General features: G+C 48.5%; 5 protein-coding genes and 1 long non-coding RNA gene across 14 annotated transcripts in view; 1 reads left to right on the top strand and 5 right to left on the bottom strand.

Annotated features, from left to right (window-relative positions):
- Positions 1-4,589, bottom strand: part of LOC139032807 (uncharacterized) — a 12,331-nt gene extending 7,742 nt beyond the window's left edge. Inside the window, exons 1-2 of the long non-coding RNA XR_011485427.1 lie at positions 4,291-4,589; positions 2,120-2,237 (exon numbers count right to left, since the gene is read on the bottom strand). This is a non-coding gene — a long non-coding RNA (uncharacterized lncRNA). The remainder of the gene's footprint in view (positions 1-2,119; positions 2,238-4,290) is intronic.
- Positions 4,590-17,723: 13,134 nt separating this feature from the next.
- On the top strand, positions 17,724-20,093 carry FZD9 (frizzled class receptor 9). The gene has a single exon (XM_020896817.2). The coding sequence runs from the start codon at positions 17,975-17,977 to the stop codon at positions 19,742-19,744; it is 1,770 nt and encodes a 589-aa protein (XP_020752476.1). The 5' UTR covers positions 17,724-17,974; the 3' UTR covers positions 19,745-20,093.
- A 3,780-nt stretch (positions 20,094-23,873) lies between these two features.
- Positions 23,874-77,591, bottom strand: BAZ1B (bromodomain adjacent to zinc finger domain 1B). Its single transcript, XM_020896838.2, has 19 exons — positions 77,118-77,591; positions 68,160-68,276; positions 65,870-66,014; positions 62,380-62,581; positions 59,058-59,179; positions 56,848-57,045; positions 47,757-49,458; positions 45,616-45,754; positions 45,002-45,135; positions 43,250-43,355; positions 42,401-42,499; positions 41,260-41,437; positions 39,230-39,412; positions 33,182-33,329; positions 31,857-32,004; positions 29,941-30,047; positions 27,568-27,713; positions 26,289-26,392; positions 23,874-26,034 (listed from the first exon to the last, which is right to left on the bottom strand). The coding sequence occupies exons 1-19, from the start codon at positions 77,222-77,224 to the stop codon at positions 25,677-25,679; spliced, it is 4,443 nt and encodes a 1,480-aa protein (XP_020752497.1). The 5' UTR covers positions 77,225-77,591; the 3' UTR covers positions 23,874-25,676.
- Positions 77,592-81,897: 4,306 nt separating this feature from the next.
- On the bottom strand, positions 81,898-98,978 carry BCL7B (BAF chromatin remodeling complex subunit BCL7B). Of its 5 annotated transcripts, none has more exons than XM_020896840.2 (7): positions 98,783-98,978; positions 95,556-95,631; positions 86,739-86,834; positions 86,424-86,520; positions 84,087-84,257; positions 83,227-83,306; positions 81,898-82,961 (listed from the first exon to the last, which is right to left on the bottom strand). In XM_020896840.2, exons 1-7 carry the CDS (start codon positions 98,794-98,796, stop codon positions 82,869-82,871), a joined length of 627 nt encoding a protein of 208 aa, XP_020752499.1. In that variant the 5' UTR covers positions 98,797-98,978; the 3' UTR covers positions 81,898-82,868. The 5 variants fall into 5 exon arrangements, with proteins under 5 accessions (XP_020752499.1, XP_020752498.1, XP_020752502.1 ...); XM_020896839.2 differs by having other exon boundaries at positions 98,751-98,977; XM_020896843.2 differs by lacking the exon at positions 98,783-98,978 and adding an exon at positions 98,294-98,489.
- A 3,980-nt stretch (positions 98,979-102,958) lies between these two features.
- Positions 102,959-111,385, bottom strand: TBL2 (transducin beta like 2). 4 transcript variants are annotated; one of them, XM_020896844.2, is made up of 7 exons: positions 111,204-111,385; positions 109,567-109,697; positions 109,125-109,309; positions 108,492-108,643; positions 108,047-108,173; positions 107,536-107,688; positions 102,959-107,297 (listed from the first exon to the last, which is right to left on the bottom strand). In XM_020896844.2, exons 1-7 carry the CDS (start codon positions 111,331-111,333, stop codon positions 106,835-106,837), a joined length of 1,341 nt encoding a protein of 446 aa, XP_020752503.1. In that variant the 5' UTR covers positions 111,334-111,385; the 3' UTR covers positions 102,959-106,834. The 4 variants fall into 4 exon arrangements, with proteins under 4 accessions (XP_020752503.1, XP_070316330.1, XP_070316329.1 ...); XM_070460229.1 differs by lacking the exon at positions 111,204-111,385 and adding an exon at positions 110,738-111,184 and having other exon boundaries at positions 109,125-109,347; XM_070460228.1 differs by lacking the exon at positions 111,204-111,385 and adding an exon at positions 110,738-111,184.
- Positions 111,386-118,525: 7,140 nt separating this feature from the next.
- On the bottom strand, positions 118,526-137,064 carry MLXIPL (MLX interacting protein like). Of its 2 annotated transcripts, XM_020896845.2 has the most exons (17): positions 136,746-137,064; positions 132,911-133,017; positions 128,597-128,679; positions 128,341-128,430; positions 127,981-128,025; positions 127,238-127,439; positions 127,032-127,112; positions 123,945-124,114; positions 121,869-122,409; positions 121,597-121,664; positions 121,370-121,520; positions 121,102-121,214; positions 120,879-120,998; positions 120,594-120,721; positions 120,385-120,508; positions 119,557-119,686; positions 118,526-119,267 (listed from the first exon to the last, which is right to left on the bottom strand). In XM_020896845.2, the coding sequence occupies exons 1-17, from the start codon at positions 137,042-137,044 to the stop codon at positions 119,149-119,151; spliced, it is 2,571 nt and encodes an 856-aa protein (XP_020752504.2). In that variant the 5' UTR covers positions 137,045-137,064; the 3' UTR covers positions 118,526-119,148. The 2 variants fall into 2 exon arrangements, with proteins under 2 accessions (XP_020752504.2, XP_070316327.1); XM_070460226.1 differs by lacking the exons at positions 118,526-119,267; positions 119,557-119,686; positions 120,385-120,508 and having other exon boundaries at positions 120,633-120,721; positions 121,079-121,214.
- Between the last annotated feature and the right edge of the window lie 4,044 nt (positions 137,065-141,108).

The raw sequence follows: 141,108 nt of genomic DNA, 5'->3' as shown, positions 1-141,108 counted from the left end.
ATGGGAAAGTCCCCAGTTTGGAGCTGGTCAGTGGAGACTGTCTAGTGGCCATGTGCTCATCAAGTGTCTGCTGCACAAAGGAGGCTCAGAGAGGAGGAGCTCCTCTGAGGTCTCCCGGCGGGGTGCGGCCGGAACCACGGCCCTGGGCTAATGAGGTGAGCTAAGTGCCTGCACTCTCTGCCAGGGTGCCAGCCCCTCCCCTCAGCACCCAGGGCACGGCCAGGTCCCACCAGGCGGAGGCTGCTGCCCAGGAAGATGGGCAGGGCTCCCAAGAGGCGGGGCCCGGTGAGGAGGAGGGGAGGGCGCCCAGCTGTGCCCCTGGTCTGGACCAGGCCAGTCACCCATGTCTTGGACATCACAAGAGAGAGACGCTGAAGGCAGCTCTGTGATGGTGCTGAGCTTGGACACAGGAAAGAATCTGGGGCTTCCTGCTGTGACCTGGACCCCGGGTTGTGGTGAGAGAGAGCCCAGTTCAGACCCCGGTGATGGTCACCTGTGGGGAAAGTGGGCTGTGCGGACTGATGGAGTGTGTGCACAGGCAGCTCTTCACAGTCAGGTCGTTCCCCCACTGGGCTCCTCCCAGACCTGAGCCCACTCGCATCCCTGAGAAGGTGGCCTCTCACTACCTCCAGCCCAGAGGAGTGGATTTCCCAGAGAAAGGTTGGGATGCTGGTCGGTGCAATCATCCACTGATGGGTCACTTCTGCTGACCCAGGGACAGCAGGAAAGCTGGCCCGCCAGCGCAGGAGTGGTGAAGGGAGGCCCTCCCCCAAGTCCTGCCTCTCACCCCCAGGGCTCCAGTCTAAAGTGATGGGGTGCATCAGAATGGGGAGGCCTGGGCTTAGGGCAGGGGCAGTGGGCTCAGAGCTGCGGGGTCTGGTTTAAAAGGCAGCCCCCCTCCCCACCCAAGAGTCCATGCCTGGGAATCTCCATTGTAAGGAGCGCCACCAAGTGCTGATGCAGACTCCAGACTCCCCTTTGGGGTGCACTGGCTGGCGGGTCTCCCCACAGCTGCAGGCCTGGTTCAGGGTTGAGTCCCTCCTTTCCATCCTGTTTCATCAGAAGGCAGGTAGTGGAAGCCCTTGTGGTGATCTCAGGTGCTGATTTCGGGTCTTTAGCCTAAGTCCCCTGCCCCCGACCCTTATTCCTCACCCACTGCCAGGCTCTGACCCTGTCCCCATCTTGACCTGGCTGAGGACATGTGCCATCCCCTCTGTGGCTGGCTTGAGCCAGCCCGAGGGTCAGCCTTGGTCTGGTGGACAGGGCTTCGGGGGGCCCACCGAGCAAACCTCCACCTGGGGCATCCCCTCTGTGGAGACGAGGGGCAGGCAGCGAGCCCGGAGCCCAGTGGAGAGGAGGAGTGGAAACTTCGTCCCGATGACCAGAGGGCGGGGCCGGGGGGCCGAGGGCTTGGCCAGGCCGGCGCTGTTCCATGCACAAGCATGTGCAGGATGCCACGGGGCTATTTTTACGCCTGTCAAGGAAACAGTGTGATTTATGGGAGGCCTGGTCCCCTTCAGGGCTGTGTTATAAATACACCTGGCCTCGTGCTCGCGTTCCGTTGGAGGGGACGCTCAGGCCCTGTCCTCTCTCCGGCCTCCCTCCCTGCCTCCCCGGGCCCTGTCCACACGTGGCCTTCTTGGGGACGTCCTTCCCCATGCAGCTGTCCCCTGTGGTGGCCCAGCTCTCCTTGGTCACCAGGGCCTCCATGTAAGTGGGTTTTTCAGATGCTTTCAGGAGTGACAGTTATCTGCAAGCTCCTTTGATGAGGGGGAGAGAAGGAGAGAGGCTTCAAACTTGGGGTTCATGCTGAAAGGCCTGGGTCTGAGTAACAGGAAGGGGCAAGGGGCCCAGGTAGGAGGGAGCCAGGCTCAAGAAGAACTCTGCCTCTCTCCCAGCGTGCACCCATCTGCCCAGAGTCCCCTCCTGGAAGGCAGCGGGCCAGATGGAGCGGGGTCTCTCTGGCCCAGGACTGGTCCCTGCCCACCTCCTTCTCTGCTGGAGATAGGCAGACAGTGCCCTGACATGGTCCACTTACTAGCTACATGGCCTTGGGCAAGTCCCTCAAGTTCTCTGACCTTCAAGTTTTCCTTCTGGAAACAGACACAAAGATGCCTACCTGCTGGATTGATGCGTGTGAAATTCAGGCCAGCCGGGGCCAACAAGGGAGTGAATACTCAGGCAGGTGGCCCGCGTCTGGCATCATGCCCTTCCTCTCAGGAGTCCTGGCCCCTCAGCTGCAGGAGCACAAGGAAACAACTGATGAGAGAAACCCCAGCCCCACCGCGTTCTGCCCTGGGGGAGCGGGGGCAGAGACAGGGCTGCTTCTCCGTGAGCCTCTGGGACACAGGTCCTTCACTCTTGAGAAGCAGGACTCATTCAATGCAGCATCCAGTCCAGACCAAACTTGACTAGGACTGGTCCCCTGGTAGAGACTGAGAGCTATCAGGGGCTCAGAGCTCATTTAATAGTACCAGTCAGACACTGCCCCAGTAACGCCGTGTAACAAACCACTCAGGTGTTTATTTCTTGCTTGTGCTTCTGCTGGGCAACTGGGCTTGGCTCTAAGCCCAGCTGGGTCCCAGATTCTCCATGGATCTCTCAACCTCCTAGGATCAGTGGGCTGGCCAGGGCATGTGCTTCCTATGGCTAAGGCAGGAAGCCCAGCAGGGCAAGCACTTTCCAAGCCTCCGCTCCATGTCTGCTTACATCCGTTGGCCAAATCAAGTCCCATGGCCAAGCCTAACCTTGATGGGGTGGGGGCGCACTGCTGTCTCTCAAGGAGGGGAGTTGGAGGGGAGGGAGTGACTATTGCTGACCGATAATCTAGGGAACTGACTTTCCACCTCTGGGCTGCATGGTGACCCGGAGTATTTGTGGATGTGATTTGGGGCAGGGAGAGAGAGAAGGTGCTGACTGAGTGCGACTCCTCCCAGCTCGGCTCCACCCAGAGCCGTGAGGATTCTTGCAGGTGGTCAGAGTGGGGTGGGGGGGGGAGACGCTTACTCACAGGCTTCACCCTTGTGTGTTTCTGAGTCACATCTTTTGGTCAGCCTGGGGGAGACCAGGATTTATTATGGAGGCAAAGAAAAAGAGGCTACGGGGGCACCTCTGACACTCAAATGGACAAGTTTGCTATCTTGAAAAACGAGTGAACTTAACACCAGTATCTCCTGCTATAAGTGACCAGGGTCCAGGCTTGGAGAACTAGTTTTCCATGGAGATTATTATGAGGAAAAGGATCCCATCGAGAAGAAGGGGCGGGGTCTTCCTGGGAATCGAGGGAGAGGAAGTGGCTGGATTGGGTGTCCTTGTTTGGGGTCCCTCACCCCGGCTTCCACCTGGAGGGGCAGCTGTGAGGGATGAGTGGAAAGGGGCCCCCACAGGAACTCGGCCACATCGGTGCAGACACAGTGGCCAGCCTGGCCAGGCCGGGGATGCCCTGGACGCGGAGCTCTCCGGGTCCCTCCCTGGGTCCTGCGGGAGGAACCCTGGGGTAACAGCCAGAGGGTCAGCCTCGGGGACAGCTCGCAGACACCGGCAGGCGCCAGCACTGGCCCTGGGCAAGCAGAAGGCTGGACCCTTCACAGCCCATCCCTTCCTGTATCCAGGCCACCCTCTGACAGAGAAGAGACGTGTGCAAAGTGTGGTTCTCAGAGAGACAGGCTTTGTTCTAATACACACGATGCCCGCCCGCCGCACCCCAGCCTCCAGCCCCCTTGCGCCACCCTCACGCCGTCCAGCAGAGTAATCGTGCTGGCATCATCTTCCTCCCCCAGAACACGTCTGAGAGCCTCCTCTCTCTCGTTTGACACGTGCGCCCGTCCCCTTGCCCCTGGGGCTGGGGCCCCTCCAGGCAGGAGCCCCTCCCAGCCCCAGGCCTGGCTGCAGCTGGCAGTACACTTCCTTCCCCCTGGTCACAGCCCTTCGAGGTGGCGCAGCTGGGACGGGAGCCCGGGGAACTGCCGGCCCCCCCCCAAAAGCCCTTTCCACCGTCAGCTGCTGTCTCCCCTGCCCGGGAGTCCCTGCCGGGGGTCCCTGGCTCCTGGGCTTCCTCTCTGGGGCAGCCCCTGGCTGAGGGTGGGGACTGGGGTGCAGAGGGGCCCAAACCCTCTCTCAAGTCCTGCTTCCCCAGGGATCAGCAAAGCTCAGGGGTGCAGACTGGGCCTCCCCATCCCAACCCTGTGGCCACAGACCAACTGCGGCTGTGGGGTTGGGGTGAGGGGGGCAAAACCCCCAACACCCCGCTTTCCACCCCAGGCCTCAACTTCTCCGTATTTGTTTATTTACCTTGGAAAGAGCCCCGCAGCCCAGGCAGGAAACGGGCCAATTCCAGGAGGCTCGGCCGGGCTGGGGAACAAGGAGCCACATTGTGCTCCGTGCCCGGCTGCTCCCCACCCTGGGCCTGCGAGGAGCCCGGAGAGGGGGACCAGCGTGGGGGCCCGGCAGGAAGGAGGCGTGGGGCCGAGGGGCTGCCAGCGCTCCGAGCCAGCCCGCCCATGAAAGGGCTTCTGTGCAGGGGTGGGACGGGGGCCGCTGGGTCCCCACCTCGCCAGTGAGAGGATGAGGTGGGGATGCTGGGGCGGGGATGGCCCCTCAGCACCGCCTAGAGCCCACCAGGCCCCGAGCTGCCAGCCCTGGGCGGAGGGAAGAGACTCGGGAGCTGCCTGGCCCTGGTGTCCCCAGCTTCTCATGGGCAGACGTCACTCCTAGGTGGGGGACGTCCTGCCCTCGGCCTCCCCCTCCTCTGCCCAGCTCCTGCCAGGCAACTGGCCCAAACTCAGGTCTCCCTGCCAGGCGGGAGCCAGAGGCTGGAGAGTCTTGTGGTCAGAGCCCGGCTGGGGCTGGTGAGACCCAGGCTGGCAGGTGGCTTGATGTCGTCATGGGGGAAGGCGGGGAGGGGGGGCAGGGCTGACCGCCCCCCCCCATCCCTGGGCTCTTCCCCATCAGCAGGTTGGTGTCCCTACAGACCGATCCTCCGTTCATTCATTCATTCAATACTTGGCTCCCTTCTGCTCTCCTCCTACTGCCCTAGTTTGCGGAGACAGCCTCCTCCAAACACCCCCCGACCCCACCCCCTCCTCCAGTCCCAGCATGCTGGTGAGAAATGTGATCTGATTACATCACTCCTGCCTCTAAAGGTCTTCAGAGACTTCCTGCTCCTTCCTGGATAAAGAGGTTCACAGGCCCTTTGAGCTCAGCCTCACCTGCCCCTCAGGCCCGTGACCACCAGTGACCAGGCTGGTGGGAGGAAGGGAGAAGTGAGGGGGTCAGAAGTGAGATGGATCTCTCCCACCTGGCCCTGGGGGAGAGGGGCTCTGGGTGGGCCTGTCCTTCCAGCCGAAGGGAGTCTGAGGGACCTCAGAACGGGGCTGAAGGCCTGAGACCAAACACGCGCTCAGTTATCACTTGGCCAGCGCCTCCGCGTCCTTCCAGAACCACCCCTTCCAGCTGAATGGCCACCCCCGACCCCACCGAGGGCATCGCTGTCCCCCCAGCCCTGCTGTCCTCACGGCCGACATCCCTCGTGTGTGTCTTCATGTGCAGGTGGGCAGGCTCGATGTTGCAAAGATACCACTGCCCCCCAGGGTCGTCTGTAAACTTCAGTCAGTTAACCTCTAAATCCAGGAGGATTTTTTCTGGGACTGAATGACAGGGTTCATCTAGAAGAGAAAATGAGGAAGAGGAGCCCAGACAACCATCAAAATAAGAGCAGAGACGGGGAACCCGCCCTCCTGGTAGAAAAGCAAACTGCACGTGTAAAGCAGTGCAGTCGGGCGGCCCCTGCACGCTCCTTCACTGCCCTCGCAGCTCCCGCTGCAGCGCCCGAACCCGTGCCAGACCCTGTCAGGAGCTGCTTTTCCTCCTGGTCCCCTTTGGCCCCCGAACCAGTCACAGGGTACAGCTAAGGAAACTGGCTCTAGGCCAGCCTGGTCTGCCCCAGGCCCTGTTCTAAGCAGTTTGCCTCCAGTATCTCATTTAATCCTCACATCACCCACCCGCGCCACCCCCACCCCCACCCCCCGCCGCAGTAAGCAGTGTTACTAATTCGGCCCAGGGATTCTATATACATTTATATATACACACATCACATGTGTTTGTATTTATATATGTGTGTGTAATAGAAGCGCATGCATGCACTCTGCGACTCTCTTCCAGCCCGTGGACTGTAGCCCGCCAGCCTCCTCTGTCCATGGAATTTTCCAGGAAAGAATACTGGAGTGGGTTGCCACTTCCTACTCCAGGGGATCTTCTGACCCGAAGATCGAACCCGCTTCTCTTCTGTCTTCTGCGTTGGCAGGAAGATTCTTTACCACTGTGCCACCTGGGAAGCCATATATATATATGATTTTTTTTTTTTTTTTTTTTTTGCTGTGCTGGGTCTTTGTTGCTGTGCATGGGCTTTCTCCAGTTCCAGCAAGTGGCAGCTACTCTGTTGCGGACCTGGGGCCTCTCATTGCCGTGGCTTCTGTTGTGGAGCACGGGCTCTAGGCACCTGGACTCAGGAATTGCAGCACTTGGGCCCTAGAGCTCAGGCTCAGTAGTTGGGTGCACAGGCTTATTTGCTCTGTGGCATGTGGGATCTTCCCAAACCAGGGATGAAACCTGTGTCCTCTGCGTTGGCCGGCAGATTCTTGATCACTGTACCAATGGGGAAACCCGTGATGATATATTAATATTATAGAGAAGATGGCCCACTGAGCTTCCAATGGGAGCAAGACCCATCAAGTGAAAACAAGGTACAGAATGACACCTGCATCTTTTAAAGGAAACACAGGAATACTCCTATCCCATGCACACATGTGTATAGAGATGTATGAGCCTAGAAAACTGTCTGGAAGGAAAGGAAATGAGACCTACGCGGTTAACCTCCGCAAAGGGCAGAAGGATGGTGTCTCGCTGTTTGCCGAACCAGGGGAGGCAAGGCGCGAGCTAGGAAGAAACTGGAAGAAGATGCGAGGAGCTGTAGGAACTACAGACATTCTTTATTCGCAGTAGACAGGCGGACATGCTTTACTCTCTAGGGGCTGACGCAGCAGGAAGGAAGACGATGCTAGGGCTTTTCAGGTGCTGCTTACATAGGACAGTCAAGTAAGCACACCTCGATGCGTGCGCGCAATGCTACAAATGCTCTCAGCTGCAGGACATGCGAGGAGTGGGGCGAGAGAGCGTGACCACCGCCACCTGCTCAATTGCTCGTTCCCTGCAGATGGGCCTTTCCCTCTTTGCCTCGTATATTTCATGGCCCTTTTCCTTCTTAAATAGTAAAATATGACACACAGAAAAGTACACAAGACGTCAGTGTTCACATTAAAACTTGTCATCAAATGAACACCTGGGTGACCCTACCCACTCAAGGACTAGAATGCTGCCAGCCCCTAGCAGCTGCCACCTGCCCTTCCCAAACCTGCCCACCCCTGCCCTGACCCCACCTCCACACCCTGCCCAATGCTTATGACGGTTGCCTCTTTGCATTTTCTTAACACCTAGCCATAAATATCAATCTTATTTAATTTTGCCCATTTCCAAACTTTGTATAAACAAACCACGCTTTCTATTTTGCCCAGCATCCTTCACTCAGGAGTGTGATTGAAGGGCTCGCTGTGTTGGTGCCCGTCGCTGCATTTCGTTGCTCTGTAGATTCTTTCTTGATGTACTCTAAAGAGAATTTATAATGAAACAAGAACAGGATGATGTAAGAGAAAAAAGTAGAGAATAAGAAAGGGCTCTTGCAAATTAGAAATATGATAGTTAAAGTAAAAAGGAGAAGGAGAAATAAATAGTAACGTGAAGTAGAGAGATAAAGATGATGAAACTTCCCAGGAATCCACTAAAAAGATCAAGGGGTTAGATGGAAAAGGCGATTCGAGATGAACCCAGGAGACCCAGCGTCCACCTCAGAGGCCTGTGCACTGGGCTCCGTGGGCATCACGCCAGGCCTGCAGCATTTCTGGGGGCCCACCAAAATGCTCTCTTAAAATCGGGATAAAGGTAAATCAGTTTTAGGTCAAAAAGTGTTTTTATAAATAATATATTTGTCTTTGTACTAGTGTGGTCATAAAATACAATCTTTAAAAGTTTATTTTTATTGGAGGAAGGGACCCGGGAAAGCACAAGTGCCTGAAGATTGTGAAAATCACAATGCGGCCCCATTGCGGCCCCGACGACAGCCCAGCTTCAAGCGGCAGTCTGAGACCGTAGTTCACCCTGGAGTCCTGGAGAGCCGAGTGGAGGGTTCATGTGTGTGGGCAGAGGGTGAGAACACGCCGGGGTGTGGGCCGGCCGTGACCGCGGCACCGCTCACCTGCAAAGCCCAGGGCAGCGCTGGGCAATGTACCCAACCCTCCCGGCAGTCCCGGGATGTGGGCACGGCCAGAGTGTTCCCTCAACTGCTGGGAAAAGTGCAGCCCAGAGAGGCTGGGCAGAGTAGCTAAGGCGACAGCTGCTAGGCCGCCGCATCCAGAAACTGTGTCATCGCCTCCCATGGCCCACACATCTCCAAGATACACGCGAGGTGTTCCCTGTGTGGGCGCCTGTGGAAATGGCAATAGCAGCAACAGAAAAAGACCTGTGGGCAGGGGGCTGGGGCAGGGGGGCTTCTGTCCTTCACTGGAAAAAATCTCCCCTTGCCTCTCCCCACTGCACACTTAGGAAAAGCCTGGACTGGGGCAAGGGCCAGGAGAAGCCGAGATGGTTAGGGACCCACCCCTGCTCATGCGAGCTCCTGCTGCAGCCCTCAGCGGAGAGACCAGCGAGGTCTCAGACACACCGCCCGGGCTGGGGAGCAGTGGACCCGTCTGGCGGGCTGACCTCAGAGAGAAGTGAGGCGGGCCACAGGCCCAGGGTCAGGAGGCCAGGGAACCAGCTCCACCTGGCAGCCTCCCAGGGCTCAGTCCTCCTCTGTAAAATGGGGGCAAACAAGGTCATGGGGTGAAAGGGCCTCCCTCACCAGGCACAGGGGCTGTGCAACAAAAGGAAGAGGAGGTGGGCTGTGCCGTGGAGAGCTGGGCTGCGTGAGGGGGAACCCTGAGGGCAGTGTCCACACCTTTCCCTCCACACATGTCTACCCTGCTTAGGGACGACAGGGTCTGGGGAGGGTTAAAGGTCACCCTCTGTATCCAACAGGTCTCACTGGGCTCTGCCCTCGCCCCTTGACTGGCCTGAAGCCAGCACCTGCGTCAGCTGCGGGTTTGGGGGGAGAGGAAGGGAAGGGAAGCGTTCCAGAACATGCTAGGGACAGCTCCGCTGGAGCCTCCCCGGGCAGAGTCAGAGCAGGGTGATGAGCTGAGGCCGTGGTCAGGGCCCAGGTGTCCTGGAGGCAGGTGACCTTCCCTGGGAGGAACTACGGGGCCTCCACCCAGGCTGCAGCCTCAGACAGGGTGGGGGGCCCAGACCCTCCAGGCACCTCCCCACACACACACACCTCTGGGAGCAGAGCGAGGCCCACAATTCCTGGGAGAGCCTGGGCTCCGTCCGGGGCCCCTGGCTGGGCCAGGCGCAGGGGTAGGGGGCGCCGGGCGTAGGGGTGGGGCCGGCAGAGGCCAGGCTGGGCCTCTTTCCTCCCAGCTCGGCAGCTGAGGTTATTTTTTTCCCTCGGCTGCTGCTGAATTTCTCTTCGAGTTGGATAAATAAGAAGCAGGATCCAAGGTCAACGAAACAGGAGCCCGAGCGGCCGCACAAAAGCAGCTTTCAGAAGTGGCAGGCCAGTCTCAGCCGCAGGGTGGCCACAGAGCCCCTGCAGGGCCGGGGCGCATGCAGGACGGGGCTCCCCGGAGATGGGGGCGAGCCTCTGGGCTTGCAGACGCCACACTCCTTCCCAGCAGCTCCCCTGGAGCCCCAGCCTCAAACGCCTGCCTCGTTTCCAGGACCCACACGCTTGTCGCTTGTGTCCCAGCCCACCCCCAGCAGAGCCCATGCCTGTCCTTTGCCCCTGACAGCATGCTGCACAGGCCGTGTAAAGCCCTCCCTCCCTTAAAACCTTCCTCCTGCGGCCGGAGGGTCAATCCCAGCTTTCCGGCCCCTCAGCCGTGGGCCCCAGGAGGCTGCTTCTGTTTTCTCTCCGAAGCTTTTGCAGAGGCTGTTCCCTCTGTCTGGAACACCCCTGTCTCCTGCCAGCCACCCCCAAGGCTACATGATGCCCGCCCCCGGCTTCTCTCTAGTCACGGACGCCAGCTGACCCCAGAGTGATGGCCATGCAGAGGGCAGCTTCACCTCGGGCGCCCAGAGCCCAGCCCGGTCTGTGCTGAGGGCACAAAGGGGGTGCCCAGTTAACGTTTCCTGCTCCAGATTCCCATGGCGTCACGCTAACCTTCCACTTACAGCAACTAAATGCAGACTAATCTGCAGTGACAGCAGTTCGTGGCCACCTGGAGATGTGAGGGAGGGGACAAAAAACTTTTGGAGGGGAAGAATGTGATTTTTAAATTTTTAATCCAATGCTGTCACTTGCCTGAAGGAGTTTCTTCCACCCTTTCTAAGCCTGTTTCCTCATCTGACATTTGGGATAGTAACCACTTCATGAGGGGTTATGAGGATTAAATCGAGATGTAAATTAATACTTAATAAATGGTGTTTTCTTAAGCTCATGTCATACTATATTGGCCATATATTAATACATATACCAGTTATTAACATTTTATTAGGGACTTCCCTGTAGTTCAGATGGTAAAGAATCTACTTGCAATGCAAGAGACCCAGGTTTAATCCCTGGTCGGGATGATCCCCTGGAAAAGGAAATAGCAAACCACTCCAGTATTCTTGCCTGGAGAGTTGCACGGACAGAGGGGCTTGGTGGGCTACAGTCGAGGGGGTGGCAAAGAGATGGACCCGACTAAGCAACTAACACACACACACACAATGTTTTATTAATAATGTACTACTTCACAGCAATATACTACTTCACAGTAGAAGATAAGGATTGTCTGGATCAATTATGATGATTTCCCAAAGATATCCTTATATCAAAACTCATCAAATTGGAAAAAAAAAAAACCTCATCCAGTTGTACACTTTAAATATGTGCAAGCTAATTGCACACGTTAAATACGTGTAAGCTAATAATAAGTATTAGTCGCTCAGTTGTGTCCGACTCTCTATGACCCCATGGACTGTAGCCCACCAGTCTCCTCCTGTCCGTGGAATTCTCCAAGCAAATACACTGACGTGGGTTACTATTTCCTTCTGCAGGGATCTTCCTGATCCAGGATTGAACCCGGGTCTCCTGCATTGCAGGCAGATTCTTCACCATCTGAGCCACAAGGGAAAGTGCACATCAGTAATGTTGTAAAACAATTCAAAGACCCATTGACTCACTGAGTTCTCAGACTCTATGCTGTGCAAATAAAAGCACAAGTGCACTCAGGTCAGGGGTTTATTTTCTGTAAAGGTGATAAATGTTTTTGGCTTTGGGGCCATTTGGTCTCTTATCATAACTCCTCAATTTTGCGGGTATAACTGGAAATCAACTATAGAGTCTACATAAACCAATGAGCATGGCTATATTCCAATAAAACTTTATTTATAAAAACAGACAGCAGGCCAGATTTAGACCATGGGCCAGTTTGCAGATCCTGACTCTAGATACATCTACCCATGTCGAGATCATAACAGCAACAACCTAATTATCTATTCACAGGGGGACTGGCTGAATTCTTCATAATAAACCCACACCGTGGAAATCAGAAAAACTACTAAAAACGATGGGGTGGATCTTGTGTTTTGACCTGGAAAGACATACATGAGAAATTATTTTTCAAATATTTTATTGCAAAAAAATGTAAAAATATACAGAAAATTTAAACAACGTTCATAGTGAGCACTTGAATGCCCACCATGAGATTCTACCTTTATGTTACTGCACTTCTTATTGTATCACCCATTTCTCCATGATAGATTCTTGGGTGAGAAAAATAAGATGTAAAATGTACAATATTAATTCACTTTCAATAAAAGAAAAGATCGGAAAAGACTGCACTATGTATATTTGTGTTTGTAAAGTCTAGAAAAAAGTATCAGAAGAGATGCCTGAACTTTTTTTTTTAATTGAAGTATAGTTGATTTACAAGGTTGTGTTCGTTTCAGGTGTGAAACATAGTGATTCCGTTATATAGATAACTATATATCTATAGTTATAGCTATAGCTAGTTATATAGCTATAGTTATAGCTAGTGGAGGTGATGGAGTTCCAGTTGAGCTATTTCAAATCTTGAAAGATGATGCTGTGAAATTGCTGCACTCAATATGCCAGCAAATTTGGGAAACTCAGCAGTGGCCACAGGTCTGGAGGTCAGTTTTCATTCCAGTGCTAAAGAAGGCTCAAACTACCTCACAATTGCACTCATCTCACATGCTAGTAAAGTAATGCTCAAAATTCTCCAAGCCAGGCTTCAACAATACATGAACCATGAACTTTCAGATGTTCAAACTGGTTTTAGAAAAGGCAGAGGAACCAGAGATCAAATTGCCCACATCCACTGGATCACTGAAAAAGCAAGAGAGTTCCATAAAAACATCTCTTTCTGCTTTATTGACTATGCCAAAGCCTTTGACTGTGTGGATCACAATAAACTGTGGAAAATTCTGAAAGAGATGGGCATACCAGACCACCTGACCTGTCTCTTAAGAAATCTGTATGCAGGTCAGGAAGCACCATTTAGAACTGGACACGGAACAACAGACTGGTTCCAAATAGGAGAAGGAGTACGTCAAGGCTGTATATTGTCACCCTGCTTATTTAACTTATATGCAGAGTACATCAGGAGAAATGCTGGGCTGGATGAAGCACAAGCTGGAATCAAGATTGTCAGGAGAAATATCAATAACCTCAGATATGCAGATGACACCACCCTTATGGCAGAAGGTGAAGAAGAACTAAAGAGCCTCTTGATGAAAGTGAAAGAGGAAAGTGAAAAAGTTGGCTTAAAGCTCAAGATTCAGAAAACTAAAATCATGGCATCCGGTCCCATCACTTCATGGCAAATAGATGGGGAAACAGTGGAAACAGTGGCAGACTTTATTATTTTGGGCTCCAAAATCACTGCAGATGGTGAATGCAGCCATGAAATTAAGACGCCTACTCCTTGGGAAGGAAAGTTATGACCAACCTAGACAGCATATTAAAAAGCAGAGACATTACTTTGCCAACAAAGGTCTGTCTAGTCAAGGCTATGGTTTTTCCAGTATCCATGTATGGATATGAGAGTTGGACTATAAAGAAAGCTAAGCGCCGAAGAATTGATGCTTTTGAACTGTGGTGTTGGAGAAGACTCTTGAGAGTCCCTTGGACTGCAAGGAGATCCAACCAGTCCATCCTAAAGGAAATCAGTCCTGGGTGCTCACTGGAAGGACTGATGCTGAAGCTGAAACTCCAATACTCTGGCCACCTGATGTGAAGAGCTGATTCATTTGAAAAGACCCTGTATCTGTGTATCTTCTTTGGAGAAATGTCTATTGAGATCTTCTGCCCATTTTTTGGTTGGGCTTTTTTTTTTAATTGAGCTGTGTGGTCTGTTGCTCTCTAAAATAATTTTATTTATTTGTTTTTGACTGTACTGGGTGTTTGTTGCTGTGTGGGCATTTCTCTATCGCAGAGAGAGGGGGCTGTTCTCTAGTTGAGGTGCTCGGGCTTCTCACTGCAGCGGCTTCTCTTGCTGCGGGGCGCGGGCCCGAGGCATCCGGGCTTCAGTAGCTGCAGCCTATGGGTTCAGCAGTTGCTGTTCCCGGGCTCCAGGGCCCAGTCTCAGTAGTTATGGCGCACAGGCTTAGTTGCTCTGCGTCACATGGGGTCTTCCTGGACCAGAGATCAAACTTCTGTCCCCCGCAGGTGGATTCTTTACCACTCAGCTACCAGGAAAGCCCTCTGTTTGTTTCTTTTGGGAAATTCAGCAAGAGGTACTTCAACCCCTGATACTGATTACCTGAGGGCAAGGGTTCAAGGGAATTACTTAACGGAAATTTTTAAAATGCTTCTTTAGTAAGAATGGAACAGTCTGGTCCAGCCCTTGACCTCCCAATAAAGGGACCCTGAGTCAGATCCAGGGCTGGAGCTTGCCCTGGGCCTGGGTGAGTGTGTGCACGCGCAGTTAACTTGCCCCAGGCCCGCATGCCCAGCACACACATGTGTTGGTGCCCACTGCTGTCTGCCCGGGCTGTGGCGTCACTCCTCGCTTCCCCCTCCTCCAGGAGCAGATGTGTGTCAGATGTGCACCCTCTGGGCCCCTCATCACCATCAGCAGCCCCTCCGGGGGTGTCCCGAGCACTGGAGGAGGTGCGGGATGGCCCTCCTCCCGGTTCCTGCTTCCTCACACAGACGACTCTGTCCCCCAGGGTCCTATCCTTCCCCAACTTCAGGCTCCACTTGCATGCAGCCTTTTCCAGAAGGATCTCTGGCCACCTCTTCTTCATGACATCCTTTTCATTCAACAAACATTTACGGGCGCCTCCTCTAGGCTAGGCAGCAAGACACCCAGGAGCAGGGCCCGCCCAGCCCACTGACCTCCAGAGCCTCCCAGGTTTGTGGGGAGACAGGCAGGTTACGGTGGCGGCAGGCATGGAGGCAGGCACCAGGGCCATAGGGCAGGAGGAGGCATGTCAGAGTCAAGTTGGGGAAGGGTCAGGATGTGTCCAGTGGGGGTGTGATGGCTGTGATCAGGGAAGATGTGGTAGGAAGGGCCTCCTGAAGTGTGGGAAGACTAGAGGGCTGGGGTGGGGGACACAGGTCAGGAGGGTGTCCCCTCCCACTTGCGCAGGGCAGCTCATTGGCGCACAGCCAAGGGCCCCCAGGAAGGGAGCGTTCTTCCCCAGGAGGAGGAGTGAGAAGGGGGTCTGTTCCCACCTCACCTACTCTGGCCCCCTCTGCCCAGGGAGTGGGGGCGGGGGTGGGCACTGATGGCAATCACCCTCCTCCTGGTCCCCTCCAGTCCTCCTCATAGTCTCCTTTTCAGTGAGTGCCTGGCGTATTGTTCTGCCTTTGTAAAGAGGGGGATCGGGTGACAAAGCAGGGTGGGTGGGCAGGCGGCCCAAGAGGCCTCTTCTCTCCCAGGCAGCATCTGCATGGGGGAGGGGCTTTTCCACACACAACCCCCCCCCCACCACCTCTGGCTTCCCAGGAGCAGCTGTTGTCATGGTGACAAGACTGGCATCCCATGGCTCTAGGGGCATCCTCCCCACTATGTCTGCCAGAGGGAGGGCCCCTGCCCTCTTCTTTACCCTGGTTGGGGGCAGAAGCACACAAAAAAACCTGGATCCCAGACCAGTCGTAGCAGGGGAAAGCCTCCAGCCTTCTCTGCCTCTCAACCCAGCTGCCTGCAGCGGGGCAGCTCCAAAGCCCCTGATTCCTACAGACCCTGTGAGGTGGGGGCTCAGCCCATGCACCACTCTCATCCGTGCATCTATGCCTCCTTGGGGCAAGACACAGAGAGAAATAAAGTGTCCCCAGGGTCTTTGAGCAGCTGCTGGCATTGGGGCAGAGTGGGGGATGAATGGAAGGCTAACAGCGCGTGAGTGGACAAGTGGCAACAGTAAGTGGGCCCGGACTCTGGCCCGCAGAGCAGAGCCTCCAGCCCTGTCCTCGAGAGCTGGGGTCTGCCCCAGGAGGCCGGTGTGCCCAACAGAGCAGAAAAGGGCCTTTGGGCCAGGGAGACTGAAGGCATGACGTGGCCTGGGTTCCCAGGAGCTAGGCATGGCAGGAAAGGAAGAGGTAGGTGGGGGCTATACCTGGAAAAGCTCTTGCTGCCAACTCCAGGGGCATGGCCTTCACCCTGGGCTACCGGAAGTTGTTACTGGCATTTTGGGAACCTCCTTGACTAGGGCGTCAAGTCAGGTCCTTGTTTCAAAGTTACCCTATTTCTGTGCTGCCTCTTTGGGACGATTAGGAGCTTGCCACTTCAGCTGTCACAGCCCAGGTGGGCCAAGGACGTGTCTCATACTGAGAACAGGGCTGGCTGCATCTCCACGGAGTCCCAACCTCTCAGGTCCTCCTCCTCCTCCCTTCCCTGCTCCAGCACTGCTCCCAGGGCATTGGTTACGGCTGCTGCCCCAGCTCCTTGCTGCACAAGCCCCCTCACATGCCAGGCTCTCCAGCAGGGCAGTGTTGGCCAAGCAGGGCCAGTCAGGCAGGTGCCCTCACGCTGGTGATGACAGGCAGCCTTATGCAGTGGAAGAGCCTGAATGCCAACCCTGACCCTTGTGAACTGTGCATTCCCAGGCAAATGTCTTGAGTTTTCTGAACCTCAATTTCTCATCTGTAAAATGGGCACAGAATTCCTTGCAGCGCTGTTATGAGAATTTAAAAGTTCACTGTGTAAAACACCTGGCCCGGGGCCCACCTGGCTCACCTTAGGTCTTTGACCAATTTCCTAGGCCCCCTGCAGTGCAGCTCTCTCCCTCAGCCCTTCATCCACTGAGCATCCCTGAGCAGCTGCTAGGGCTGGACCTATGCCAAGAGCTCACGTGGAATCTGAGTCTTCCAGGTACATCTAGGCCAAATGGGTGAGGGCAGACAGGGGTGGGCCAGGAGGAGGGAGGCAGTTTCTAAGGGAACTCCAGACCAGAACAGGGCCCCTTGGGTGGCCTCCCGGATGGGACTTGGGTTTCACCCACAAAGCTACCTGGGAGCCGTGGTGGAGCCCTGGCTGGGCAGAGGTGGGAGGGCAGAGGGCCTTTGGGGCCCCAGGAAGCCCCCGGCAATCCCAGCCTCTTAGAAACACCTTCCCGACCTGAGTGGGGATGAGGGGGGTTATGTGGGCAGCTCAGGGGTCACAGTCTCAGATCCCACTCACTCACTGTCACCTGTTAGTGGCAGGCTGAGCCTAGGACTGCCTTGATGGTTCCATCTGTGCAAAGGGAAGAACAGGCCTCTCTCCTCCCCCTGTTCGGGTGCCGCCACGGAAGCAGACTGAGCAGTAGTCTGGTAGCATCCTGACAGCTGTCAGGTTTAGGCGAGGAGGGTGTGAGCTGAACTGAAATGTTCCATGGCTGTCACCGTACCTGGCCCCTTACTCTGCAGGCGCAGCAGGAAGCAGGCGGCTCGCGGGAGGGGGATGGTGAAAGCAGCAGGTTTCCTGGACAGAGAGGAGTTCTCAGGGGAGACCCTGTACCAAGGGAGTGCAGAGGAGGCGAGGGGGCAGAAGGAGACTGGGTTTTCAGGCAGTCCAGAGGTGTCAAGGGGGCAGGTGGATTGCGAAGAGGCCATGAGCTCAAGTCCGCAGTGTGACGGGTAAGCAGCCCGCGCGAGCCACAGGTGAATTCATTTTGACGGGATTATCTGCCTGTTTTACAGAAACGAAAACAGGCTCAAAGCGAAGAGCCCAGAGCCACAGGCAACTAGTGAAGAGGCGGAGAGGCTGCACTCGAACTGTCCCAGAGTCCAAGGTCCAGGCGTCCCAGGCGTAGAAGCCTTAGAAATGGTCCCGCCTGGGGAAGAACATAGGTGACACGGTACGGGGGCCAGGGAAATCCTCGGGCTGACTGTCCTGTCCCGGAGAGAGGTTGGGCAGCAACCCCTCAGAAAGGGGAGAACCGTCTGTGAACGGGCAGACGAGGTCACTGTTCGTACACCCCAACCCGCCAGACCGCGCCCGGGTTGGCCCTGCAGTGCAGCGCAGCTGCGAGGCGCGGCGCCTTTAAAGCCCGGCCGGGGGGCGGGCCGGGGGCGCGCTGAGGCCCCGCCCCTGGGCGTGTCCACCAGGCGCCCCGCCCCGAGGCTTGTAGCCGCGGCCCCGGGAGGCGGTGCCTGCTCCGGCTCCGCGGCCGTTCGAGTGGCGGCGGCGGCGGCGGCGGTGGCGGCTCGGCGCCTCCTTTCCCTCAGGCGGCTTCCCCACGCGCTGCCCAGGGCGCCCGGCCGCGCAGGGACACACGCGGCCGGCTCCGCTATGGCCCGCACCCCGCGACGTGGCGAGCGGGCACGGGGGCGCCGGACGGCGCGGCCCGAGTGAGGCGGGGCCGCCCTCCCCGCCCTCGGCCGGGACCGCCCGGGATGGCCGTGCCGCCGCTCCGCCGGGCGCTGCTGCTGTGGCAGCTGCTGGCTGCGGGCGGCGCGGCGCTGGAGATCGGCCGCTTCGACCCGGAGCGCGGGCGCGGGCCGGCGCCGTGCCAGGTGGTGGAGATCCCCATGTGCCGCGGCATCGGCTACAACCTGACCCGCATGCCCAACCTGCTGGGCCACACGTCGCAGGGCGAGGCGGCCGCCGAGCTGGCCGAGTTCGCGCCGCTCGTGCAGTACGGCTGTCACAGCCACCTGCGCTTCTTCCTGTGCTCGCTCTACGCGCCCATGTGCACCGACCAGGTCTCGACGCCCATCCCCGCCTGCCGGCCCATGTGCGAGCAGGCGCGCCTGCGCTGCGCGCCCATCATGGAGCAGTTCAACTTCGGCTGGCCGGACTCGCTGGACTGCGCCCGGCTGCCCACGCGCAACGACCCGCACGCGCTCTGCATGGAGGCGCCGGAGAACGCCACGGCCGGCCCCACCGAGCCCCACAAGGGCCTGGGCATGTTGCCCGTGGCGCCGCGGCCCGCGCGGCCCCCCGGCGACACCCTCCCGGGCGCCGGCGGCACCTGCGAGAACCCGGAGAAGTTCCAGTACGTGGAGAAGAGCCGCTCGTGCGCGCCGCGCTGCGGTCCAGGCGTCGAGGTGTTCTGGTCGCGGCGCGACAAGGACTTCGCGCTGGTATGGATGGCCGTGTGGTCAGCGCTGTGCTTCTTCTCCACCGCCTTCACCGTGCTCACCTTCCTGCTGGAGCCGCACCGCTTCCAGTACCCGGAGCGCCCCATCATCTTCCTCTCCATGTGCTACAACGTCTACTCGCTGGCCTTCCTGATCCGGGCGGTGGCTGGGGCCCAGAGCGTGGCCTGCGACCAGGAGGCGGGTGCGCTCTACGTGATCCAGGAGGGCCTGGAGAACACGGGCTGCACCCTCGTCTTCCTGCTGCTCTACTACTTCGGCATGGCCAGCTCGCTCTGGTGGGTGGTGCTGACCCTCACCTGGTTCCTGGCCGCAGGCAAGAAATGGGGCCACGAAGCCATCGAGGCCCATGGCAGCTACTTCCACATGGCGGCCTGGGGCCTGCCAGCTCTCAAGACCATTGTTATCCTGACGCTGCGCAAGGTGGCGGGGGATGAGCTGACCGGGCTCTGTTACGTGGCCAGTATGGACGCGGCGGCGCTCACGGGCTTCGTGCTGGTACCCCTGTCCTGTTACCTGGTGCTGGGCACGAGCTTCCTCCTGACCGGCTTCGTGGCCCTGTTCCACATCCGCAAGATCATGAAGACCGGGGGCACCAACACGGAGAAGCTAGAGAAGCTCATGGTCAAGATTGGGGTCTTCTCTATCCTTTACACCGTGCCTGCCACCTGCGTCATTGTGTGCTATGTCTACGAACGCCTCAACATGGACTTCTGGCGCCTGCGGGCCACAGAGCAGGCCTGCTTGGCGGCCCCCACGCCCGGCGGCCGGAGGGACTGCTCGCTGCAAGGGGGCTCGGTGCCCACCGTGGCTGTCTTTATGCTCAAAATCTTCATGTCGCTCGTGGTGGGCATCACCAGTGGCGTCTGGGTGTGGAGCTCCAAGACTTTCCAGACCTGGCAGAGCCTGTGCCACCGCAAGATGGCAGCTGGCCGGGCCCGGGCAAAGGCCTGCCGGGCCCCCGGGGGCTATGGCCGGGGCAGCCACGGCCACTATAAGGCCCCCACTGTGGTCTTGCACATGACTAAGACAGATCCTTCTCTGGAGAACCCTACACACCTCTAGGGACACAGGCCTGCGTGGGGCGGCTGTGGCCCCCTCCTCGCCACCCCCTCCGGAGGAGACAGCTGACTAGCAGCTGCCCAGCTGTCAAGGTCAGGCAAGTGAGTGCGAGGGGCCGAGGAGCAGGGCAGGGGAGCCTCCTTCAACCCTCACTCGTCGGGACCCACTGAGGCTACTCCCCTGCTGCCTAGTGCAAGGGGGTGGGCCTGGCTGAGTCCCCACCGGGACCTGGGGGGGCACGTGGAGAGGAGGAGGGGCAGAAGGGGGTGTGGCCCAGCAGAGTTTATTTAATGATGTAATTTATTGTGGAGTTTCTCTGGAAGCTGTGACTGGAATAAACCCCCGTGTGGCAGCGCTGCGTCTTCTGTGGACTGGAAAGGGGGACGGTAGGATGGTGAGGGCCCTGGGGGAGCCTTCCCCTGTGAGCGGAGCTGGGAGTGGGCCTTCTGGCTTTCCATCAATCAGGAGAACATCCCACCGGGGAAACAGCTGTGTTTTGCAGGAACCCCGGATTCTGCAGTGGGCGTGTGCTCCCCTTGGCTCCGTTCAGTGGCCCGCTTGCCTGTCTGAGCCCTGGGTTCCTGCTTCCCAGAGTGAGACGGGGATGTCTGCTGGGAGCAGTCAGGGAATCCCCTGGGATGACACGCCCCACTCTGGCCCCAGTGAGTCTGGCCTGTTTGGGAGCTGTGGGTAAGAGTGCTTTCCTCGACTTGCATAAAAAATGAGGGCATCAGCCTTTCTCGAAGGCTTCCTCGGAGGCTCTGTGTCTGCTCCCACTGGCTGGCTAGCCCCTCCTGTTTCTTCCCCGCGCCTGAGGGCCGGGGCCGCAGACTGCCCTCACTGCTGCTAATGTGGCCGCTCACTCCTTGGGGCCTGTCAGGGCAGCTCCCCCACAACCCCCGTCCTTCTGGGTGGAGATGGGGCTGGACTCTTGGACATCTACGGGCATCTTAGGAGCAGACACGGGCACAGAGACAGCCCTCGAGTAGGGTGGGGATTGGGTCCCCAGCTCCTAAAGGGCTGTGGAAAGATTGGAGGTGCTGAGCACAGCAGTGAGAAACGAGGCAAGTGTGTGCGTGTGGCTCCCTCCACAAGTAGCTCCCACGATCACGAACCAGGAGAGGAAGAGGTGCTGCGCTGACCTACGTGCCGGGGCGGCCCTGGGGCTGCCGGGACCTGCGCCACCTCCGAGTGTGGCCATCCCAGAAACCCTGGTCCCATCTTAGGCTGGGCTGTGGCCGCTGTGACTCCAGCCGGGGGAGAGCCTTGGTTCCTGTCCCTGGTCCCTGCGGCACCGACAGGAAGCCCCGGGGTCCAGCCCACTGCCAGCCAAGGGGAGCCCAAGGCCAACTGCTTCATATAGTAGGATCAAGCCCCCAAACCCAGGGCCTCTCTGGCCAGAGCCCTTCCTGCGGCAACCACCAATCACAGGAACAAGACAGACATCAAGTAGAGCTCAAACAGATGGTGTCAGCTCCCTCAAGAGATGGAGAGAGGGCAGTCACTCCCCGCAAGGAACAGCACTGACCCCTAAGAGGATTTTGCAACCCTTACACTACGCTTCTTGCAGGTGGAATCCTCCCCACCCTCCTGCCCTTCCGTTCTCATAGAGCATGGACAGCTAAGTCCTCATGTCTGCTTTGACCAGCAAAGTCAAGTGACCCAAACGTTGCAACTTTTCCAGGGAGGGCCCATGACTGAGAAACAGAATGAGTTTATTGCAGATGAGGGGCCCAAGCTGGGAGCGAGGGGCCGTGGCTGCACTGGGTTGGGCTCACAGGCCTGCACTCGGGCGAGGGAAGAAGCCACAGGATGATTCTGGGAATGGGAGGAGAAAGGCAAGTGATGTGTATGGGCCAAGGGTGGAGGGCAGGGCAAGCATCAGGAGTGGCACCGGATCACCCAATCCCTTGCCAGTCAGTGGACAAGGCGGGTGGAGGGCACTTGGCTGTGTCCTGCTCAGTGGAAACAAGACTGACTTCCGGGACAGCTGGGACCGGAAGGAGAGGCAGTGTAACCAGGACGGACCCCAAGGGAGCTTTGCTTTGAGGCTAAGATGATTCACAGAGGCCAGGACCCAGGAAGGAGGGAGGGGAGGGCAGGCCTTGGCAGCTAGGGCTTCTCAGCCTGGGAGCTTGGGACGACACTAAGAAGTCCCAGACCCTGAAGGACAGAGACGAAGGAAACATTTGATTCAAGCCCTTTTACAGAAGCCCTCCATCTCATCCTCCCCTGTCCATTTTTCAGACAAGGGCAGTGCCTGAAGGCCTTGGCTGGCTCAGGAGCACACAGCCAGGGAGACTGGCCTCCAGAGCTGCTGTGACTTCACACCGTGGATCCCACCGGGCCGTGGGGTGAGATGGACACAGTGGGTGTAACAACCTAGGGCAAATTCATCCAGAGGAACCTGCCCCACAGTGGGACCTCTCCCCACCCCCAAGAGACGTGCCTCAGAAGCCATCACCCTCCGACCTGTGCACTGCGTGTCCCCGCCACTTCCCTCAGGGACCTGGCAGCCCCACACAGGGCCCCAGAGCAGCACGTCTGTGCGCGTGTCCACACCAGCCGAGCCTGAGCTCGTTCTTAACGGAACTTGTGAGCCCAGATGGCAGTCAGCAGAAGTTCCAGGGAAACAACGCGAAGTTGCCTGGAGTCAGCAGGGGGAATCTTGACCGAGGTCAGACTGAGAGGCCCTGGGGGTCAGCAGCTGCCTCACTCCCTGCTCAGGCCCTCGGGAGGAGGACGCGCCCAACAGTACTGGTGTGAAAAGGCTTGGGCGTCCTGGGCAGGGGGAGCAACGAGTGACCTCCTACCAGGTTTGAGCGTCGGCCTCGGTGTCCTGCTGAGGGGGCCCTGGCTCTCAGGGTGGTGGGGGCCTGAAGCACTGCCCACAGTAGCTGCTTTGGAATCCAGTCACCAACTCGCTGCCACCTGACTGCCCCCTGCCCTGGGGACAGGATTTGAGGAGAAAGACAAGTAGGCAAGACGAGGGAGAGGTCTCCCTTGATCGCCAGAGTAATGGCCAGACCCCTGTCTTCAGGAAAAAAGTCATCTTGTCTCCATTTGCAGTAGTCAAGCCAAGTCAGGCTTGATTTCCCCCAAGGTCACAGCCTGCTAGGGCGGACGGGCTGGGCTGGTGGACTAGGATCAGGACACACACCCCGGATGAGGTGACGGGGCCCCAGAGGTGCTGTCCTCGTGTGGCCTAAGAAACCACCCCAGGAACAGGACTTCACAGATGCGGGTGAGCTGGGGCTGCAGGGACCGCTCACAGGTAGCACAGCTCCTGCAGAGCCTGAGGGCTGCTCAAATCCAGCCTGACCTTGGGGCAAACCACTTCCTCCCTGTGGAACCGAGAATCCCCCAGTGCTCAGGCCTGGCTCACTGCCCACGCTCACCAAGGCCACAGAGGCAGTCAACGGCAGAACCCACACCCAGCGCTTAGGTTCCTCCTCGGATTTCGTCCTGTTTTTACCTTCTGCTGTCCCCGGCGCAGCTGGTCAGGAACTGGTGGTTTCGCTGCTCTGTCACTGGGATCACGCCCTACAAAACCCTGGGATTCCACAGGCAGGTTGCCAGCCAGCAGTGACCTACTCCAGTCAACCAGTCTGACTACAGCAAGGCTCCCAGCATAAAATATAAATAAAGGCATCAGTAAAACAAGACTGGCTACACAGTGGAACTGCTGAAGCTGAGTAGGTGGGAATTTGTTGTAGTTCGCTGTGCATGTTTCAAGTTTTCCTTGAAAACTGTTGTAAAATATCCAAAGCTTCCCCAAAATTAAGTCCTGAAGGACCACAAATTCCCACAGTGAAGCCTTAAAAACATTATTTTCTTCCAATTCCCAGAAGTTTCCAATAGGACTGGGCGGGTGGGTGGGTGGGCTAGGGGTTTGAAATAAGAGACCAGGCCAGGAGAGGCCTGAAGGCCATGGCTGCGATTGCCCAGGGCAGCAGAAGGCTGTGCTGGAAGCAAAGAAATGCAGTAGATGGATCTGACCTGTGGTCAAAAAGCCTGTAAGCCAGAGGTCCTCTCCTGAAAAACGGCCTCCAAGAGTCGGGAAAACGCGCTCAGGACATGCTATCCACTGAGACCTCCAAGAGCACAAAGAAAAATTCACCAGAGTTGTCACTTCTTTATAAACACAAGTACATAATGTTTATTTGAAAGCCCAATTTATTACAAGTTTACCCTTTAATGGGGCCCTTCCTCCTTAAAGACACTTTAAAAAACAACAAGTAACTGAGGTGTCACTGAAGTGGGAACACAGAATTCTCACTGTGAACAAACAGACTGGCTCTAGGGCGAGAGGCAGGAAGGTGCTGGCGCGGGGCTGTGATGCTGCAACGTCAGTGCTGCCTCCCAGCCCGGGGGAGCCCAGCCGGCAGCCCCTGGGGCAAACCCCGAGGTGGCCCAGGCAAGGGGACCACACCTGGACGTTTCACTTTAACAGGCTTTAGTTCCGCGAGCTGCAGTCCCCTTGGTGGACTTCTTTTCCCTTCATTTGAATCGGTCCCGAAGCGCTTAGGTGCTCACGTTTTCCAAATTCAAAGTTGACAGAAAAGAAAATTAAACCCTGTTCTGCGTTTTTTATCAAAATCTGCCATAAAAGGGAAAGAAGACTACAAAGGTGGCCTGAACCTGACGACTAGCGCGAGATTCACTGCGGGAAGGGCCACAGAGCCCCCACTGCCCTCCGCCCCCAAGCCCGACATGGCGCTGAGATTCGGGTTCTCAGGTCGAACCCTGAGGCCAGAGGAGCGCGGCACGGGCGCTGCACACGGAGGCGGCGGAAGCGGCTGCCAGGGCGGCAGAGGGACCGTCCACGAGCAGGTGGTCCCCACCGCCGGCCCCGACGAGCCCCAGCCCACCTGCTCTAGAGGAGAGAGGACAGGCTGAGGGAAGAGACCGGGCAAAGGAAAGCAAACACGTTATCATAGAAACCGTACTGTACATGTGCCAAAGCGAGATGACAGAGATCTTTTTACAAGATGTTCTTTATACAATATCACTGCTAAAACAAGCAACCTTTAATAACTAGAAAAGTCAATTTAAAAAAAATTAAACATTTAAATTCTTCCTGCTTTTCTTCTGCTCCCCTAAGAGCTTGTCTGGTGTGTGGGTGGGCTGGGCTCCAACACCCCTCTGCCAGACCCATCAAAGGAAAGGTTATACACATGGTTACAAGCAGGGCTCCAGGCTCTGAGTGAAGTGCCTTAGGTTTTGTTTCAGGGGGCCAGGGGCAGGGACAGAGCTGTCACAAAGAAGGGGAGGGGTACTCAGGAATGGCTGTAGGACATGTCCCTTTACTCTGCCAAGATCAACTCAACAGACCACAACTGTCTCATGATGCTGGTGAAAACAGAACTCTGTATGGCACTCACTGATACTGTCAGCTGAGAGGGCGGGAGAGCGGGACGGAGAGACACAGCTCGGGCTCGAAGAAACAGGACTGTGTATAAATATAGATTTAAAAAATCGAGACTACCTCCCCAGTTGGCCTGATTACCCTTCATCCTTCTACGTAACAGAGTAATCCCTCCCCTGGAGACCAGAGGGCTTGGCACTGCTGTGGCGGCCAAAGTGGGAGGGACCTTAGCAAAGAAGAAAGAAAAGGAACTGGGTTCACAAGAAAAGACTTGGACTCCTCCTGGAAACCCTCATGAAGGGGGATTAAGGCCACCTCTCCCCACAGCATTTCTGGACAAAGACCACCGACCCAGCAAGAGGCTCTCCAAAGTGCGCTGCTTGATTAAGGCCCACGGAGAGTTCTGGAGATGCGTGCGAGCTCGGGTGACAGGCATTCCCGGGCTCCCTGTGACCTCCTCCCGTCCACGTTCTTCTCCAGCTTCCTCTCTCTCCTCCCTCCCCCCTCCCTCGCTCTTTCCCTCGAGTCCCCCCCCGACCTCAGCTCCCTTACCAGGGCCCTGCCTCTCTACTTCTTCTGTCTTCGTCCCCTGGACTGTCCAATGGGCTCTGGCTCACTGTCCCCCTCATCTTCAGCAAGCCGGTCGGGAAACTTCTTGCGTTTCCTACGGACATACGGGTGGCCAGGAAGGTGTTTATGCAACAGAGCCACCAGACACTGTTCCGTCTTCACCATGCAGCTCAGCACGTGGCTGCCCCGGCAGTTGTAAAGCTCAGCATTGGTAAACACTTGCTTCATGTCAGCAAGAAACTCCTGCACAGAGCGGTAGCCCCCACAGGAACATTTGCTCTGCATTGTCTGGAAGTCCATGGGGTGGGTAATGATGTCATAGTAGTCCTCAGCCTCATCTCTGGTCACGGGCTCCCTGGGAGAAGAACCAAGTGGAGAGGTCAGCGCAGTCTTGAACCAGACAGAAACCTGGTTATCAAACAATGGACATCATCACATGTCTCACCGGAATGCCGAGCCCAGCACACCAGCAGGAAGGCAGAGCGGGGGTATTCACTTGTGCTCAGAGTGGACTCCGCCAGTCTGGAAGCTCACTTCCCCGCCCGCCACTGAGATGTGTCCCAGGGGCTCAGCTGCAAGGCTGAGCCGCTCCCCTGAGCCCAAGCTCACCTGAAGGGCCAGCTGAAGCGGTATTTCACTATCTTGTGGAGGATCTCTTCACACTTCTGCAGTTCCAGGCTTTGCCTCCGGGAGCTCCGTTTGGTCTGAAGTACCTGGAGCCAAAGAAAGAAGACAAATTACTGCAGGGCTGAGAGCAGAGGAGACAGACAGAACGCACTTTAAAAAGTGTTTTTGTATCTGCTTAAAAAGCAAAGGGTCAAGTTTAGCTATCTTCTTGGAACAGAGAAGATGGTCAAGATCATCTGACTTCCATCCAGGGAGCGCTCTGAGCCAGCAGGCATCAGCCCACCTGCCTCCCCCCGGGTGGACAGTGATCAAAGCAAAGGACAGGCACCAGTGGCTGGGTCCCAGCAGTCCTGCCAGGGCCAGCGAGAGGGCCACTGTCCCCAGGAAGCTAGCCCTCTGAGAGCAGCTGGACCTGGGATTACGGTCACGCCGTGGATGAGTTTAAACAAGCAACTGCAGAATGCCAGGCAGGTTATGGGGACCACCTGAAGTCAATTTTGTGGGGGTGGGGCTGTGTGAGGGAAGAAAAGTAAGAGGCACAGTTCTTCTCCTGGGCTCTCCCCTGAAGAGTCGTTAGGGGCTGAAGAGGAAGGGGCAGGCCGCCTCCCCAGGTGGCCGCCTCCCCAGGTGGCAGAAGTAGGCCTGACTCCTAGCCAGGAGCACAGAGTTGAAGGGACTGGGGCCGGGCCTACAGGAAGGGTGCCCACGGTGCCTGCTGAGCGTCCTGATGGCTTGCTTTAATGCCCCCAGCCCACCTCCAACTCCAATTTGATCTGTCAAGCTTTTTGTTCTTTAAAACTCAAGTGAAATCCAAAGCAAGACTGCTAAGATCACACTGGCTGAGGAGCAGAGGGGAGGGTGCGTCCCTCCCATGACAACTGTCGGCAAAAGCCCCGAGTGAGCGAGGCTCCAACATTGCTAACATTCCCACCACAGAGACCCAGCCCCGCTGAGCCCCGGAGACACATGGATACTATTTTAAAGTCCTTAACGAGTCGCAGGCTGCCCGTTAACTAGAGGAGATGTTTGCAGGCTGTAGCAGTGGAATGCCGGGCATAGCTGCTCCCGGGGGCCTGCTGCCCCGTCTGCCTACATGGCCATCCATCTGCCTCATCAGCCTCCAGAGTGGGGGGTGGTAGGGAGCAGAGGGGCGGCTCCACCTGTTGCCTGGTGAATTCCTGACGCTGGAGTGGGCGGTACAAATCTGAGATGCTAGAGCGCGGAGGAAAAGCAGAGCTAGAGAGCAGAGGAAAATTCTTACCAGCTCGTCCACCTCCATGTCGTCCGCAGGTGGAGCCTTCGGCCGAGCCCTCCTGGTGGGATGCGGCTTCTTGCCTGGCCGTCGGCCGGGCCGCGCTGTAGGGGGGATGACACCCTGCTTGCCCCGAACAGTCCTGCGTGGTCTCACTGAAACACATGCATTCAGAGAAGAACTGAGGATGAAGAGAGCATGCCCATGGAAGGGGTGATGCTCTGGATGAGCAGAGCGGTGACCTCCTCAGGTTTCGGGGGGGTGGTGCTCGTGCCATCGTCTCCTGCTCTCTGACCTCACAGGGCATGTCAAGGGCAGCGGCAGCAGATGACGAATGGATGGATACCTTTCATCAACTGCCCAAGACCTTTGAAGAGTCTATTTAGAAAGCCAGTTCCTTTGGTACATGCACCCTCTGTCCCCACCCCATCCATGGGGAAAGAGGGCTGGAAGGAGTCAATTGTAAACTGACTCACTCGGGAGACAAAGCCATTTGCTGATGGGTCTGCCTAGAATTCCTTCAGCCCAAGCTCAGCCTGAGAACGCATGTATTACATGAGAGATGGAATCTGAGTGTGGAACAGATCCTGTTTCCTAATTCCCAGAGTATCCTGTACTCACCACCACAGTCTGGTCAGAGAAAAGCTGATGCTTATGTGAAGTCTTCCTCACTGAATCCAATTTAAGGCTTTGATTTCTAAAAAGCAGACAGTAGTAGGCCAGGCCACTTCCACCAGAGCCCTGTCCAGGACCCCCAGAGACAGAAGAGAAACTACAAAGGCACAAGACTGCCCATTTCTCCATTTACAACAGGCGCTCGATGTCGCGCGGCCAGCATCTCTCAGTATGTCCCCAAGAAACAAGGCCCCATCAGGGTTGGCTCAAGGCTGCTCCACTAAGCAAGCACTTCCCTGGACGATGGGGAGGGGCACTGGACCAGAGCTAGGGACACACAGAGGTGGGGATGCTGGGAACCAATAACCTATGTTTTATATTCTACTTCTAGACCAAGAGGACACTTCACCCATACTCTTAAATTTTTTAAGTTCTGAGACTAGGTGAAGAAGAGAGTAAGAAGCTAATGCCAAGGATGAAACGCAGGATACACGAACAGCCAGCAGCCCAGGGCCTTGAACTGCACCAGGGAACCACATCTTTGTGCCCTAAAAGGCAGAGCAGGCAAGAAGCTCTGAAGCACCAAAAGCTTCCTGGATCCTTTCAGGAGAAGAGGTCCTAGAAACCTAGAGAGGGAACAAGTCCTTGGAAAGAGCAGTAACTTCAAAGTGGAAAGAAATCATTACTTGGAAAAAAAACAAAATCAGTACATGGTTACATCCAGAATCTGTTCACAGACAACAAAGTATCCAAATCATGACCTGGGCAGTCCTCGGCCTTCTCTGTAATGCAGGCTCACAGACCCCTAGTCTCCTTCCCTCTGATACCTGAAAAGTCATGCCTTGTGAGCAAACAAGAGGAGCCCTAGAGGAATGAGAGAAACGCAGATGTCCCAAACTAATCCCCTGCAGTGTCAGGGCAGACGGAGGTCAGGGGCACAAGCGCAGAGCCCTTGGGTTTCGGCAGCACTGATACAGTCAGGACTGGGTCTGGCACGCAAGCCCTTTCTCCCAGCGCCAAGTATGAGCGTGGGAACTGTTCCTCTCTTCAAAAGCTCATCAAAATCTTGTAGTTGTATTAGCTTACAAAGAAAGGTGTATTTTGCAGGAAAGTCTGCCTGTTAAAAAGCTAGACTGTAGACTTAGCGGTTTAAGCAATAAAAACGACCAACTCTCAAGGCTCCCTGAAGAACGGACATGAGAGATGAGTCACCAAGGTGAGAGTAATGGTGGGCCCTTCCCCGCTGACGCCCAGCGAGAAGCAGCTGAGCCTCCTGACGACGATGCCCAGACCACACGGAAAGTATCCTCTTTTCAGACCAGCACATCTGCAGCCCTACATACTACCGGGAAGAGACAAATCACTGTAACCAGAGAAAAAATAGCTTCTCTCAAAGGACCATTGCACCAGAGGCCAGAAGAATGCAAGAGACAGCAGTGGGCCTGGACCCTCACTACTGCAGCCCCACACGGAGGGGCTCAGAACCAGCAGACCTATCGCAAACACACCTGGGGCCTGAACTCCACCAAATCATGGACCAAGCGGCTCGGCCACAATTTGATGCTCTGAGACCAAGCCACCCAACCTCCTACTAGGTAGTTAACTGGCATCTTGAAAACCCATTTAAAACATGGCAGCAGAGTCAGCCCACTGCCACAACATGGGAAAAGGCACGCTGGTGTTGCTGGGCATCTCTCGCCAACCCAGTCCTGCCAGGTCAGGTCAGAAGACAGTGAGGGTAACGACGAAAGCAAACCGAATACTCACGTCGCAAACCAGCCACCTCATAATCCTCCTCCTCCTCCTCCTCCTCCTCCTCTTCACTGCTCTCGTCATCTTCGCTGTCCTCAGAGGCAGACTCTTCAGTGTAATTCCTGTGGGAGAAAATACTTGTAGAGACCATGGATCCAGGCCAAAGTGGTCCAAAGACAGGTAAAGTCCCACATAAATCATGGCAACCTTTCCCTCTTCACGGACTAGACAGATTTCATGATAAGGGGAGGGAACCTGAATCGAGGCCAGGACACAGGAAGCAGAATGGAAACCTAAGCTTTAACCGCATGTCTCCTCTGCCAGGCCCCAAACACGGTGGCTGAAACACGATGGCAACAAAAAACCAAGACCCAAATGCAACCCCACCCCTGAACACACAAAACCTCTCCTTTTGTCTCACAGAAGAGCCAGATAATGTAACATTTCAGGTAGAAAAGCTGTCCCCAGTGCTGGGGCGGACTGAAAGGATAAACAGCCCAGACAGGTGTTTCTCCACCTGGATGCCCCCTTCCAGGAGCTGAAACAGCTTGCCGATGACCGTAACATCAAAGCACTGGTAATCCCAGCTCAGAACAGCTGGTCCAAAGCCCCACCGATTCCAAGTGGCGGCCTCCCCTCTCTAAGTGTAGCTGGAATGGAGTGAGAAATAACCGAGTAATGCTGTAAGGCAGGGCTGGGATCAAACAGCTCTGTCCTTTCAAAGAGACCCCAAGCCAGAGTGCCTACACGCTGCTCTTTTACAACTTCAAATTTCAACGTGGAAAACAACAGCATTAACTTTGGCAAATATCAGGCGTCTCCTCTTTACAAGGCCCTGTGATCGGCCTCACTGGGTGAGGGTGAAGAACAAAGCGCCACCACTAATCTCAGGGCATGAACGATCTCACAGGAAGACAGCAAGCTGTGGAAAAACTGAACAAAAAGGCAAGATGCACCAGTATTCCACTTTATAGACATCAGAAGCCGAGTTGGAACACAGAGGAGGAATAATTAATCCTAAGGATGTAAGGATGCTTCCAGAAAGCAGTGAAACTTTAGGTAGGCGGCAGGCAGTTTAGCCAGGCAGTTCTGGGTCCAGGGAATATGCCTGCTGGGAAGAAAACACCAGAGGCAAGGATGCCCAATAAGCAGTCTGTAAGGAGCACACAAGATGGGAACAAGGGTTCATAAAATCATAAGCTAGTGCTGTGTAAGAAGAGTCTCAAAAGTTGCTCTATGGAGTCTGGACTTTATTCTAGAGGCAGTGGGAAGACCACAGTGTTTCAAGAGGATAGTGACGTAAGCAAATCTCTGTCTTTTGTAAAGCATTCTGGTATCACCACAAAGCTGGAAGGAGAAGAGGGGGAAGATATGAGGTCCGGAGGTGAGAAGCCAGTGGAGGAGGCCAGATGAGCGATTCAGGAGGGCCGTAGGACAGCAGGAGGCTAACTCGCAGACATCCTGACACTGAACTAGTGACATTCGGCAATACAGAGACAGGAGAGGAAGATGGCTAAGCTGAGGCCAAAATTCTAACCACGCTAAGGAAGGAAAAGAGGAGGTACAGGTAAGGAAGGAAATGAATTTCATGAGTTTTAGCAGCGGGCAGCTGCACAAGTCATCAGAAATTAAGAAGTGGGCAAAGTAGAAGTAAAAGACAGAGGGAGATATGTTATTTGAAACAAAGGGATGACCAAGAAAATATAAAACATAGCTGGTAATGAAAACTATAAATGTCAACAATGAGCTAAAATTAAATCGGAGCCCTTTGAGCACCACTCCCTCACCCACTATAATACCTTAAATAAGGGGGCTCTGCACACAAAAGATAAACTTAAAGCTCTCCAGCATCATTCAGTCTGAATAACGATGCTCAAGTACAACAGCTACTTATCAATTTATTTGTTTTTAAAAGAAGAAGAAATTCTCACCTGCCACGGGAGTTGCGCCTGGCAGTAGCAGGCTGGCAAGCTGGGCACTGCCACTCACCATCTGGTACTTCATAGAGGGCCGGCCTCAGACAGAACAGGTGGAAGGCTTTATTACACTCATCACATAAGATCAGCTTGTCATCTTCACCTGCAAGGAGATAAACATGTACAGCACGTTGGGAGCACAGCCACAGTCAGTGACTTGTAAGAAGGAGCTGCCAGCCTCAATCAATCCGACAGAAGAAAAAACTTTCTAGTGCAGTGCTACCCCATTTTGAAGAGCACAGTCATCTTCTGAAAAGAAATGCAGTATTAACTAAGCTACAGGTAATTTAGGGTTTGGGGCTTCTAACTTACGTCCCCAAATTGACTCAGGGCTAGAAGAGATGGTTAACATTCACTAGGAGGCAGCAAAAACTCAAGCACTGGCTGGAGATTTCACTGCCCCTCTCCCACTAAGAAGTGAACCCCTGACAAAGTATACCTCTCTGCCCTCCTTCCTCTGCCCCGACCAGACAAATGTGTCCCAATTGGCATCTATTATGGTTTGGTTTCCTTACATTTGAAAATACACCAAACCAATTTAAATAATCGTTTCCCCTCTCCAACCTTCAGTTTTTAGAGCAACTAAATGATTTGAGAGAGGTCTTTTCATCCTTGGAAAGTATACCCTCACCTGTGACACAGCAGCTTTAGGTGCTGAGGGGCTTTTAGAACACAGTGGGGCTCCTAGAAGCTCCAGCTCCCAACAGCCCCACACGCTCTGATCTGCAGGGCCCAACTCCCTTCTGCATGGCGCTCAGACACTGCCCTCCGCTGGCAGCGCCCACAGCACCACAGATGAATAAAATTCAGAGAGCTTAAGTCTGGGTTTCACTAGACCTGGGTTCAATCCCTGGGTCAGGAAGATCCCCTGGAGAAGGAAATGGCACCCCACTCCAGTACTCTTGCCTGGAAAATCCCACGAATGGAGGAGCCTGGTAGGCTACAGTCCATGGGGTCACAAAGAGTCGGACATGACTGAGCGACTTCACTTCACTCACCAATTTTGCTCCATAGAGAAAACTTAAAGCTTGGCAAGATCAACTGTTATTTTATACTCAAAACTGAGGCACAAAGGGCCTGCTCTGATTTGTGGGCATGCAACTTTAAAGACCAGCATTTTATGAACTCTTGGAAGGTGAAATCTGTCCCCCCACATCTAAAACTATGTGCACAGAACTCTTTAGTGGAGAAAAGAACTTGGAAATGGAAGCCCAAGTGCCTAATATACTCAGATAAGCCACTCTGACTTAAATATACCTTTCTTTCTGATTTAAAAATACCTTTCTTTCGACAAACTTTGCATCGAGCATTTTCAGCTGACATATCCCATTTGATACAGGCATCAAGCATCCCAAGTAGAACATGCATTCTGGAAAAAGTCTGAGCCTCGCGGATAGCTGTCTTCCACTTTTCCAGAGCAGATGCAACCTAAACAGAGACCAAAGCAGGCCAGCATTACTATGACTGCAAAGACACAGAATGTGGACCTTTCATATCATATTGACAGAGTATACACCAAGAGAGGAATAGCACTCTGTAAAGATAGAAGAGAATCCTAAGTACACTCACCTTCTAGAGCCCCTCCGGTCTAACCCATTTATCTTATAGAAGAAACCAAGCCTTGAAGGGTGCAAAAAAGTTGCCAAAGGGCACACAAAGAATTTGGTGGCGGGGGGAGGCGGGTGACTAGAGCCAAGTCTCTTCTAGTGAGATCCACTTAAAGACTGTCATTTAAAAGCAAGAACACTATACTGTGTAAATAATGCTAGTATGCAGCAATGTCACGGAGCTAACAAAACTGTGGTCAACAAGAGTATCCGTTTCTGCACCAATATGTGCCTCAATCCCAGATAACAGGGCCTAGAAATACTAGTGATATGAATCGTTCTACAGTCCTTAAAAGTATGAAGCATAGACATGTGACATTTCTCTTGACTTGATCACCAACTTCTAATTGAAGTGACAATTGTAAAGCGCTGGGGGTTGGCCTGATTTCATTCTGGGCAGTTACTCTCAGCATAAACCACACTGTCTCCTGCCATCATCAGAAAATGGAAATTAATTTAGAATTAGCAAAAGAGTTGGGATGGAGAAAAATACAATTAAGAATCTTCAACCCTCTCTATAAAACACACATTCTGAGGTGGAACAAAAACACCATTTTAGAGTAACAGTATTTGTATTGCTGTTTTATTAATTAAAAGGTGATTTTTCGTGGACCCTTTCAAAGCACTTAAAAAACCTAAATGATTAAATGGCACGATAGAGGGCATCATTCTCAACAGTCAAACACAAGAGCTGGACAAGGTGCTGCTTAGGCAGTCCACTAGGAGCCAAGAGCCTCGGGTATCTCACTGTCCACCTTGTGGAGGTCATCCTGCTCTCAGTCATGGCTGAACTGAAGTCAGACGTGCCGGCTACTCTTACAGCCTGGCTAGCTCCAGCCGACTGACACCACCCCTGCTGGGTTTTACTGCCCTGTCCTAAGCAAAAGGGCCTATTTCAAGTAATAGTCTCCCTCCTGTAAGAAAGGCCACATGGCCTTTTCATGGAAGGCCACAGGCTTACAACAGAGCAGCCGAGGGAAAAAGGCAGCTGAGCTACTTCTGCAACCCTGGGGTACAGGTGGAGGGAGGGGGACAAAGGCGTCTTTTTCTTACAGAAACCGAGAGCCGTGTGTGTGTAAATTTATGAACAAGGGTAAGTAACATAAACACATCAAAACATCTATTTAAGAGGCTGCTCAAGTTCTAGTGAAAACTGACTCATTCCTTACTCCAACTTGCAGTGCAGATATTTCAACATCTGCCTCTGAAATACAATTTCCTTCCTTCCCTTTTCAGAGCGCCTCAGCAGGATGTAAGATATACAATCACAGCTGCCTTGCTGGTCTTCAACCCTAATGTAATGAGAGCTGACATGCGGTACCAGAGAGTCTCCTATTTAATCTTAAATCTTCTTCATTCAATTAAAACTTAAATTTTCTTCATTCAATGGAATATAAATTTAAGAATTTTAGGTTCAATTCCTAAAAGAGTGTTATTGAGAACAGCCAGGGAACAGCTAAAAAGGGCTTTGGTGTCCTCTAGTGGTCAGATGGACACAAGTTACCAACATTTAAAAAACATTTTCTTATAAACTATAAAATCTGAGCACCTAGCAGCACACGTGGCCTCATTAGAACAAACAAACCAAAACACTGAAAGAGACCTTCAAAATAAGCTTATTTAAACCTCATTTTAAAAACTGACTTGAGATATAATTTATATATTAACAAGTTCTCCCTATTAAACATACAGTCAATGGTTTTTCATATATTTGAAGAGGTTTACAACTATCAACATAATCTTAATTTTAGAACATTTTTATCACCCCAAAAAGACTTGCCACTTCCTATCCCTACCCTAACCCACAATTCCCTACCTTATCCCACCACTTCCTCAGCCCAAGGCAACCACAATCTTCCTCTGCTTTACAGATTTAACTATTCTGACATTTCACATAACATGTGGCCTTTTGTGACTGGCTTCTTTAATTGAGCATGTTTTCCAGCTTCATCCACATCCCAGCATGTAACAGTACTTCATTCCACTTAAATTGCTGAGTAACACATCCATGTTGTTTATCCATTCATCAGCTGGCAAACACTTGGATTGCTTCCGCTTTTTGATCATTCTGAGTAAGACTGCTATGAATGTTTGTGCCCATTTTGTATAAACGTTCATTTTTTATTTTTCATGAAAAGAAAGTTCGCCCAAGATCTCAGCAATCTGGGCCAGGTCTCCTGATTCCCAATCTGGCGCTGCTGGCATTTATATATTAGCTCCTGTTTTATCCACTGTGTTATTCATCCAGACCAGCCTTGTCTACAGTTTAATTCAGTTCAGCCTCTCAGTCATGTCTGACTCTTTGCGACCCCATGGACTGCAGCACGCCAGGCTTCCATGTCCATCACCAATTCCTGGAGCTTGCTCAAACCCATGTCCATTGAGTTTGTGATGCTATCCAACCATCTCATCCTCTGTCGTCCCCTTCGCCTCCTGCCTTCAATCTTTCCCAGCATCAGGGTCTTTTCCAATCAGTTCTTCGCATCAAGTGGCCAAAGTATTGGAGTCTCAGCTTCAGCATCAGTCCTTCCAATGAATATTCAGGACTGATTTCCTTAAGGATCGAGTGGTTTGATCTCCTTGCAGTCCAAGGAACTCTCAAGAGTCTTCTCCAACACCACAGTTCAAAAGCATCAATTCTTCGGCACTCAGTTTTCTTTACAGTCCAACTCTCACATCCATACACGACTACTAGAAAAACCATAGCTTTGACTAGACGGGCCTTTGTTGGCAACAAAGGCCTTGTCTCCAACCAGCCTCTAGTTTCAAGAACAAAAACAACCGGCACTCAACCTTTTAAAGAACATATTAGTCTCCTCCCATTGCACAAAATTCCAAACAGTCTAGAACATTTAAAAAAAAAGCCACCATATCCAAGACTTAAAAACAGATCAACAGCAGCTAGATAAAGTTTTTACAGTCAACACAGTGCCATCCAGTAAATACCCTGTCTTGCAGTACTGCTGGGAAGCCAGACACACTATTTTTTTCTTCCATTTATTTTTATTAGTTGGAGGCTAATTACAATATTGTAGTGGTGCCAGACACATTATTCTGATGAAAAAGTCAAAGTCTCCAACACATTTAAATCAAGTTGGGCCCTAGTTAGAAACAGCAGAAGTGTGTATAACAAAATTAAGGGGAAGTCAGCTTAACTAACAGTAAAAAGACAACATCATATTTTGACAAGAATATAATGAGGCGTCAGACCATATTCTTCCATGAAAGAATGTTTAAAATGGAAAAACAGATAACCAACTTGTCAAGACAAATGCATCCAAAGTAAACAGAGAGCCTAACAGAACCCAGGATTTTGCCCAATTATAAAACATCTTTCCCACTGAATGCAAGAAAATGAAATAAACATTAAATAATTGAAATAATTGACTACCACATGAAGGGATTTAAGAGATAATCTACTTTCACAAATAAGGAAACTGAAGCACAGATTAGAGACTGACATTAGCTCCGTGCAACAGCCTAGTGCCAGCTGAAAAACCCTGGCCCGTGCTAAGTGGAAACCTTCAAAGCAAAGGACAGTGGAAAATTTCAGAGCTGTGGCAAGGTTGACCTTCGGTGGGGAACTGCAGGGCATAATGCCATTTTAATGGAGAACATTGTTGAACTACTTAGTCGGCAACCTAATTGATTTTCCAAGAAACTCCTCCATGTTTTCCATTTGTGTGCTATGTGTCTGGGCCCCAAGGTTAAATCTGCAAAGTGCTCATATTTTCCTCCCCAGCCAAGCTAAGAATCGTCTCGTGCGACAAACTGAGAAGAGGCTACTTCACGATGGGGCTGAATACTAAAAAGGAACTTGATGAGAACGCCATATAGCTGCTGGTGCCCAGTGAGGAGAAAACAATATGAGTCAAGGAATGGCAAGCAAAGACCACATCGAGGAGGAGACTGTTCTGAATAGAACTGGGTTAAAAACGAAACCCATGAAGCATTCAGCAAGGCTGAAAGTTACACCTAACGAGAAGAGATGCAGCAAAGGAGAGTACGAACTGTCTGATGTCTTATTTCACCTAGAGGTTACCTGAATGCTGTATTCCTGTAAGACAATGACACGTGTGTGAAAGCTGAGTCTATGTCATGAATTAATAGTTATATGTCATGAATTAATAGTTAAAGGTTTATCTAACTGAAACTTAGTTCTTGGCTCACCTCTCACCCAAAATGTTTCCTGTATCACATATCACTCTTGGTCTTAGGAAGAAAGTTGGGGGGAACATGACAGCTGTGTACAACTCCCAGAGGAGCTTCAAAGAGTAAACTCATTCCATGTCAACTCAGGATGAAACTAGGACCAGCGGTCAGTGATGAGAGGCAACTCCAGCTCAGGCTAACACTGTGCCCACCACTCTCCACAACCTAATTAATTTCTACTTGTTCTTTAAAACCCAGGTAATAGGGCCTCTCCTCTGGCAAGTGTTAAGTGGCCCTTGGAACCTCTCACAGGCGAACCATGGACTCATCTTTCTCCACATCTGTCACACTACTCTAAGCATCTCTCACACAGTTCTTGAGGGCAAGGACTTCTGGCTTCTACTCACCACCAAAACCCCCAGACTGTGCACAGTGACCGGCAGAGGCAAGCCAGTCCCGGGCATCATCCAGTGGAACACTTCCCCTTGTTTTCACTTTTCTCCCTCCCCTCCTCTCTCCTTGCCACTTGCTTCAAGCTTGGTCAAAGAAGACAATCTTCCCTGATAGAGGAGGACCTTTCTTTGCCCAGGGTGCACAAGTACTTGTGTTCCCTGAACAGAACCTCCAAACAAGCTCTAAAGTTCCTCACAATAGTCAAAAGGTGGAAGTGACTCAAGTGTCCACTGAAGGACTTATAAGCACAATGCGGTCTATACACACAATGAAACATTATTCAGTCTTATAAAGGAAGAAAATTCTGGCACGTGTTATAACACAAATAACTTTGAAGAAGTTAAATACACCAGTCATAAAAAGACAAATATTGTATGATTCCACTTACATGAGATACCTAGAGTCCTCAAATTCATAGACACAGAAAGAAAATGATAGCTGCCAGGGACTGGGGGGGAGGATGAAATGGGTGACTTAGTGTTCAATGGGCAGTTTCAGTTTCGGAAGATAAAAAAAAAATTCTGAGGACAGATGGTGCTAATAGTTGCAGAACAATGTGAATGTACTTAATGACACAGATTACATGTAAAAATGGCAAAGCTGTTGATCATGTATATTTTACAATTTAAAAAACATTAAAAACCACCACCCTTAAAAAAAGGGCTTCCCAAATGGCTCAGTGGTAGAGTCCACTTGCCAATGCAGGAGACACAGAAGATGTGAGTTTGATCTCTGGGTCAGGAAGGTCTCTTGGAGGAGCAAACTGCCTGGGAAATCCCATGGACAGAGGAGCCTGGAGGTCATGAGGTCGCAAGTAGTCAGACATGATTGAGCGCACACACACACACAAACACCTTTTTAAAAAAGGAATTCATTTTGGTAAAGGTAAAAGGTGTGTGTGCTGAGGGGTGGGGGGTCTGACACAGTATCCAGCACTACAGGCAGGGCTCTGCTCCACAGACCAGTTTGAAAACAACATTTGGAGAAAGGGATAAAGATCAGACACTGGCTCAAGGAACAGTGCTTATGTAGCTAAAAATCACAGGGTTAGATAATTTTAATACCAGATTATATACTTCTACAGTCATAAAATGACATCTTCATTAGCTAAAATACCTTTGCTTCCTCTGCCATTTTTTTCTCTTCATCCACCTCTTCAGTCTTGGCTGAATCTTCACTTTGGAGTTTTCTTCTCTTCTGCTTGGGAGCCATGAAGCCTTGGAGAAACTTCTTTATGACACTGGCTTGAAGGGCAATCACACATTCACCAAAATCCTTCAGTTTCTCTAGTGAGATCACCTACAGAAAACAATTTCAAGACTAGACTGAGAAAGACCATCCTCAATTAAATTCAAGGCAACCTAAACCATAACTGGTCACACAGCATTAATTTAACCGGGCGCCTCAGTTCAATGGAAGGCTTATACATTTGAAAGTAGCCAGACTACCTGGATATCCCTGATGAAGGGACCCATGAGATGCTGAAGCTTGCTTACTTAAGGAAGTTACTGAGCTCATTCATTCACTCAGCAACCAAGTGCCTACCAAGTACAAATGACAGTCTCAAGGCAAAGAAAAACAGAAGGAAAGCAAAAATTTACCAACCTATTAGCTTACAAACTATAAGCCACATAATACATTTTAGATGACGATCTCATCAAAGCCTCACACTGATTTTATGAATGAGGAAACACAAGCTAGATCACTGATCCAAATCATGCTCTACCTTCTTAGTCACACAACATATGCCAATTTAAAAACACCATTTTGTAACTACAAAGAGAATCAAAATATGGTCCATTGGAGAAGGGACTGGCAAACCACTCACTCCAGTCTTCTTGCCTTGAGAACCCCATGAACAGTATGAAAACAGAAAGAATGATGATAATCCAATGTTAGCAAGGTATGGGTCTGGGTTTGACACAAAGTAGGCAACTGATAAATACTTGCTAAATAAAAAAGCAATTGTAGTATTTGAAACTGGCAGAATCCTTTTGGTTGAATAATTCCTATTAAAAAAAAAAAAAACGTGAACAATAAAGATGTTTCAATCCTTTTCCCCAGGGAATATACCAAAAATTCTTAACAGAACTAATGAAAAGTTACATACATTAAGATGATATATGATTTGCTAATTCAAATAGCAAAGAAAGAAACAGAAGTCTGACAATAAAAGAGTTACCATATCAACTCCATGGCTTATTATGTACACCAAAATGATACAAAGACTAAAAGAAATGGAAAGTTCCTATAAAGGAGGGAAAACTGGGTGGGGGGGGGCAAGGGGGGATCCCCAACTGCTCATAAAAATCATATAACTATTAACACATATAATGCATATGAACAATTTGAAAACACTCACCAATATTGATGTTTGGAGTTAGGTGGACTTCATTACTTAAAATTAACATAAAAATTAGCCTGCCAGGCTCCTCTGTTCATGAAATTCTCCAGGCAAGAATACTGGAGTGGGTAGCCATGCCCTTTTCCAGGAGATCTTCCCAACCCAGGGATGGAACCCGGGCGTCCTGCATTGCAGGCAGATTCTTTACCATCTGAGCCACCAGGGAAGCCCCACAGTAATAACTGATGGACAGTGTTTTCCAATCTTTTCTCCAGCTTTGATACCTAAACTTATCTAATGTTGGACACAGTCTCTTGAACTGGGTCACCTACAACACTTAAGGGTCCTTCTGAGCAGTAAGTGACAGAACAATAAATGTACCTTCACTGAAATTACCTGTTTAACAGCATGAGTGTTGCCCAACGCAAGATTAACTCTACTGAGTTGATCAGGTTAGAGAATGGACAAAAGCAGGATACACAAACATTTCCTACCTTAAAGCACAGGCATCACACGGGAACGGACAGGTTAAATAATGTTATATGACTATGACTTTGGGACTAGTTTTCTTTCAACTCAACAAAAAAGCTCTTTTTTAACAAATGTTCTGTGCCAACTATTAGATTTTTCTGGATACTAGCAGATGATGAAAAGGGAAAAATATCATATGTACACAGAGAACTTAGTCTTTCAAAATAAACTCAAACATATGATCCCCGGGGTCATCTAGGGAAGTCAAGAAGAGTATCAGGGAACAATTCCAAATTAACAGACTTCAAGGGTATTTTCCTGATGGTCTTACCCGAGCTTCAAATTCTGAGGTTTCTTCCACATAACCAAGTCCTCCCTTCTGTAACCTTGTTGCAACTTCAATGAGATCACTCCGAAGAAAGTTTAACAGCTCCTGGTTGCCATCACAGGATTTTAGACCTAAATTTGGCTTCCGGGCCAGATGAATAGAATGAATAATGTCCTGGTACCTAGAAAAGTTGAAGGAAAGGGGAGGAGGAATAAAGGAACTTAAAGAATGATCTACAGATTCCAATGACTTGAATGACATGTTTTATTTCTACAAGACTGTTTCAGATCTTTTTAGTTTTGCTTTCTAATAATCTGTTTCTTACACAAATCTCAAATTTCTTTTTCTTGATTCTTTTAAAAAACACACTGATTGTATTCTGCACATGGTAATTCCAGTATTTTAAGTGTGTTTCTTTACCTAGCTCTCATTCATGGTACCTGATTTGTGTGGGTTTTAACTTTTTTTTACCATGATTTTCTTGGAATTATATCTGTGGAAATTCTTTGAGGCCTGGTTTGAAGTTGTGCTCCTCCAGAGAGAATGTTCATTTGTACACTCTCAATTCCCCCCATCCCCTGGCAACTACTAATCTATTTTCTGACTATAAATTTGCCTACTGTGGATATCTCATATAAGTGAAATCACACACTATGTAGCCTTTTATGTCTGGCTCCTTTGACTAAGCATAATGTTCATTTATGTGGCTGCATATTTCAGCACTTTTTTCCTTTTAATGGTTGAATTTATGCATACATCACATTTTGTTTATTCATCCATCAGTTGATAAAATTGAGGTTGTTTTCATTTTCTGGTTATTTTGGATACTGGGAGAATACTTCTGAATACCAACCGATGCAAAACTGTGTTTACAAAGCTGCCTAACTACAAAGAAGCTCTCAGCCTGGTATGTGGCATGTTAGTGAATAACCCTGCTACCCTGTATACACATGCTTTAATAGCATAATTTTCCAAATAATTATGAGGTGTCAAGAAAATACCAAAAAACAAGAAGATAAGAGGGTTACAGGCTTTTAAAATTTTACTTAAGCTTTTATGGATAAACCACCACCCCCCCCCCCAAGGTATGTGTAATATCAAAACGCAGAAGAGAAGATGTGAAGAGCAAGATGAAAACCCTTACCTCTTCTCTAGTCTCTCTTTAAGCTGACTTTCTCTTATTCCCTGAGGGTGAAGGCAATTTAGCAACTCATCCAGTTCCTTCTGACTATCACATAAAAACCTGCAGGAGTAAAAAAAAAAAAAAAAAAAAAAAAAAACTTGTTAACTCTGGTGGCGGGGGGGGGGTGGGGTGGGGGTGGGGGGGGTGGGAATCAAACACTATGGTGGTGGGAGTGGGAAAGCAAAATTCCAACCTTGCTCAGAGTAGAACAATTTACTGTTGCCATAAGACCTAATGTTAACTTTATCCCAGGACACTGGAGCCAATGTTTCTGCTAAAACGTAATATGAGACAAGTATACAAATTCACGAAGTTCACTCTTGTCCCTACCCCTTTAAAGAGTAAACTTATATCCAAAACCAAAGGTGAGCACAACCAAAGCAGCTGATGCAATCACAAAGTAGAAAGGACCCTCTCCAAAACCTAGTTCCCAACTTAAAGCAGAATAGGCACACAGAAGATTAATGGCTATATTTATAATTCTTTATTCTTTAACAGAGATGAAAATACTGCTCTATTCCCAAGCAGACTGAAAGGCATTTTCAATGCTATATAAGATCTATCATATAATATAGTTACATCACAACAGAAAAATAAATTCTAAACCTTAAAGCAAACAAATATATTCTCATTAAAAAAAAAAAAAAATCAAGTCTGCTTTTAAAGCAATGAGGTTACATATCCAAGAAATCAGAGTCACACAAAATGCTCTCAATAGTGAATAACTAACTCACTGGTGTCACTGTATCAAATATTTTCTTAACACTGAAAATGAAAAAGAAAGAGCAACCAGATGAATGCTCACATTACCATAGATTCTGTCCTTGTTTGGGTATAGTGGTCTCGACAGCAATTTCTGTTGCTGGGCCGTGTTGCGTGTTCATGCTTACATTTTTGCCTAGGTTTGCTTTCTTACCTAAGAAAAATGTATACGTTAGGCTGAACACTGCAAATAACTCCACTCCTAGTTTAAAATTTAAGCAGTACACAGACACTGCCTATTGAATATATCCACATATACAACAGATGCTTATTTCTCTTAAACATCTTACAGACAGCACAGTATCTGGGATAGTTGCTCTCTAGACAGCTGAACAGTTGTACAGGTCAAAATTTAAGAGTATCACAAGTTAGAATGAAGAGAGATGACTAAATATCTCAGAGCACATAAATAATCTGCTCCTGGTACATGACGATGTTTGGCACAAAGACACAAGTACCTGTGGTGAAGTAGACACAAATGAAATATATAAACTACTACAAGTTTAGCCCTGGAAGTGGCTGCAAATGTCAAGTACGATGAACTTTTTTATAAACCAGCTCCTGTACCCAAATATATGATGTTACTAGATAGATCTAAAGCCAGTATTTGAGGCTTTACCTAATCCTACAATTGGTTCTCTCCCCTGCCCTCCTTCTCCCACTTTAACCTGCACATCTTCCCTGCAACATTAACATGTAACCTTGTTGTGTCTTTTCCATCAGGGAGTTCTGAAGAAACCCTGCCATGCTGGAACTAGACAATAGGAAGGCACAACATCTACCAGGATGCTCTAGAAGTGAAGAAATATGGATGACAACCTCCTCTCAGGAGAATCCGTAACTGTGGGACTGGATTTCTAAAAATAGCCATTAATTTTCTGAGACACATAATAAAACCACAGTGCTTCATCCCATTGGAATCACTCTCAAGTCTGAAGATCCTCACTTCACATTTGCTGTTCTCACTTGGATATTTACAAAGTCTGCCCAAACTAGATTTTTCTACTAAGAGCCACATTTGGACACACAACATAATTCAACATGAAAAATGTCTTAAATATGAAGTTCAGGGATATACATTAATTTTATTATTTAACAATTTTGTGAGTTTAAAGTCTGAATTATGAGTTTCTCTAAAATGAAAGAAAACACATTTTAAGGAGCAATTTTCATTAGGTTACTATAAAGCACAACTTGAAGGAAACTTATGGATCATCTAATGCAACGGTTCTCAACAGAAAACCAGGCTGCCTCCTAGGGGACGTCTGGCAATACCTGGTGGCATGTGGTTGTCACTAACGGCGTTCAATGGGCAGAAGTCAGGGATGCTGCTAAATAACCTACAATGCATAAGACAACCTCCCACTACAAAGAATTATCTGTCCCCAAACGTCAACAACAGTGATGCTGAAAAAATCTGATCTAACCATCTGGTATTTTTAAATTAAAAATTTTTTTTCTTTTAATTTCTTTCTTAGGAAAAAAAAAGAATTACCTCAATTCCAGCCTTTGAAGTACCTACAAAGAGACTCCCAAGGAACAAAGTCTGAAAACTACTCGTATAAATATAATACCCAAATATCCTAAAACTCAAGTTTTTCATCTTTTCACACTATGCCTATATCAACACAAAACTGGTAATCAAATGTTAAGTTTTCTTCCTTTTTCTAGGCATTTCACATCTTCCCACCTCACTCAAATAATTCTATCTAAGAAGATGATAAAGAAATTTAGCAAGTGAAAAAAGTGACAGAGGAAAGACAGTCTTGAGCAGGATAAATAACTAACAGATATACATACTCCGGGGACAGTAGTCCTCATCAGCAGAGTCTGCGTGGTCTTTCCGCTGATGGCTGAATCGGTAGGCGATGCTGTCGTGGACCCAGCCCTTCTCAATGAACAAACCTGGAACTTCATCTGAGAAGAGCCAGTATCTACAAATCACAACCGCATGTTAATATAATAATAAAACACCGTGAGCACAGGATGACTTCCATGATGCGCAAGATGATTACACAATGTCACTGAACATTGAGCAGATACAAACTCTAAAGTAAAGGACAGCATACTAAAATTTGGGGAATCTGAGATTCACTTCCTATCTATAATTTTTATAACTACTACTATTTCTCTGCTTTAGGTTCCTATCTTACCATTTTTAGAGACTTCTATTAGGATGACATTTCTCCCACCACCATAACTTAAGCTTCCTATCTGTCTGGTCTTCAAGGACAAGGTCACATGTTATCTAACTTCATAACCCTAGCAGTTGGCACAGTAAATATTCAAACAAATGTGCGATGAGCAATTCTGTGTCCAATATCCACAAACAGGGAAGCTTGTCTAATCTTAATACTAACTAGCAACACTATAACAGCCCTAAGAGATGATAAAAATTGGATTTAACAACTGACCTGTTATGGTTCCTATCTGTGCCAATTGGAGTCCTCCGCATGACCAGTTTCGCCTTGGCAATCCCTTCCTGGAAAGCCTTCTCAGCAGCCGCTTTGTGCTTTCGTATTCGTTCTTCTTCAGCTTCGCGTTCCAGTTTCACTGTCGAAGGTAAAAAGAAGCAATAATTAGATTTTTTTTCTAGTAAATCTTACAAATTTAAATAAGGAGTGAAAAGTGCCTGATATAAACTAGATAGTCATCAAACCTTCATTTCCTTCTCTTTATTCTAAGCTGTTGTTAAGAAATAATATGAAAGGCAGCAATTTCTATCTGGTCCTTCTATGGTCTTTGAATTTCGGTGATGCCTCAGCCATCAACTCAGTGCAAAATCTGTTCTCTCCAAATCTTAACATTTTATTAACTTTATAATAAATTAATTTTATTTTACTGACAATTAATTTTAAATGAAACCTTAAAATAGTCCTCATGTGGAATTAACTGACACATTTTCTGACAGGACTAGCCATAGGGTCCTCAAAATGATCAGGATGAATAAGACCAGAATAGTTATTTCAAAACAGAACATATTTCAGTCCTGAGGAATTTAGAAAAAAAGAACTGAGAAAGCAAGAGCAGGGAAGCATTGGCAGATAATAGCAATTACTGCCTACTTAATATAATTTATCAAGTTATTCAGCAAGTTAACACTGTCAATGATGAAAAAAATTCTTAATCCATTTATTTGTGGTCATTCCTAAGTTTATTCTATCTACATAGAAATCTCCCTCAACAAAGAAAGAAGTCCTGGAATATTGCCTTTTAAGTTTTTCCACAACTGTCACAAATTTTGTTACTATAAATAAAGGGTACTGCTATTTACAATGCCAGAAATTTTACTGCTCTACTGATGATATCACCTACAGTGTAGCAAGAATCTGGAAAATGCATCAGTCTAGAGATGTTACTTTAGAAAATTAAGACAACTTTCACCTATTTAAAACCAATACAGGGAAATTCGTAGGAGGTGCAGCAGTTAGGACATGGCGCTTTCACTGCCATGTGAGTGAAGGCGCTCAGTCGTGTCCAACTCTTTGCGACTCCATGGACTGTAGCCCACCAGGCTCCTCCATCCATGGAATTTTCTAGGCAAGAGTACTGGAGTGGGTTGCCATTTCCTTCTCCAGGGGATCTTCCCAAGCCAGGGATCGAACCCAGGTCTCCCGCATTGTGGGCAGACGCTTTACTGTCTGAGCCAGCAGGGAATCACTGCCATGGGCCCTAGGTATAAACACCCATGAAAAATGAAAACCTATGTTCCCACAGAAACTTGTACGGCAATGCCTGCAGCCAGAAGAGTAAAACAAAACAAATGTCCATCAACTAATAAACAGACAAACAAACGTGGCATATCCAAAAAGTGGAACAATATTTAACCATAAAAAGAATGAAGTGTTGAAACATCCTACAACCTGAACCTTGAAACCACAGTTAAGTGAAAGAAGCCAGTCACAAGAGACCACATATACAACTCCACTGATATGATGTAACAGAATAGGCAAATACAGAGATACAGTCGTGGAAGCTGATTGCTTAGGACTGGGGGCAGGGATGGGATCATGATAACTAAAGGGCATGAGGTATTTTTTTGAGGTGATGAAAGTGTTCTAAAATTGATTGTGATAAAGACTACACATATCTGTGAATATACTAAAACAATGAACTGTACAATAAACATGGATGAGATGTGTAGTGTGTGAATAATATCTGAGGTGGCAACCAAGCTGAGGACTTCAAATACCTTGTCATTCAATTGTTACAACAATCTTGAGCATATGAGGATAAGCAACTTGCTCAGAGAACTACATAGCTAAATCAGAGGTAGGGTTTAAACCCAGGTTGGCCCATTCCCAAGTCATATGTTGTTTCTAGCATGTCTCTTTGTGGATGTGGTCCTTCACTAGAGCCAGAAAAGATGCCGCCATCACACTAACCCAAGTCAAACTATGCCTGTCAACCAGAATGCCTGGTTGAACACTCCTGCTAGACTCTCACACACGTAGGAGGAACTGGGTTATCACACACAAAAATAACTGCACAGTTGTGACAAATGAAGACACTACCATGACACCGTAGTGACTTCCATCTTTCCACAAGATTTTACCTTTCATTTCTCTCTCCTGAATCTCTCGCTCCTTCTTAGCCTGAATGGCAAGCAGTCGTCTGCTCTTCACAGCACTAATCATGTCTTCAGCTTCCATATCTACTTGGGGCTCAAACTTCACAACTTCTTTTTTCCTGTCAGCTTTGCCTAGCCCATTCTCCTCTTTTCCATTTTCTTTATTCCGGGCTTCCATTTCTTTCCGTTTCTGTTTCTCTGCTCTCTTCTTATCATTTTCTTCCTTCAACACAGCAAGCCGTTCCTTCCATAACTCTGCAGACATCTGCTGCCTGGTTTCCATGTGGTCCTGCACGGAGTATGTCATGAGAATCCGGTGGCAAAGGGCTGTCAAGATCTGCAGTTTCTCTTCTGATGTGAGTTCAAAAAATTCAGAGGTTTCCAGCTTTTCTAGGAACTCATCTTGGACCTCACTGTCCTCGAATGAAGCAGAGTCTTTATTGTCGTCTGCGTCTGAGCCCTCGCTCTCTTCCTGAACATCAGATTTGCGCAAGCAGAGCCGAACCAGCTCTGACACAGAATGCAGGGTCAGAGGGATTTCTGACAGCTTCATTCCCAGTTCACCATAGTCTTCTGCTATTTCATCTTGTAACAAGGTCTGCAGGAGGATGACCAATACTCTATTCAAGTATAAAAAGCCACCCTTCTCTGCACTCAAGGCTTCCATGAGGGACACGGCAGTGATGGGATACTGGGCATCTGGTAGGAGTAACCCAGAGTAACAGCTCAAGAACTCCACCACCATGGCCACGTCCCCAAAGAGTGTGTTGGGCAGCCCCTCGGGGGTATCTACCAATTTAAATGCTGGAAGGGTTTTGCCAGTTAACTCTTGGTCCTCGTACCGCTTCTGTTTCTCGAGTCTCTCAAGCATTTCTTTCTCTCTCCGCTCCTTCGCCTTCTCCTTCAACTTCTCTTTCAGCTCCTCTCGTTTCTTTTTCAGATATTCTTTGCGCTGCTCTTCGGACATAGAAGCCCACCTCTTTTTGTGCTCTAGGAGCTCAAAGCGTTTCTGCACGAGACTCCGCAGTTCTTCCGGGAGGCGCGCCCTGTCTTCGCTGGAGAGGAGACGAGCTGTCTTGGAGATCACGCAGGACAGCGCGCTCTTCTTGTCCTCCCTGTCTTTGTTTTCCTTGTAGTAGGCGATGAGGTGCAGGGCAGCGGGAGGCAGGTGTTTGTGAGGCTTGCTAGAGGACCTGGGGGTGCCCCCGGAATTCCGCGGGGCTCGAGTCACCTTTTGAGTGCCTTTGGCCATGTCCAACAAAGTCATCTGTTTCATTTTGGTTTTAGGGGTCTTCAGGCCCTTCTTGGGAGATTTGGAATTCCCTGTGGATTTCTGTCCGTTCAAGATGCCTTTGCCTCTGCCCTTGGCTTTCAAAGGTTTGTCACTGTTCTTCCCTGACTTCTTGCCAGGTGGGCCTTTCTTAGGAATGTGAAAGTTGGCATGTAGCTTGTTGGGTGACATCATCTTCATCACTTCCTCCAGATGCTCCTCTGGAGACTTGGAATTCTTTGAGTTCTTCACTTTGAGTGGCGAGCCATTCAAGGATTTCTTCAGGTGTACGTGACACCATAACTTAGGATTTAGTGGTGAACTGAGAGACGAGTTGTCTGTCTTGGATTTCTTTGAGGGCTTCCTGTCTGGAGATCCAGTATTCTTCCTTTTAGTAGATGGGTTGAGAGTCATATACTAGAATTTAAGAACAGAAGCAAAATTAATTTTAAAACCTAATTTAAAGAAATACTATTTAAACATCCTAAAGGCCCTCTTCCCATCCACTCAGGTAAAGCTACATATTCATTCTCTTCACGGACAGCCTGAGAAAACAAAGCCATGAATGTTAGCTAATATTTTATTTAGCCTCATCAACACAAAATTCTCCTGACACCAAGACTTAAAAGTCTATACTCCAGGATGTCCCTGGAGGTCCAGTGGTTAAGAGTCCATGCTTCCACTGCAGGGACACAGGTTGGATCCCTGGTCAGGGAACTAAGATCCCACATGCCATGCCGCATGGCCAAAAAAAAAAAAAAACCACCTATATCAGGCATTTCTGGTATGAGACTACTTTCTTACATATAGATTTTGAGTCTTTAAATACCTTAAAGAAATCTGTGAACTCTTTCCCCAGAAACATACAAAAATCATGTATACAATTTCAGAGTCCATGGGACCTAGACTAAGGACATTTGATCTGGATAATGGCAATATCTGATAAATCTTACAATATACTGCTCAAGACAGATTTGGATTTTTATCCTTTCAACTTCTGTTACAACTGGCAGTATTCTGTGCTTAGGATAAGAGAAAGTATACCATTTAAGTACTTTTGTTTAAATTCAGAAACATATTTCCTTATGAAGAGTATCAGTAAGTATAGTAACAACAAAACACTGCTCACAAATAAAAAGCTTTCCTGATCCTGGCGTTCTGGCTCCCCACACCTCAAGAACCCATTCCCATGAATACATTATTAACTACAAGTCTGATAAGTTTTCAACCTCATACAATTCTGTCCTTGATTGTCCTCTCACATCTTTCAAATTCACTCCCTTTAGCACCCCAACTCCGCAATCCTTCAATCCCAGCAGAACCATTAATTCATTAATCCATTAATTCTATCACATTTTTACCAATCTCACTTCTTCATCCTTTACCCAGATTAAATTCCAGTCAGTCATTCCAATCAACCTTGCATAAATCTACAGTCCCCTTGCTCTATTGTATCTAGTTAGTCCTAGCCTACACACGTTCAGCTTAAACATGACTAGAATAAAAGACACAAGGACAGTGTGTGGACTTACTTTAGATCTCCACCTTATCCCCATCATACAGAATTACTTAATAGGTTAGAACCCAGTCAACCTGTCATTCCACCACTGTTTCTACTTAGGTGTTTATTAAAACAAAAACACTGTTGATTTTGATGCTTTGAAAGAATATAATTACAGAGAGAAAAGCCTGGCAGTTAAAATAAACTACATGAAATAACAACCAAGCAATGAAAAAGTACCAACTCAAAAAAAAGTTAGTCTTAAGTGATTAGAAGAAAGACTAGATAACCCCTAGAATACTTGATTTCTATCACCAAAAGCAGTTAAGCACACAGAAGGCAGTCAGACACAGAAGAGTGTAACTTCAAGTTTCTGCCTTTAAAGGACTAACTTGTAAAGAGGCAGGCTGGAAGCAGTGGAGAAGACAGGCTAGGGGAGATGAGATTACAAGCAAGGAAACCACTGGAGACCATCAAATATGAAATTAGGACCCTTTAAAAGCCAACAGGGAAGAAAAATAAAATAAAATAAAAACCAACAGGGAAAAGGCTATGGTGAAGTAAGTCTCAGTGATCATAAAGAACACTTATGCTCTTGTTAAGAGAAAACAAAACAGGTAGAGTAAAACTTAATAACCTGTACTATAAAGCCAAATAAGATTTAAACATCAAGGATATATGATCATCAGAGAAACAAACTCATAGAACCTAAGTTGCAGAAGAGGCAGAAATACAGTCTGTAATGAACGAGTGGACTGTATACTTAAGCAATCCTTCTGGCTAAGTTCTCTAACTTTAAAGGCCAGCCTGCCCTTTAAGAACTATAAGCAACTGCAGTTTACCACTCCCCTAGCAGGATAATTGTTCCTTGACCAAAACTGGATGTTCTGTTTCCCAATTATCCTCAGTATGGGCTAATAAAAAGGTTTCATAGTTTATAGAATATATACATTATCTGTGACTCAGGGCACAGTTTCCCCAGAGGTAAGAACTTCCCAGTTCTAGTTCCCCAGAACTCTATTTCAAAATGTTAAAAAAAATAAGCAAAGGTAACTTATTTAAGAGTCCATCCTTTTTGTGGGCAGAATAGCAACAAAACTTCAAAGAAAACAATTATTTCAGAGACCACCCTACAAATCACAGACTAAGGCCCAAAATTACCCTGGCAGGAACTAAAGATAAATACGTGCTTTCCAAAAGTTAATCATCCACTTCAGTTAGACTTGGAAAATCTTCTGAGTATAGACATAACACACTGATGCTTTTTCTAATGTGCGGGATAACAGATTATCTCTAAAGTCATTCCAAAAATTTATCACTAAAAAGGAGATGAGACTTCATTTTTACCATTTTTAATAGATATCCTGTAATAGGATCTATTATAATTGGGCCACTTTTTAATTTACTGATTACATTTCTATTTAAAAAGCCACTCAAGCATAAATTTTTAGCATAAATTTCTTCTACTTAGAAGCACTGTATTACGCAGAAATGATTAAGCAAGCAAGAGCTGGGAGGATGGCATAGCCATGAGATGGTCCAGGAGCCCATTTATAAGATGTGTTTGTTTGCCAAGCCACACTATATATATATAAATATATATTTTTTTTCCTTAAAAATGAAAGAAATTAACTCACCCAACCCCCTCCCAAAAGGCCGGCTCCCCGCGTGAGCAGTCCTTCAGTAACTGGATCGTCTCAGCATAGGGCATGCTGGGCAGCCACAGCCAGTGGGAGCGGGCATGGCTGGGCTCAGGGGGAATCTGAAAAAGTATAAAACCACGTATGTGCTAAGGGTCTACCCTGTCCCCCGTTCAACAAAAGTCATCTAGAACAGCGCACCGAGAGGGAGAAAGGAACGGGCACCTGGATTAGCAGTATTATAGCTCTTCCAGCAAAGGCCCTTCTTAACTGAAAAATGGGAAAAAATTATTTATGTCTCAGGAACACAAGACGCTATACAATTCCACAATTGTGTCTACAATTCCACACTTGTTCCCTGTCACCTGGAACAAACCACCACCACAAATAAGGAAATCTAATAAGATAAAAATGAATAAACATATTTATAGCAACTCATTCAGATGCTAAATTTAACTTAATAGTTAGCAGTAAGAACCTTGAATTAGAAAACTTTGGCAATCCATATTCTGATTCTTATTTCACTCTTCTCATTTGCCCAAGGAACCGTGTTAGGAATTTCAAGATAACATTCACAGAGTGGGCTTGTCTCAATCTCTTGATGCTTTTATCAGCAAATGTGTGAAATGTGTTACAATAAAATAGTTTTAAGTGCTCTGAAAATCACTTTATTTTTTAAAATACTTCAGCTCTAGTCTCTATTCAAAACCAAACTTCACAAACGAAAATTTATTCAAAGAAAAATCTTAGGACTATAAACACTTGAAATATCAGTTATTAGGATAAGAAATATCTTTTAAAACGTACAAGAATTAAGTATCACTAGTAATGAGACAAAATTACACCACGTGCCTTCTGATATGATTCACTGAGAAGAATACAACAACAATTCTGTGGTATTTCTAAGCATGAGGATATAAACTCAAATTGAGGAGCATTATGCAAAATAATTGACTTGTGTTCTTAAAAATGTCAAGGTTTTTAAAAGACAATGGACAACTGAGACTAGAGAAGACAAGAGACGTAACAGGTAAAGGTAATACATGATACTACATTAAATCCTACTTGGGCCAAGACAAACTTTGTTTGGCTAAAAGGATGTTATTGGGACAATTAGCAAAATCAGAGTTAAAGCTGTGAGTCACTTCCTTCCACACCGACAGCACTCTCGAAGACATGGGGACCATTCCTAAAACCTGTTGGACTCTCTGCAGTCAATGCCACAAGCACCAGGCCACAAAGAGACACAGTCCAAGAAGCACAAGGAGTCTCTCTATTCTCCAGGGAAAGAAGAGTTATGACAGGAAGCAGAGTGGCTATGGTGGACAAACTCAGCTGGTTTTCCAGAGAAAGGCTAAAACCACAAAGATTTTGCAGAGGCATGAATGCACTGAGCCCAAATGCAGATCTAAGAGAATGCTGGCTATTAAGAGATACATGCATTTTGAGCTGGGAGGATGTAAGAAGAGAAAAATCCAAAGTGATTCAGTTCTAAGCTTCTTATTTTGTTTTATTATGAAGATAATAAAATCTTGAGATTATGGTCACTTAAAAAACTCTAGATAAAAAAAAAAACTCTAGATCAGGTAACAGTATTGCTATGATGCTAATTTCTTGATTTTGGTAATTGTACTACAGTTATTAATAGAAAATATCCTTGTCTTTTAAGAAACACATATTCATGTATTTTGCAAAATGGCATCCTATCTTATAACCTACTACCAACAGCTCAGAAAAAAGTTTGTGTGTGAAGAGAAAAAAAATAAATGTGGTAAATGTTAACAATCGAGGAATCTACCTGAAGAATACACAGAAATTATTTGTAGTATATGTCAGTTTTTCTGCATGAAATTATTTCAAAATAAAATGCTTTATAACTGTATTAAGAATCATATTAAACCAATCCAAATTATTTTAGGACTTCAAATGTCTTAACAAGTATTATTTTCTTGTTGTCTCTAACCAAATGTTTCCCTACTAGGATATACCAGCTCAAAATAAGAGTTCAAAACATTATGGACAGGGGACTCCCTAGCAGTTCACTGGTCAGGACCCTGTGGTGCCACTTCAGGGGGCGTGGGTTCGATCCCTGATCATCCTGCATGCTGTAAGGCAAAAAAAAAAAAAAAAAAAAATTATGGACAGACTAACAAAACACTACAGCGGCAATGTATTACCAGAGGGTAATGAGCTAAGATGGCTGATTTCATCTTAGATGAACGTTATTTTATTATTCAAGTGCCTTATAAATCATTCCTCCAAGTCATTAGGCCTACAAAATGTTTTCCCTAAACTCAACTGTCAGCTGCATTTTTCTCAATGAACAAAACTTCTTAAAGAAATGAATTCACTAGCCATATACATATTATACCTATGCTAAACATCACAGGCTATAAGATGAGTAAAACAGTTCCTAATCTCAAGTAATTTATGTTCTAAGGTTTACAAGACCACAAACACATGCCTATCAGGCTCTGCGCAGATAGCACTCAAAAATTCCACTTTTCTAAATAATCTTCCTCTCTCCCACTTAAGCTCTCCCCATCAGTCCTTTCCTAACACCATTACTCACAACTTGCTTCCTCTCTCCAGACCTCATCTCTCTCTCCAGTAGTTGTATTCAGTGTTTTAGTGCCCAAAACACTAAATTCTACTAAACCAAAGACAAAAAATTTTTAACCTATTGCTTTTGGTTCTGATTTTAATGTAGGTGTTACTGAAGCAAGCACAAACCCATTGCCTTTGGGATAGGCAGATCACAAGTGATCAACTTTAATTCTCCATGAATTATTTTAAATTTCCTTTAGATCAGGAAAGAATCCAAAGCACTCTTTCATGGTCTACTTATCTGTGCCTTAAGTATATTCTGTCTTGGCTGTGACGCCAAAAAGTTTTTTAAGACAGCTGACTTTATAAAAAGGAAAAATAAACATATATAAACTCAAAAAAGAAAAATCAGTGAAATATCACATAGTATTGGGGAATAAGAAATTACTCTTTAGGGACGCAAAATACATAATAAGATAAGTATATGCTCTTAATTTGTAGACTGGTTATCTTACATGACTCCCCATTTCTCTAAGTAGAATCATTGTCTTCTTAACGGCAGTTTAGTCTAAACAAGCTTGTACTCCCTAGTCTCCATCTGAATTATAGCCAAATTTCATTAAGTTAATATTTTAAGCTCTCATAAGAACATTTCAGAATAGCCAATTTCTTCAGAAATTGCTTTTCAACAGATAAATTCCTGGAATTCTAAGTCTCTGGCTCCTACAATAAGTATGGATCAGTTTTTTTTTTTTTTAAATACGTTTCTAAGTGAGGTGAGTGGAGCTTTCTAATTTTTCCTAGTTAATTTTATTTTTTATTCATTTATTTGGCTGCACCAGGTCTTGGCTGCAGCATGTGGGATCTAGTTCCCTGACCAGGGATTGAACCTGGGCCCCCTGCATTGGGAGCTCAGAGTCTTAACCCCTGGGCCAGCAGGGAAGTCCCTGGATCAGTTTTTTTGTTCTAATAAAACCCAGAGATCTTTTATCCATAAACAGTCTTTCATTCATGTTATTCATATTATTTGAATCACTAAGCTAAAATACATAAAAGACAATTGTAAAATTTTAAGAGAGGAAGAAGATTCGAGTCTTAAAACTCATTTAGAGATGATTTTATATAGAATTGTTTATGTTTGCTTGATCATGCTGGCCTAGAATAAGAAAACATGGTAATGCTAAACCATGGTTGGAGGTCTTTTCCAAGGTTTGAAAAAATATATGTATTTCTCAACATACTTTTGCTAGCAATATCAACATAAGATAATTGACATAATTTAGTTGTATGACTCACTTGTAAGATATCCTTAGTTTTTCATAATTACAAGGAAGAGATAAAAAGAGAAATCCTGAATTCTGACTTAGTTTCAATGCACCAGCTGCCCTCTCCTGATCACATTCTGGCCCAGAGATCAAGATGAAATATCAGTATATAAATAAGTAAATTTATCAACAAAAGGAAATATAAATACTCTCAAAACCCACATTTAAAAAATATCATTGAAGAAACCCTGAGATGGAAAAGGCAATCAGAAATCCAAGCCAATGTCTTAGCATCTGTCATTTACTTTCTGCTTGTTCTAATTAGACTAGTCTCAGTTTCCCCATCTGGAAAATAAGATTAATACAGATATACCATATGATTTCATCAGAATATTGTGAAAACCCAATGAGATAATTAAAGGGAAAAAAACAGAGGGGAATGTTAGATTTTCTAATTCTTTTCAAAGATGTCAGTATATTTGACCTTATCTGACAATACAAATATTAGCTTTCATTTTTAGTAATCAATTTGCAAAATATTTTCAACACCATACCTCATTCCAAGAAAGATCTGAGACAAAAAAGCACATGCATGTAATGTTTCTTTGTTTTAATTATGCAACCACAGTAAAAATAAGTCATATTAGAAGAAGAGATATTCAATGCAACCTCTCTCCTACCAACCCCATTATCACAACCCATATGAAATAGACACATGTGAAAAAAATTTGAATTCATTATTTAAAATTACAGTTTAAAATCTACTGTAAATCTAATCCTACTGGAGCCATCAGGGAAAATAAATTCATTTAATAGTGTCCTATCCTTCTGTCCAAAAATTAAGGTGCCTTACCTTGTATGGATCAAGCAGAAAGTCACTGAACTTGCTAGGCAAGGAGTATTTCTTCACTAACTCATCTTCCACCACCCAAGGGGCATTTTCACCAGTGCCAGCCCGTAATGCATTGTGCCGTATAAAGTATCGAAGTATCTCCTTATTTGGTGGGCGTTCTGTACGAATCAAGCTGTCTGCTGGCACATTACTGATGATCTAAATTAACAAAGAAAAATAACTCATTACTGGGGTCAAAAGCAATTAACCAATGAGAACAAAGATCTATACTTTCTCCAGAGAGCTCCTAATTCCACCTATGAAATAGGGTTATCACCTTTTTCAGAGACAGAATGTTAATATATCTCTAGTCAATTTGTCAACATGTATCAAAGTCAGAAAAATGTGTATATCCATTGTCCACAGTTCCTCTTATTAAGAATTTAGAAATAAATGGAGAGTCATCATCAACTGCTTACAAAAGGTGGGGCGAGGGGGGGAGGAAGGGAAAATACATAAAGATATATCCATAAAGGACTCATTTTTCAAATTAAAATATCCATATAGACACTATGCAGACATGGGGGCAAAGAGTTTCTCAATCAGGACAGAGTTATCAGCATCATCTAGGGTGCTATTACAATGCAGATGCTTGGGCCTCATCCCAAAGCTACTGAATCAGAAGAATTTGTGGTGGTGAAGTCTGGAAATCTGCATTTTTAATAAACTACCTTGGTGACTATCATACATACTTAACAACCTGAGAATACTGTTTTGGAAGAAAATTTAATGATACTTATACCGTAAATGAAAAAAGCAAGTTACAAAATATTATATACAGAATAGTCCCACTTTTGAGAGTCATTTAAAAGCAAACCACCCATTAACCACATCTATATTCACCAATTATCTTCTCTAAGTATGGGATCAGAGATACCTTTTTTCTTATTTGTATTTTGTTTTTCTATAAAACTGTATTTCACAGTAAACCATACTTACTACATGTGAACCAAACAAGTTACAATCATCAATAAGAAAACAAACGTTAATTAGGGAAGTGATTGAGACCTGCTAGCAATGTTTTAGCAACCCACCTTGCTGAATGGGACATAAAAAAACATTTAGTAAAATAAAATGTATTTAACACCCAGTTTTAAAATATAAAGAAATCCTGATAATGCAATTAAGTCTTCAGATCACTAACTATAAAACCAATGATTCAAAATGAAATAAGACTTGTCAACATTTTGACGTGAGGAAAAGAAACAACACTCTAGAAGAGGCTTTCTCAGGCCTTAGCTCCTTCTATAAAACCGTTAAACAGGAAGACAAGTGTGCAGCTGCCTCCCACACCTAGCTGCCCCACTTCTTTCTAATGATAAGATTTTATACATATAGAAATACAAGTACCCGAAAGCAACATGCCATGTTTCATGAAATTTAAGATGTTATTAACGAAAGACACATTACTTTATGTACCACAAAGAAAAAAATTCTTGCCAACTGATATTAAGATATATCCTGATTCCAAAAGATACAAACGGCTATATATAAAATAGATAAACAAAGTCCTAATGTATAGCACAGGAAATTATATTCAGTATCTTTTAATAAACTACAATGAAAAAGAATATACATATATATGTATAACTGAATCACTGTGCTGTACATCAGAAACACAACACTGTAAATCAACTATACTTTCATTAAAAAAAAAAAGATACATCCTGATTCTGGGCATGTAAAAATATGGAAGTTGAACATCTCAGCATCAATAATACATAGTACTAAGTTACTTAAATGGTATTTACCATTTTAGACGATTAGCTCCACAGATTCCTTGTAAAAGCACTGGTTAGAGTTAACTCAGTTTTTGAGCTTATTTTATTACAAATAGCTCTACTTTTAACTGGGAAGAGCTATTTCCTCAGGAAGTCCATAACCACTGTAAACAGATTATTATTTTTTTTTAGACAACTAACTTTGAAGCTCAAATGCAAATTACTCTTACATTCTAATAATTCCTATTAGAAAGGAAAAAGGATGTGCTCTCCTAGGAAAGAAAATCCGATTTAACTTAAAGTCATAATTACAAAGACCAGAAAACCACTCAGAATTTGTTGTAGAAACAAATTCATTCACACAACACATCTTCTATAAGAAAACTAGCCCTTCGATCCTTTCTTAAACAATACTATGTGTAAGAGGCTCAATGTAAAATGCCAACTAACCTTGTCTTCATTCTGTAGCTTCACATCGTATTTGTGAGGCAGAAATTTTGGAGGAGCCCATTTCCTCTCTCCTTTTTTTAATGAAGTAGGAAGTTTTCGTGGAGATCTGCGTGCTCTGTCGTCTAGTCAAATCAACAGAAAATTAGTGGAAAAAAAATAATTCTTTTAATTCTGCCCATTCATTCATTAACAATCACCTTACTGAACACGTACTCTGCAACCAGGCACCAAGTGATGGGACCTGAAGATAAACTGTAAAGCCTTTACCTCAAGTAGCTAAAGTCTATGGGAGGAGTCAATAATACTTAGAATACAATGAGGAAAATACTATAATAGAGATTGGTATGGAAAATTACTACAGGGAGAAAAACACTCAAAAAGAGAGAAGTACGAATTTAGACTGGAAGACAGGCAGGGAAGGCCTGTTCAGAGACTACAAATAACGAGATACGGGTGAATATGATTTACATTATAATTAAAAAAAAAAAATCAGATTATAGGACTTCTCTGGTGGCCCAGTGGTTAAGACTCCAGGGGGCACAGGTTCAATCCCTGGTCAGGAAGATAAGATCCCACATGCCACCTAGTATGGCCAAAAAAAAAAAAGAAATTAGACTAAAGAGGTAAGTAGAGGTTTATAAATTATAATGAACCTTGCACAACACTTAAATAGACTAGAATTTGTCTTACGGGCACTAGGGAAACAAAGGATTTTTTATCTAAAATTAACCAGATGTACATTTTGGAAAGAGAACTAATGTGAAAAATTAAGAAAAGGAAAAAACACTTTCAGCAGTCAGAAAATGAGTAAAATGGGAAGGTGAAACTGAAGAAAGGAAATCAGAAGATATAATCGTAAACATCTGAATTTATGTATCAGGAACGGTGAAGCGAACAGCTGAGACGACAGACCTGGTAACCAACTAGATGTGGGAGATGCTAAAGGCTTCCCAGTGTTCTGTCTTAGAAACCAAGTAGATGTGTTGAAAAATGAAAAGAAGACAGGACAAAATCATATGAAAACAAACAAAATCTAAAGGAACAGCAGTGGGGAGAGGAAGCAAAAAAAAGTAGTTGGAGAAAAAGGAGACCCTGATATTAAATAAACCAAAAATGAGAGTGACCAGTAGTGTTAAATACAAAAATAAAGCATACTAAGAAGAAAACAGTGGGTTTGGCGATTAGGGGTCACCTAAAACCTTCCTAGGAATAGTTCCAGGAGTAAAGCAACACAAGTTAACAGCATAAGGAATAACTGACGGTCAAAAAGGAGAGACAACATTCTCAAGAATTTTGGCTTGACTGAGTAAGTCAGAGAACAGGATCAAGGAAAAATATGTTTTGCTTTTGGAAAATGGGACTTCATGTATAAGTTGAGAATAATCATTCAAGAGCACTGCAGTGCAGAATAATAAAGTTAACCCAATCCTGAGAAAGCAGGAAGGAATGGAATTCAGAGCAGGTATTGTGACCAAGAGGAAGGATAGTTCTTTTCTGATAGAGGAACACAGCAATTCATTACAGTGAGGTTAAGAATACAAAGCTGAGAAGTTCCTGCCTAATACATTTTCCTCCCATAAAGTAGAAGGAAGGTTACCTTGTAAGAAAACATTTTGAATACTGGAATTTGTCTATCATATTTCTATGGAAATGCTAATCAGTTTCCCCTGGAAAACATTCAGAGTACATTGTAAAATTCTTTAGCCCGCCTACTTCTGCCACCTGATGCAAACTGACTCATTTGAAAAGACCCTCATGCTGGGAAAGATTGAAGGCAGGAGGAGAAGGGGACAACAGGGGATGAGATGGTTGGATGGCATCACCGACTCAATGGACATGAGTTTGAGTAAACTCCGGGAGCTGGCAATGGACAGGGAGGCCTGGCGTGCTGCAGTCCATGGGGTCGCAGAGTCAGACATGACTGAGCGACTGAACTGAGCCTGCCTCCCATTCTTTCCACAGACTAGCAATAACATCATATCCCAAAACTGAAACCTAAACTAAGGCATATAACTTCCTAAAAAAGAAGCCAAAGTCTAAAACTAGGGGTTCCTAAGGACACAATGCTTAAGGAATAAAACTAACGGCTTTGACACATTACTGGTATTCTGATGATCTGATTCTATGATCTTTTATTTTTGGCCTAGCTTGGAGGGATCCCAGCTCCCCTGATCAGGGATCAAACCAGTGCCTCCTGCGGTAGAAGTGCAGAGTCCTAACCATTGGACCACTAGGGAAGTCCCTTCCAATGACCTGATTCTAGTAGTGTCAGAAGACAGATCATCAGTCAATACTTAACCAAAACATTTATCAACCTTAAGTCTTGGGTATGTAAGTAAAACTTCAGTATCAAAAAGAAGGAAAAGAGAAACTGAAAAACCTTGATATCAGCATTCATAATACAGAGTGAAAAAACTGAAGCATCAACAACCAAGGTGGACGCATTACAGCAGTCTCAAAAGTTTCCTTGGGACAAGAAAGGACATCCCTTTAAAACCATCTGCACATGCCCAAAACATAAGGAGACAGAAAATAGAATGGAAGACATACAGCATAACACTCTAATGAAATGTTCTAATTCAAACTTTGTAATAGTTACATAATGAGGTAAAATTTGATCCTCTGATAGTCAAGAGGAGGAAGCTCAATATATTCAAACCCTTTGAATACTCATATCTTCAGAGATAGAAGAAATCTATCCCAATTAAATTCCTAATTGACACAGATTTTTTTAAAAAGGAGGAGGAGGGAGGGAGGCCTCAGAGGATAAATGATTTCCCAATGTGTAATGTCTCAGTTCTTGAACTTTCAAAACATTATGTTAGGTATCCAGGTCCCTAAAAATTACTTTTAGACATCATAGTGCTTCAGAATTCTGGCAGTTCCTATCTGAGAAGGAATGTGAATTACAGATAACAGACAAAAGGAAGTACCTCAAAACCATCACACTGGCTTGCAATGTGAAGAGAAACAGGGATTAGAATTTATCCCTCCTACTCAGATCATCCCGCTTCACGCATATATACATAATTCCAACTTAAAGAGAAAAAGAAAGCAAACCTTCTTTCCCAGCTTGGTATGTGCACACAGATTTCCAAGCAACTAGAGGAAATGACTTCCCAGTGTCTTAACTGTGAAAGGAGATTTAAATCCTGAGTCACAGTATAGGTATGTTTTCCAAAGCATAAACAAACAAAAGCATGTCTATCTAACAACAAAATTCAATTACAAACTGAGTTGCAAGAGAACTCAAAAAAGATTTGTGCCTAATAAAATAAACAGAGTTGCAGAGCTCAATAAGGAAAGACAGTATCATACATACTAATACTCTCTCTCCTTCCTTCCTCTTCTTTCCCAATTGCCTCCTTCTTCTGATGGTCCTGAACGATTTGGCTAGAATTCTCTTTGTCGCTTGAGGGAGAGTCACAGGAGCCATCAGATTTCTTCTCAGTGGCCTCTTCATCTACTTTCTCCAAAGGATGAATCTTAACAATCCTCACTTTGAGCATTTTTTCCTTCCCAACCTATAAGAAGATAGGAGAGAGAGTCTAAGATAATAAAGCACTAGAAACCTAAAGGTAACGGTGATGCACATTCCACACCACCTGACCAAAAAGTACCTGAAAGCTCTAAGGGAGCTAAGTACAGTGATCTGTTCCCCAACTTCATTTCCCAGACCTCTGGTTTGAAACAGGACATCTTAAAAAATTAAAATGATCACCATCTAGTTCGTAATTCATGTACCAACGTATTAAGGCCAAAGGGTAACCACTATACAAACCTGATATATGTAAACAAAGTTCAAGAATTTCCATTTTCTAAAAGAGTCAATTATATATGGATATCCAATTATTCCAGAACCATTTATTGAAGACTATCTTTTTTTCACTTTAATTACCTTTCCACCTCTATCAAAAATTAGCAGACTATATATGTGTGTGTGCACATGCACGCATGCATGTGCACATGTGTCTATTTCTGGATGCTATTCTGTTCCACTGATGTATTTCCCTATGTTTATACCAAATTATACCACCTTAATATTTTAAAATAAGGTTCAAAATCAGACAGCATTAGGATTCTACTTTTGCTGTTCTTTGTCAAAGTTGTTCTGGCTAGATTCTTTGCATTACAATTATTCTGAAATTTCTTATCCAGTCTGACAATCTCTACCTTTTTTTTTTTTTTTTTTTTGGAAGCAATTTTTTTTTTTTTTAAGGAAGCAATTTTTTTTTTTTTTTTTTTTTTTTTAGGAACAATCTCTACCTTTTAATTGAAGTTTTAAAATATTTATGTCTGGAGAAGGAAATGGCAACCCGCTCCAGTATCCCTGCCTGGAAAATCCCACAGATGGAGGAGTCTGGTGGTCTAGAGCCCACTGGGTGGCAATGAGTTGGACACTGAGCAACTTTCAGCTCAGAACATTTATATTACATGTAGTTGTAGACATTGTTAGTTATTTTCTATTTGGTTTCATCAAAACTAAAAACGCCTGCTCTTTTAAATATACTGTTACGAGAATAAAAATACAAGTTGTAGATTGGAACCAAAAAAGCATATATCTAGCAAAGGATTTGTATCCAGAAAATATAAACAAGTCTCACAACTTAAAAACAAGAAAATAATCCCATTTAAATTAAATTTTAAAATGGAGGAAGATTTGAACAGACATTTCACCAAAGGAAACACAAATAAGAGGATAACAACAAGCAGAAAAGGTGCTCAACATTATCAGTTATTAAAAGAGAAAATACTCAAGAATAAAAACCCTAGTCAAAGAGCATATTGTATTCAATAATGCCAAAGCAGTTACCAAAATAGTTAGCGATGGATGAGCAGCTCCACAGTCTTGTTAAAACTTGGCATTATTTTAACTTTTCTTTATTCACTAATCAGATGTGTATAAAATGATCTCACTGTGGTTTCCATTTGACTTTCTAGATTACTAATGAATATAAACATCTTTTCATACGTTTACAGACACACCTCTCTCCCTCTTCTGGAACTCCTCCCCCTTGCAGTATCTTCCTTTCACCACTCCAAGTCCATCTCCAGTCTTCTCTACCTTGCTCTGTGCTTAAACAGGATGACCTTAATGAACTACATCAAAGGGCTCCTTTCTCCCTAGGTTTTGATGAGTTCAATCCATGGGGAGCATAAGTAGAAAATCACAGGGTGAAAGAAAGGTGCCACTGGCATTCTCCTGACTCTCAGCCTTAGCAGGCTGGTTACTTCTCACTATACCAAAGTACTTTTCTACAATTACATTATTCTCTCCTAGGTCCAGTAACCTTCCCTTCCCTCATTTACTTGGGAGTTTAGAAGCAGTAAAGCCTCTCCACTATTGATTGCCATGAGGTGCTTAACCTTTTCTTGGTTTTCCTTGACCTAGATCAGACTGTGATCTGAAGTTTCTTTTTCAAACTCAATTCAATTACACCATTTGAATATGCCATCTGTTTCCTGCCAGGACACTGAATGATATAAAGTGTGTGATTAAAACCCAGTGATGACTCCACAGACATTAAATATAAAAAGTAGCTGGGAGATACAGGGAGTCAAAGTAAACTGAGGAAAGAACGAGGACTTTGGAACCAGATAATGACTTACTGGCTACTGCTGGGTTATCCTAAGCCATTCCCCTCCTCCTTTTCAGGATTTAAAAAGAAAGGGAGAAGAAAAAAAAAGGGAGTATTCACTTTCTTAGCCCCCTTGTAGCTGAAGATGGTTATGTAAGCCATGGTCTAGTCAATAACATGTAAAGATAAAAGGGAATGGGGAAGAATATGCTTCTGATAAAGATTTTCTTACTACGCTTAGACAAGCATTTGCTTGCTCTGAATACAGTCACAATTTCTCAAACAAGAGGCAACAGAACTAAGGACAAAACCAAACCCACCAAGAACAGAACAGAAAGGCAGAAGGACAGCCTCTACACCAACCTTGGAACTGCCTGCTTCTAAGACTTATTATGTGAGATAATCAAATATCTTCACTGGTTAAGCTGATGCTACTCAGAACGGTTGTCCCCCGGGTGTTCACATCATCACATTCTGAAGCATGTTAGAACTGCCAACTTTCAGGTCCTACCCTAGACCTTCCATGTGAAGTCTCAGGGGATGGGGCCTAAGAATGCATATTCAGAAATCCTCAAAGTAATTTTATTTAGGCTAAACTTTGAGAAGTCCTGGCAACTATCAGTCAGCTATTTCGTTACACACTAGTACACAGTATCAACCTGAACAAGCTATTTAAACATCTAAGCCTGTGTACCACCTCAGCCTTTCTGTGCAGATTCTGTAAGATGTTATGTAAAGCAACAAGCCCAGTATCCAGTACATACAAAACTTCAACAAATGAATCTTATTTTAAACTTTCAAAGGACTATACAGGGATTGCTTTAGTGTTATGTAAATAGTTTACCTATTTACTTTAGTAAATCCTTTAGTAATAGTCATCCTACCTATTTACTTCAGTGATAGTTATCCTCTAGTAATGGGCTGGAAAATTAAACAAACTTATATAGAAAGAAGTCAACTCAATCACTGTTGCAGGGAAATAGAAATCTTTTGCCTTAGATTCCATAGATTTGGACTAAAAATATCTGAAAGTCTTTTACATAGTTCTAAAATTTAGTGATTAAAATACTTAATAATAAATGTTTAAAAATATATTTAATACTACTAAGTAAAGGGGACTTCAATATTACTCAAATAGAAATACTTCGTGTAATCTGCATGGGAAGCTCCAATCCTGTCACATGGTTAGTGAATCAAATCACATTAAAAAAATAAGTAAAAACAGGCGCTCACCTCAAAGTCACACTCTTCTCCCACTGCGTATTTGGTCATGATCTCCAACCAAGCAGTATCCACTAGCTTCTCTAAGGAGGCTGTGTTATGGTGAACCATTTCCAGGACAAGTTTCTCATACCAGGCGGGGAACTCCTCCTTCAAACTAAACAAACAAGTCATCAGTTTCCAAGAAAATGCGGAAAAGACTATCCAGAGAGTTATTCGGGTCAATTGAAAAAGTCCTTTAGCACATACAGGCAAGGCACTGGAAAATACAAAGATTATTCATAGAAGTAAATATAAACACCTCATTTCGTCCTCTGCAGCTGGGCACAAACTATCCTTCAAGTGTCATCTTCTTCATTAAATCTTGTGGAGTTTTCCCCAGCAACTCTAAGTTAGTCTTGCTAACCTCTGAATTCCCACTGTACTTTATTTCTTTGTGTGAAGGACAGCAATTTATTTTCATCAATTCTCTGATCTGTTCCTAACAGTTGTCCACCTGATTGTCTTTGGGTTTTCTAGGTACATCATCATATTACAAGCAACAATAACTGATCTCCCACTTACTACTCTTTATTTGTTGTAGGTTAATGGTTATCATCTTTCATTCAAAGAGAATTTTTACACACCCAAAAAGACATCCAGAAGGTAGCATTATCTCTATTTTGTAAAGAGCAAACTGTAAGTGCTTTTACAGTACAAACAATTGTGCCTAGGCACTGTAACCAATTTCAGCATAAATCAAACATGAGACCTGTGCTCTAGTTTACAGGCTACTACAGGGGTCAGCAACAGCCTATGAGCCAACTCCACCCTGCTACCAGTGATTTTTTTTTGGTAAATAAAATTTTATTGGGACCTAGTCACTCCCATTCAGTTATGGTATTATCAGTAGCTGTTTTCACTGTACAACATCAAAGTTGAATAGCTGAGACAAAGACCATAAGGCCCACAAACCCTAAAATATATTAACTGGCACTTTATAGAAAAGGTAGGCCAACCCTGAGTCTAGTACACTAACAAGGTATAAACATAAATAACACTAATTCACAACGGAACGTCAGTGACCCAAGCAAAGAAACAGGCACCAGGTTAACAGACTTAACTAATTATTAATCAGTGATGGAGCCATCACTGGAACCCAGGTCTCAAGCAAAGATAGTGCTGTTACACAGACAAAAGAGTAGAATGGTATTAATTACTAAACTGTATGCTCTCTGTTTATACACTATTAAGAGAAATCCACAGAAAACGCTTCTACTCTGAATTTCCAAAAGGGTATTGTTTTTCTATAATAACTACAAATAGTTGGCTCACTGTATCTCTCTGTTCGCTGAAGCCGTGGTAGGCAAGGTGTGAGCAAGGAAGCCAGAAGAAAACTCATGGAGCCATACGTTTATTCTCTTCGGGTTGGCACAGCCGCCATGAGGCAGCCGTTCTGACCCAGTGAACGTGGCCGTAACGAAGCTGCAAGGGCTTTTCACGTGGAGCTTATATAGGTTTACAGAACAAAAGTGGCCTGCGGCCAAGCAGGTACCCATCGTGATGCGCGTGCGCAGTGCTATAAGCGCCCTCGGCTGTTACACAGCCGCGTATTTACAGACCATGGGGTGAGGGCGAGAGCCCGGCTACTCCCACCCTGGCTACTCTCCCTACACAGAGCATAACCTTTAAAAACTGTGAATCACCACACTGCAACCTGAAACATAGCATACTGTATATCAGCTATATTTCATTTTCGAAGAAAGTTTTTTTATCATCCCTAGTTCCTACTTACCTTTGCAAGCATCTGTTGTCTAAATTCTGAGTATTTTCTTTGAAATACCCAGACAAATACAACCTTTGAGCACAGAATTTTTAAGATATCTCATTTAACCATCCCACGCAGGTAAACTATCTTCAAACTGTGTATTTATTTTCAATAGCTGCTATAAATACTGTCTTAAATTTCAAATGACCACAAAATAAAGAAAATCTTCTGCTAATTCGCTGCCTCCATATTACTTCTAGATTATATCAGCTTCCTTTGCTCAGAACCACATTCCCACAGTATTTATAAGGGAAAAGTAAATGGCAAGAACATTCAAAAGCCTAGTACATACCTAAGTTAAGTGTACGCACAACTGTATATTCCACATACTGTGTTACTCACAAAATGACAACAGGCAAGACACCAGTACATCAATATAAAGCATTCCAATTTACGTGCCATAAACTTAAATACAAATACTGTTTTGTGGTTAGTAGTCCCCTTTTCCTAATAACGTGAAGACAGCATTAAAAGGGCAGTGCTTCTCCTACTTACAGTTCAGCAACTTCCTGTTCCTCCTCCCAGGCCTCCTTGTGTGTGAGCTGACTGCTCCCGGTACTCTTGCACGTCCAGATGCGCTCACTGTATCTTTCCAAGCGGGCTTCATACTCTCTGTGAGCAGTGGCTCAGGAAAACGATACTCAAGCAGCAGAGACAGACTGATCCACAAACTACTTATCATATATGGAAAAAACCACAGTGTCCTTTCTGTAATGCACAGAATAAACTGAAATCAGAGTTTTCAGCCAGCAAATCCAAGCAAGACAATTAACACTATTCACCCAAATTTCACTTCACAAGACTCCCACAGAACTAAGAATTATAAGAAAAAAACTACGGCAAAATAAAACACAAGAGATAAGGAATAAGAATCTAAGGTATGTGAAATTGTTACACAATTCAAATGGTCAGCAAGTTTAAGAATCAGTTGCACAGTAAGATAAAATGGCTACACCAGTTTCCCAGGCAGCTTAGAATAATAACCCTGCGCACATGCTCATGATCCATTTACTAATAACCTTCCAGTCTACCTTGGAAACACTTCTTGATTCTCCTGGGTTTAAAAAATAAATACCATAAAATCCTAAAAATAATTCTGACATAGTAGTATGTATCCAGAGTTTACGTTATCTCCAGTAACACCAGGTTCACAAGTTATTTACCAGTAATTAGTCCGTCTTTGTGAGGGAGAGGGAAGAGATCATACAACTAGTGCCGTGTACATGGGAACTTTCCACACCACCGCAACTGGAATTCACTATCAGCCAGTCACATTCAAATTCAAGTGACAGGTAACTAATTTACTTTTATGCACAGCAAAAGATGCTGTGCAGGAAAACTGACACCACAACTAGAGAATTAACTGCCAATCTCTGTACTTTCCAAGTGACAGTTTTTATAATGGTTGAAATAAAAAGTATTTAAACAGCTCCTCTTGTAATATTACTGAACAACTAAACAAATAATTCATTTTTAATATAAAGGAGATTCTTGGTCTTCTAGGGCTATTATGAATTAAAAGAAAAATGACAGGGATAAATCCATAAATAATCCAAAACTGTACTTTTAGTCAATAAATAAGTACCTTCTCTCAATGTATCATTCTCTGGATCTGCCAAAAACAAAACATCTCTTTTTCCTCAGTGGGGTGATGATAATGTTTAAAAGATTAAACTATTAAAATAGAATACCAGTGAAAACCAGGAGTCAGACTTCCACAGAGCCCTATACAAATCCAATTACTGAAAATTTATAAAATCCTATGGTGAAAACGAACTAGCAGGGCTTCCATAGGGACATTAACTAACCAACAAAATGGGTTTGTTTTCTGTTTCTCTATTTGCACCTGGAGAGGGGAGGTAAAATAAAAATCAGTAAGTGGATTTATTTAAACATTCAAAAAGCTTAATAACATTCTAATACATCATTCAGCTACACTGAAGAAATTCACTGCATCATCAGAGAGAATGCGAGATTAACAAATATATCCTAAAGAGAAAGCATTATGCTTTTATTACTGTCACTTTCAAAAGTTGGAATAACGTGTCAAGTCCATTCTCCTCAGACTGAGACCCACATGGCCAATAATACACAGGACTGCTACCACCCAGATGCCTCAGCGACTCCTCGAATCCAGCTTTTTCCAGACTCTCACCACCGTCCGCTCGTGCTCAACCTCGCTCTTCGACAGACGTTCCCAACCTCACTGAATGGCCCGGATCAGAACTCAGGGAGTCACCCGACCTCTTGAGGCCGAGCTGTAACCACTTACATACTTCTCAGTTCAGTTCTTTCTCTCCCATAACAGGGCCGTTACCCAAGTCTAGCTTCTGATCCTCCTTTCTCAACCAGTCATAACATTTAAAAACACTTAACTGGCCTCACCGGCAATCGTCTTCTTCTCAGGTCCTTTGTGTTCTCACCCTCACATCCCTTTTCCCCAGTCTTGTTTGCTTTTAAACCCATTTCTTCTGATTTAAAAATCTCACTTGCCCTCAGGCCCCTTGAAATGCAAATATGTTGCAACGTGAAAAATACTCTGACCCCCCACAGTACTGAAAACCACTCATCAAGATTTTATTGGGTTTTATTTTTTTTATTTTCAGAAGGAAAAAAAAGAGGAAACTACTTTCAAACAATATATATTTAATAACAAATATTGACTGATTATGGTTTTTCAAATAGAGTAATGAAAGTCCCTTCTACACTGATACAAGTCTTTCCCACCCACCTTTGGAAATCTTTATCAGTACAGCATTCTCGTTCTGGGTGGCCTCATCCACTCCTATTAACTTCAGTTACTATCTATAAATGCTAATAACTTCTATCAGCAGCTCAGTCCCCTCTCTCTGAACTCCAGGCCCATATATAGGTATATACTAGCAACACATACATCTCCATTTGGATAGCCTCAGCAATTCAACATAAGAACGTCCAAACTAAACACTTCATGACTCCACAGTCAAAATAAACAACTGATCCTCTTCTAGGTGAAACCCCACGTCTCAGATTGGGACTCAAACCCAATTACATTGCAGATGGGACTTGAACCCAGTCTCCCTGCTGAAAGTCACACACCTGGTTCTCAGGACTTAATGAAGCTCAGGTTTAGTGTCAGCACAGAAGGAATTCAGCAAGAAGCAAAGCTATAGGCAAGAAGTAGATTTATTAACACAGAACACTTGTGAAGGATGCAAGCAGTCAGGCTCTGCCCTAAGGCCTCAATGGGAAAGCAGGTTTATTTAGGGAGACAGACTCCACAGGCAGAGTGCAGGCCATCTCAGACGGTGAGAGGCCCTAAAACACGGGATGGTTAGTTTTTAATGGGTTGGGTAAATTCATAGGCAGTAGGAGTATTATTCCAACTATTTTGGGGAAGGGGCGGGCATTTCCAAGAATTGGGCCACCACCCACGTTCTTGCCTTTTACAGCTCAGTTTCCAAAAGGTCTTGGTGCCTGTGGGGGTCATTCACCATGTGCGAAAGTATTACAAAGAGTGTATATAATGAGATTCAAGGTTACTGGAAGTCCAGGCTTCTGCCACCTTGGGCCTATTTGGTTCTAACCACTTTATGTCCTCAGGGGATATGGCTTTCTTTTAAGGCTGGGCCCTGCCATCTTCCTTCCGGTATCATAGGGTCCTCTATGTCACAGTCAAAGCTTTGGTTATTCCAATAGTCATGTATGGATGTGAGAGTTGGACTATAAAGAAAGCTGAGCACCAAAGAACTGATGTTTTTGAACTGTGGTGTTGGAAAAGACTGTTCAGAGTCTTGGACTGCAAGGAGAGCAAACCAGTCCACTCTAAAGGAGATCAGTCCTGAATATTCATTGGAAGGACTGATGCTGAAGCAAATCTCCAATACTTTCGCCACCTGATGCAAAGAACTGACTCAATGGAAAAGACCCTGATGCTAGGAAAGACTGAAGGCAGGAGGAGAAGGGGACGAGAGAGGATGAGATGGTTGGATGGCATCACCAACTTGATGGACATGAATTTGAGCAACCTCCAGGAGTTGGTCACGGACAGGGAAGCCTGGTGTGTTGCAGTCCACGGGGTCGCAAAGAGATGGACACGACTGAGTGACTGATGTCACAGGACACCACTAACCAAATGATAACCAAAACATAACCTGACTCCTACTCAATCACCAAATCCTGCCAAATCTACTTACTTCAGAAATTCACAAACTGTACTTCTCTCCACTTCAAGGGCTAGTGAATTTATTCAGACCACTCTTATCTAGTGCAGAGATGACTTAATCACTGGTCTAGTTGCCACTGGTCTCGAATGACTTAATCACTGGTCTAGTTGCCACTGGTCTCGAGGCTACAGATCCATTCTTAACCATTCTTAACGCTGCACCCACAGTAATCTTCCTAACCTAAAAGCATGCTTCTTTGCTTTTCACATTCTCTTAACACCCTGCACTAAATTTAAGGCAAAGTCCAAATTCCTCAGTCTATCTCACAGCAACGAGTGATGCAGGCCCATTTGCATATCTCATCACTGCATCTCCATTCCTACCTTCTCACTCCAGCCACATGAAACATTTCAATTTTTCGAAAGCAGGAATTCCCTGGTGGTCCAGCAGTCAGAACTGAGTGAGTTTATTGCCATTTGCCCGGGTTCCACAAGTGCAACAGCACAAAAAAATAAAAATAAATGAAAGGTTTTAATATTTTTTTAATTATTTTTTTTCAAAATCAAGAACCATCAAACTCACAAGCTCTTCAAAAGATGTAGACCTCTTCTTCATCTAACTAAATGTTTTTTGGTTTTTTTTTTTTTGCTGCGCCACCCGGCCTGTGTAGGATCTTAGTTCCCTGACCAGGGATCGAACCCATGTCCCCTTAAGTGGAAGTGCAGCATCTCAACCGCTGGATCTCCAGGGAATTCCTATCTAACTTCTAACCATACTTTAGATCTCAACTTAAAAATAACTTTCCCCAGGAAACATTTCCTTAACCCTAAAATGTGGCAGACAGTAAGTACTATTCTTTCCAAATATCCACTCCCCTCCATTAAGAGGATTCTATCAATACATCACCCACTACCATGTGGCTTGAAATGCCTCCTAGGAAGAGGAAAGTACATCACCCACCCATCACCACCTTGGGTTTGACCACATGACTTGCTTTGACAAATAGATGGAACAGACGCCACCTCCAGGAAGAAGCTTAAAAAGCCATCATGGTTTCCTGTTGTTCTTTCTGCCACCAGAAAAAGATGCTGCAGATAGAGACCGCTCCTTCAGCCTGAATCTTGGAAAATAAGAAAAATGTGCCTTTCCTTCTTTTCACCCATTTTCCTTTTTTTCAAATGTGGCCACTAGAAAAAAATTTAATTACATGTGGCTTGCATCACATTGGGGCTTCCCTTGTAGGTCAGTTGGTAAAAAATCTGCCTACAATGCAGACCCAGGTTCAATTTCCGGGTCAGGAAGATCCCCTGGAGAAGGAAATGGCAACCCACACCAGTATTCTTGCCTGGAGAATCCCACGGACAGAGGAGTCTGGTGTACTAGAGTCCATGGGGTCACAAGAGTCGGACATGACTTAGCGACCAAACCACCACCACCACATCACACTGGACAGCAGTACAATCCTAGTGCTTACATTTAGGAATGAAGGTCCTCTGACAACACAATTTTTAATTGACTAGTTATTCAAATTAGATTAATTTTAAAAGTTTAAAACTGCAATTTCTACAACAACCCCTAACATGAGGTACTTTTAAGTTTATGTAACTTTTCTGGTTATTCATTTGACTTATGTTTAAAAAAAAAAAGCCTATCAGAAAGATATTGAGTCAGCTGCCTCTGAATCCTATTTCAGATTTTAGGTTACCAAAATAAGTCACTCACTCTCAAATAACCCCTCAGGGCAAATGCCAATTGAAGTTTTTATGTTCCAGGACTGCTGTACTTATAATTGCAGACAAAATGTCAAAGCAATTCTCCAAAGGTTGTGTAAGCTATAAACGTAAGCTATAAATGATAAAGATATTTTCAAATCCTAGATTAACTCATTATGTATCTCCCTTTTCAGGAGTTTAAGAGGTACCTCCTTACCACCATATGCAGCTTCTTTGTTCTCCTTAGCCTTTTAAGTATGGTTTCTTTCAATAAAGTACTTGATAGCCTAAAAGGAAGTGGCCCAGAAGAGTATGGAGGTTGAATAAGCATAACTATAACCCTAGGAGTTCTAAGTAAGAAGACAAAGCAGCAACACAAGGTTTGCTTTTTGGCCTATTTTCTCTCTTTGGACAAGCCTGTCATTAAGTTAAAAATAACTCTCATCTGGTAATAACTTGTTACTTTAAAGAAATTAAATTATGAAAATCAGCATACGAGCTCAGTATTCCAACTGTCCAATAAAACCCTGTCTTGCAACTACAATTTAACCCCAGCTCTTAAAATGTTTGTCATGTTTTTCTTGGCAAATTAAGTTATTCTTACCTAGAACCAGAATAACTGTATATTCTAACAGCCTCTCATTATACCATCTAAAACTTCTCATAGTGATGCTCCCAAGGTTATGAGTTAGTTTCTAGGCTTTAGAAACTAGGGTAGTCAAAAAAATACAAAAATAAAATTAATCTACAGCAGGCTGCCGGCAAGTTCAGTTCCTCCGTAAAATCCATCTTGACTTAAACACAGTCAATGCAGACTTCTACTGTCAAACAATCATCACATCACAAAACGATTCTGATGAAGTTAACTTCTCCAGGTAAGATCTAGGCCCTTGCCTGTAGTAGTACTATCCTGGGAAGCAATGTGCCATAGATTTAAAGGTACAGTACAATAATCATCAATATACAACCCAGTCATTAAATGCGTGTGCATTGTTCACGGCTATCACTGTAAGTTTAACGAAGACACAACAATGCCTTAAAGAACACAATGCTCATAGCTTTAAGTCAATAAAATACCATACAAATTTGCTACAGAATATAGATGCAATCTAACGGGAGGAATTAGGAGAAAATTAAAGTATGAAATCCTATTAAAAACATAATTGTAACTATAAACTTAAAACTGAAAAAAACCAACACTTCAAATGCAGCAGTTACCCAACCACATATTCGTTCTCCTCTATGAAATCACTAATAGCCTAATAAAAAAAAATATGCCAACCTGCCAACCACACAGTACAATTGTTTAAAAACCATCCTCAAAGTGCTTCCACTTGTAGAAATTCCCAAGGGAGCAATTTCTCCCCAATAGGTTAACACAATTTAAGAACTCCTTTGTTAAAAGGGTTCTAAAAACTGGTAGGGGAGATTTTAAAGATGAAGAATTTTTATTAAATACACACCACTTTAAAAGTTCCACATATCAGTGTTCAACTGTCATCATTAAAAGAAACACTTCATATATACCATTATATTTCAACAATTTCAGCAAATGATATGAAAAAACCTAGGCTGCCAGTTCTAAGTTAGCTATCTACAGCCATTTTTTTTTTTTTTACAGAGCTCAGTTCCTATTAGAGACTCAGAATGGGTCTCCTCCTTATTGCAGTTTCTTATACCTCACTAGAACCAGACGTGAAAATCAACATTCAGTAATATTCGTGTGAATAACCATCAACTGTTCAAAAGACATGTGAAAAGGACACAGTATATTTCCACAAGTAATCTTTTACTTCATTGATGTTTTGGAATGTTATTTAAAAAAAAAAAAAAGGACACTTTTAGAATAATGCTATGTTTGGGAGTGCTGGAGCACTTCTCCAAAACAATCCTCCAAAAGCCCTAATAAGACAAGAAGAAGAACCAGATTACCATTTCAACCTTTCCCTTAAACACACAGCAACTTATACCACGGGCTTCCCAGGTGGCTCAGTGGTAAAGAGCACACTCGCCAATGCAGGAGAGTTCCAACCCTGGGTGGGGAAGATCCCCTGACGCAGGAAATGGCAACCCACTCCAATATTCTGGCTCGGGAAATCCCATGGAGAGAGGAGCCAGGCGGGCTATAGTCCACCGGGTCGCAAAGAGTTGGACATGACTGAACCAATGAGCACACACACATCTTGTGCTACCAGCTGGAACAAACAGTGGATTAACATTATTAAAAGCGAAGGAATAGCATTCCATGTTCCTTCTGTGATCTACTTTCAAGCATGAGGAACCAAGAGCACTGGATTCTCCTCCTGACTCTTACCATTTACAAGTGTGTGATCTCAACTGTCTGGGCCTACCAGGCATACCCAGGCAGGGGAATCCTACCATCTCCAGGATCTAGTTCAGCTCTGAGATGCTCTGGTTGCATTTCTTCGAGTCTTCCTACAAAATGGACTCATTTTCCAAGTCCCTTCCTGCGTGAACATCTAACATCCTCAAACTGCACTGAAACAATCCCATAAAGCACTACATTAAAGGGAGGATCAAAAAGAAATGTAATCAAATGATATGGCTCACACTCACACTTCCTTCTACACGGAAGCAGACACTGCTGAGAAATCAAGTCCTTCCAAAGGGAAAGCGGTGATAAAGCTAACATAGTAGCCTTCACTCTTGAAGCTTTCTGTACACTAAAGAAAGTTAGATTCAAAAACCTTTTTAACGGTTAAGATTCAAAAAGGATGCATCTGGCATCCATAAAAAAAGAGTGGTACAAGTTTAGCTAAGAGACTTGACAATAAGCTTGACAGCAAGAAACCTTAAGCAATGATTAGGATGCCTCTCATTTAAAACATCAGCCTCGTGTTCCTAAAATACAACAGAAAGACTGTAAGTGTGTCTTTGAAAAACGCTGTTTAAAGATAAATCCAGATCTTGTACAGCGTCAGAATTCCAAATCCGTGCAAGTACAGGGATAGAAGGATCGGCTCCTCCAAGGTAACTTTTTTTACTGTCTTTCCTCTAAGTCTGGAAATTCATTCTTGATTTTGAGCCCCACGATCCCGTCAGTTCGTCAGCCTCCAGTCCACTCGGAAGGAGCAAAACACAAATGTCCCCGCAGAGATCCGGGCGGGCGGGGGGACGAACGCAGTCGCGCCTTGTACAACCCGGATCACGAGGCCGCGCAAGTACGATTTCCCAAAACTTAAGTAGAAGGTTTAATTTTAAAAGAAAAAAGCAGCAGCAAAGGAAACCCCACTCATCCCCAGTACTTAGGGCCTAAAGCCAACCCCCCGCTGGGAGTGGGAAGGAGGGTCGCTCCTCCATAACGAGGCCCGGGGACAAAGTGCGGAGCAGGGGGAAGGATGGAGGGCGCAAGGCTCGGAGGCGGCCTGAGCCCAGCCGGCCGGTTGGCCCGCCCGCACACCCCCACCCCACCCCACCCCACCAGCCCCGGATCGGCGGGCCCGGGGCTCGGGCTCCGGGTGCAGGCCCGCCGGCGCCGGGCTGGCTGACAGCTGCCACCGGCGCGGGGCTGCGCGGCCCACCTCGCCCCACCCCACCCCGCGGGCGGCCTGGCCGGCGCTGCTGGAAAAGGATACTCCCGGGTGCGGAAGGCCTCCTGAGTGTGCGCGATCGTGAAGAGCGGCTCTTCGCCGGGAAGCGGCTTCACCAGGGGGAAGGGCTTGCGGCCCAGGAGCGGCGCCATCGCGGCGGCGGCAGCGGGGAAGGCGACGGCTCCTCAGTGGACCCGCGGCGCAACACTAGGCCCCGCGGCCCGGAGCGAGCGCCTGGCTCCCGGGGGTGGGGTGGGGGAGGGGAGGGGTGAGAGGGCGGCGCGAACTCGGCTCCTTCACTGCTGGCGCCGCTGCGCTAGAGCCATGGAACGGGACCCACGGGCAGAGAACTCCCTCGCACACTTCTGCGCCGTCCCGAAGCCTCCGGCCAACCTTCGCTACGGGTCCTCACGTTCGGCAGTCACGACTCGTCCTCAGCTGCACCGGAGGAAATTATTGAAAAATGGCGGGAGATTCCCCTCCACCCCCCCGCCCGGCCAGCGCGCACACTAACTTGCTCCCCTGTGGCGCCGGTGGCGAATGCTCCAATAGGCGGAGAACTGGTCAGCACCCAGAATCTATTGGTTCAGAGGAGCTGCCGCTCTGCGGTTGGGTTCCGCCCCCTTCCCGGGCCGCCTAGTTGGGTTGCAGCGCACTAGAGGGCAGTATGAAGAGGTGAAAGGTCACGTTATGTAAGCGCCAGTGACAGACGCGCGGGCCTCCGGCGGCGGAGTTTAAAGTGGGGAAAAACGGGGAACCGAAAGGCCGGGAACTCAGAGAGGTCAGGCCAGAGAAGCCCTCTAACATGTACTGACTCTGCGCCATCTGTCACCGAAGGCGACACCGACATCCGGGCACCACTGTCCGTATGGTGCGCCGGAGGGGGGAGGGGGAGCGCGCGGCCAGGGGCTTTGTCTTTCCACTCGGGCTCCGCCCCCTTCTTAAAGGCACCGCGCTCGGCCACGCCCGGAGATGCCCGGGTGGGGAGCGCGGAAGGAGGAGTTGGCGGGAAGTAACCCGGGGACTATCGGCGTAGGTTCTGCTGAGAGGTAACTTGCGGTTCAGGTTGGGTTCCCCTAAAGTTAACTTCTAGACGAGAGTGGGGTATTAGTATAATGCTTGCTTATAGGGGTTTGCTGGAAAGGATAATATAGAAGCTTCGTTGGAAAAATATATTAAAGGACATGTCTATTAAAGATAAATTCATTCACTCATATAGTCTTTTCTAGCACTTAAAATGTTCAGGGCCCTACGTGGGGTGCAACAGGGGAAGAAAATAAGACAGCGACTACTGCTCTGAAAAGAATAAGAGATAATCACCGTTCTATGTGATGAATGCTATGCATAGGGTGCAGTAGGGAAACAACCGTGCCTGGAGTGAGAACGTTTGAGTTACTTCTCTAAGTAGACTACAGTCACTCAAAATCTGTTTGCCCATCCAGTACAGTCAGAAACACGCTTATTAATCATTCATCCCTATTAAATTGTTTTGTTTGTTGTTGTTAAATCGCTAAGTTGTATCAGACTCTTTGTGACCCCCTGGACTGCAGCACACCAGGCTCCCCTGTCCTTCACAATCTTCCAGGAGTTTGCTCAGATTCATGTCTATTGAGTCGGTGATGCTACCTAATCATATCATCCTCTGTCATCCCCTTCTCCTCCTGGCCTTAATCTTTCCCAGCATCAGGGTCTTTTCCAATGAGCTGGCTCTTCCCATTAGGGGGCCAAAGTATTAGAGCATCAGTTTCAGCATCAGTCCTTCCAATGAATATTCAGGATTGAAATCTGGTTTGATCTTGCAGTCCTAGGGACTCCCAAGAATCTTGTTTACTGCCTTGGTTCAAAAATCTGCCGTGGCCCAAGAACATCTTTCCGGCCTAGGTGTCCCTGAATGGCAGCATGCTAATGCCAGACCTTCTCTGTTCTTCTCACCTTAAAGTGAGAAGGATCATTGCCAGTAAAAGGTGGGTTCTCATTTTTCAACTGAAAAATGCACAACCTAAAAGTTGTGAATTATGTTTTATTTGGCAGACAAAACCAAGGACTTAAGCCCGGGTAACAGCATCTCAGACTGTCTGAGAGACTGCTCAGAAGTAAGGGAGGAGCCAGGATACGTAGGAGTTTTTGCAACCAAAGCCATGTAGTCAGAACACCAAAAGATTACTGGGATTTTTGTTTGTTTTTTTAAATGTTTATTTGGCTGTGCTAGGTCTTAGATGCCACATGCAGGCTCTTTAGTTGTGGCATGCAAATTCTTAAACATGTGGAATCTAGTTCCCTGATCTGGGATCAAACCCAGGCCTCCTGCTTTGAGAGCAAGGAGTCTTAGCCACTGGACCACCAGGGAAGTCAAGAAAGATTACTATTAAAAGAAAACCAAGTATCTCAAGTTGAGGAATTTAGTGCTTCCCTATATATGGGAAGATGCAAAAGTTTCAGCTCATTGAAATCTTTCCTTTGATATATGCACCTCAACTATCTACAGCCAGTATCCTGTGCTTTTTCATCCTGAGTTTCCTGGGGAGGGGTGGGGAGGGTGGACCTAGATGGCAGGCATCCTGTTTCTATCCCAAGTTCCCTTCCTTCGGCCAATGAAAGTTGATGGCTTGATGCCTTCAACATCTTTGTTTACTGATATGGCAGGCAACATTTTTTTTCCCCCACTGATCTAGGTCAGACGTCAGCTCTATGAAGCCCCTTCAAACCATCTAGCAGCAAAGAGAGCTCATCTCCCTTCAGTAGCCATTTCTCCTAAGAGGATTAGGAGAAACCTCAGGGGCTGTGGCATTTGAGCTGATTGTGAAGAGATGAAGTTGCAGCTTGCTAGGCAGAGAGAAAAGAGGGATGGACATCCTTCCTAGGCAGGAGGAGCAGCAGACCAGACATGGTAAATTCAGGGCCTAATCATAGGGATCTCCAGGCAGAAAGTATCAAGAGAGGAGAATGGCAAAGGGAAGTTCTCTTTCTGCCACAGCGTGTGAGGGTTGAATGGGAGTGACCACGTGGAAGGTAATGGCAGGAGCTTGTGGCGGTGATAGGGGCATCAAATGGTCAGCAAGGTCGGTGAAGACAAGTAGCCGGACTTGAGAGGCACAGACAAGATGACTAATGGGATGGATGCTTGCAGGACTAGACACCTAATGGCAGACTACATGCAGAGTGAAAACTCCAAAAACATTGGGGGGAAAAGATGGGGGGCCATTTTTGGTATTTCCAAAAACACACCCAGTTGCACATCAGAAAAGGCACTGTAGTCATTCCAGCGCTTGTGGCCGCTGTGGACCAGAACCCAGCCCTGGTGTTGGTAAAGCAGAGATCTAAAATGGGAGACTCAGGGATGGGCTCGGGCTCAGCCCTAAGAACTAGAGGTACCCTGGAGGCCATCAAGAACAGCTGGAAATCCTGCAGATGGAAGTGGAAACTAGAGGTGGGGCTTTATGAATAGAGAATATCAGCTGCAGCTCCATGAAAAGGAGCTGAGAAGTGGCTCTCCAAATAAAGAACAGTGCTTACCTTGGAGATGGGAGTTATGGGTTGTTGTTGTTTTTCTTTCATTATATTTTCATGTATTTTTCCAGTATGTTTTTCTATAGTGATATTTTCATTTTAAAATAGAAAAAATAATAAGCTTTAATGTGACTGTTGCTTAGCAGTTTTCCTCCATTTCTATGGCTCCAGTTTAACACCCATCTTTCACTGATATAGACCTACACCCTTGACTAGACAGTTTCAGCTTGTTTTTTTTTTTCATTGTGCCATGCAACTTAAGAGGATATAGTTCCCTAACCTGGGATCAAACCTATGTGCCCTGTAGTGGAAGTCTGGAATCCTAACAACTGGATGGCGAGGGAAGTCCCTACAGTTTCAGCTTCTGGCTGGTCTTTTCCGGCCTGTCCTGTTGGTTCCTAAACCTCAGAAGGTCCCAAATCCACTTCTGTTATTTCCCTTCCCTCCATCACCTTGGGGGAGGGGCAAGTGGGAAGTGAGGGCTTAAGGAGTACGGGTTTCTGCTTGAGGCAATGAAAATGTTTGCAGCTGTATAGTGGTAATGATTGTGCAATGCTGTGAATGCATTTAGTGCCACCGAACTGTGTACTTTAAAATGGTTAGGAGAAGGCAACAGCACCCCACTCCAGTACTCTTCCCTGGAAAATCCCATGGACAGAAGAGCCTGGTGGGCTGCAGTCCATGGGGTCGCGAAGAGTCGGACATGACTGAGTGACTTCACTTTCACTTTTCACTTTCATGCATTGGAGAAGGCAGTGGCAACCTACTCCAGTGTTCTTGCCTGGAGAATCCCAGGGACGGTGGAGCCTGGTGGGCTGCAGTCTATGGGGTCGCACAGAGTCGGACACGAATGAGGCAACTTAGCAGCAGCAGCAGCCAATATAAGCCTCAGTATTTTTTAAACTCTCCAGGTGAATCCAATATTCAGCCAACTTTGAGAATCAGTGCCCTAAATACTTTGTATAAATAAAATGTCAAACTGGAAAAAAAAATAAAATGGTAAATTTTATGGTTGTGTATTTTACGATAATAAAAAGTTAAAAGAAAAACTTAAGAGTCAGCCACCTAAGGACCTGGAGCTGTGGGAAATACATCCCATGTACACAGGGTTGTATTCGGCGTACACAGGGGCAGAAGTATAACTCAAAGGACGTGACAACCTCAGAGTCTCCAAATCATTGTCACTGAAGTCACTCTATGGGAGTCAAAGACAACTGGCAGGGCCCAGCCTGCAGTGACTTCACAAGCATTCAGCCACCATCACCGCCAGCCCCTGCCCCCACAACCCTCAAGAATGAAGCACTCAGCTGCCAACAAGACATATTTCAAATAGTTTAATTTTAAAAATATTCTATTCAGTGCTAAAATATGTCTTCACTCACTGTTGTCCATTTCCATTTTCTTAAACTTTTTTGAAACAAAAAATAAAATCACAAGGTTTGATGAAACATGCAGATTTCAAAGAAAAGGAAACTTTCTAGAAAGTCTGGGCTGAAGAAGTACTGTGGGGATGAGTACTGTCAGAACCTCAAATTCTCGCTGGGACAGAGTCTGCGGCAGGAGAGCTGGGAACCATGGCAGGAGGCAGGGGGATACTGGAATGAAATGTCCAGGTGGAAACAACTGTGAGTATGTGCGCGTATGTGTGTTGGGGGAAGGGGGTGGTTACAGTGGGGGGACAAAGGACTGTCAACAGCCAGAGAGCCCATGAGAGGCAGGATGGCCTCAGGAATGGGTACAAGTGCCAGGACAGCATGAAGTCTAGGTGGGACTTTTCTGCCGTCGTGTGGAGTTAAGCCCTTCCCTTCCCTCCAGAGTCTACTCAGGCATTCTCCAACAGCAGCCTATAGGGTCCCTAGCCCTATGGGCAAGTCCATGAATATACAGTCTCCATTCAAGTTCAAGTAAGCCCTCGGCACGCTCTTCTCTGGAGGGTGCCTTCCCCCTCTCTTTCCTCTTGCAGAGGCACCAGCAGCTCAGTCCAGAGGCTGTGGAGCAGAGACTGCTACTGGAGGTGACAGATGATCCTGGAGTGGCCGAGGCGCCAGCCTCCTTGGGGTGCAGAGGACAGGAGTGCTCCTCTTCTCAGGGTCAGGCAGACAGAGGTGCCAGGGATGGGAAGATGATGCTACGACCCCAGGTCCCGCGTCCACCTTCCAGCCCAGAAGGCTCTGAGGTGCAGGCTCTGGACCTCGGTGCTCGCCCTTACCCCAGCAACACAGCACAGCCAGAACCAGAATGCAATAAATAGAGGCATGGGGCCTGGAGGCGAAGGGCGCCAGGGTGGTGCTAGCTTTCTGACGCTGTCTGCGGCACTGCAGGCTGGTCCATACAGAAGCGTTTCAGGGGAGGGGCACTTGAGTCTTCCTCTTCCTCAGCAATCTAGACGTAGCCAGAGCACGGAATGACAGGGCCATCCCTCTGAAGCAGGCCTCCCCTTCGACCCTAACTGTCTCACCCAACTGTCTCACCAATCACAGGACCTCTTCCCTACCTCCTGACCTTCTAACCTTCCCCAACCTTCTAACCAGCATCCCTCACTGCCTCCCCACCCCCACTACATCCCTCCCATGCTAGAGAGCCAGTGCACATCAACAGAGCCCTGACATTTTCCTTAGAAACCAGGAAACCCAAAGCACCTCCTTACCTGTGTCTCTAGAGGAACTGGTTCTTCCTTCGTGAGGGTCGGAGGTTCATCAGCAACTTCCGAGGCAGGCAGGGAGGGCTCTGAAAAAGCAAGATCAGTGTAACTGCAGGGCCTGCTGGGACAGGAGAGCCCCCAGGCTGGGGAAGTGTTCCTAGGAGGCGCCTTGGTGAAGGGGTATCCACTGGTTATAGAATCAACATACATTCTAAGAAGAAATTTGCAGAATCCAGTACAAAGGGCACTAACTCCGAAGTCAGAAGGAATGAAACAAATCAGGCAGTTCCACCAAATGTGGGATCGTGGCCAAGCAACTGAACTTTTTAAGACAACTTCCTCATTGATAAAATGGAGACAACAGTTGCTATTCCATGGGCTTTTCGAAAGGAGAATCATGTTTGCTGTTTTAGTCACTAAGTCATGTCCAACTCTTTTGTGACCCCATGGAATGTAGCCTGCCAGGCTCCTCTGTGGGATTTCCCAGCAAGAATACTAGAGTGGGTTGCCATTTCCTTCTCCAGGGGATCTTCTCAACCTAGGGATCGAGCCCGCATCTCTTGCACTACAGGCAGATTCTTTACTGCTGAGCCACCAGGGAAACCCGAGAATCATACCAGGCCTCAAATATGAAAAGTGCCTTCCTTGCGGAGAGCCTGGCACTCAGTCGTGTCGCTGTTTCTTTCCATCATTCTGTGAAAGGGGAAAATACAACCATTCCCCAAAAGAGCCTCAAACAACTGACAAACAGCTTGAAGTTGCCAGTTCTGAGGCACCATCTCTATCCTGTGACTCTAAAGAAGAAAACCATCGAGAGCAAGAGCATGGCCCCTCCAAGACACACGTCCTGGGCCAGGGAGACTCACCCTCAAGGATCTCCTGGCCCAGCGTGGGGGGCTGGGAGTCGTCTGTGCGGAAGTCAGAGGTGTGCGCAGGGCTCAAGGACTCGCTCTGCTGGGGGCTGGGGCTCGAGTTGGTGCTACTGTCCACCTTGAGCTGGTAGACATCAGACACGGAGCTCTGGTTGCTGTTTTCATCTGAAAATCACACACGACAAAGGCAACAGCTGAGGCCAGTCACGCTCGAGGGGGCTCAGTACAGAGCCAAGGGCCTGGGGTCTCTGCAGACAGTGTGGACACAGCTGGGCACACACCGATCACAGCTGCAAACAGCCCCTGAACCAAGGGCAGACATGCCCAGGGCTTTTGCACATCGCAAATTACCAACAGAATCTAAATTGATGAATTTAAGCACATGTTATTTTATGACATATATCCGAAGCACCACCAGATGCAGCCAGAATCTTTAAGTTTATGCAAAATTTATATGTCAGAGAGGTCAATATAAGCATATGAGTCCCTTCTTTAGTATCCACTAATTATAGCTGGGACCTAGTATTTTCTCACTATCCAGTGAATGGAAGGACATGGCTCTGCCTCTCAACCTTTCTCACAAGTGGTGTAGAAAATGACAGTCTGCCTGCCATTCTCAGCTATCTGAAGGAGGGTGACGGGGTCTGGAGATGGTCGGCTCAGGCCTTGCACCTGCCCAGGCTCTGCCTCACTGCCTCACGGACCACTGGATCCCACCTGGGAAGCGCTGTTGAAGGCTTAACATCACCAGCTAAGTTAAAAACCGACTCAACAATTCCTTCCTCTCCCCCACCTCCAGCAGCCAGTCACCAAACTGTACCTGTCCTACTGCTCTGATGCCATGTGTATCCACTCCTTCCTCCTCCACTGCCTCAGTGCAGGCCTGGCCTCTGGAAACAGCCATCCAGCTGCCCTTCCTTGGGTCTCAGCCACACCCGGCGACCTCACACCACGGCCAGAATAAACTTTCTAAACCCTTCTGTGGTTCCCTGCTGCCCACTAGAGGGCCCTATCACATCCTACACACTGCTCTCCAGGCCCACTGCCAGCCCTTCTTCCTACGTACCCTTGGCTCCAGCCAGGTCGGACCCAAACCTCAGAGCAGCTACCAGCACCATGTCTGGTATGATGTGCTCCTTCCCATCTTCCTGCAAAGCCCCTACACCTGGCAGCCGGCAGCTCAGGCATCCTCTCCTCTGCAGAGCCCTATGTCCCAGGCTCCCCTGGGTGGTGACGACCACCCCCTCTCATGCCCCTGCTGCTTCCTGCGCACACCTGCATTTACTGTATTCACACCGGTCTCCCTCCAGGACACCCAGTGCAGGTAGCCTCTGTGGCCCACAGAGGCCCTTTGCGTCTCCAGCACAGTACATGGTACCCGGCACCCGGGAGGAGCGCATTAAAGGTTCACTGCGTGGAAAGGATGAGACGGTGGCCAGGCTGAAGAAACGGAGCCTCCCATGTCCCCCGAGCTTTATGCTGCGGGGACAGCTCACGCAGCTGGAGAGCTGTCCCCCCTTCTGTACCGCACCAACCTCGGGGTTAGGGGAGAGGGAAGGAGGGGATACCTGGTTGTTCTCAGTCTAGCTCCAAAGAGAAAATCTTAAGCCTTTTCTAGTCTTCATCCTACAATGATCACTATCTTCTACACTAAAATGGAAGTAACATTTTATTATACAAAATAATAAAGTCCTGTCACTCTTCAGCTTAGGTAGATACTTTTCTTCTCCAAGTATCAGTTTCCTTAAATTGGGATGATGGTAACTGCCTGGTTTGTATCCCAGGCTGATGCAAGGGTAAAAAGGAGACACTGAAGTGAAAGTGCTTCATAAGCAGTAACTACCACACAGGTATAAAAGGTAAAGTTCTCAGTGCAGTGCTGACTCCGGCCAGACGTCTACCAAAGACTGGTTTAGGAGGCAGAACTTGGACAAACTGTAGACAAACAAGCAGATGCCCCAGCCTGGGTTGGGGGCGGGGTGGGGTGGGGCATGGCCCTCTGAAGTGCTCTCATCAAACACACAGTCTAAAGAAAAGAGCTTCTGATCCAGAAAACCAGGACCTACCATGGGTCCTCACTTACGAGTGACTAACTTTAGATACGTAACCTCACGTCCCTGAGCCTCAGTTTCCTTAACTGGAAAGTGAGGAGACTGTTGTCTGTCTTGCAAGGTTACTGTGAAGTTGAAATGCAAAGACTTCTGTCAGGTACCCAGCAAGATACCAGCAAAACCGTGGGCACTGAAATGACACACAGACTAGTCTTCGGATTATTGATGGGTCATTTAAATGTTCATTTTCCTGCAAGGAAGACATAAGGATGCAACTCACCCTGGAATTCAAGAAGGAGAGAGGAATTGGCTGAGGCATCAGAGGGAAAGCCATTAGGTTCCCGGGCTGCGGAACTGTTCGATTTTGACTTTTCTTTCTAGAAAAGGAAAAAAAGAGGAATATGACAGAGCCAAGCAGAAGACTCACAGAGAGAGAGAGAGAAGGTGCTGAGACACCACAGAGGTCTGGATTAGGAACATGAGGAACAACAGTGGTTTCAGGACCCAAGAAATAACAGGATCCTGGACAAGGTGTTCCCAGGCCTCTGGCTCTATCAGTAAAATGGACCCTTCCCACTTTAATCTCATGACTCACAAGAGACAGGCAGCTATATACATCTGCTTCCACTGGAGTTCTCTGTGGGACCCTCCTGCTTTCTGCCCTCATCAGAATGCTCTGCCCGATCCTTCCCTACATGGATGGGTAAGAATTACAAAATACTCATTTGAGAAAGATCCCTGTTTCAGGAGCACAGCTAGGGGTAAAAAGTAAAAGAAGAAAGGCCCTTTGACTGGACAAAGGAAGGAGTCACTTGATATGTAATGTGAGCAGGGACAGGACAAGGGGTCCCTACAAGCTCTACTCCTGACCTATCTACCCCATCCACTCAGTGACCTCCCATGTCCACCTCTGCCTTCAAGCAGATGCAAGTCACATGGGTAGGGGAACCACAGTGGAAGGTAAGCACTAGCTTGCAACACACCAGCCCACAGGAAAGGCAATCACCAACCCAAGCATTTGCAAATGAGAGCATCCTCACAGCTGGAATTTCAAATCTGGACAATCCCAAACTTACTAATCCATACTTCACATACCTGTCACTCTATTGTACATGCACTGTACTAGTAACACAGCTTAGTTTTTGTGAATACTCTCAATCCTAACTCAGCAATAAGTCAACTGTACATATATGTGTATATAGTCCTTTCCTTCATGTTTTATATGCAGACATAATTTTACTGCAATTACTCTTTACCATTTAACTACAGAGGCTACCTAAATATGATTTTTACTGGCTGCATAATATTCCAGGTATCATACTCATTCAATCACTACTCAACTAGTGGACATTTAGCTTTACCTTATTTAAGACTGTGTTTGTTTAGTACTAGTAGAAATAAATCTACAATGCTTAACTTTTATTTTTTCCTGGATTATTTTGCTAAATTCACACCAAAAAAAAAAAAAAAACATCCCTTCTAGATCAGAAAGTAAAAACATATTTCTCTTAAAATACCCTGTGCCTCCCTACTCTCTACCAGAAGGTTGGCAATACATTTGGAGTATGAGCATCACAGCACCCATGCCAACTTTTGGTGTTACTGTTATTTTTTCCTGATCTCTCATTAGTTCAATGATTCTATGCTCAGGTAAAATATGCATTCACCATAAGAATTCTGAAAATACAGGAAAAGAAATGAAAATCACCTGCACAACCAGAGAAACCCGAAACATATAATTGTATCGAAATGGACCATGATTCAGTATTATAACTTGCTCCCCCTCAACTCATCAAAAACATTTTCCTATGCCATTGAGTAGTTTTTTAGACCATCTTTTACAAGGGTAACAAAGCTGTACAATATGCGGGTGCACAATAACAATTCTTTACAGCTAAGCTCTTCATCTTGCTTGCAATTTTTAAATACCATGAACAATACTGCAGCACTCAACACAGATGTCACTTGTACACATCATGATTATGTCCAGAGAATAAGTGTCTAGAGCTAAAACTTCTAGATCAAAGGCATAAATATTTTGAAGGCTCCCACACACACACACCCTCAGCTTTACTGAGGTATAACTGACAAATAAAATGGTACAATATTTAAAGTACATCCTGGAGTGATTTGATATGTGTATATATTGTGAAAGGATTCCCAACATCTGGTTAATTAAGCTTTTAAGTATATATATATGATCAACCTGTAGAAAGTTTGTCCCAGTTTATTCTCCCATCAGCAATGTCCCACTCCCTTACATCCTTCACTTATTCTTCTTTACCAATTTGATCATTTTCTATTTTTCCTAACCTAATAGGTCTATGCTAGTACCTTCGAAGCTGGCACACTACCACAGACCACTGGAAGGTAGATAAACCAATGGACCTCAGGGTCCAGCTCAAAAACCAATACAAACACTGTGAGAAGTCCTTCGGAGAGACAAAGGGAGCTGAGTCCTAAGCAAGGAGAACTTGAAATAGCAAAGGGGGATGTCCCCCGGGTCCAGTGGTTAAGATTCTGCACTTCCTATGCAGGAGGGGCAAATGTGATCTCTGGTTGAGGAAGTGAGATCCCATATGCCGCATGGCACAAGCAAAGGAAAAAAAAGAAATAGGAAAGGGTCAGGGGCTTCTATGTGAGAAATGGGGAACCTCCCCTCTTTGGCCTTTATGGTATTGGCATCACCAGAGCCAAGGTTAGATGAGAAACAAAGGGTGGCCCCAGAGCCCCTCACTTTCACCCACCGGCTCCACGGACTTGGCAAGGATGGCTGCTTGCAGATAAAGGCAGCATGTGGACACCAGTACAGCTCCCTGGGAGACAGCAGAAGATGAGAGAGGGGAAAAGGGAAAGGCTGAACCCCGAGGCTAATCCCATCTCCTCAGCTATAGAGGAGAAAGCACGGAGCTCAGGCTCACCGTCTCCCCTCAGTTACACGTTTCTAGCTAACACAGCTCAAAGTTGAAAGGAATAAAAGATGAGCGCACAGAGAAAACCAACCAGACACTGGAGAACAAGTACCATGAGAGACGATTAACAGAGCAAGCTGTACCAGGAACAGTGCACCGACGGGACATGAGAACTTCAATAAAACATGGCAGGTCTCCTCAGAAAGACAAGGATGACACGGGAAAGTTGTTCTGAACCACCGCCAAGGATACTTGGTATAAGCAATGAAACTGTTCAAAGAAAAAATTAGGTGAATGAGTCTATTAACAGAAATAGGTAAGAGCTGAAGAAAAGATTAATGAGCAAAAACTGAATGAAGAAGTCAGAATATACAAAGAAAGGATAAAGAGATGAAACAAACTAAAAATTAAGAAATGAAGCTAGATGTCATCATTACAGGATATTGCATTTAAAGAGTTCCCTGGTGGCCCAGTGGTTAGGATTCCAGGCTCCCAGTGCTTTGACCAGGGTTCAATCCCTGGCCAGGCAACTGAGATCCCACAAGCCACATGGTGTGGCCAAAAAAAAAGATGAAATTCCATTCAAAACGAAGGACAGAGTAGGGATGAAAGGGTGTGTGTGTGTGTGTGGGGGGGGGGGTGATGAAGACCAGAGGCTCAGAGGAAAAATACAGATTTTGATAAGCTTTATACATTGACATGGAAAAATAGTGTAAGTCTTATTAGGTTGGAAGTTGCCAATAAAAAGATTAAAAATAGAATGTAGAACTTCCAGATCAGCAGAAGAAAATGTGTCTAGTCATCATGAGGTGAAGAGGAAAAAAATAAAAGGAAAGTGTATTATAACTGAAATCCTTGTCCATAAAAATATAATTTTTAGGCAGTCACACTTTCCCAGCCTTTCTGGCACCCAGACGTGCCACAGCTACTATGAACACTTAGTATACATGTCTTAGGGAGACTTTTGGGAAACTCCTTACATTCATGAAAACACTATTTGCTAACCCTCCACTCTCTTACTGCCTTGAACTTGAATGTGCTGAATGATGGCTGGAGCTCAAACTTGGAATATAAGGTCAAACATGAACAGAGGAATGGGGAATTATTTAATGCGTACAGAGTTTTTTTACTTCTGCAAGATGAAGAGTTTCAGAGATGGGTTACACAAGGTGAATGCACTCAACACTACTGAACTGTACACGCTGAAGTGGTTAAGATGGTAAACTTCATGATATGTATATTTTACCACAACAGAAACGTAAAATGAATAGAACCATTACTCTCTTAAAAGTAAATTTAAAAACAAAAGGAATAGAGAGGGTGCCAGAAACCTGGGTCCCTGGGGACTCTTAGAACAAAATTACCACACCAGTCCTGGACTGCATACTTCTGTTTCTCTAAGAATAAAACAACTGCTTTAAACTACTGCTATTTTGAGTTTTCCGTCACCCACAGCTAAACCTAATCCTAATATGCCCAATAAGCAGAAAAATGTAAAACGGGAGAAACAGCATTACAAGACATACCAGGCAAATACAAATCAAAAGAAGATGGGATATAAAGTTAGTATCAGTTAAAAGAGAATTTGAGGTGAGAAAGGGACAAAGAAGGACATTACATACTGGAAAAGGACGAATAGGTCATGATGAGGTAAGAATCATAAACATACATGGATCAAAAATAGAGCTTCAAAGTACAAAGGATAAGTGACTCAGACCATGAAGAAGCAAACAAACCAACAATTTCACACACTCTTCTCAGAAACATACAGAGCAAACCATACAAAGATGAGCAAAGATACAGATTTGGATAACATAACAAATCAAAAATTGTTTAATTTCATATTGAGAGTATATATCTGTTTTAATTATAAGTGAACTGTCCACAATTCAATTATAGATCAGGTCACAAAAAATGTCCCAGTAAGCCCAAAAAACAAATACCCTATCAATTCCATAGAATCAGCACACCAATTTTAAAAGGACAACTTTCAAAAATCTCACATATCTAAAAACTAAATTATCATTCTATTAAATAACCTTTGGGTTAAAGAGGAAACCAAAGAGAAACCTATGAAAATCTTACAGTTAGACGACACCATCAATGATATCCTGATACTCATGGATGTCCAAATCTGTGGGCGATAACTACAGAAGTGAAATGGACTACAAAAAAAAAAAAAGCAAAGAAAAACTAGAAAAAAACATGTTAAGTGTTCAACACAAGAAGTGGAAAAAACAGAATAAAACAAAGGAAAATAACAAGGGCAAAAATTAATCAAATAGAGAAGAAAGCAAAATGAAAAGAAAGATGAACAAAAATTGCATAATGACTCTTTTAATAAAGATTTTAGGACCATTTTACATGGAAAAAACATAAATAACAAATGCAAAAAAGACAAAATAATTACCAACAGAGACTTTAAAGTACAAAAGGATATTATAAATGACTACACAGCAGTACACATGAAAACAGAACAGTGTTCATCAGCAGGATACTGCTGGCCTTCTGGACAGGCTGATTAAGTCTTCACTGCATAGGACTGACTCATGTATTGCCAAAAGCTTAGCATGGCTGGCCAAACAGTGCCTTGCCTCATTTCTAAACGCTCTTGGGGAAGTGGGTAAGGGTGAAGACTCAGCACTGTCCCCCACTAAAGAAACAATCCCCTACTTGAAATGGAAACGTTTTTTAGAAAAGACACAAAAAAGCAAAATAAGTAGTACAGAAAAAGGGAAAACCTAAATACATCAATCACCAGGAGAGCCACTGTAAAGATAATCAACACCTCTCTCGCCACCAAAGACCCAGAAGGTACTAAAGGTAGATCCTTCATTTTATGCAAGTTGTTCTAGAAATCAAAAGAGGGGAATCTGCCTAATTTGTTTTAGAATGCTGGTGTAAACAAGGTAAAGAGAGCATAAAGAAAGAGTATTACAAACCAGTTTACAAACCAGATGCAAATACCTCAATTATTTGTGCATTGAATGTAACATTAAAAAGGAAAAAAAGAAGAAAGGCATGTCCAAGTAGAATTTGTCTTAAGAAGGCAAGAATGGTTCAAACATCAGAAATTCGTCATTTTAATAGATTAAAGGACGAAAGTCCCATGAACATTTAAGTAGATGCAGGAAAAGCAGCTGGATTAAGTCCAAATTATCTATTCATAATTTTTAATAAGCCTTAGAAAGCTAAAGAGAGAAGGAATTTATCATTCTGGTAAAGACTATCTTTCCAAAAACCTACAAGAGAGAAAACTCACCCTACTTAACATGAAGACACACTAAAAGCATAGTAAATAAATCTAGCGCAGAAACAGATAAAATAACAACAAAAAAATGGAAAGCTCAAAAACAAAAACATGTGAATACAGCATACAATAGGAACGACATCACATACCAGTGGAGAAGGACAGATTATGGAGTGACCAGTATTAGGGGTAGTGGCTCACTATATGAAGGAAAATTAAAATTAGATTCTTGTCTTCACCATTTAAAAAAAAAAAAAAAAACCTACATGGATTAAAGGTCTAAAAATGAAAGTTAAAATTAAAAAGCTAGCAGAAGATGCAGAAGTCCTCTATAACCAGGAAATGGAGAATAATTTTGAAACATCAACCTGGAAATAAAAATCATAAGGAAAAAGTTAACTTGACAGAAAAAAATTAAAGGCTATTACTGACAAAGTTACCATATGTGACATGTTAGACAAAGACAACTGCCATGTACAAAACTAATGAGTTTGCTGTATCTATAACATAAAAGAATCCATGCAAATCAGGAAAGTAAAGACAGGAAGTCCAATATAAGAATAACAAAAACTTAAGAAATCAGAGGGGAATTCCCTGGTGGTCCAGTGGTTAGTAGGACTCCACGCTTTCACTGCTGAGGGCCTGGGTTTAATCCCTGCTTGGGGAACTAAGATCCCGCAAAGCCATACAGCCAAAAAAGAAAGAAGAAATCAGAGAAGAGGAAATCTAAATGTATAAAAAGGAAATCTGAAGAGATAAAATTATCAATCTACCTAGTATTCAGAGAAATGCAGAATAAACAAAGAGATACCACTTTACATCTACCAGACTATCAGGATTTAGGAATTAGGTGTTAGATGATACCAAATGTTGGTGAGGATGTGGGAAACAGGAGGTAACTATCCAGGGCAACAGTTCAAAAGAGAGATCTGGCCACATCGAGTAAAAACAATAATGTATGGGACTTCCCTGGTGGTCCTGTGGCTTAGAATCCACACTCCTAATGCAGGGGGCCCTGGTTTCAATCCCTGATCCAGGAACCAGATCTCGCATGCTGCAACTAAGACCCAGCACAACCAAATAACTAAATAAATAAATATTTTTAAAAAATCAATCATATATAGACAGCCAACAACAGAGCAATCTCACTCCCGGGCATCTAATCCAGAGAAAACTTCTCACAAGTCCTCAAGGAGAATGGATGAAGGATGTCCACTACAGTCAACCAGGCTACCCAAAAAAGCTGGCAGCAAAACACACGAACAGACCCATATCTATACATGAAATACAGCAAAGGTGGTTCTACAGAGCAAGAGGAAAAGAAGTCTCTTCAAGTGGTGGCATAAATGTATACCCACATGGAAAAATATGAAATTGAGTCCCTACTTCAAAATACACAAAAATCAACTAGGTGTATTATAAATGGGAATAGAATAACAAGCTTGTAGATTATATGGAAAAATATCTTTGTAACCTCAAAAAAGGAAAAGATTTAAGACATTTAAAAGCACTAATTATAAAGAAAAGGATTATTCTGTCTACATTAAAATTAAAAAAACTTCTGCTACTCAGGCCTGCGTAAACAGAGGGTGAAGACAAGTCATGGAATGGAACAAGGTACAGACAGTATTCAATCAATAAAGAATATGTGTCCACAACACAGAGAATCCCTACAAGTTGCAAGAAAAAAACCATAACCAATTAGACTTAAACTGGCACTGCCTAAAAGAGGAAATCCCAAAGGATGCTGAAAGCGTTCTCCATCTCATTAGTAATTACATCCTTAATCACCATATCAAAACCAAAATGAGATATCTTAATACATGAAGTCCAACAACAGTAACTGTTGATGAGGGTTTGCAGCAGGGAGAACTCTGGTAGGTCTGGTGGGAATATACAATGGTACAATCACTTTGGCATTCCTGGTATAGCTCAAAATACACATATCCTAAGACTTGGCAATTCTATTCCCAGGAATATACTCTAGGAAAACTCACACACATGTTGACCCATATACAAAATAAGAACGGTCACAGGAGCTTTGTTCCTATTATCCCAAACTGGAGACAATCCAAATACCCATCTACAGGAAAATTGATAAGAAATTAATAAATTATGGTACAGTCCTGTTACAGAACTCCATACATCAAGGAAAAGGAACAAACAGCTCCAAGGACAACATGGATGATTCTACAAACATAACACTAGGCAAAAAAAGCCAGACATGCAAAAATAGATACTTCGTGATGCTGTTTATATAAAGTAATGTTTACACATGACTAAATAAGTAGTAAGAAAAGCAAAAGAAGGAGATTGATCTCCCCTGGAGGGGAGAAAGAGAGATGATGGGAAGAGTTTCAGAGGCTGCTGGGGGAGTTAGCAACATCTATCTTTTGACATAGGTGGCTTTTACAAGGGTATTAGCTTCATATTTTTTTCCCTGTACAGTACATTATGTTTTAGATACTTTTGTATGCATTTTATAGTTCAGATCTTTTAAAAACAATTAGAATAAAAAGAAGGGGAGAAATCTGGGAGTTTATCACTCAGGGAATGTATAGATAGATAAATGTGGTTACTGCACATAAGAGAATATAATGCAAGAGTAAAGATAATAATTTTATTTACAATTATAGAAGCATGTTCAAGTTTCCAAACAAAAAGAGAAAAGAGGTTTACAGCACAATGCTATATATGAATGCAAAGTTTTAAAAATACAAATATGAAACAACGTGTATTTTTGAAGAATATACAGATGTACAAATAAAATCATGGAAGGGGAATCAGAAAGGCACATATACATACAAAACACATCTAACACACTACAATTGGCAGCAGGAGTCCACAAACTTTTTCTTATGAGGCCAGATAATAAATATATTGGGTTTTGCAGGCCATTAGATGTTATGGCCTACTCAACTCTACCATTACAACTCAAAAGCCACCACAAATAAGGAAACCAACGGGCACAGGTGTGTTCAAACTAAACTATATGGAACCACAGGGAGCAGGCCTGGGCTGTAGTTGGCCAAGCCCTGGAAAAGAGGAATGGGTTAAGAAAAGGGAATAACGGGGAGAAGGGGGAATCTAATAAAATGAGAGGCTTTGCATGGGCCAATGACAGAGGGGTCCCTGAAGTATTTTCAACTCAATTCTGGGGAAATAAATCCCATAACAGCTAAGAGGCAATCAAAGAAAGAAAGAAACAAGATGTTACCTTTTTGTTGTTTTGATTTTCTTCCACACTTACCTCCTTGCTGTCTGTCACAGGAACCCACTTAAATATCCTAAGGGACGTGTCACCCACAGTCACCCACTTCTTCTCCCTAAAACAAAGACACTTCTCAGAACTGATAAAATAAAACAGATTTTCTGATAAGAACTTGTGCTTTTCTACTTCTCACCAGATGTCTTCAATCTTAAATGCCTCATAAACTTTCTGTCCAATCATACTTTACTTTTCAAGGCAAAATCACCCTTTCCAGAAACACTTCGCTATCGAATTCCTTTAACAGTGAACCTTCCACCTGTCACCTCTGCTCACATGGTGTACCAAAACCATTTTTTCCCTCACAGACTACAGTAGTATGGAGTATGAGCACAAATTCAAACTCAGGTATCCATCTCGCATAACTTCTTCATCTCCCCCAAATTAATTCAATCCCACTGATATTTTATAAAGTCCTATTATACAAAGCCTTACAGGTGATAAAGGATATATAAGATAGCGTCCCTATCTTGGGAACTCATAGCACTGAAAAGATAAGAAATCATTGTAATATGTGAAGGTGGCAAGAAAGAAGGCTGAAAGACCAGGATATTCCATGGAAGGCAAAACTCCTGTGAAACTCTGGGTGCATTAGTCGCTCAGTCATGTCCAACTCTTTGTGACCCCATGGACTGTAGCCCACCAGGCTCCTCATGGGATTCTCCAGGCAAGAATACTGGAGTGGGTTGCCATTTCCTTCTCCAGGGGAATCTTCCCGACCCAGGGATCAAACTTGTGTCTCCCGCATTGCAGGCAGACTCTTTATCATCTGAGCCACCAGGGAAACTCTGGGTTGAAACACAATTCCAATAACCAAGGAGCAGGACATGATGCCTTCAGCTAACAGAACTGAGCCTCACACTGGCTTTTGGAAAAGGTGAAGGCCAAGTGCCATGGAAATATGGCTTTAAGGTTTCGTTTTACATAAGAGATACTTTTGAGATAGGCCTTAAAAAAAAACGGGTAGCTGTTCTCCCCTCCCCAAACATACCTGGGGAGGGAAAAGCAAGTAACATTCTTAAATAAGGGGCAGATTATGGACAGCCAGAGTTGGGGAGCCTGAAGTGTGACTTCTGAAAGTTTCGAGTCCCAATGTGAGCACAAAAAAGCAAAAAAAGTAACTGCTGTTATTGATGATGCTATTCAGCAAATGACATCACAAAAATATAAAGACTGTGATGTAACATAAAAAAGAATGAACTAAAGACTTAGAAACTAGAATTAATTCCTGGACAAGCCACTCATTTATTCAACAAGTACTTAACTTACAAGACCCTATGCTAGGTCCTGAGCACACAGGGCACAAGATGCACAGTCCTGACGCCCCCGAGCCTGAATTCCAACTGAAAACAGACACCACGCAACTCATTTCAGTTAGAAACCTGATCATTAGATTCAACCACATCAAACTGACATTTCTGCAGATAAAAAAGGCAAATACAGATGTCTTATAGTTCAACCTAATGCCACTGTGGAAAGTTCCATATAGGAGAGGACCCGATTTAGACTGGGGCTCTTGAAAGGTTTTGGTGAGGAAGCAACTGCAGAGCAGAGCCAGGCACTAACTAGGCAAGTGGAAGGAGCGGGGAGAGGAAGGAAAGGTAGTGTGGCCCCAACTGAAAGATGGCCAGCATCTTGCGAAAGAGGGCAGTTTGAGCCAGTCTAGTGAGGTATGAAGAATCATTTTTGGTCTTTATCCTACGGACAAGAAGAGATCAATGAAGCATTATTTCCTAAGCAAAAGAGTGCTAAAAAAAATTCACACTTGAGAAAAATACAAAGCAATGAATGGACCAGGGAACTGAGCCAGTCCTGAAGCAGGCAGACAGATCACAGGAAGCCCGGTACAGAGTTCCAGGTGAGACAGAGTTCCAGGTGACAGAAGATACTCAACTGCCCCAGACTACAGGTAAGAACAGAGATGGCCAGAAGAGGAAGGGATGCCCAGTCCTAGGTTTCACAAAACCTAAAGCATTAGATTCGGAGGAGGAAAATCATTAACTATTTAACCTAGTATTTGTAAGTCCCTAGAGATGAGGAACTTGGTCATGTAGCAAAATGGACAAATAAACATGCAAATAAAGTCCAAGGTAATGATGACCTTCAGTTTTCCAGGTGGCTCAGTGGTAAAGACCTCACCTGCCAAAGCAGGAGACGCGGGTTTGATCCCTGGGTTGGGAAGATACCCTGGATAAGGAAACGGCAACCCACTCCAGTATTCTTGCCTGGAAAAACCCATGGACAGAGGAGCCTGGCGGGCTATATGGCGTCGCAAAGAGTAGGACATTACTTAGCGACTTAACAGTGACTCTAAAGGGAGTGGAGGGTGAGGGGCAGGAGGTCTTGGAGAAGGCTTCCTGGAGGGAGCTAACACCTACCCGGCTTTAAAGTTACTAGTAAAGTAAAAGTTATCGGTAGCAATCAGCTAGAGGAAAGTACTCAAGAAGTTGGCGCAAACACCTGGCTGTGAAAACTTAAGGTGATAACGGACTGGAACTCTTGGTACAAAATAGGCGGTCAACCTGCGCCTGTAATGAACATGACAGGAGCCGTTTCCAAACAAGGCGGAGATCCTGACTCTTCTACTAACAGCTCCCAGGTCACCAAGAGAAAATGCCTACCCAGTTCGCGCGCGTGAGCCCATATTAGGAGAAAGACAGGAATTTTTATTCTAACGATTCCCCGGTCCCGTGGCAGGTAGCTTGACGAAAAGTTCTCACCTAACCCAGACGCCTTAATACGCAGAGTGCTCAGTCTGGCTAACGGGAACCCCTCAGAGATTGTTAGTTAGTATACGGGACAGTTCAGAACGCAAAAGGTTCCTCACGCAGGCGGGCGCGGAGACTAGGCCCGCGCCTACCCACGGCTGAACAAACGCCTCAGACCCGGCGCCGCCGGAAGCCGGCAGCTCCCCGCCGGCAGCTCCCCGCCGGCGCCGCGCTGCCGGGGGCAGGAGCAGGTGGGCGGGCCTGCGGGCCGGGCAGCCCTCTGATTGGTCGCGACCGGCGCGCCCTCTGACCTCACGCCGACACGAGCGGCTCCCTCCTCCCGCCTTCTCAGCTCCCCCCTCCCCCCAAGCGCCTGCCGGTCGGCTCCCACCCCGCCCGCCAGTTCGCCGCTGCTCTGGACCTGGGCCGGCGGCCCTCCCCGCCAGCACCCTTGGGCCTGGCCCCTCACCATTTCCGCACTTTCTCAATGGCCGCCATCACCTTCTTGATGTCATCCTTGGCCCGGCTGCGGGTCTCGGCCCGGACCGACCGGCCCGACATGGCGGCGGCGGGAACGGCGGGGGCCGGGGCACTGCTCCCAAGACACGAGAATCGCGCGCCTCACGCGCCGCCGCCCGCCCGGCGCAGTAGCGTCACCGCGGCCGTCGCCCCCTCCGTGCGCGCGTGCGCGAGAAGTGCGCGCACCCGCCCTCCCCTTGGGGCTCGAGGCACCAGCGCGCCTGCGCGCTCCGCCCCAGGTGCCCCACCCCTGGCGTCCCACCCAACAGGCCCCACCCTGGGCATCCCAGAGTACACTGGGCTCCCAAGCGGCCCAGGGTCTGCGGGCAAGCTGGCAGCACATGTTGTGTGCAGGGTGAGGTGCGAGGCGCTGCCAGTGGGGTCTCTGGCTCTTGCCTAGGGCAACATCTTAAATCTCTGGTCAGGGCTGCAGCCATAATCTATATTTTATGGACTTGACACCAATGTTACTGAGGTTCTACACTATCCTGTACTGCTTTCTCTCCTGTTGGGGCCCTCGCTCCCCAGATACACTACTGTGCTCCAACTATAGAGAATTTCACACCTTCAATATGCCTTCCAACGTTTGCACACATCTGTTCTCACCTGGAATTCTCTTAGCTCTTCTTGATGACCACTTACTCTTCCAACATTCAGTTAGAATTCCAACAAGACTTCCCCCTGAGATCCTGAGGTGCCACTTTGTCCATACTTGATACTACATCAATGTCTCATTTAATTCAATAATCGTTGATTAAATGATGCCTGCGCTGTGCAAGTTGGCATGCAAAGTGCTGAGGACAAAATTGGGTTTTGCTTTCAAAGAGCTTCCAGGTTAGCAGAACATACAGACCAGAAAACAAGCATTTCAAATGCCATTTTATAAACGCTAGGTTAAAGGGAAGTACTGTACAAGATGCTATGACAACCCTAATCTAGATGAAGGGTGTCCAGAGGAATCTGGGGGAAAAAATGACCTTTAAGTTGAATTTTGAGAATACAGTAGATGCAATTGCTCTAAGTCCTCACTGTGTCCACAGACACCGTAGATGCTCAGTAGATGTTTGGGTGAATACTCAGTCTTCACTGCAGCTCCCTGTCTTCTCCTGTCACCCCAGGCATTTATTCATGCTCGCGGTATGCAGAGAGGGCCCTGAAGCAACCGCTTTGAGAAACAAAAGAAAGCAGGTGACAGTTTGCATTGCTTGATAGCAGCTATTTCTTTTCACCTCTAGAGAAACTTCCTTCTGTGTACCCAGAGAACTATCTCACTAACTAACCCTGAACTTGACATAGCCTCTGACTATGACTGTTCCCTATTCTGTAATCCACCAATATCATGGCTCGATAACCACAAATCACCTTGCTGATGAGGAGCCCAGGAATAGTATCTGCCCGCCTGAGGAGTGAAAGAGCTGAACTAGCATGTGGAGGGAAGGATGAGTCTACTAATAGAGATCAAAGGTGGCACATGTTTCTCAAAGCCATTGATTCAAAATAACTGAACCGAAGAGCTAGCTTGAGTATCTGCTACATGCCCTATAGTGGTGGACACTGGGTGATGCAAAGATGAGTAAAACACACTCCCTGCCCTTTAGGTGAGGATAAGGAAAGCAACAGGAAAAGAAAATTCAAAGGCAGAGCTTGCTAAGTGTTGTGACAGAGGCCAGCTCTCTGGAATTCTCTAGTATTCTTCTTAGGGCCCCCTGGTCTAGGCACACAGCACCCTGCAGTTATGATTCTGTTCTCTCTCAACCTGTCCAAGTCCTGGCCAGCTCCCCCCCTGAGGTTTCTTATCTATAGCTTCCCTGCTCCACAGCCCACTGCTCCTCCCAGCAGTGTTAGCCTCCTGCGCCCCGCTCTCCTCCAACCCACCCTGCCAGTCACCACCTTCCTCGGGCCTTCCCTGCTCTGAAGACCCAGTGATCCTCCTGATTCCCGCTCACGTTTGTCCACCTGACCCTACATTCCCCACCTACCTCCTATTGATGCTTTATGTAAGAGTGGTCAAAATGAGCAACTGCCAACTATTCCCCGAAGCCTGCACAAATGCCCTCTGATGACATACTTCTCTTTAAAAAAAGTCTCCCCTTGGGACTTCCCTGGCAGTCCAGTGGTTAAGACTGAGTTTCCAATGCAGGGGGTGTGGGTCCAATCACTGGTTGGGGAACTAAGATCCCACATGCCATGTGGAGTGACCATTAAAAAAAAAAAAAAAAAAATTCTGATACATACCTGGCTGAACGTCCAGGAACTCACAATAAAATACTGTTTTTCATGTCTGATGTGTTGAGAAGAGTTTAGCTTAGTGAACTTGAAATTGCAGGGAAAAGATGAAGTGTGGTCAACAGAATGGTTAACAGTGTCAGATGTGGGCAAGATGACTCCTCCAGAGGGACCCATCCTGGCCCTGCCCTGCCATGCCCCTCCCCACGAGGCACAGTTGCAAGACCAGGGAGATGTGACCACCTGGTGCAAGCGGTCACCATCCCATCCACCAGACACTGGACTCCCTGTCCAAACAGACATAAGCCTGCTTCAAGGGCTTGTACGAGCCTCTCCCCTGGGTCCATCCTCACAGAGGTGGCACTGCCCTGGCGCACAGCCTGAGGCCTGAGTGGTTGGTGGCCAAGGGGTGGTGGGTGTTTGTCTCACAGGGATATAACAGCATATGAGGTGTCGGCTGGGGTGTCCCTTGCAGTGTGGAAAAGAACCCGGTGGGCAAAGGAGAGCAGCCTTGATCATGGGCTGGTCACCTTTGACAACACACTGTGGCACAGACCTGAGTGAGGATTCTAAATTTGAACACGGCCTTCCAGGACGCTGTATCACGGGAGGACAGCACATACTGGAGCGCACCTTAATTTATTACGGATAGTAAGACTTGCACAGCATGTGGGTCTCCATCTGTATTCCTGTCTCTGGCTTTACACATGTTGGTTAAAGGAATGTATTTATTGTGAGTTCCTAGATAGGCCTAAACTCAAAGGTCTGGGCAAGCCTTTTATTGGTTATGTGTGTTGGGCAATTAGACTCCCTAATAATATTGATGTCAAGGCTCTCTCAGTTGCAAGAGTATTCCAATTCAAATTGACAGTCATACACAGGACTTTCTTGGCTCTTAGTAACTTGGTTGTCCAGCGGTGGCAACCTCAGGTGTCTGGATCCAGCAGCTGAAACAAGAAGCATCCTCAGCCTGCGGTCTCTTTGGCTGCTTTCCTGTGTTGGCTTCATTCTTGGGCAGGACTACACAGTTAACAACTTTACATTCTACTTATTAAGCAATTCTAGCAGAAAATTAAACATATTTTCAGTTTTTTCTAAACTCCAGCAAAGTCCAGGAGTCTGCTGATTGGTTATATGCCTACCATTCTTGCCTGGAGAATTCCATGGACAGAGGAGCCTGGTGTGCTGCAGTCCATGGGGTTGCAAAGAGTTGGACATGACTGAGTAACTAACACTTTCACCTTTCATGGAGGGTCAAGGCTTATCCTCTATAAATTGTACAGATAAAGATTTGGGGAGGTGGTAGTTCACCAGATAAACACTAAGATGGGGTTGTTTCCTGAGGCAGAAACAATAGTGAGATGGTAGGGATTCAAGGCTTAGCACTCAATGTGAGCCACTATCAAAGTGAACAAGAAAATGCAAATACACTTAGACTGGGTATGTCTATTGAATAGAAAGCAACTGGAGATCACACTCATTTTCCTACTGCCCTGAACTCTGGGATCAGAATTGGAAGCTTGAAGAAATAAAGCTTCATACAGTCACAGTCTCACAAGGTGTTCCTAGGTCTGTGTTTATGAATTATGCTTTCAGTTTCTGTGGCTGATTCTGCAGTGCCAACCTGTGTCATCAGTGGGCCTCAGTCTCAAGAGCTGTGTGCTGAAATCAAGTCATGCTCACCTGGAAGATTCATATTTCTGGAATTTTGTAGAGAACATGAATCCCAAATTATTAAATTTCTAGACACGTGGCCAATTTGGGGCACTGTTGGGTCTATGATATCACATATCATCACTGATAATTCATCACAACAGTAGGTGTTTCCTACTTACCTGCTATAATCTCCAATTATAGAACATCTTTTAAAGATAAGTCTTATTACCTTAATTGAAATTGATGAAGACTATCAACAGACCTTCAGATGTGCACTTTTGTGCTTTAAGTATTTTTATTTTTAATGACTGATAAAAATAATCTATACACCATTTTTTAATTTCCCCAAATTGTTATTCTGAAAACTTGCAAACCCACAGAAATTGAAATAGTAATATTAAAGTATTAACACTGCCTTCACACACAAGGATTTTTTATCAAAAAAACATAGTGGCCTCTGGGCTACATGAATATGCAGGTAACTTTCGCCATGCTGACAAGGGAAGCAGTCTCATCTTTAGTGAGAGGAGCTGTTTTCTGTCCCCGGGACATCTATGTAATGACTTTTCTAGTGTTTTCATTCATTTTAATAGAAATTCATAACCCTGGCAAGGCATGCAGGGCTGGATTTATTCCCATTTTACAGATGAGGAAACAAACTCAGAGAAGTGAAGTGATGTGTCTGTTCAATAAGTGCCCCAGCCGAAACTGGAACCAAAGACTTCTGACTTCAGTAACTCAGCTTTCTGTGATCACTGCCCCTCCTGGATAAGCAATGAGAGTAAAGCCAGAACCAAGCAGAAGTGAGAAGAGTTTTAGTCTCATTCTTCTGACAATCAGAAGGCACAGTGTCACCAGGACCCAGGTGTACAACATTATCAGTCCTAAGTCTATTCTCAGGAACATCAAACCACAGTGCTAACTGGGAACACAAAACCACAGTACACAGAGGGTACTGAGATTTCTGTTAGCTGCCCTGGTTCGAGTTCAACATTTATTGAGCGCTTACTCTATTCCAGGTACTGTGTGTGGGATACACAGCAAATCAGACAAGGACTCCTGTCACATTCCAGTGGCTTAATGAACAGTCCCCAGGCTGCCAATGAGAGACTGCTGGGCTGCACCCTGCCATTAGCGTTGTTTGGTTCCTACAGTGCTCACGTTTTCCTTTTTATAATAAATTGCCAACTTCTGGCTTCTTGGAAACGGGCAACTTCTGCTGGATTCCTGAATATTAAGTCGCAGCCACCCCTGACCCTGACCCAGGCCCTCTAGAGGTGACTTCAGTTCCCACCTTTTCCTTCTTTCACCCAGACAACTGGCCCAATTCACCTACTTCTATTACCCACCTGACACCCCTGAAGCCAACAAATATCCAAACAAGATAATTTCAGATAGCATTAAGTAATTCAAACTAAAGTAAAATGAGCTAAAGTGATGGATGTGATATGACTGGTGGAAAGGGCTACTTCAGACTAGAGTGGTCAGGAGGGTCTCTAAAGTGTAATGTTCAATAAGTGCCCCAGCCGAAACTGGAACCAAAGACTTCTGACTTCAGTAACTCAACTTTCTGTGATCACTGCCCCTCCTGGATAAGCAATGAGAGTAAAGCCAGAACCAAGCAGAAGTGAGAAGAGTTTTAGTCTCATTCTTCTGACAATCAGAAGGCACAGTGTCACCAGGACCCAGGTGTACAACATTATCAGTCCTAAGTCTATTCTCAGGAACATCAAACCACAGTGCTAACTGGGAACACAAAACCACAGTACACAGAGGGTACTGAGATTTCTGTTAGCTGCCCTGGTTCGAGTTCAACATTTATTGAGCGCTTACTCTATTCCAGGTACTGTGTGTGGGATACACAGCAAATCAGACAAGGACTCCTGTCACATTCCAGTGGCTTAATGAACAGTCCCCAGGCTGCCAATGAGAGACTGCTGGGCTGCACCCTGCCATTAGCGTTGTTTGGTTCCTACAGTGCTCACGTTTTCCTTTTTATAATAAATTGCCAACTTCTGGCTTCTCGGAAACGGGCAACTTCTGCTGGATTCCTGAATATTAAGTCGCAGCCACCCCTGACCCTGACCCAGGCCCTCTAGAGGTGACTTCAGTTCCCACCTTTTCCTACTTTCACCCAGACAACTGGCCCAATTTACCTACTTCTATTACCCACCTGACACCCCTGAAGCCAACAAATATCCAAACAAGATAATTTCAGATAGCATTAAGTAATTCAAACTAAAGTAAAATGAGCTAATGTGATGGATGTGATATGACTGGTGGAAAGGGCTACTTCAGACTAGAGTGGTCAGGAGGGTCTCTAAAGTGTAACTGAAACTGAGAACTGAATTATGAGAAGCATGGCAAGCCTGCCAAGAGAAGGGGAAAATGCTTCTAAGCAGAGGGAAGAACAGAGGCACAAGTCCCCTCTGAAGCTGGAAATAACCTGGCCTGGTTGGAGGCATGGCACAGCTGGGAGAGTGGTAACAAGGTCACAGAAAGAGGAAGAACCCGGATTACACAGGGCCTTGTACGCTACGGTGAGAATTTTGGATTTTATTCCAAGTGTGATGGGGAGTCTTGGGAGGGTTTTAACTTGGGAATGATGTGATCTGCTTTATATTCTTCAGAGATCGCCCTGCTATGTACAAGAGTACTTGACGAGGCAAGCCAGGAAGCAGGAAGGCCAATGAGGAAGCTACATTATCGTGGCCCTTTAGGTGACAGTGGCTAGGACCAGGATGGTATCAGAAGAGATGGAGAGAAGTAACGGGTTCAGGCCTTACTGCCATGGAGCCCAAAGCATTTTCTGCTGGGGTGGATGGCAGTCGTGTAGTAGGGCAGAGGGAGTGAAGAAAAGGGCGTAACTGAGGATAACTCCATGGCTGTGCTTTGTTCACATGTTTATATGAGTTGGGGGTGATTAGGGGAGGTCCAAGTTTTAGGGAGAGGGAAGAATTTATTTTGGATAAATTTTGCTGAGGCTCAAGTCTTCCTAGATTCCTCATTTCCCTTACCTCTCCCATCCAAGCAGTCCTCAAAGTCCAAAAATGTGAACTTCTAAATAGCCCATCTATTCAATCTATCCCTTCAACGCCATTGCCTCTGTCCTGATTCAGTCCTCTCTCTTGCCTTGACTTTTACAACAGCCTTCTCCAGCTGTGAGTAAACTAACAAGAAACACTTCACAGACATGCGTACCTCTCTTCCACCAGCCATCTTTGATGGCAGAAATCATGTCTTATTCATATTCATCTCCAGTGTCCGTGCTATTCTGGGCACAGAATAAGCACTCAAATGTTGGATGAACTGAAAAGAAGTTCTCCTCAAACAGGATATAACCTCCTGGAAGAGAAGAGCCCTATCTTGGGATTCTGTGATTCCTCTACCCAACTTAAGGCAGAAGGAGATATGAAATGTACTATCAATCAAATCCCAGAAACTTAGCTTTCCCAAGAGATTCAAACTGCCCTATTTGAGTGCCAGGTTTACTCAGTAGTTAATAAATGATATTGGACAACAGTAAGAGTTTATGACTCTTTTCCACTTTTCTTCCAAATCTAGGAAGGAGGTCAAAAGATAATTATTCTCCATTTGACAAATAAGAAAACTGAGGCACAGAATGAAATCCCGTAATTACTTCGGGATGAAGTTAGGCGCTTTGCCTGGGTTAAGATCAGCCTTTCCCTGAGCCACTCCCCAGTTCTGGAATAGGAAGGAATCTCAGTCTCCCACCCCTGCAAGACTGCTGGTTAGCACTCGGGTCTTCCCTGGGTTTTGCGTCCATAATTACAAGCTCCTTTGGATAGCAGGGTGTGTTGCCCCAAGGTCAAAGACCATGTGCTCTCTCTTTTCTAATTACCACTCTCCTCAGTGCTTGGTGAAGACAGACTCCACCCCTTGGGCCCAGGAAAAAGAAAAGCACCTTGGTCATTAGCCTGGGAGATCGTCAAGTAGGCCAGGAGTCACCACCAGCAAGAAGAGAGATCTGAGTAGGCTGGAACAGTTTCAATGGGGAAAAGGAGAGAGAAGCTGCCATTAGGAAAACCAGGACACTCCTTTCAAAAGGCTTCCAGCTGGGGAGTACTGGGGAAAGGGCAGCAGTGGAGGCAGCAGCAGGTCAGATCCTTCCTACTGCCCCTCCTCCCAGAGTCATTTCTTCAAGGCCCCCAGGTTCTTCAGGGCCTCCTGGGCCTGCGTCAGCTGCTGTTGAAGCCTCTGGCGGGTGCTTTCGTTGGAGGCTCGCTTCAGGAGGGCCTGCATTTCCTCCACTACTGCCCGGTAGCCAGGCGTGTTGTGGAAGAGCCGCACTGCCCGGTCCCCACAGGAGGCCAGAAGCCGGCCAGTGATGTCAAAGGACAAGTCACTGATACACTCCCCGTGGACCTGCTCGAAGCACTCCTCCTTCTCACCCCGCCGGGTGTTGTAGAGATGAATACTGCTGCCACTGGCCAAGGCCAAGACCTGGGCATCAGGGGAGAGCGCCAGGCGGCACGGCACGGTGCTCGCTTCTTCAAAGCGGCCTGTCCTCAGCAAGTAGGGGTCCTGCTGCTTCTTGTATTCCACGTCTGTGTCCCACAGTTTCCACGTGCCGTCCTTGGAGACAGAGGCCATCCTGCAGCATGGAAAGTCAGGGCTCTAGCCTCACACACCCTGGACAGGAGGGCGCTGGGACAGCACTTGGGGACGCTAGCTGGGAAGCCAATTCCACTGATATGTCTACTTCCTGCTGAGGGCCGGAAAACCCACCCACCGCACAGCTGCTGCAGAGAATGGCTGGAGGCCCCTGGTTGACAAGAGGGGCTGGGAGTCTTGGTAAGAAACTGGTAAGAAATCAGAGAGGATTCGCTCACCTCCGGGAGTCATTGGAGAAAGCGAAGAAGTGCACGGCTGCAGAGTGGCCCTTCAGTTCAAATGCTCGCACAACCTCCTGGAAGTCCCCTTTCTTCCCAAAGCAGACTTCCCAAACTTTTACATCTGGGGTGAAGCCACATGAGGCTACAAACCTGCCAGACAACCCAGATTCCTTTAAAACTTAATTTTAAGGGCAGTTTTTTCTGCAGATCCACTAAACCCCTTTCCTGAGAGGGTTCATAGTCATGTATCTAAATAACACTGTCTTTTAAAAGTGCATTTATACATGACCTCAGTTCATCCTCACAGCTATAAGATACATAGGACCCCCGCCCCAACCCTTTATATGCTTTAAATGAGGAAGTAGAAACTAAGGACTTGAATCTAGGTGTCCTGATTTCACATGCCTGCTCTTTCTGCTACTCGAAGTTGGCTCTCTACTCTCTCTCCACCCTAGCCCCCAGCTCCAACCTCAGCCCACATCTGATGCCAGACTCCCCTCTTCCTTACCTGCTACAAGGGGATATAGCAGCATATGTATTGTTCATGTGGTTGGTGTTGATGGTGGACAGCACCTGGCCTTTCAGATTCCAAATGAGGATGGTCGTGTCACTGGAAGCAGTCATGATGAACTTCCCTGGGAGTGAGGGGGCGTAACATGAGCTGAGGTCAATGACCTGGTCACTGACTTATGAAGGCGTCTGCTGCCCTTCGTATCACGCTCCCTCCCGCACCAAGGGTGGCCACAGATAAGGGTATGACTGAAGACTATGGTGATTATCTGCCTCTCCTGGGGACTTGCTGTGGCTCCCAGGACTCCAGGGAAGTCCAGACGAGGTCCCTCTGGTCACACCAGAACTGAGCATACCTCTCAGGCTGCATTCACTCCTTCAGTGAATACAACAGTCCATTCCCTCTTGCCTGGGGCAAGCTCCATCCTCTGAATGCCTCTCACCTGTGTCAGCGATGCCAATGTTGACAATGGGTGCCTTGTGCTTTTTAGGAAAGTCCTCCGGGGTGGCTGTGAAAGTATAGCCCCCATCGTCTCGTTTCATCATCTTGAAGATACGGAGGGTGTCTCCATTGGCCAGCCAGACAATGAATGCTCTAGAAACAGGGAGTAGACAAGTCTCTCACTCCTTCAGACACGGAGACCTGTTTGTGTGAGGTCCTATGATAGATAGGCTTTAAGGAAAATCAAGATCTCCTTTCAGGACCTAGAGTCCAGCCTCACAACCCTTAATTCAGAATCTCGTAAAACTCCTTAGAAGGTTAGGACTCTCATAGTTCTGGCTCCTTTAGCTTCTCTCTAGGGTTTAGAAAACCATGAGAGCTTCCAAGACTAATCTGGAAATCAGTCGGCTTTGGTACTTCCCAAATAGGAACAGATTTTCCCCACTCTACTTCCTTGTTAGGTAGCTGCATAACCCTCCAGGGGGCCTCAGTGTTCAAGCTGTCTGGATGTTCCCTTCTGCCACCACAAGGAAGACCCTGGGTCGCCCCCTCACTATCCCAAACCAGGCATGGGAAGGACCGAGGCCTGGGTCAGGGCTTCTGCGGGAACACCTGGGGCTCCATCCTGTCCCACCTGCAGTCAGGGCTGAAGCGCACCAGGATGGCATGGTCCAGCTCCACGTTGGCTCTCATGCTGCGGTGCTCCCGCTGCAGGAAGTCCTTTGTGCTCCAGATGCGGACGGTACGGTCATCTGCACAGGTAGCCAGGTACTTGCCATTGCTGCTGAAGTCCATGCAAGTTATGTTCCCACTGTGGCTCTAGGGCAAGGGCAGCAGCAAGTATGAACGGGAACCCCCTGGGCAAATGCGGGAAACCGTGCAACCATGACTCAGGGGCCCTGTTGCTTAGATCAACAGCAAGCTGCTGATGGGATGTCAGGAGAAGAGATGGGACAGGGCGTCCCCCCTGATCTGGGTCAGAGGCAGAAGAGTCTGTAACATGCACAGAATCCTACAAAGGAGAAGTCTGCGGGGCCGTGACTATATATACGTGCGGTGCCTGGGTACCCGTGTACCTTCAATGCTGCAGCCAGAAGGCGGTGGGTGAAGTTGTGTTGCTGAGGCTTCTCCTTGCGAATCCGCTGTTGCGGTTTCTGCTTCTTGGATTTCAAGGACTTGTCAGGTGGGCATCCGTTTGCTTTTTGGCCTATAAGGAAGGGCCAGGTCAACCATTCATTTACTGGCTCAGTGAGCACTCAGTGACCAACGATGACTGGCCGGGCATTGAGTGGAGAGGCACAAGAGATGACCCTGTCCTCGAGAAGAGAGAGGGATACAGGGGAAAAAAACAGAAGCTTTGGAATCAGACCTGGGTGTGGACTATGGCTCTATCACTGAGTGATCCTGGGGAGGCTGCTTGCTATTAGTATCTGTAACATAACCACATAGCACCTCACTGCACATTAGAGAAGGCGCCCTCTCTGGGCAGGCGGGCTCAGTAGGTTCACTGAAAAGCCAGTGGAGAGCAGATTCTTAACCAGACCTCTCTAAGTGAAGGACAATGTGCACTGCAGAAGCTGCTGACGCTGGTCTCAGGTTAAGTTACTTAATTGCTCTGGGCCTTGGCTTTTCTAAAAGAAAAGTTGAGAATTGGGTGAGATAATATATACAAAATGACAAGCATAGTACCCAAAACAAGCACTAAAAAAGGCTCAGAGGGAATCCCAGAGAGAACCCAACAATGAGAGGTAGTCAACATGTGTTGAGCATGTCCCCTGTGCTGAAAAGGGTGCCAGTCATTTTTGTATAAAATAGCTTATTTAATTGAGAATCAGGACAGGTGAAAGCGGGCATGTGTCAGATCGCTACAGATGCTCAATTCTTACAGGAAGAAAACTCCGGAGGCTACTGTTACAAAGGCAAATCTGCCCTCTGCTTGCCTCTTCAGCCTTGTCTAACAAGCCCACTCCTCTCCTCTCACATCACAGTCAAACCAAACGCTGTTTCAGGACTCCTCGGCTTCGTGCACATTGCTATTGCCAGGAGTATTCTCCTTCTCTTGGCCGTCCTGGCAAACCATTAAACAGATCCTTGAAGACCCCACCTTCAGGGTTCTTTACTTGACCCCTGCCCGCCACCGACAAAAGAGGGGTTGACCACTCCCACCCGTGGGAGTACTAGTACTGAGCTAGTACTAGTATTCTAATACTGATCTATGAAACCCACGACACTATATTTTCCACTTACATTTTCAGACGTTCTTTACCCGACATTGGACTCCCCAAAGACCCCAAAGCCTACAGGAGATAGTAAACATTCAATAAATGCTGTTTGTCGGTAGACCAGAGCGTTCATAATGGATGTCTCTGTCCCTTCCTCCCCGTTTTCATAAAATAACGAACAAGGAGCGCGCGGGAGAGTTTCTGAGCGGCCTCTCAGCTGTGCTCCGAGGGAAGGCGGCTTGGTTTCGGCCACGGAGAGAGCGCACAGCCGCGCGGGACCCAGGTTCTAACAGATCGTCCCAAAGGGACGCGACGGGCCGGGCAAGGCGGCCCCTACTCTCGGGAAGCGAAACTCGTGTCATAGAGGAGAAAATGAGGCGGGGAGAGCGGGTCATTGACACCCCCACAGGCCGGAACGGTGGGTCGGACCCCCGAGGAGGCCGGGGAGCGAGGTCTCGCGGGTCGCCCCTAACCGTCCCCGCCACACTCACCGGCGGACCGGCCGTTCGTCTCCTCCTCCGCGCGCAGCCACCCCCGCGCTACCGCCGCCGTCGCCACGAGGGCCAGCAGCCCGAGCAACAGCGACAGGCCCATCAGCTCCGGCATCTGCGGCAGCTCCATGTCTGCAGGGCCACTGCCACCTCAGCCTCTGGCCTGGCGGACGCCTGCACGTCTACGCGGGGACGCGCACGCACGCGGGGCGGGACCCGGCCGTTTGGTGCGTCCCGAGGGGCGTGGCCTGGTCGCTGTCCAGTTCCGAGGGGCGTGGCCTGGTAGTCGGTGAGTCTCCAGAGGCGGGGCCATGATCGTTGGGCCCCCGGAAGGGCGGGGCCTGGCCTTTGAGGCTGTGTGATCGCGGAAGCGTTGCGGGGCAAGAAATGTAGTCCGAGTAGTCCAGGCTCAGGCCTTCCCTTGACTACTTTACTGATAATCGTTAGTAACGGCATTATTCCAGCCGTCATCACACTGGATCCTTTCAAGGAGGCAAGGGTCCGATTATTATTCCCGTTCAACAGGTGGGAAAGTCTTAGTATTGGGAAATTCAGGTGGATTTCTACTGTTAATGGAGAAGGGAAAGGGTAGTTCTGGAATTAGGGGGTGGGACAGCCTCAGCAAAGACTTGAGCAGGAGGATGCTTTGTGGAGGCAGGGTATGAGTAAAATAAAAAGCCGGTAAGGGAATTCCCTGGCAGGCCAGTGGTTAAGACTTCACATTTCCATCGCAGGGGTCATGGGTTGGATCCCTGGTCTGGTAACTAAGATTTGGCAAACCAGGCAGTGCAGGCAAGAAAAAAAAAGTAGCAGGTAAAATCGGTAGCTTCCCAGGTGGCTCAGTGGTAAAGAATCTGCCTGCCAATGCAGGAGATGCAGGTTTGATCCCTTGGTCGGTAAGATCCCCTGGAGAAGGAAATGGCAATCCACTTCAGTATTCTTGCCCTGGGAAATCCCATGGACAGAGGAGTCTGGCGGGCTACAGTCTGTGGGGTCGCAAAAGAGTCGGACACAACTCGGCAACTAAACAAGAAGATTGCAAAAGTGTTTGAGGGCCTTGAGTGTTAGTTCAGCTAGTTCAGACTAGCTAGTTCTGCTAGTCATTTCAGGGTAAGATAGATCAAAATTGGTATCTTGGAGATTCTATGGATGTGTGTGTCAAGACCAAATAAAGATAGAAGGAAAGCCAAGAAGTGGTTGCAAGAGTCCAAGATGGAGGTGATAAGAGCCCGGACTCAGGGGTGGCCTGATGGTAGGAAGGAAGCTGAAAAGATTTTTTTTTTTTTTAATTTGGCTGTTCCATGTCTTATTTGCAGCATGGGGGATCTTTAATTGCACCATGTGGGATCTAGTTCCCTGACCAGGGATCGAACCCAGGCCCCCTTCATTAGGAGTTTGGAATCTTAGCCACTGGACCACCAGGGAAGTGGTGAAAATATTTTTAACAACACACTTTAAATTTTGAATTATAGATTCAAAAGGAGTTGGAAAAAAAAAAAAAAAGAACAGGAAAGTCCACGGACTCTTCCCCCAGGTTCCCCCAATGGCAACATAACTATAGTGCAATATAAAAAACCAGGAAGTTGGCAGAATTTAGTCACCAAAAAAAAAAAAAAGATATTCTGAAAGACTAATGATAGACCAGACCCACTTACTGTAGAGGGAATGTTCCCAGAAACAAAGGTGCTCCATGGGCCTCCCACTCCCACATCCCAGAACAAGTGGAAGTACCAGAGTCAGGGCTGCCAGATTCAAACGTTTTCCTGGCCACCAGGGAGCCTCTCCTGGCAGTGGGGCCCTCTGGCTCTAGAAGGACCCTCGGAGCACAGAGGCTGCTGCAGAGACTAGAGGACAGACAGACTCACGCACAACCTCGGGTGAGGAAACAGATCCACTCAGAGAGCAAATGAAGTGGCCTCACTTCCTTCCCTTTTGTCCTTGGTGAGGGGAGAAGGGGAGACTGGCATTGACTCAGCTGTGGGCAGTGGGGTGGGGAGGGCCAGAAGCGGGGTGTCCAGAGCATTCTGGGGCCTTTCCTCCTTAATTTGCTGTTTAGAACTGAAGGCCCAGTCCTGAACCACTTTCTCCACCACCTAGAGACAACGTGGTACTTTTAAGAATTTCATTCACCAAGCATTTTGCCGATGCCATTTGTTGATCCAGGAGCTTGCACTTTTCGAATCTTCTCACATTGCCATCCCATAGATTAGGGGACGGAGGCTCTAGGAGATGCTCACTAAGTGATTTTCCATAGGTGAGACAGATGAAAAGTGAACCTGGGGACAGATGCAGGTCTGTGACACTAATCTATCGATGTGGGGGACAAGGAGAAGCAGGAATAGGGCTCTGGTTCAGTTGAGAGTACAGGATTCTTTGACATCTTGAACTCAGTTGATCCTTTAAGACAGATGATGCTATGAAATAACTTTAACCAGATCTGGTCAAGTAACTTACCCCACATTAACAAGGAAGCCAGGAATCAAACCCAGAGTCCAACTAGGGTCTGCTACACTCTGAGATCCTTATCCATCTGACCTTGCCACGGGGCTGTGGTAATGGCCTTGTTTTTACCCCCAAGTGTCCTACAGCCCAGCTGGAATCCAAAACCAACCCTCAGAAGGACAACGTGACACAAAGCAGAATGGGGGAAAACTGGGCAGATCAGGAGGGAGATCCGCTGATGGGTTCAGAAGGGCAGTGAAATTCAGCTGTACCTTCAAGGGTGGGCATTTAGAACAGGTGAAACAGGATGAAAGGGAATTCCAGGAGGGAAAGTAAGGCATGAGCAAAGGTATGGTTGGAGGGGTAACAGGGTCAGTCATTAACCAATGATTTTAAGTTAACATCTGCTAGAAACCTGGTCTCATCAGAGGTGAGCAAGAGCCAGAGAAGCAATGGAAGCCCAGCTTCCTTTTGCAATTGAAGATCCACCTGGCCTTGCTTGGTGCCTCGCTCCCTATCCCCGGGCCTCTCTGGCCTGGTAAAATGATACATTTCCTCCTCATTTAAGTAGTGGTTCTCCGTGTGTGGGCCCTGGACCAGCATCATTAGAAATGCAGATTCTTAGACTTCACCCACCACCGCCCCTGTCTGCTGACTCAGACACTCCAGAGATGGGGGCCCTGCAAGCTGTTTACTTTTAATACTTATTTTTATTTATTTATTTAGTTGTGCTGAATCTTAGTCACCATATATGGGATCTTTTTTTCTGTGGCATGTGGGATCTAGTTCCCCGACCAGGAATCAAACCCAGGAAGGACCCCCTACATTGGGACTGTGGAGTCTTCACCACTGGACCACAAGGCAAGTCCCAGCAATTTGTATTTTAACGAGCTTGTTAGGCGATTCTGATGCCCACAGATGTGTAAGAACCAATGATTTAAATTAACTTGAGCCCCAGACGTAGGTTTTTACTGCTCACAGTCTCCATTACAGTGGTTCTTAACCTTGAATACATATTGGAATCACTTTTTAAAAAATGCTTATGTCTCCTTCCCACAGCCAGGTATTCTGATATAATGGGCCTGGACTAGACTGCTCAAGAAGATTTTGAAAAGGCCCAACTTATTCACATGTACATTTAAGTTGGAGTTCTAGCTGCAAGGGATACCAGAGGCTAATGCAGGAGTCTACGTGTTAAAGTGATGTTTGTCAGACCAGGGCTGTGGCCATGGCGATGGATACTTACAAGATCAACTAGAGACAAGAGGGAAGGGGGCAGGGCACAGCCACTAAAAAGATGGTATAGCCACTGAGGATACAACAAAAACTGGTTAGAACCAACTAGACTCGAGATGGCAGAAGATTTAACTAACTTCCAGTGGACCTGGAGCCTCACAATACAGCTCGCTCATTGAGATAGGTTCACATATGCTACATGACAGACTCACCCAAGCCACGAAGTGGGCGGGTAGTCCAATTTCTGGAAATCTCCACCCCTTCCTCCGAAACAGTTGGAGTAACCCTCCCACTTGTTAGCCTGTGGAATTACCCAGCCCATAAAAACGAACCCCCCCAGATTCCGGGGAGCTCTCATTTTCCCACTTGACCCCTGCCCTGAGGCCGCTCTCACCTTCTGAGACAGACCAGGCTCATGCTGGCTCGTGGTGGCTCATGCATCGCACCACATGCTGTCTAGGGAATGTGCGCATGCGTGCGTGCTCAGCGCTGAGTCGTGTCCAGCTCTATCCGGTGGGCTGTAGCCCACCAGGCTTCTCTGTCCATGGGAGTTTTCAGGGAAGAATACTGGAGTGGGTTGCCATTTTCTACTCCGGATGGAATGTGTACCTCTCTCAATAAACCTACTTTCACTTTACCGGGGCCGCTGTTGATTCTTTCCCCGCGCAAAGCCAAGGACGCTCACTTGGTGGTCTGACCCAGAGGCTCACCCAAGCCTGGCACATGACCATCTCCCTGTGCCCCATTTTCCTGCAGCAAACTGGTCAGGCCTTGGTAACACACAGAGGGCAGTGGGGAGTGGGGAAGAGCTGAAGACGACTGTTTTCCGAGGGCACAAGTGTCTGGATGGCGGTGCCCTTCCTGGGCCTGGGGAGCATGGGAAGGTTCAGGTTAGAGGGGGAGCCTGTGAGCTGCAGTCTCGGGAACACTGGGCTCTGTTTTGGCTCCGTCCGGGTTAACGGAGCTGTGGTACTTTCCGGACGGGGAGGTCAGGGTGCGGCTCTGAGCGAGAGCAGCACAGATACAGGAGAGGAAGCCCTGCAGTGGCAGGGCCCGGAGCTTGCCGTAGAGTGAGAAGGGAAGTGGGCTGAGGAAGGGACCGGGGGTGGGGCTGAGGGGAAAGGCTCCCACGGCAGGGCCTGGGAGTCACTGGCAGCGGGGAGAAAGGAGAGCCTGGATTTGCAGGAAAAGAGTGATTCAAGAAGGAGGTCCAGGGGACTTCCCTGCTGGTCCAGGGGTTAAGTCTACGCTGCGAATGCAGGGGGCCCAGGTTCAATCCTTGGTCAGGGAACTAGATCTCACATGCTGCAACTAAAGATTCCACGTGTGGCAGCTAAGACCCAGCATGGCCAAATAAGTTTAAAAAAAAAAATTTTTTTTTTTTTTTTTTTTTTAAAGAAAGAGGTCCAAAGGCCCTGGGGACACTGCAAAATGGTTGTTGGATTTGGCAGTGAGGGAGCCAAGTGACCTTGGAAAGAGCAGAGTCAGGGCAGGGATGAGGCTGGGGTAGAAGTGGGGAGGGAGGAGGAGCCCAAAGGCAGGGGCTGGAGGCAAGTGGGAGGGGAAGAGGGAGAAAAGGCAGGTGTGGACGACTCTCTTAAGGGAAGGTGGCATCCAGAGGGGGACACAGGGTCAAGGGGATGTCCTCTGGGGACCTTTCCATCAGGATGAGTGAGTGAAAGCAGCAGAGCAGAAACTCCCAGGTATTGACCTTTCTGAGAGCCTATAAGCCTCTGTCTGCAGCAGCAAGTAACACCTAAAGGCTGGGTAGCTCTGTCACCTGCTGTGTCACTGTCACTCAGTCGTGTCTGACTCTTTGTGACCCATGGACGGCAGCCCACCAGGCTCCCCTGTCCATAGGACTCTTCAGGCAAGCATACTGGAGTGGGTTGCCATGCCCTCCTCCAGGGGATCTTCCCAACCCAGGGACGGAACCCAGGTCTCCCGCATTGCAGGTGGATTCTTTACGGTCTGTACCACCAGGGTAGCCCAAGAATACTGGAGTGGGTAGCCTTTCCCTTCTCCAGGGCATCTTCCTGACACCGGAATCGACCTGGGGTCTCCTGCATTGCAGGTGGACTCCTTACCAACTGAGCTAGCAGGGAAGCTCTACCTGCACAGTAAAAAGTGGCTAGAAGTAAGACAGCCTGGGTGGGCAGCTCGCGAACCATGAGAACTTCGGCTAGCTAACTTCTCTACACCTCAAATTTTTGGTTGTAAAGTGGGGACCATAGTAGATAGTAATCATTATAACAACTCTTCCATCGGATTTACGCCAGGCACTGTGGTAAGTATGTACATTTACTCTTCGGTCCTCACCACAGGTCTACCGAGGTAGGTGAGATGAGAATTAGGTGAGCGAATATACATAAAGCGCTTAGAATCATGCTTGGAACACGATGAACACTAGGTAACGGTACAGCTAGTCCTGTTATTATTATTCTACATAAACGTCAAAGCCCCCAGAAAACTGTCTCCTGTTTCTAGCCGGGAAACATCTCTGGATGGTCTGAGGACATGCGAGGATTCAGGCTTGAATGATAGTTCTCAGCGGAGAGCGGTACAGCTATGAACATACTCCTCAGAGCCAAGGCCACCATCTGGTCCATAGCGGGCCCTCAGGAAATTGTTGTTGTTGTTGTTTTTAATTTAGTTGGCTGCACTGGGTCTTAGTTGTGGCATGCAGGATCTTTTAGTTCTGGCATGTGGGATCCAGCTCCCTGACCAGGGATTAAACCCGTGGCCCCCTGCACTGGGAGCATCCAGTCTCAGCCACTGGACCACTAGGCAAGTACCAAAATATTTGTTAAATGGGTCAATGAAAGGAAATTCCCTGGTGGTCCAGGGGTTCGGACTCCATGCTTTCACTGCAGGGGGCATGGTTTCAATCCCAGGCCGGGGGACTAAAAGACCGCTCAAGGTGCATGGTGTGGCTTAAAAAAATAAAAGGATCGATGAAGTATAGGGGCCACTTACCTCAACTCCCATCTGCAGCATCGGTTCCTGCTAAGATATCCAGACCCGGCAGCCACCCAACCTGTGCTTGCATTATCTCACATGGTGGAGTGATCATGACCCCCAAGGCAGCTTTCTCCTTCTGGATGGTTCCGATGGATGGCCCTGTCGCTTTCACCCTGTGGTCCCCGCCCTGCCCTCCTCCTGTGTGGAAGGTGCTGAGCCTCTCTGAACCTGCCCGGGGCCACAGAGGGAGGATCTCCAGGCTGTGTGCTGAGTCACTCAGTCGTGTCCGACTCTTTGCCACATTATGGACTGTAGCCCGCCAGGCTCCTCTGTCCATGGGATTTCCCTGGCAAGAATACTGGAGTGGGTCGCCGTGCTGTCCTCCAAGGGATGTTCCCGACCCAGGGATCAAACCCGAGTTTCTCAAGCCTCCTGCCTTGGCAGGAGGGTTCTTTACCACTAGTGCCACTTGGGAAGCGTCTCCTTGCTTCCACCCTTTACTCTCTGCAGCCTATTCTCAGCTCTCCACCAGAGGGATCCCGTTAAGGTCCCTCTGATCTTGTCCCACCCTTCAGTCAAAGCCCTCCAGGGGCTTCCAGCTCAGAGGACAAGCTAAGGTCAGCGAGGCCCTCTACAAGGCCACAACAACTCTCCATCCCAGAATGAGACACGCTGACAGTCCCTGACAGTTTCTGTTTTTATTGATCAAGAATTCTTTACAAAATACACACACACACACACACACACACACACACACACACACACATACCCCCCAGATACCTGCCCTGGTTTGGTCACCCCCTTGCCCACTCTCTCCTGGGATCAGACCTTCCTGGCCTCATCCGGGGATGCCACCCTGTGGCCTCTTCCCCTACCAGTGGAGGAACACAGAGAAGGAACTTCCTTTGTTTCCCTGCTTAGAAACACAGGCTGGGGCCCCACCTGTGGGGGGAGCAGGTGGGAGTGACAAGGAAGCATGGTTCCCTTCCCTCTTTCAAACCATAGCTGCTAAGGCCTTGGGATCCTTTTCCATTCAAAGCTTCCCCATCCCCACGTTGCAGACTGAAAACTGGAGGTCCCAAGACTGGAGGATGAGCCCCCTCTAGCCACCCCCGCCGCACCTGCCACCCTGCCCAGGTCACGGCATTAGTTGCTGTAGTAGAACAGGGACTGGAACACAGTTCTTCCCGGCTTTCGGCTTTCGAGAGAGAAAAAGGAACCCCGCTTGACAGCAGGACTCAGGGCAGGAGGGGCCCAGGGAAAGTAGCCCCAGAGAAGCTGAGTGAGCAGCAGGGTCTGGCCAGCACTATAAAGATTTGCCAAGGGCGCCCTCTGTGACTGCCCGTGTGGCTTGCTCGGGTATACAGTCTGGATCCGTCAGGATGCTGGTGGATGTACTCAGCTGACGTAGGGAGTTCAGAACAGCTGGGAAAAGAGAGAGAAAGAGGGGGAGAGACACTTTCTGGGGTCAGGGGTCATCCTACACTTGGATGCTAAAGACAAAAGGATCAGGGGAGGAACTAGTTAGCAAGACTGTCAGTCAGCCCCTGCCAGGAGCTCTGTCTTCAGGTGTCCAAGTGGTCCACTCCAGAGTGTGGTGGGGGATGGACAAAAGTCTAGGCTATACTGAAGACAGGCTGGACTGGGGTCTGAGCAGGGTGGGCCCCCCACCCCCTGCTCTGAGGCTTGGACACTCTGCTGGGCAGGCACATACTTGGTCGGAGAGCAGGCAGGGAGCAGTACTGGTCCAGCCAGGCCAGGGAGGTCTGGCGGAGGCTCTGCAGGCTTGCTGTAGACACCATCCCGTTAAAGGACTCGAACAGGGGCCGGATGAGAATGCTGAACTGGAGCCAAGTCAAGGAGCAGGCCTGGCCTCCAGCTGGTACCCTCACCCGCTTCACATGGAGCCCAGATGCCCGGCCACTGTCCAGCCGTGAACCCCAAGGACCCCTACTGTAGCCACCCTCCCGTCCGCCGAGGTCCTCCCACAGCTCTCTGGCTCTCAGCTCCCTCTGCCAGCTCACCCATGGCTTTCCCTGGGCTAGCCCCCACCCCTGGGCTTCCTGCTCTGGCTCAGTCCAGGGCTCGACCAGGTAAGGGAATGAAAGATTCGAAGTCTTCCACCCCAGTCATCTTACTCAGAGTTTGGGCCTTCCCTGGTGACTCGGATGGCAAAGAATCTGCCTGCCATACAGGAGACCTGGGTTCAATCCCTGGGTGGGGAAGATCCCCTGGAGAAGGCAATGGCTACCCTCTCCAGTATTGGGTTCTCCCCAGCTGTCCCTAGGGCCTTCTGAGGGCAGGGCTGTGGTCCTCTCACCCGGTTTCCTTCTACTCCCCTTCAGTTTCCCTCCACTCCCAGCCCATCACCAGGCAATGCTGCCAGCCAAGGTGCCAGGGGCCTGGCAGGAGGGGGTGGAATTGGAGCCCCTTCCTCTGGGAGCAGCTCCAAGACCCTGCCTGGCCTGGGGAGCAGGGCCTGCATCAGGTACAGCTTGATCTGGCTGCAGCACACACCAGGCTGCTAGCCCAGTGAGGATACTACCCAGAACTTCCAGTTGTGCAGCGTGCGGGTCCGGACATAGTCATCGAACATGTCTCGCATTTGGTCGAACCGCTGGTGTGTGATGGGCACCCCAGTAGCAGGCAGCTGCTGCTGGCACAGGCTGGGGGGCATGGGGTGGGTGAGGGCGGAGAGTCAGGCAGCAGGCGCCCCCGCTGGCCCTGCACACCCTCCCCGCCCCCACCTACTTGATGGCGGCATTGAGCTCCTCGATCTGGTCCCGGAGCTGCTGGGCCTCCTCCTGCTTGGCCGCGCGCTCCTGCTGAAGCATGGTGATGTACTCGGCCGTCTTCTGCAGCGTGGTGGCCTTGCTCATCTACGGCGGCACCAACCAGGGCGGCCTTGGGTACTGGGGCCCCGGGGTGAGGTACTGGCAGGGGCGGAGGCCAGCGGGTGTGTGGAGGGCCTTGGGGTTTGGACTTGGGTGGGTGGGTGGGGGACCACATGCGGCCGGGGGGGGCCTGGACACTCACCTTGAGGTTGGGCTGGGTGCTGAGCGTGCTCACCAGCCCGTGTAGCGTGTCAAAGCCCAGCTTGATGTTGAAGCGCCTCTTCTGCTCCGCAGAGATGTGTGTGATGCGCCGGTTTTCTGTCTGGCAGTTGGGGGAGAGGCAAGAGAGCCAGAATGAGCCTGGGAGGGAGCACGGGAGGGCCTGGGGCAGAGCAAACAGACCTTAGGATGACAACGGGTGCCACCTTGCTGTCTGGACGGCCCCGGCTCAGCATGGGTTGCGGGGGAGAGATACGGATGCTCAGGGCCCCCGGGCCTGGCAGCGAGGTCAGCTCTGCAGACAGCCGCCGCTCACCACCTGTGCCGGGGACAGATGGACTCACAGACCGATGCAGGAGAGAGGGTCCCATGGCCCTGTCCCTCTCATCCTGGCCCCAGATGTCATCCTCCACATCCCCCTTCCCCTCCTTCCATCCCGCAAACCGCCCCTCCCCAGCTCCAACCCCTCTTTACCGCTGGGTGCTGGGGGCGAGAGCCGCTCCACTTTGGGGACAATCAGGGGCCTGGGAGGGGCCAGGGCAGCCGGGCCCGGAGGCAGTCGGGGTGGTGTGGGGGCCGGGGTCGGGGGAAAGAAGGTGCAGGGGAACTCGGGGAGAGTGTCCTGCTGCAGTGGAGAAGGGCAGAGAGTCGGGGTGAAGGCCCCGGGGTGCAGCCCCACCTCCCAGTGCCCGCTGTCTTACCGGTGACCCTGGGGGCCGGAGGAGAGCGCCGGACACAAGCGGTGGCTCCAGGGCTTGCTCAGGCTTGGCTGTGCACAGACAGCATGCTGGGGGCCCCATCCATCGTCTCCCAAGGTCCCACCCCTTCCTTCCCAATAGCCCGTATCCCTTCCAGGGTTCAGGGTTAAGGACCCAGGACCTCTGGCTGAGCCAGCCCTTCACCCCTCACCCTCTAATCCCGCAGGCTCCCCGCGTCCACACTGGGTCCCCATCTCCCCCTCTGGCCGACTCACCAGCTGTCAGCAGCTGGGTGAGGCAGGGGTTGTTGCTCCCGGCAGCGGCAGTGGGGCTGGCAGTGGCAGGGGCCACGGCGCGGGTGCCGGGCTTCCGCCCTCTGGGGGACGGGGCAGGGGGCTTGCCTCTGGGCCGCGTACCTTGGGGTACCGGGAAGTGAGGCCCAAAGCGGGGCTCCGAATAGCCGGAGGGTAGCAGGTCTACGGGGAAGGGGGCGGGGCCTGGGCCAGGCTGCGGGGTGGGTGGAAAGGCCGTGGGAGCAGACAGCGGGGACACTCCCGGGGCAGGAGGGACGGCAGGGAAAGAGAACCTGGGCGAGAAGAGGGGCTCTTCTTGCAGCAGAGCAGGCGGCGGGGCCATGGGAGGGAAGGGGGGCGGGGGACAGGGCTCCAGGCCCAGCCCTTTGGCAGGGCTGGGGTACTGGAGGAGGGGTTGGGGTGCGGGAGTGGGTGGGAGCTTGGGCTTGGGGTCTTCAGGAAGGAGAAAATCAGAGTTCAGGTAGGTGCTGGAGTCCAGGGAGCCAGGGCAGCTGCTCCTAGCCTGGTTGGGGGACAAAGAGCGGGGGAGAGAGCTGGCCTTTTGGGGGGCTTCCCAAGCAACCTCCTGCCTGGCTGAGCCCTGGATTGGCCACTGGGGGAGTTGAATAATCCTTGGCCTCAGACACACACATGGGGGACATTACAATCTAATGAGGGGAGAGAGTGGGGCGCATATATACACAAATTTAAGCACGAGAAAGAGCATCAATCTTTTCGCCCGCTCATTTCATTCACTAAATTATCAATCTATCCACCAACCCATCCATTCATCCATCCATCCGTCCATCCATCTAACCTCCATCCATCCACCTATCTATTTTCTCATCTATGAGCTAGCTCATCCACCTATATTTCCACCAGCCCACCAGGTACTAACCCATTCACCAATCCATCCAACCACCTATACTTCCTTCACTCACCCACCAACCCTTCCACAGTCCATCCATCTATCCACCAGCTACATATCCATCCACCAGCCCATTTATTGACCCACCACATACCACGTGGTTGTCACTCAGTCGTGTCTGACTCTTTGCAACCCCCTGGATGGTAAACCTGCCAGGCTCCTCTGTCCACGGGATTCTCCAGGCAAGAATACTGGAGTGGGTTGCCATGCCCTGCTCCAGGGGATCTTCCCAACCCAGGGACTGAACCTGGGTCTCCTGCATTGCAGGTGGATTCTTTACCACCTTAACCACGAGAGAAGCCCTTTACTGATCCAGCAAACTACTTATTCATTTATGAATCCATCCTCCAGCCCATCCACCCAACCAACCACTCACCGACCTATATATACACCAACCATACAAGCATCTACCCCCATCTACAACCCAGCAATCTATTCTGCAACACACCCACCCACTCACACACTCATCCATCCACTGACTTGTTCAATTACTGGGCAACCATTTTTGCCTGCTGTGAATGTGTTTGATCGGTGCTCAGGATGGGAAGATGCAATGTGGCAAGTGTGAGGATGTGGTGAGTGAAGCAGAGCCCTTCCAGCAAGGAGCTCATCATCTAGTCCAGTAGACAGACCTCTCAAACAACGAACTAAGACAGTGCCGGAAAAGTCTGATGACGGGGGGGAAAGGCAGCTAGCCTAGCATCGGGGGTGGGGGTGGGGGGGCAGCACTGGAATTGGCCCTGGAGTTCCTGAGCCAAAATGACAAGAGTCACATCTTCCTAAAGGCACGTGCTCAGCTTCAGTCTCCATGTTTCCGTTCATACTTCTCCGCACATCTGGCTTACCCTGTACTGGTCTCTTCTGCCCAAACCTGACTCATTCACAAAGCCCAGAACTGCCCCCTCTTCCAGGAAGCCCTCCAACAAGCAGCCCAGCCCCATGCTCCTCTGTCCTCAGCCTCCCTCCCTCAACCATCTTGTCAGCTCTGCTTCACGAGGGTCTTTCCTCCCCAGCTGAACCATGCCCTCCGATCTCTCTCGATGGACTAAGCATACCCAGGAGGTACCCCGAGGGTCTCCTGGGTGTGGGCAGGTGATCGGGGAAGGGTGGGGTGGGGTGGGTGAGCTCACCTGCAGGCGGTTATGCCCTGAGAGGTGGGTCATGCCCGAGCAGGCAGGGGGCACCTCCGAGCCCAGGATCCCACTGCCGAGGACGGGGTCAACCATGGGCCCGAAGCCTTGGGGCTCTGGGAAGTTTGATGGTGTAGGCGTCTGTGGGGGGCGGTAGTTGGTGAAGAAATCTGGAATTCAGACGCACAGGGTGGCAGCCGTCAGGGTTAAAGCCGTGGTTGGAAGCAGCGGGCTGGCCCTGTCCCTGGGCTGGGTTTGCAGTGGGGTGGGGGCCGGCAAGGGAGGGGGGCCTTCCAGGGGAGATTGTGAAACTGGGAGAGTTTCTGTCTCACTCAGGGGAAGCAGCGGCAGAGGCTCGAGTGGGATGGGCCTGAGTGGGAGACAGCCGGGGAAGGGCATGGGGGTGTCAGTGGGACCGCAGGAAGCAGCCCTCCCACAGAGCCCCCAGACTGGCTCCTGGGGACCCCCTTCCACACCCCCAGACCTGGGAACCCCAGGCCTTGTCTGCGCCTGCTGGGGACTTGGAAAGTGTGTTGGGGGTGGGGTGGGGGGGTGACTACAGATGCCAGGAAGGGAGAGAGGGTGAGGTCCAAGGGGAGGAGGTCTAAGATGGGGAAGGGCATCATCGGGTTGTCAGGAGGGCACCAAGTGAGTCGGGGGAGAGAGAGGTCAGAAGGTCAGTGGGTCTGGGACAAGCGGGGTTTGTTGGAAGGTCAGTGGGTAGGGCTACAAGGGTGGAGACCAGGAGTTGGGGGTGAGGGGCCTAAGAGGGTATGAGCAGGGTCAGCGGGTGGGCTCAGAGTGGGGGCAGAGGTGAGGGGGTGCTAGAAGGCCTGAAAGAGCTGGCGGGGTGGGGGGCAGCCAGATTGTTGGAGGTGGGGGTTGTGTAAGCCCCAGGCTATTCTGGTTTTGGGAAGCAGCTGTCCGCGGCCTAACCACATCCCGGGCCCGCTCGCCGCCCGCCCACCCGCTCCCTTCCGGGCACCTTTCTCTGACCCTGAGCAGCCTTCTGTCTGCATCAGCTTCCAAGGCCTCCTGGTCTGGCCAGAGGCGACCCCACTGGCCCCAGCCACCCTGGCCAAGACAGCCGGTCAGATTTTCTCCCAGGGGCCCCCTTGAAGGAAACCCAGGAGTGGGATAAGCCAGCATCAAGCCGTGAGCCCTGTAGGGTCTATCATTTGTGCGTCTTATGGGACGGTGGGGCCCAGGTGCTGCTGGGCGGCCAGTTCTGGGTGTGTCTGTCTCACGAAGCATCTGTCTGTCTGCCTCCCTGTGTGTTGGTCCCGCCGTCTGTCGCTCTGTCTGAGCCTGCGTGTACCTGCCCTGGTGTGACTTGGCGTGTACGTGTCTGCCCCGCGCCTGTGTCTGTGTTGGGCTGTGTGTCTTTCTCGGCCACGAGGTCAGGATCCTCCAACCTCCCTTCAGCAGAAGGACTAGGAGGTGGAGGGTGGGCACCCACGGACCCTGTGACCCCAGCCCCACAGGGACCACGGGCCTCATCCCGTCGCCCCAGGATGCTCAGGGTCTCAGAGCAGCCCCCCTCACAGCTGCCTCCCACTCCCCAGAATCGGGCAGGGCTCACAGAGCAGCAAGCCCAGCCCGGCCCGAGTCACCAGGCTTCCCTGGTGGGGACCATAGCCGGTCCCAACCCCACCTTAGTTGACAGAAGTCACTTCCTAGCCCCAGCCACCCAGGGAGCCCTCCCTGGCCTGTTCCCCCTCACTGACCTGCCATCCCCTGGCTGAGCTCCACCCCCACCCCCACCCCCCACCAAGCCCCTTCCCTCCAGAGAGTTATGGCTCCCTTCCTGGGTTTCCTCTCAAGAGAGGAGCTCTTGGGGACAGAGCGGCAGCTCTAAGGGCCCTGGTGCTCCGGACGCCCCCAGTTCACAGGGCCACTTCAGAGGGCCACACTAGCCCCCTTGTGTGACACAGGCCCCCTGTGGTAGGTCACCCCAGCTGGACCCCTCTCCCGCAGCCACCCTGCACTTCCTAGCCCGACACTCAGATTTTTGCCCAGAGCCCCGGGGTGGGGGCCACTGGGCTCCTACCTGTGGCAGGGGTCTGTGGGCCCCGAGAGGGCCGCTGCCCTCCCAGGCGGGTCTGATCCCAGGGCACTGCCATCAGCACGGCTGCGGTCCCTGCAGTACCCCCGCCCAGAGCAGGGGTGGGGGTGGTTCCTCATTCCCTCGTCCCCGCCCCCATGGGCCTCCACCTCTCAACTGACAGGCCCAGGACCCCGCCAGTCAGGCAAGAGTGGAGGGGTCACCAAAACCAAGCCTTTATGCCAGGAACCCTTTTTGTGTCTCCGAGGCCTCCGCTGAGACAGGTTGGGCCCCAGAGTCCCCTAAGCGTGTGACCATCGGGAGCAGTCTCCAAGGCCGACAGCTGAGTGAAGAAAGCAAAGTGGGAAGAAAGCTGCTGAGGAGACCAAGAGACGTCTGTCCCTGTGTGCTGTACAGACGGGATGTCTCTGGAGGGACACGAGACACCAGTGGCCGGTGGCCCTGGGGCTCAGGAGAGGGAGGTAGGGCAAAGGGCTACTTTAAAGAATGCTTTATAAGATTCCTGGGATTAAAAAAAAAATTACATAGGAGGAGAGAAGTGGGTGAGGTCTAGATGAAAGAAGAATGGCCAAGAATTGATAAATGTTGGTGTTGGTGAGGGTTCCATGGAGGTTCTCCTTCCCTACCTGTGTGGGTGCTTGAAATGTTCTTTAACAAACAGTTCTTAAAAATGAGTTATATAAATACGAGTAAACAGACTCAAACAAAGGAGAGGGATCAAAGCCCTTCTCTCCCGAGAGAGTCCATGCTTTCCTGCGAAGTCCTCAGAGCTGGTGGCTTCAATGGACCTGATCCCCTGTCCCCCTCCGGGTACCCTGATCTCACCGGAGGCTACTCCGGTTGCATCCCAAACATCTGCATCTGCCCAGACAAAGGGAGACCAGGAAGATCCCTCAGAAATCACCCAGATCATCTACCCTTTCAGAGGGGCCTGGGACCAGCCTGAGGTCTCAGTCATACTGGGGCCTTCCTACCACTGACCTGTGGAGGCCCACCCACCCAGGGGGCGGGGCCTGCCCCACCTGAGATCTCCATGAAGTCATCCAGGCTGGGCTGCAGTGGCGTCAGGTCTGGCTGGATCATGTCAGCATTGCCCACGTAAGCTGGAGGGGGCAGGGGTGACGTCAGGAGCGTCAGGCAGGGTGGAGGTGGGGTGCACCCGTCCTGGCCATCCGCCTCTGGCTGCCTGGACCCCTTCAGGCCCCCCTTCCCTGGCGCAGGCCCTCACCGTCCTCAGGTGGCGGCTGCAGGGGTGTGGGGCTGGGCTGTGTCATGGTGAAGAGCGTATCAGAGATGTCGGACAGGAAGCAATCGAGATCCAGAAGCTGGCGCCCACCCGGCTCCTCCTCTGGGCCCCCCAGCAGCACGGGCACCACGCTGGTGAAGAGCTGCTCGCACCATCGCTCCGGCGGCTGCCACCCCCTTTCCGCCTGGGGAGACAGAGCCGTCAGCAGCCCCAGGAGACCCCACCACCACCCCATTCCTTCCCGGCCTGGAGACCCAGGGCACTCCCACTGCCCCTGGCTCTTCCGGGTCGCCCCCTGCCTGGGGGGAGGGGGTGGTCAGCCATCTAGACAGGCTGCTCTCCGCTCCTCTCTCAGGTGGACTCAAGTTTGCTGCCTGAAAGGCTAGGGTCACCGCACTGGCCTCTAACAACTCTCCCCAGGAAATAGACTGAGACGGGATTACTGAAGAGCAAAGGGTCCCCTCCTGCCTCCTGCACTTTTCCCTACCTGGGACCGCGGTTCTTACAGCCCTCGGTTCCCCCATGCCTCCCCACCACTTGCTTAGCCAACCAGAAGTCTTGGGGTCTTCCCACTACTGCGCTCCAAGGCTGCGCCTCCCAGGGGAAGAAGAGTTCAATTCACCAACCACAGGACAGCGGCCACGCCCACTCCCCTGCCCTCCCACCACCACTGCCTAGCCCACCCAGAGGCAACCGTCCATCTTCTGGGTCCAGGGAGCACCCACCTGTTTTGGGGCCAGGAGATCCCCTTCCCGACTGGACTTACGGAGCTGCAGGAACACACAGAGGGGGACACTGGACCTCCTGAACCCATCCATCCCTCCCCGCCAAGGCCTCCCCTACTCGCGGGCTCCCCCCAGATCCACCGGATCCCTCACAGCCCCTCGGGAGTTCTTTGGCGGTAAGGAGGCGGCGAGGAGGTCCTGTGGCCACGCGGTGGCACTGTCGGCCTGGGTCTTAGTGGAGGGCCGGTGGGGGGATGTTGGTGCAGGGGGGCGGGAAGGGGGCGTTCCCCCAGGGCTCTTGCAAGCGACACAGTGGCCAGCAGCCGCAAGGGAAAGGGTCCGCCCCCCGCGCCCACTGACCCGCTTCTTGTAGTAGATGCGCCACTTGTGATACTCGCGCATCACCACCTCGATGCGCCGCTTCCAGTAATTTCCCTCCAAGACGACGGCCTGGGGAGGGCCAGGAAGGGGCCTCAGTGCAGGGGTAGCACTGACCCCACCCTCACCCCAGTCTCCCTCTGGCCCAGTCCCCTCCCGCTCAGCACGAGGAGTGATGGGCAGGAGGGGGCCCGGTTTGTCAGGGCGGCGGGTGATTGGTCCAGCTGGTCTCGGCTACCTGCGGTTTCCGGTGCTCATCAGCCTCAGGCCCCTGCAGGGGGGTCACGAAGCCACACACGGGGCTCTTCCTCCGCTCCACATCTGAGAGAAGGGGGCCAGGTCAGGGGTGCCCAGCTCTCTCATCTGCCACACTATGAAATTCTGCCAGGCCTTCCATGCTGAGATTAAGTGCCACCTCCTCCAGGAAGCCTTCCAGGCTGCTCTGGCCCTCCTAGATCTCCCTTTTCTATGAGACCCTGTGGAACAAACCTCCCACGCTCCATCTGCTCCTTTGGGAGCTTAGTAGGTGTGCAGGCAATGCTTGCTGAGTGGGAAATGTGGGGTTACAAGGAGTGAATTGTCCAGGGAAGGTCTTGGTCAGGCTGGCTGGTTAAAGGTCCACAGCCCTGGTTCCTGCCTCAGGGTGCCCATTTCCATCTCAGAGAACCATCCCTGCTCCACTTCAGGCCACCTGCCTGAGTCCTTTCTCTACCTCCTCCTCTCCCATCCGTGTCTCCAGCCCTGATCTCTCCCCAGGCTCCTTTTGGGCCAATAAACAAGTGCCAGGCTCTCCTTTACCTCTCAAACCTTCCCTTTGGCTTTCCTCCCAAATGCTGGAAGAGCTGTCACTCACCACCTCCACTTCCACGCCTCCCAGTGGCATGGTCACTCCTGTACCCCAGCATCTGTCCCACACTCACCCTGCTGACCCAGCTCCTGAACTCAAGGCTCTGGCCCTCCCCAGCCCCATGCTCCCTGACCTTGGCTTCAGGGCACCCCCCTCCTCCTCCCTAAGCCCCAGGAAACTTCCCTCTGTTCTCCTGTCTCCCTGACCACTTTTCACTGGCCCTGCTGCCAGCCCCACCCTAACCTTTGTCATCCTGCTCCCTTGCAGCTTCAGACTCATCTTCAGCTGTCTGGGGGAACCTCCACTAGGCACTCTCAAAACATCCCTCACAGATGTTTGGGGACTTCCCTGCCAAGCCAGAGCCTCCTGTGGACTGCCCACCTGGCCTCCCAGTGCCCCCAACGTCCCATCACCTCCCAGTGTCCCCATCTAATCCATGGACTGACCCTCTCAACCTCAAGGATGTGTGACATTTCTTCCACCATTCCCTCCCCTCCATATGCTCACTGTCACCCCCAGTCTGGTGTCATTTCTCACCTAGACCTCCCTGACTCCAGCCCCACCCTCTCCAGTTCACCTTCCTTCTGTGACCAGGCCAATTCTTCCTAAACCACTGGCAGTACAGGCCTAAAACACTCCAGGATCCCTGAACCTCCTAGGTAAAGTTCCCGCCCCCTAGCCTGACTTCCAAGCCCCTATGACTGACTCCCTGCTTCTGCCTTTCCGTCTCCTTCACAGGCCCCACCTGGAAGCCAGACAGCTACCCACCCACCCCACTCCCCTGCCGCAGCAGCCCTCTGGTTTTATTCTATGCGGAATGCCTTTCCCTTTCCTCCTTTGCTTCACCCACCCACATCTACACCCCCCATCACGATAGCCCAGGACAGCCTCTCTACCGGGAAGCCTTTCCTTGTCTGAAACAACCTCTCAGTCCCACCTGCCTCGCTCTCTGCCCTGCCTCAGCCATTTCTCTGCACGCTGGCCTCTCTGCTGGGAGTGAAGGCAGGGGTGGTGCCCTTTAGCCCCAAATCCTTGCATCTGGCACAGATGCAAGGCACACAGCAGGCCTTTAGAACACTGGAACCCGCCCCACAATGAAGTGACTTTTCCTGGCAATCTTGACAAAGAGGACTTCCGGGGTGTCTGTGGAGCCCATCCTGCTTCAACCCACAGCCAGCTTCCTCTGACACAGAGGAGGGGGGACCACCTGACCATGGAATTTCTTGGGACCTTCAGCATCATTTACAAAGTTCTGTCCTAAAGGACATTCTCCAAGACTATCCCTGTGGGAGTGGGGATGGGGGCTGTCCTGGTTGCTAAGCAGGGCTTGGACAGAAAGCAAAGGGAGGGCCCTTGGCTGTGTGAACTCCCGGGGATGAGAGCAAGGAGGATCTCAGATTCTCTGCTCCTGGCTTCGTCGTTGAGAATATGAGCCAGGAAAGATCGGGCTTGTCCAGGGTCCACAGAGAGTAAGCGCTGAGCAGGCCTGGTCAGGCTCTGCCCTCCCCCACCCGGTGACCCTGTGCTCTGGATGGAAGGGCAGGGATCCTGTGACTTCCTAGGGCTGGGGCCTTACTTAACAATGGTAAGTTCATTGGTTCCTGCAGCCTCCTAGCCCCTTGCACCTGTGCTGGGACAGGGGACGCACAGAGGAATCAGGGATGAACCACCCAGCTTATGGGGAGAGACAAGGAAAGCACACACATCACAAAAGCTAAAGCAGGGTGGCAGATCTGCCCAGGAGAGGGGACAGTGCCCTGGGAGCTCAGGGGTAATACGATGATTTGGCGGTGTGGACAAGGAAAAGGAAGGGAGCTTGGAGGCCTGGAGCCTGCCCAAGAGAGGCAGGTGTGAAGGGGAGGAGCCAAGCAGCCCCCCAGCAAACCCGCTCCTCCGCGTTTCCTGAAGCCCACCTTCAAACCTTCCAGGCTCAGGAAGGAGGAGTCCTGATACTGGGTTTCAGGCCCGCCTGTGTGCTGTTCTTATTATCACAATAACAGTAATAAATCCCAGCATTCACCTGAAGGGAGCCCTTGTGTGTGTCAGGCGCTGTGATGAGACACGGATCATCTGTCTTGCTGAAAACCCACAGCAAGCCCGAGCAAGAGGGTGTATTGTGATTCCCACTTTACAGATGAGCAAGCTCCAGCTGGGGGAGGCAGGGACCTTGCCCAAGGTCACAGAGCTAGGACATGCGAGAACTTGACTCAACTGCCCTGTCTGACTCGGAACTCGGGGTCCTTCCATCAGCTTGTGCCATAGCCTGGGTGAGGACCCCCAGCTGGCATCAGAAATTCCTTCTGCAGAGAGAGAAGGGTTTGCATCCCATCCTGCTTTGGAGGGAAAGCCTAGAGGGGGAAACCTCAGGGTGGCATGGGATGGTGGGGGAAGTTAGAGACTCCTTCTCCCCCTAGCCTACCAGCTTCCTGGTTTGGGCAGGGCCTGTCCTGAGCATTCTCACTGGAAGCCAGCCAGCTGGGAGCAGTGGAAGGGGCGTTGGGCTGAGCTGGAGAGCCCTGAACTCACAGCCAGTCAGAGCTCTGCTCCTTTTATGCTCCATCGCCCTGAACACGTCAGTATTCCTGCCTGGAGAATTCCCCATGGACAGAGAAGCCTGGCGGGCTACAGTCCATTGGGAGGCAAGGAGTCGGACATGACCGAGCGACTAAGCACACACCCTGAACAAGTCACTCGCCTTCTGGGCCTCACCAGCTCATCTGTAAAATGGGGGTAATAATAACCTGTCTCCTAAGGTTGCTTGGAAGCCTTAAGTAAGATGATTTATGAACCTGCCAGGCACATAAGGCAAATAGAAACCAAAAAACAAAACAAAGCAAAAACAAAAAAACCACTCCTTTTCTCTGCTTGAATGGAACCCAGTGGGGCCGGTATAGAGAACATACGGGTGGGCCCTTGTGGGCTGTGTTCCCAGCTCAGCACAGCCTTCGATCCTCAGGAGGGCCTTACTGAGCTGGACCAGGTCCAGCACGGGATCGACCGGCCTCTCAGCTTCTGCTGCCCTGCCATCGGGGATGGGTGGGTTTTGCATCCCCAAATGAATGACCGTGACCTCCTCAAGGGTACATCAGATTCAACCATCATTTATTAAGCGCCGGCTTTGTGCCAGGCCTGTTCATACCTGTGATCCCCATGCCAGCCATGAAAGTTAGGACTCTTGGCCTCCTTTTATAGATGAGGAAATGGGTTCAGAGAGGTCAGACAACTTGCCTGCAGTCACACAGCCAGCAAGGGCCAGAGACAGGGTGGGAAACCAGCTCTGGGTGACTCTGAAGCCAGAGTCCCTTCCACTCAACCACATGGCCTCTCTGGGCTCCCTCCCCTCAAATCTCCATGGCAGAGGGGCACCTAAGGACCTCAGGGGATAGCTGGTGGAGACCCACCAGGATATGAGTTTCCCCTTTGCGATTGGCCCAGATAGTGCTGAACGCCTCTTTCTACCCTGGCATTTGAGGCGCCTGACTACACTAACGGATGGGCTTTGAACTGTTCCCCCAACTCAGCCCACGTTAGGACATCTAAGGGGTAACTCCTGCTGTGCCCAGCTTCACAGTGGAGAGTCCCTTCGGAACGGACACGTCCCCCGCGACCCTCTGGGTTTAGAAGCTGTCGAGGGGTACTGATGCCGGGGACCCCGGTCTCCCCCAAGGTGCTCTGCCGGAGCCGGGGCTGAGGGTGCCCACTCACACTGGATGTACCAGGCCCTCCAGATGGCGTTGTTGAGGCGGATCTTGTCCCGGCACAGCAGCTTGAGGCCTTTGAAATTCTTCCACTTGGGGGAAACCAGCTTTCCACTGTCAGAGGGAGAGGGCCGGGTCAGGGTGCAGGTGTGGAAAGTTGAAGGGGGGTGGTGGGCTCCACTCTCTTCCCGGGCCCTGGGGCACTCATCTGTGGTGAGGGACCACCCCCAAACCCTGCCCCTCACTCTTCCCTGCCTGAAATGACTACCTTTAAAATATTCTCCCAGGCCCCACTCCAGGCTTCTGTGTTCCTCTGGCGAGACCTGCTGAGACCTGTTTCTAAGCTCGGTCCTTGGAATGACAATGCCTGTCCATTTCTTGCTGAAGGAAACTGAGGGTCAGGAGTGCCCAAGGACACATGGTGGAATCTCACTCAGGCCCTGTGGCTTTTTTTCTCCATCCATCTCACTGGCCCCCTGAGTCCCCAGGGGGGCGGGTCGGGTTTGTCTGAGTTCAGAGGGAACCAGTTCACCAGAGGCGACCTCCAGGCAGCAAGCCACGGCCTTTTCACTGCCTGTCCAGTGTCTGCCCAGCCCAAAACCCCAGCATGGCTATCTGGACTGAGCTGGAAGGTACACTGTTTCCCAGAGTGTGTGTAATGCGACAGCCACCAGGGCCCAAAGGAAGGCAGCTAGGATGGTGGAATGATGGGCAGGACCCTGACCCAGGTAGTCAATCAAATCCACACAATGGATTGGGCTTTACCAGGTGAGGGGCTTGACTCTCAGGGTCCTGATGGTCGCAGGCCAAGCCTGCCACCCCCAAGGAGCAGGCCTGGGGTGTCAAGATGTTCAGGGTCTGAGAATCCCTGCTGGCCCCTCGCTCTTGCCTTTTCCCTCCTTCCTCATGGTTCACCAGCTGGGGTAATATACGAGTCTCCTCTGGCCCACCTTCTCTTGCTCACATGGAAGGCTGAGGCCCCAAGGCTTAGTCTTCCAGAAGACCAGGTCTGCTCTCTCTGGGGGCCTCTCTCAATTCCTGGAGCTGAGGGGCAGGTGGGTGGCAGTCTGGCTCCTACAGCCCCTTGAGTACCTAAGTCACTGGGTCCCTCTACTCTCTGGTCTCCCAGCTCCTGTGTTTGCTTTGGGGTGGGGTGGGGGGACTGCTACCCCAGGGTACAACAGGCCTCATTACCCAAATAGGGTACATGGCCCAAGCACCCAGTCCGCTGGCTGCCCCCCCATCCCTCGTAAGTTAGGTAAACACCATCTGTCCAGTAGGGAGACAGAGAGAGGGGGGCACTCTGATACCTCCTGGGCCAGCTTCTTTTGTGGTACCTGGGGGAGGGTACTCCTGAGTCTGTGGCCCCAGCCTGTATCCCAGCAACTTCCCAGCCCACTCTGATCACCCAGTGCCCGCCCCCATTCCCCACCTGCCTCCCTCCCTCTGCCATTACCCCACTGAGGTTATAGTGTTTGTGGCCAGGCAGAACTCGGGGAGGTGAGACAGTGACATCCAAGCCCAGGAGAAAAGGATTTGGCTGGGAGGGGAGGAGAGGGGCCCAGCCTGGAGCAAAAAGCCTGTGGCCAGAGTTCAAAGGGTTTTTTATGACCAATAGAAATTCTGGGAATTTAGGGAATGAGAAGAGGAAAATGCATAACTGCCTCCCTCACCCCACATATCTACCTTGCAGAAATTCCTTTAGAGTTTTCCCTGATAGCGTCCTGCTTGTTCTCCCTCATCCCTGAGGCCATTCTTAGCCAGCCAGCTCTGACCATGAACAGGTATTTTCTCAGAACTTTCAGAACTTGCCTCCCTGAGACTTCCACCCACAGAATCGTGGAACACGGGTCTTCTGCCCATGCAAGCAGTCCTTTCTCTGCCCACACGCCCTGCTGAGGGTGAGAACTGACCAGACATCCGCAGGCTGTCCCTCCAGGTCAAACTTACCAGTTCCACCCCGCACCCCTGGACCCCCCTGCCTTGCTGTCCCTCCCCATCTACTTTCTCTCTTGGGATACCCCAGCTTCATCACTCCTCTCCCCTCCAAGGAACCCCTAAGATTAGAAGTCTTTAAGGGCTAAAAACACTGTCCGAGTCTGACTCAGTTTTTCCCTCTGCCAAATGGGAGAACTCAAGAGTCCTCTGGTACCGAGCCACTCCCATCCCTACCCCTTAGGCCCCCACTCAGGGCCAGCCACAGAGATGGAATATTCTTGTTTAGGGAGAAAGCCCAAATCTCTCTACCCCAGCTTCCCCTAACTGGGGTCACAACAGTGTCAGCCTCCTAGTGGGGGTGGTTCTGTGAGTGGGCTCTGTCCCCTGCCTGGCCTTTTCCCCTGAATATCCCCTTTTGGGTCACCCATGGTCTGGGATGGGGGGGTGGGCCTGAGCCAGCCCAGGCAGAGCAGTGTGTGGTATAAAGCAAGAAGCTTCAGTTGGGAATAGGTGGGAAAAGGGGACCCTGGAGGACCCTGGGAGCAGGTGCTCCCCCTGGTCGGATCCCGCATCCGGTGCCCCGTGACCTTAGATGCCCTGTCCCCTGAGGTCCCGTGATGTCCGAGGAGGGGAGGGAGGAAAGGGATGGGAATTTGAACTTTCCACACAGGTCTGGCACTCTGGGCGATCAGATTGCAACATGACCTGGGCCCGGGGCCAGAGCGTGCAGGCCAAGGTTATGAAGCGTCCAGCCAATGGGGTCCAGGCTGGGCGCCGCAGCAGGGGGTGGGCAACACTCCCCCGCAATCCCCACCCCTGCTCCCGGCTCCCAGGCAGTGCCGGTCTCTAGCCAGCGGTTCTCAGAAGAGGAGGAGGCGCCGCAGAGGAAGAGGAATATTTGCACAGAGAAAAGATCAAGGCCGGCCGATCCCCCTTTCTCTCCTCCGAGTTTTCGGTTGATAATTTATCCTGGTCCCTCCGCTCCGGGGAACTTTGCTCCGGGGCACCGAGCCAGGACCCTGGTTCGCGCCCTCCCCTGGGACACAGGCGTGGAGCTGGGGCCGGGGCGCGGCCGGCGTGCTCTGTGACGCGCTGAGCAGGGGTCCCAAGCAATATTAGGCGCAGAGCCTCGCGCGGCGACTCGGGGAGGCGATCCCAGGCACCCCCCTCCCCGACCCCGGTTCCCGGGGACCATCCCTGCGCAGCCTGTATCACCCCATGCCGGACCCCGCTGGGAAACTGCGAGGGAGCGCCTCCTGGGTCCTCCCCAGGCAGTCTCTTCCCGTCACCCTCGACCCAGCAGGTTAAGAACAGGTTAATTGTCCCGCAATCGAGGGGTGCAGGGTGGACGAGAGACTGGATTTCAGTCGACGTTGACTATGAACTGGGACAACCAAGGCGCGAGGAGCATCGGGCGGGTGCAAGAAGAGTCGGCCTGGGCAGGGGCTTCCTTATTGGGAGCAGAAGGCTGCAGGTAGTCGGGTAGAGTGACCCCCGGGGTGAACGGTGGGGATGTTAGGGCCGCCTAGGGTCCTGGGAGCGCGAGGGATGCCCTGCTGGCATTCTTTGGGAGCGGAGGGGTCAGGACTCGGAGAGAGAGGCCGGAGGTGGGTCTCTGGAGGTCGAGGCGGAGGGCAGGAGGTCCCTGCCCTACGGAGGGAGTCTTGGTGGCGAGGAATGGGAACCCGGGAGGGATGCAAGTCGGGGGGCCAAGTGGAAAGGGCGGGATCGGAGACACTCCTGGGTGGAGGAGAAGAGGGGATCCAGGATGTGGCCCGAGTCTCTGAGAACAGCTGGGACCAAGGCTTAGGGCCGGCTGGGTTGGCCGGGTGGGTTGGCCGGGGGCCCCAGAGCGAGGTCCCGCCATGGAGGGCCGAGGCTGTCGGCCCCGGAGCCGCCCTCACCTGTAGGCCAGGCTCATGCACTCGAACAGGCGGGTGAGTGTGGGGTCGATGCTGCGCGGCCCGAAGTCGGCGTGCCCTAGGGACCCCTCCTGGTCGCGCCGCCGGGTCAGCGAGTCGCTGTGCGGCGACGACACCATGAAGTGACCGCTGTGGATGACCTGCGAGCGAAGCAGCCCGCCCGCGCTGCGCCGGGTATTCGGGTCCTCCGAGTCTGTGTCTGAGTCCGAATCCGGGCTGGGGACGACCCGCGGGCCCTGCAAGCCCGCGACCAGACCCGCCAGCGCCCCGGCCATGGTCATCGCCGCCGCTGCCTCGCCTGGGGTCCGGGCAGCTGCGGGCGCAACCTGTGTGGCCAGACCGGCTCATTAGCATAGGCCCTCCCACCACTTATAGCATAGCCCCGCCCTCCCACCGCGATAGGTCGCTCGAGGGGGCGGGGCCTCGGGGCGCGCGGGAGCAGACGGGGCGGGCTTATATTAGCAGTCAATACGCCAGTTGTGAGAACGTCGGGTCAGAGCTCTCGCAGTTTTAGAGTTTGGAAGAGGAGATCTCTTATCTCCTCGCCCGTCTTTCCTTATGCTGTGACCACCTGGTTCCTGGTGGAATCGCCCCTACGTCACCAAAACGGCTCTCAAGAAGAGTCGTTCACGCTTGAGCCAGAAAGTCCTCACTGCCAGGAATCCTTGCTCCCTGGGTCGCCCTCCCGTGATTCCTCTCATCTAACTACGGCCCCCCTGCCCTCTCTGACCTCCCGGCTCATATTCACTCCCTCTCCCGTGCTCCACCCAGCTGAAAGCACCAAGTCTCGCGTGGCCTGACCCACAGGAAGGTCCGGATACCTCCAGTTATCATTGTAACCGTCGCTGCACCTGCCCAGAGGTCGTGGGGGGTTTACCTGAGTGTGAATCCTGCCTGGACACGCGGGGCCCGTACCAGTGGTGAAGTGAAAAGGAGAGCCTTGGTCACCCTCCCCTGGACACCCCCTAGGCAGCCCACCGCTCTGGGTCCCCTCCTCTCACCGACCCTGTGGTCCAGCTTGTGTTCTCGTTTCTAGAGGCCCTCTTCTCATCTAGAAGAGACAAACTAGGCTGTTTGGTCGGAGGCATTTCACACCTGTCACTTCACTGGCACCTTTCACAACCTTTCGGGTGGGTTCTTAACCCACATCAGAGGGGGCACCAGAATCCACAGGCATGGAAACAAGCCTGGAAGAATTCCAGGCTTCCCACCCAGGGCCATCTCTGCTGGCGGGGGTGGCGGGGCGGTCACTGAGGTCTGGAGGCAAATGTTAACCTCCCTTGACTTTGCGGAGGGTGTGGTCTCTGTTAAGTCACAGGCAGACCAAGGGAGGACGTGGTCAGTTGGGGGCTGAAGGCTTGGACAAGGCTCCCCTACACACTTTCTTCCAGCCCATGGCAGGGTCACACAGCTCCCAGAAGCAAATGGCAGAGCCCTGAGGGCCACTGGGACCGCTTGAGGTGCTGAAATGGTTACCCAGGCTGGCCACAGGCCAGCCCTTCCATCCACCACGTCCCCTGGACAGGTTCCCTTTGTCCCTGCCAAACAGTCACTACATGTTCCCAGGAGCCCCAGCAACCCTGCACCACTTCCTCCCTGCTGCTCTCTGCAGGGGGCGGATTCTCCCTGCGCACCTCTGCCAAATTCTGGGGAGGTGGGTCCTCACGTGCCCACCTCAGCCTGCCCTCCTCTGGAGAGAGGGCCATCTCTAAATGGCCCTTTTGGAATCCTTGGCTCAGTGAATTATCCTTCATGTGCCTGTCTGACTTCTCCTCTGGCCTCTGGGCCCTGAGGCAGAACTGTATCCTAGAGTATCTGAACCCCCACAATGGGCACCCAGGGACTTGGGGGACACATTGTGGGGGTAGGGGTGGGAAGCAGGGCTTCCTCTCCCTTGGAGCCTCCTCGCTTCAGGTGGTGATTTAGTCACTCAGTCGTGTCCAACTCTTTGTGACCCTATGGACTACAGCCCACCAGGCTCCTCTGTCCATGGGATTCTCCAGGCAAGAATACTGGAGTGGGTTGCCATTTCCTTCTCGAGGGGATCTTCCCAACCCAGGGATCAAACCCAGGTCTCCTGCCTTGCAGGCAGATTCTTTACTGACTGAGCTAAAACAGACATCTGAATTCATCCTTCTCTGCCTCTAATTGCATGAAAGACCCTGGGCAAGTCTGTGTCTTACAGGGAATCTGTCAAATGTGCTTAGTGTATGCCCATTCACTTCAGTCATGTCTGATTCCTTGTGATCCCATTGACTGTAGCCCGCCAGGCTCCTCAGTCCATGGTATTCTCCAGGCAAGAATACTGGAGTGGGTTGCCATGCCCTCCTCCAGGGGATCTTCCCAACCCAGAAATCGAACCTGGGTCTCCTGTGTCTCCTGCATTGCAGGATAGCAGGGACTTAGAACCAAGAGTGTTTCCAGTTGCAGGACCCTAAGACGGGATTCCCTGGAGAAGGGAAAGGCTACCCACTCCAGTATTCTGGCCTGGAGAATCCGTGGACTGTATAGTCCATGGAGTCGCAGAGCTGGATGTGACTGAGTGACTTTCACTTTCTTTACTCAATTGAGCTGCCTGGAATGGGAAGTTGAATTCATTGATGTCTTAGGGTCCTGCAACTTGAACCACTCTTGGTTCCAAGTCTCTGCTATCACCATTCCAGCTCACACTCCCATGTTCCTCCAACCTCCTGTCCCCAGGAGAAAATCTAAGAGTAGTGTTCTATGGCTCAAAAGACTTTCCCCAGGGGGTTTCCCTGGTGGTCCAGTAGTTAAGACTCCATGCTGCCACTGCAGTTCAATCTCTGGTCGGGGAACTAAGATCCTGCATGCTACACAGCATAGCCCAAAAAAGAAACTCTCCTCTGAGCTAGTTTTCACTAGGGTGGGTTATCTCCCTTACTTCATGCCTCTCTCTTTGCCCAGACATCAGTTGGCTCTCCACAGGCATATGTACCCCATCTCTGCCCTCCTGAGGCCTGAGCACTGAAAATATAATCCCTCTGCACATAATTCAAAACAAAACAACACTGCAGGAAATAAAAGGAAGTCCACAATAAACAAGACCCTACCTTATAGCATGGAGAGCTGTATTCCTTATCTTGTAATAACCTGTATCAGAAAAGAATCTGAAAAAGAATATATATGTATATATATGTGTGTATTTTATTGTTGCTTAGTCTCTAAGTCCTGTCCGACTCTTTTGCAACCCCATGGACTGTAGCCCGCCAGGCTTCTCTCCAAGGGATATCCCACGCAGAATAATGGAGTGGGTTGCCATTTCCTTCTCCAGGGGATCCTCCCGACCCAGGGATCAAACAAAAATCTCTTGCACTGGCAGGGAGATTCTTTACTGCTAAGCCACCTCGGAAGCCCATATGTGTGTATGTGTGTGTGTGTGTGTAACTCAATCACTTTGCTGTACACCTAACAATCTAATACAACACTGTAAATCAACTATGCTTCAATTAAAAAAAAAAAAACTTGACTCCCAAAATACAAAAGTTACCCAAATGAATTTTGGAAAAAAAAAATTGTAATTCATTTATTTGAATAAAAAAAAAGGGAGTCCACAAATTTTGACTTCTCCCATGATGACATCTTCAATTTAAAAAAATGTGTGTATCAATTACTAAATTTTAAAAAGTGTTCTAATGCCTCAACCTTGCTGAGGCCTTGGATGTATGATTCATTCACCTTGTCTAGCCTCCTCCAACCTATCTGATGACTGTTTAAAAGGAGTTTTCTTTTTTCTTTTGGCTGTGCCACGTGGCTGTGGCTTCTAGACCAGGGATTGAACCCGCACCCTCAGCAGTGAAAGCTCGGAGTACTAACCACTGGACCGCCAGGGAAGCCCCTGTGTCCAGCACTTTTGAAACATCATCTCTAAACTACTGAAGTGAGGTGCCACTACCTTCATTTTACAGTTGAAAAGACAGGCTCAGAGAGGGGAAGCAGTCACTCAAGGTCCCCTGCGGGGAAAAGGCAGAGCCAGATCTGACTCAGAAGTCCAGGTTCCTTCACCTGTGAGGCTGCCACCCAAAGCTCACCCACCACAGAAGTGCCACTCTGGCGTCTTCCCCAAGTTACCACAACTCCTGTTCAGTCGCAACTGCAATTTCATTCGGCCCTGGGTTCACACGCACATGCCTCTCTTTCCCACTAGATGGCAGCATCTCTGAAAGCAAGACGCATCTCGCTCTCTCCATGAAACATATTTTCCAGTGCAAATGTGGAAATGGATATTTGCTGAATGAATGAGTTTATATTTATCTAGAATAAGTGTGCTCTCCCTATCTATCTATCCGTCCATCCGTCCACATCCACACACATAGATAATATTTAT

The sequence above is a fragment of the Odocoileus virginianus genome, chromosome 33, assembly GCF_023699985.2.
Source record: "Odocoileus virginianus isolate 20LAN1187 ecotype Illinois chromosome 33, Ovbor_1.2, whole genome shotgun sequence".
In the NCBI taxonomy this organism is placed as follows: Eukaryota; Metazoa; Chordata; class Mammalia; order Artiodactyla; family Cervidae; genus Odocoileus; species Odocoileus virginianus.
The sequence above is the reverse complement of the archived record's forward strand: the minus strand, read 5'-3'. Positions and strand labels throughout refer to the sequence as shown.

Excerpts from the sequence above, each read along its gene's own strand:
- FZD9 (XM_020896817.2), top strand. The coding sequence starts at position 17,975 with ATGGCCGTGCCGCCGCTCCGCCGGGCGCTGCTGCTGTGGCAGCTGCTG.
- BAZ1B (XM_020896838.2), bottom strand. The coding sequence starts at position 77,224 with ATGGCGCCGCTCCTGGGCCGCAAGCCCTTCCCCCTGGTGAAGCCGCTT. Across the intron at positions 45,136-45,615 it reads ACAGATAGGAACCATAACAG|ATACTGGCTCTTCTCAGATG; the intron begins GTCAGTTGTTAA and ends TGTGATTTGTAG. Across the intron at positions 43,356-45,001 it reads TGAGGACTACTGTCCCCGGA|GTAAGAAAGCAAACCTAGGC; the intron begins GTATGTATATCT and ends CATTTTTCTTAG.
- BCL7B (XM_020896839.2), bottom strand. The coding sequence starts at position 98,842 with ATGTCGGGCCGGTCGGTCCGGGCCGAGACCCGCAGCCGGGCCAAGGAT. Across the intron at positions 95,632-98,750 it reads ATTGAGAAAGTGCGGAAATG|GGAGAAGAAGTGGGTGACTG; the intron begins GTGAGGGGCCAG and ends TCTTTGTTTTAG. Across the intron at positions 86,521-86,738 it reads TATATAGCTGCCTGTCTCTT|AAAGAAAAGTCAAAATCGAA; the intron begins GTGAGTCATGAG and ends TTCCTTTTCTAG.
- TBL2 (XM_020896844.2), bottom strand. The coding sequence starts at position 111,333 with ATGGAGCTGCCGCAGATGCCGGAGCTGATGGGCCTGTCGCTGTTGCTC. Across the intron at positions 108,644-109,124 it reads CGCTTCAGCCCTGACTGCAG|AGCATTCATTGTCTGGCTGG; the intron begins GTGGGACAGGAT and ends CCCTGTTTCTAG. Across the intron at positions 107,689-108,046 it reads GCTATATCCCCTTGTAGCAG|GTTTGTAGCCTCATGTGGCT; the intron begins GTAAGGAAGAGG and ends GTTGTCTGGCAG.
- MLXIPL (XM_020896845.2), bottom strand. The coding sequence starts at position 137,044 with ATGACCATGGCCGGGGCGCTGGCGGGTCTGGTCGCGGGCTTGCAGGGC. Across the intron at positions 121,665-121,868 it reads CACCCAGCTGCTGACAGCTG|CCAAGCCTGAGCAAGCCCTG; the intron begins GTGAGTCGGCCA and ends GTCTGTGCACAG. Across the intron at positions 119,268-119,556 it reads CCTGCCTGCTCTCCGACCAA|CTGTTCTGAACTCCCTACGT; the intron begins GTATGTGCCTGC and ends CTCTTTTCCCAG.